Source organism: Struthio camelus, chromosome 5 (assembly GCF_040807025.1).
Source record: "Struthio camelus isolate bStrCam1 chromosome 5, bStrCam1.hap1, whole genome shotgun sequence".
NCBI lineage: Eukaryota > Metazoa > Chordata > Aves > Struthioniformes > Struthionidae > Struthio > Struthio camelus.
In genome coordinates, this window is record NC_090946.1 from 37,209,570 (window position 1) to 37,353,204 (window position 143,635).

Here is a 143,635-nt window from a genome sequence, read left to right on the forward strand (position 1 = left end):
AAGATGTAAACAGACAGCTAAGATTTCAAGGGCAACTTTGGTCATATCTACATTGCTTTTTGGGGCCGAGAACACCAGTATCCAAGCTGTCCTACTTACATTGCCAGGTTGTTTAATGAATTTGAGTAAAGGAGTGAGTGAACACAACACAACATGGAAATCACCTTGTCTGGGTTAGAGTGTGATCTAAACCCCTGATCTAATGTAGAAACATAACCTTTCTTAACACATCATTTACTGTTCTTTGGCTAGTTGAATTCATAGTCTTGATGTTCTTCCTGGTTTTGTGTAAAATCTCAGGCTTTTCTCAAAAAACTGTTACCCAATTGTGTCGGGTGAAAACCAATTATCACTGATTCCTGTGGAGACAAGGCCAGATTCTAGATGAGACTGATGACCTATCAAGCCTGCTAACCTGCTCCTAAGACATGAAGCATGCACTTGACTTAATCCATTCAGTCGTTACTCTGTTCTCCTGTTGATGCCTCTTCAAGCATCACTTTGCACAGTATAGAAACTTGAATAAAAACTTGTTTACTTTAACTTTTTAAAATTATCTTGAAACATGCAAACTCTGCTTGCTGCTAGTGGACAGACTCAGAGGTTCCTGTTCTTCCTGTTCTCTGGCACCTGTTGTCCTTTGTACCTTCTCTGGCGTATGTCAGTGTGTTCACACAGCAGAGAGTACAAAATGGCCTCAGTTCAGGTTGAGGTGTCTCCAAATTCGTATCACAGAAGTGCAAGTAATATTTACACCTCTGTACTCACTAGGACAACTGAGTCCAGGGAGAGCCATTCATGGAGAAAAAAGAAAGTACTTTGCTTCACCCTGTAAAAAGTTTTGTAGTACAGTGACAGCACCTTAGAAACATTTAGGAGAGAGGCTGTGTGTAGCAAATCAGAGTATAGAGTGAGCATCATTTCTCCAGCCATCGGGCTCAGCTGTTGACCTGCCATTCAGCTTGCTCTTAGTAAAATATAGCAATGCTCATGTACAAAGCCCCACTCTCAGAAGCTTTCATGTTATGACCAGCTGCTCTGCCCAGACTCTGCCAAATCCTAGCACCTTCTTAGCTCTACTACTGCATGGTATTTCCTTATCGGATGAGTGCAAAAGTGCTGTGATTCCCCAGTCATAGACTACTAACATCCATTGTTAGGCTGAGAGCAAATATTCCAGAGTATGCCCAGCTCTTGCAAAAACATAACCTTTGCTTGTAATACAGCAGATAACTTGGGCTGTATGTGGCATGTCTTGGCAGAGAAAATGCCAGTCATTGCAGGGTAGTGACATTTGCCTGCCACTAGGTACAGATGCTCACTTGTTACAAACGCATGTTACGCTTGTCTTGTGCTTTGTAGTAATCAGCCCTTTGCTTGGATTTCAGTGAAATGGTCTGAAAGGAACAAAGGTTCATGGCATGGGAGCAGCAAGTGCTTAAGAAGTGCTTTTGATGTCCGCCCAAGTAGCCATTAGAAGCTAAAGAAATGCCATGCCGGAGCTGGCATAGTGCTTTGAGGGCACACGGCCGCATGATAGAAGTGACGATCAGATGGTGCCCAGATCATGATTTCTTACTGGGAAAAGCTTAAATGCACAGTCATTCTCTAGGAGATAAAACTATTCTATGGTAAAAAAAAGTTTTGTCTGAAGGCATGAGGGGGTACTAAACAAGCCAAAACTTACCTTAAAGAAATCATTCATAACCAGTGCTTTTATTAAAAGTTTCTAGGGGAAAATGAAGCACGTTGGGAAGGCATTAAAAACACAGACATGAGTTTAAAACCTCTGCTGGGGGAATGAAACAAAAATTTAAAGATTTTCATACCTAATGTAATTCTTTTCATGTCATCCAGCCCCTAAATCACATTGGTTATCCCAGATTCCAGAAACGGATGAGAGTAATAATTTTTTACTCTTAAAATAAAATGGTGTTTTCTAATCAACCTGTGGAGCTTTCAGAGCAGGACGTTCCAATTACTATTGTTATTATTAATTGTTCAAAAACATCTCATCATTTGACCTGGTTATCCAGAAAGGCTACTTCTTGAGAGAGTCTTGTCAAATCAAGGCCTTGTATAACTATTTCAGCGCTTCCACTGAATCTGGCAAAGCGTTTCTGGAATTGTTGCCGTCTCCACTGAACTCCTCCAGCTGTCACTGTGGAGCCCTCTGCAGTTTATGGCAAAGCGGAAGATGCCCACACAGATCCTTTCTCTGTCCGAGGGAAGAGCTATGTTGCTATTGGCACAGCTGTGGATGGAGCACACAGCAGGGATGGGGATGCTCTGACTTGATTTCATATTGCATTTTACTGGGCAGAAAAATATCTCAGTGAAAAATATCTCTGACAGAAGCTCACTCTGCAGTGACGATCTCCTCTTCCATCCCCCACAATCTGAAACAGCTGTGGTGCTCTCTCCAGTGTTACTCTAATGCCAAAATACTTGTTCACATCACAGAGAAACAAGTGCACGTGCGTGTGTGTGTGGATAACAATTCTTGGATTATCTCCCCTACTGTCAGTGGAAAAGCACCAGAAAGGGAAGGATCCAGAATGTCTGCAGGAATTGGTGATTTAATCATCTTTAAAGAAGAAATGTATCTGCCAGAAATTCTACTTTCTAACACTCCTCAGCCCTCTCCTTCCCATCCCATGTCAGCAAAATGTGCTTAATGTATCATACTGAACCTTTGCAGAATAGCAGGTGCTCATTTTACAGATTTAAGAAATTAAAGGCCAAATTCAACGGGATATGAGTCTCTTAGTGCCAGACATGAATTGCTCCAAAAACACATACTAGAGCAGGGCTGTTCTGTGGTCTTCTTTTCCCAGACTACAGGCCAGGAACTCAAGTTCAATAAACAGCCATGGCAATGGTGAAATGAGAATTTGTCAAAATCAATACAGAAGGTGCAACATTTGTGAGCCAAGGTCAATAATATACATTTTATGATTCCATGGTTAGTCTAATTTAGAAAAAAAGATATCTGCACTTATTCAACAAAGGACTTGTAATTGTATTATGGCCAGTGGATTTCCAAAAAATAAACATTGTCTTAGTTAAAGGAAGCACTCAATCACATCCCTAGCTTTGATACCATAACTAGTCCCATTGGAGTTAATTGCACAGCTCAAATGCTTAAAGGTAGAGACACGTCTAAGTACTTTCCTGCCAAAGTCTTCCAAATGAAGAGTTAACATTTATAAGCAGGAGGCAAGCCTGAATAAAAACAGAAAGTGACCCAGGGCAGACAAAAATGAAGACCAGTAAATGCATTCCAAAGTGTTCCCAATTAAAGAAAACAGGTATAGATTTAAGTGATGTAGGATGTAGCTCTAGATATACACATCAGCTATTGTACATGAACTGTAATACTGACTAACAAAGCAGTAGAAGGACAGCTTTCCCCAAATACTTGGCCATGATGCTGCCACTGAGGAAATTAATTCAATTAGATTAATAAGAATATGAAAGTCCCCTTTGCAAACATAACTGCTCATATACACACAAATGCAATTATTTTGTGTATAACTGACAGGAGAAATTTGTGTGTGAAATTAGCAGGGAGGAGCACTATTGCAAAATAAACAAATAGCATGGGAAGGTGCTAACAGCACAGTCAATGCAGCAAAGATCCTATGTTCTGTCTGTGACTCAAGGAATGAAATAGAAAAGTTAAGAGCTCACACCATGAGCTCCCAGCAGCGTGACTATTTATGTGCAACAAAAGGACTAAATAAACACAAGGAAATGGGAGGAAAAAAGTTCTATCAGCAATTTTTAACCATATGTTTTCTAAAGAAAGAACCTCTCATGGAGCTTTAGCTCCACTTACTGGCTGTAAATTAAAGTCCTTATATGTAGGCAAAGGGCAGCTCTCAAATGATTTTACCGCCTTCAGTCTGATCTCCCTCACCATCCAGCTGAGCTATCGTGACTGACATCCATGCAGCATAAATCAGAAGCCCATTAGTCAGTGCAAGTCGGTGAGGTCCACACAGCCAGCCAAACCAGAATTCATCATTTTCATCGTGCTCTGAGCTCCCCACTGCTGCCAAGTGGAGCCGCATCTGGAAAGGCAAAAGAGCGTGCTTGTGTATGTAACAGCAAAGGCAAGGCAGGGTGAATATAACTGTGATTCATGAAGCAGAGACATCGTATACAAGTCCTCATGCAGTGGCAGGACTTGAGTGTTTATCTGCATGAAGTGGTGGCCTCACCACCTCAGCACAACCAGATGTCTTTTAAAACATGCTAAAGAGCGTGCATGCCTCAGATCACAAAGCAGTGGAGACACTGCAGTGCTGCGTGCTCATACGGCTCAACTCCTCCTCAGCATCACAGCCAGATCTGCAGGTTGAATTACATTAATCCTCCTCACCTTTGCAGCAGAAACTTTTACAAAGAATCAGTAATGCCAGACATAAAATGGGCTCCTATAGCCTACTGTGGTTAAGACATCAGTTGACAGCCACTAAGTTACCCATACTCTAAGGCCAAAGGCAGAGCCTTAGTAGGAATAGGGGGTGTTAGACAGCTAATCAGAGAAGAGCAGGATAGTCTGCATTTATAGCAGCAATAATCAAGTAATCCCATCAGTTACCCCATTATTTAGGCATAGAAGCACACGGTCCAAAGAGCTTGAGAGGAGTTCACTAGCAGAAAGAAGCCAAGTCCCTCATGAATTAGGGAGAGCAGCATGTGGTACCAGTGGTCCATGTATGAGCATTGCGTTGTCCTAATTAAGCCTGAACAGCAAATGGCAAAAAATTCCCTCTGAGCCAGAAATCAATGGCAGGTAGACTCAGAAACCCGCAAGATGACAGTCTGCCCAAAAATACACCTTCATGATGCATATAACATCAGACCATCCTCAAGAATGGAAACAATGTGCTTAGCCAACGTCCTGCTCTTCGGGAGTATATACTCTGGATGAGTATAGCTTTACAGTTGCAAATTTTCATAAACTTTTTCTGGTCTTCAGTGGGGTGAAAGAGCCCCAGAATTTCCCTACAGATGCCCAAGCCATGCCCCAACTCCCATGGGAGGAATCTAGTGTGAATTAACCATCTTGCTCACAGTCACATACTTCCTGCAAGTGCCTGTCACCCATCCTGATCTGATATGCTGTGGTGGTACATGCAGGCAGTGGTAAGACGGGAGCACAGGCAGCAGAAAACACTGCTGATATGAACACTCTGAGTCTGTAGGGAATCTAGGCTACCTCTTGACCTGCTCAATTGAGGTAAAAAATGTTGCAACACAACTATACAAGCAAGACAGTCATCTTTAGGTCCGAGTTAACTGAACACAACATGACCTTACTTCTGCTCATTTTTCTAGCCTAGAAAAACCCAAAGGCATAATGCAAAGTAATACGTATTAAGAGTGACTACCTTAGAAAGGTTACCTCTTCATTTAATCATACATTTCAGTTATTGCTTAATTAACATATCGTGTGCATTTTCATTCCTCTGTTACAGCTGCTGTATCTTTAGATGTGGAGCTGTAAGGCTCTGTGCCAGGCATTTACTGTTATCTGCTCGGATAGGTAAATCATTTTCTTTAATGCAGACTGTCAGCATGTATCCTTCCAAAGCAGAGGACAACTTCTGTGGTCTTTTATGAGGGACTGTGCCAGGTACATAATACAGTGAGAGTGCCCCTACTTCTCCCCAGCTGCCTGTATGCACTAGGGCTGGAAGTATACCAGGCTGTACGCAGGTAGAGGACCCAAGATGACACTGCAAGATCCTCACCTCTCAGGTCTCCTGCTCATGAAGAACTTTGATCTCTGTATACCAGATGGCACCTGACTTCTCTGCCATGTCCATCAATAAGCATCCAATACAGCACTTTAGAGTTTGGCAGGAATGATCAGGAATTTCACAAGCAGACTATCTCTATATTACGTCAAATTATCTCTGAGCACAGGGTGGAAGGTTTTATTCATTTATTCAACAGCTTGTCACCATGGCTGTATTTCACCATACATTAGAGCAAACACACGCAAAGAGCTCCCCCGGGCAGGACAGTCCAGCACAACTCCAGAGAGACTTAGCTACAAGTCATACTGAGCTTCTTGCTAAGCTGATTATGCTGCACTTAGGACAAAAGCCAGCATCTGCACACAGGGCTGTACTGCCCTAGGTATGCGTACTGGCTGACGCAAGGGTAATGCAGAAGTCTTTGCTCCATGCTCCAGCGCAGTGTAGATGGGCCTTGTGTTGTTTATGTTCTCAATGAAAAGCATTTATAAGCATGGCGAGTGAGTCAGTTTTTACCCAAAGTGAACTCTGACAACATAGACTGGTTTTAGCGCGCCTCTCTTTTGCCCTTCCAGGTGAAGCCGCTTCAGATTCAAACTTTACAAGGTCATACTACAGCTACTGCCCTGGCTGCTTATCACTGTAAACTGCTGAATCTTTAAAGAAGTGTTACAGAAAAGCTGAATCAGGTTCAAAACGGAAATTCCACTACATGCTTTGGGACAAGTGCACAGGAAAGAAACTGCATGTTAAATAATGGATGCGCACTGGTGTAACTACTTTGCACAAGCAACTACCATGTTCAGACTTGCAAAGCACTTGTTTAATGCACTTAATGAAGTTGAGATTTTGCTGTTCTGGGGAATGAGAGAGTTAAGTTCATGCTTTCATGACTCCATTGCAAAGCTCAAGGCCTATGTTTTACTTCATTTTTCAGGATGGGGCACAGAGGTTTTACGCTAGCTGTCTCCCCAGGGAAGAATTCCTGGCAACAAAAGCCATGAGAAAAAAAACACAGTCATAAAAGCCCTTCGAGCAGAAATATATTGCCATAAAGGAGAAGGAGAAAAAACTTTGAAAACGGGCTTTGCTTGCCCAGAAACGTTTAGCCATTTAATATAAACCCTCAGGAAGGAAATGCAATATCTCCCATATTATCACTGAACTGCTGTATTATCTAAAGTATACATTAAAAAAGTCACCCTGCTGTGAGACAAAAAATGATTAACTTCCTGCTCTTTAGAGTATCCAAGTCCTTCAAGGGATACTTAATATCAAAGCATAGCATATCTCACTTCTTTCAGCTGAAATGGCTCTGGTACGAAGTATAAAAGAAAAACAGGCCTTATTGCCATTAAGCATGAAAGTTGAAGACTACAACAGAAATTATTGATTCTTCCTTTGCCTCTGAAATGGAATAATTAAAGAGAAAGCAGCTTCATCAAGAAGTTGTTCATCATTTCTCAGAAGAAATACTTTCAAAATGTTTGGAATATCAGTTTCTATGATTTTTCATTTTCTCTTTTTTCCCCTCATTTTCTCTACACTCCGGCTGCTGTTTCAGATAAAATTAACAGTGATGAAAATACACCCAATAGCCAGAACAGCTCCTAAAATGAATGGACATGGGGTTCCCTAGGCGAAAATGAGTGAAATAGATTGCGTGACACAGACTTCACAACTTGGAATCCATCAGAGCCAGAGTGTCATTATTTAGAGTAGGATTCATCTTGTTCGGAAATTGAGTTCAGCATCTCTGTGTTGCTTAAGTCCCCCAATGAGTGTTACAATAGCGTAGAGGCCTTGATGTGGCCAAGTGTGCAGCCGTTCAGTTTAAGTAGTGAAGGTTGTCTAAAAGCAAATAATCCACCGGACTAATGGCAAATCCAGCTGAGATCTGTAAAGTTTAAGGGGTTAAAAATCAGTTTGTCCACCCTAACATTTAAGAGCAGATTTAAAAGTAATTCTTATTAGGTCCAGAGTCTGAGTGGGGGAATAGTAGGTGTGCTATCAGGAGTTACAATCCATTTCTACTTGCCAAGCAAGAAAAGAAAAATGCCTACTGCAAATCAGTGGCAGTGCTACTGGAATCTCTCTTCAAGAATAGGTACAGAAGCAAAGATGACGAGAGAACACCTAGTCACTGTCTTCTGTCAAATATATATGTTTCCTCACGAGCGGGGATGAGTGAAGGACAGAGACTTCTGAATGTGCCTTCCTCTAAACACTAGATTTCACACTGGCTTCCCTATCCCAGCACCAAGGGCTACAACCATGCTTTAACCACCAGACATACTTCTGTATGTATGTCTCACTGTATGTGAAACAACATACTGCATATGAGTAGAAGGGAAAAAAATAGAATTCAATATGAATTGAGGTCGCTATTCCAGGAGGGTTGCTTAAAAATGTCATGCTTTATGAAAGGATATTGGTGTTGTCTTGATTATTATTGCTCATGTGGAAAACAGTGCATGAGATTATTCCCTAGCACATGTCAGATGGTCCAGTTACAAACTGACTGAAACCTTAAATCAAATTTGCAAACATATCACTGTTTTCACAGAGTATTTTTCTCCAGCATGATAGTAGGAGGTATCCATTAAAATCAGCAAAGCAGTTTGAATACAGGGAGTAATACAAAGGCAGCTCAGAAGATGACATAAAGGAAGCCTGGAGCACCTTTTTGTCCCGCCTGACAGCACAGCGGGTGGCAGCCACGTCCCAGCCTCACCATGGCATCAGGAGTGGTATTAGCTAAATGTGGAGTATCTTTTCTTTCTGAATTCTTCATCATGCTTATGGCTACTGTGCAGCTCTCGCTTCTGTCAGCCAAAAAGGGCTGTTGGGTGAATGTCACTTCTCCATCTGCTTAAGTCTCAGCTAATTCTTCAGCTGTGCCAAGTGGGACTTGAGTGGTATATAAAGCTTGTAGTGGCTCCCTGTAAAAGAATGAATTTCGCTTTTTGGTACAGTGGCTGATTTTAACATTAATCTGAGAGATTTGTAACAGAAATATTAATACTGGAAATACTAATATTTGTATGAATGAGGTATGAATGGAAATGTGGGTATATGAAAGCACTGGAAAAAATGGCAGAGCAAGGGTCAAAGGAATAGTGTGTGTTAACTGCTGCAGAGCATCGTATGTGTGATTTTATGCAAATAAACAAAGAAAGGAAGAAAAAATTGACCTAAACATAAGGTGAAGATGGAGAATAGGCCTGTAGCCATAAAATACTCAGATAAGGAAACAAAAGAAATTCAACAGTTTTCAAACAAAATGACAAAATGGGAGGCAAAAGGTCCAAACAACATGCACTCCATATAAAAGGCACATGTATTTCTTACATTACTCATTACATTTTTAACTGCAATAGTCTACTGCTACAAAAAGGTTTCAGAATGAGTCTGTATATATTTGCTTCCTTCTTCATAATGAATCAGTTTCTCCATCCCTTTATTGTCTGGTCTCCACCTGATTTATCTGCATCATCTCTTCCTGGGATGTCAAACAGTGAAAGAAATATTTGCAGAGTTCCTGCAGAGTCCTGCACTCCCTTCAAAAGTTGTGCCTTCTGATCTACTTGGATAGGTGCTAAGTTTGTTGAATAAGCCATATAACAAGCCATGTGGTTTGTAGCAAACAGGGCAGAAGGGCTTTGTTGGCAGGTGTAATAGTTCTTTAAAAAAAAAAAAGTTGTGCTGTAAAAGAAGAGTCAATAGGTCCTTGCAACTAGGTAAAGCACTTTGCATAGCCTCTAGAGTGATAGGTGCTTTTGCACTACGTATAAAACTTGCATCTCATATTTTAACACCAATGAGAGATCTAGGACCACTACTGCTCTTCACAGTATTTGCTGTCAAAACAGTAGCAAAAGACATTGGCTTCTGCTATGGGAGGATTTATGGGAGCTCTCCCCAGCCCTGCCACAGCTCACTGTGAGGTTTTAGGTGAGCTATGGACCACAGGAAAGCACAGAGTAGACCCCCTACCATGACAGCAGACTGATAGCCGGAACGTGCTACCAGCGATGAGGCCCAGCTTAACTGTGTCAGAGTAAAGCACGTAACGTACAGCTTCTAGCTGTGACAAGCTTAGAATAACCACTGTTGATCCAAGAGGAGCGCATCTTCCTTTGGTTCACATGGCCGGACAAATGCCCTAAACCAAGTTACAGCTGGGGTAAAAAGGAAAAAGCACACGATTGGTGGGTTATGCTGACCAGCTGGCAGGCACAATGCGTTTTCATGACTTTTATGACTCTGGTTTGGTAATAGCAAATGGGCCTTTCTCACTTCAGTCTAATCTAATCAACAGACTAGCAGCCAGCTGCCAAAAAGGTGGAGGTAGGAAAAGCAGTCTGTTTTCCAGCCTCATGCTCTCCAGGCATGTTGAACTATGCAGGAACAAATGTGCACATGTAGCACGGTGCAGTTTGCTGCCCAGTCCTTTGCTGTCCTTGTCTAGCGCTGGAGCAATTAAAGAGTTATGTCCTCTTAAAGCAGTCAAGTAACGGAAGGCATTCTTACCTTTTTTTAAAGATATCCTTGAAGACAGAGTGGGTTTGGCTGCCATATGAAACAAGGTTCGCGTAGGAGAAGGACTACCTACCTACTAAATGTCACATTATTCTGGGCTGTGAAGGAGGCCACTTACTAACTTAATGGAAGAATAGAGGGAAAGCAATGGGTTAGGAGCAAGACAGAGCATGAAGGAAAATGCAAGAGGGATTAAGTGGAACAAGCAAGTACAAGTCCCGAGCTCTCTCAATCCGCCGCTGCATAACGTCCCGTTACTGCTCCTGATCGATTGAACATAATGTCGCAATGCTAATGGACAGACAGCAGAGGCACCGAGGCTGTTTCACTCGCTGCGGCTACTGCAGTAAATCAAGTTCCAGCATTGTGGTTTTCCTTCCTCTTTTTCCACCCAGACTAAATCAATGCAGAGACAGGATGTTCCTGCAAACCAGGAGGGGGCAAAGCAGCAGATGGGGACAGGCCTGTTCGTTGCTAGTCCTGCTATCCCCTGCACGAAATCATCTCCTGCACTTTGCCGTGTGCTGTTAACGTTCCTGCAGACAAGGGAGAGAGGATTGCTTGTGACAGAAGCACAGTATGTGAGCTGTAACTTTTGTCTTTATTTCTAGTCCAGGTCACTGAATCACAGAATAAGTGTTAATTCCAAAACAAGAAGCTATTCCTCAACTGCTTCAACGGTCACACTTTTTAAAAATAAATCTTTTATTTCCTCTGTCAGTTCACAACTTCAGTCTGCTTTTAGTTTTTCTAATATTCTTGTTATTGTTCAAATCAAGGCACCAGGTTTATCAGCATCATAAAATGGCAGATCGACAGGCAGACTCACACAGTGTATGCATTTCGTATGTTCTGCAGTGCCTGGGCTGGACTGCCTGCAACCTCCCAGGAATAAAAGCTGGATTTCTTGCTTTTGTCAAACCTTCTTCAGTGCAAGGTTATACAAAGTGATACACATCACCCTGTTGGAGTCATTCTCATGAGGAAAGCCCATAGTGCATACCATGCCATGACATCTGTAGCAATTATCGGTGCACTTTCCACATCTCTGCACATTTCTGGTGACACGAACAAGATGGTAAATCAAACACCACTACCTCAGCGTCTGATGCACTAGGAACATGAGAGTTTTGCTGCCTAAGCTCACTCCTTTTGTGCGCTTGACGACAGCTTCTTCTATTTTATTCTGGGATATGCAACAGAAGGGAGAACACCAGATGATTTGCCAAATGGAGAGGAATGAAACTGTGCCAAGTGCTATCTGGAGTTTACTCACAGACACATACGCCTATATAACTGTCTCCCTGAAGTATTTTTTTCCACTGAAGCTAAAAATGGTGTTAGATGCATTATTGTGCATTTCTTCATCAGCTGTAGGCTTCCTATGTATTCAAATACCCCCTTATTGATAATACGTGCCATGCTGTTTTCCCTTTGAAAAGCATGTTGGTATGGCAGAATCCAGCTGATATCCATCAGCAGCGGAAGCGTTAACACGTCAGACATAGTAAAGCTTCTGGAAAAATAGCACCCCCACCAGCTAAGGCTTATTCCTTGGGAGGCAGATAACTTATGTTTTCTTATCATTTTAACTTACCTCCTCTGAGTTCTCTTACAGTTCTGCTGACTTTTTACACCAAATCCCAGTGCCAGTGATTCCTATGCAGTGGGCACCCCTGTGTCCTGCAAACAAAGAGCTTTTGCGGGTCCGTAAGTATATTAGGGATGGCTGGGCTTCCAAAGCTGGGCTTGTTCAAATCCATTGTCCATTTTGTAATTGACTGTCAGCCTGATTTACAATGGCAGTTGTGATGGTTTTGGAGATTTCAGTCCAAAAGGCTCTGAAATAAATGAGGGGAAAAGTCAATCCAGTGAGGCAACTCGATTTGTTAATATCATCAAAGAACAGGGAAGGGTTTAGGCGACACAATCAGCCCCAAACAAAATGCACTCAGGACAGAAGCAGCCTGGACGGAGGCAGTTTATAAAACAAATCACAACAGCTGTAGGAATTATAGAAGCAGATAGAAGAAAGAAGGTCAGAAAGGGGAATAAAAAAATCAGTCTATTCAGAAGTGGAGCAAGGAATGGGCAACAGCAGTTAAGTTCTGAAGGTTTTGACCTTTGAAATACTTTCTATCATTTGTAGAAAAAAAATCACAAAGTCATACATTATGGGCTTAATTGGTGAATCTTTCACCACAGTTTGCTTCAGAAATACTGTGCCCTAGATTTTAGTTAAAAAAAGAAAAAAAAAAGGAGGGAAAGGAGAGAGAAAGAAGGTGCTGATGGAGACCTCCATGTTCCTTACTTGCTCTCTGGAACAACAGCGTCTTGTCTTCACTTCCAGGGCTCTGAATACCTTTAATTTTGCAGCCATTGCCTTTCCATTTTTTAGGTGAACAAAGACACTCCAGATGCAGTAAAGTTCTCCAAAGCAGAGAGGACGAAGGGAAAACTTGTTTTCCAGCTACTGCAAGATCTTGTCAGGAAGTGGAAAATGCTATCCAGCCTTGCTTTCCAGACACAGCTTTGTCAAGTCTTATTCCTGGGCTTAAACTAGCCTTCTTTGTTTGGACTAATAGTCCTGAGATTTTCTCTGAACTAGAACAATTCATCAAAGTTTTTGACTATGTTCAGATCTAATAAACAGCAATGAAGAGTAAGGCAGAGCTGGCTTCAGAATCTGTCACACGTTTTATACAGAACTGTACATGTTAAAAAAGGACAGTTCTTGAAAAAGACCAAACATTAATATATGAATTATGATCTTGATCCTTCACATAGATCCAACCGATTGATTTTAATAGAATTACTTTGCCATAGGGATCCCTCCCAACTCTTACTTCTAATTAGAAGATCAATGACATATACCTCTCAGCTTCTTTTACTTTCTGCATATTTAAACTATTGTTAGAAAAATCATCTGAAGCTACTTTTATAGCAGGATGCTAATAATTTGGTGCTCTTTAACACTTCAGATTGCTGTCGAAAGCCAGGAAAGAACTTAGATTTCCATTCACTCATAGCTCATAATGCAAACAATTTCTCCTTCTCAGATCCTACAGTAAATTGTTGCCTGATAAATCTGGATGAAAGCAACCTTTCTTTATGAAGACTACTAAAGGATATTTTTGCATCAGTCTACAAAAAAATAAGAAACCTGAAATAAAATCACTCTAGGAAGAGGAGCAGTGTTAATGCCAAACGCTTTGCTGTAAAACCTACTAGAAGTGGCTAGGTTAAACAATCAGCCACGTCAGCAAATAGCTGCTTGGTAATAATACCGGATGCAGACCAGTTTTGAGTTTGACGTTGCGAATGGCAAGTGTTGTGGTTTGTGTTAGGTGTTATCAAACTGCCTGTCAAGCAGGTTAACCCCTTTGGTAGCTAAAGCTTGCACAGGCAGACATTTGGTTCCAAATCACAAGTTTCTCCCAAGTGAACTACAGAATAATTCTCCATTTATTAATGCTGTGACAAAGTCACCTCTGTCCTCATGCCACGAAGAATAAGGAGTTTTGGATGCTTGATTCCAGTCAGCAGAGGCTATATACATATGCACATTATCCAGTCCAAAGCCCCATTCCAAGCGCTCCGATTCCTCTGCTCTCTTGCACGGCTTCTTCACTCCTTTGGAAGGTTATTAAAATCCATTTTTCTCCTTTCTTTTGACTCAAACAGGTTGTAGAATTATGTCCATATTGTTTTCAGTTAAAATGTTCACATAAAAGTTCTTTTTTTTAGCTAAAAAAGGATACCTTCTTTAAAGAATATCATCCTGTTCCAATTTCTGTTGAAAAATATTTTACCTTAGAAGATCAGAGCAAAACACAAACCAAAAACACAGGGAAAATATGCCCCAAATGAAGCAAAATACAAAAAAAAAAACAGATGGTGCTTTTCATCAAGCTCACTTCTTTTTCTTTACATCAATTTCACTCTTGTTTTCTTCATCTTCAGAGCTCTCTGCAAGGTCATTCAAGATGTATCACCATCCTCTGTTCATGACTTCCTTTCTCCTTGGCCTCACCATTGAAAACCCTCTTACCTTTCCATTCACTTGCATTTCCTACTCTCATATTGATGCCTCTTTCCTGTTTCCCAGTATAGCCAGATTGCCTTTCAATCCTGGCAGAAAGCAGTGTTTTAGCTTTAAGGGTGCACCCCACTATCTCCAAAATGTATCAGCTGTGACTGTGCTCTCTGTTATACCAGGTCCATTAACCAGCTGTTTTCTTATGATTCCCTTGCCTTAATTTCTTTAATTCCGTCTTTGGGTATTATCACTTACCTGGCCAAAACCTATGGGATCTCATTATAATTCCTTCCTTGTGCCTTTCTTCCCAAAACAGAATGTAGGACAACCATATTAATTAAAATATAAACAGATCCCAAAGTCCCAACAACATTCCCCATGAGGCACATGCTCATAAAATTTCATCCGCTCGCATTCCCCCAGGATCTGACTTTATTTATTTGGCTGTCTGCAGCCCTCTTGGGGTTGTTGGCTGGGGACTCTGCGTAGGGGAAGGGAGCACAACTGCTGCAGTTCCATAATACTACTGAGATAAATCTGTTAGTAGATTTCCGTATGCAATTACTTTATCAAAGGCAGCAAAAGAGGGCCAGAATGGCTGAAGGAAAGTGCAGAATAAAACCAAGATGAACATGGGATTTGACAACTGTGGTCTCCAAGGCAGTGTTATAGATAGGGGCAATCCAAAGGAGATTCAGGCATGGCACTTTGAGATGGTAGAGAAAGAAAAGAAAAAAATATTAAAGAAAAGGATAGGAAATATGGCTACAAGGTAAGTTTCATAATGATGGTTGTTGTACACCAAACATGAACAGATCCAGCGATTGACTTAGATTAGGTGTAAACATAAAGAAGTGAATGCTCCTCCAAAGCAGTCATTCTCCAGAATCTCAAAAAAAAAAAAAAAAAAGGATTCTGAAAGGAGAAAACATAAAAATCTGGAGAAATCTGGAGTCTCCCGAAAGATGGGATACGGTGAGAGAAAACTTCTCTGGGGAACCTTTCACCGCCTTTTAACGTAGAACTGTGCTCTCCAGGGAAGTCCACTCCCCAGGACTATCAAACCCAGAGCCTGGCCACCAAAGTATAGGTGCTACTTAAAAAGTGAGTTTCACTTTGATACTAAAAGAAGAGGTGGGAGTTACTTCTATTTTGCCCGTGCTCTATTCAAAAATGCAAAGACAATGGCTTAAACAGAGAAAAGCTCCAGTGAAACAGTCCAGGATTTTGAAGGATAGCAGAGGCAGACAACGTGAGAAGGGAGCGATGGCCAAAGCCAGAGTTTCTCACAATACTGGAAACCCTGGAAATAAACCTGGAAAAAAACATTCAACAAGTTTGGTAGCACTTGTGTGCTGAGATCTGTATAGACAAAAGCAACCTGTGGGTTCTGCACCTCCTTTGGGATCCACCTGCTTGTTGAATACTGAATCTGAAGGCAAGCTGTTACTTCTAGACTAATATTTTAAATGCTGAAAGGAAGATGATGAAAGGAGAGATACAAACAAATGCACAAAGTTCCCATACGCATAAAGCAGGGAGGACTGAGGGCCAGATACTGGCTCAGTGCTCAGGAACAAATCCAAAATTATGCCATTGGCATTAGAGTGACTATTCCAGTTTGTGCTGCTGTAACTGAGAGCAAAATGCCACTTCCTTCAGTGCTGGTCAAAATTTGTTCCACTGTAAATGTGTGTGCCACCTCTGGGTGCAACCAGCATCGCTGGAGAGTTGCCACCTGCACTGTGGGATGCCTGTTCTTGGGACAGCAAACTAAAACATAATCCCCATGAGAGGGAGCTTTGAAGCATGTGTTCATACACTGTCGCTCTGCAGGAGTCACTGCGCTCTAGCTGAGGTCAGACTTTCTCTTTCACAAATGTCAGCCAGTGACCTGTTTTCTCACCTCCTCATCTTTCCTTCTGATAATCTGTGTGGAGTAGGAAATCCAAAATGAGACAAACTAACAGACCAAAGTGTTCCTGGGCGGCCTTGAAAGTAAGCACTGGGAAACTGGGCAAGGACCAAGCGCTGCAAGAGTCTCTCCAGCAAGTGAGCAACACAGCCAGGATGCTCTGGATAGCCTACTCCAGGAACTGGCACACAGTAAACAGCAAGAGTTTGTTAGATAACTTTTGCAGACGGGCCACAATAGTGGCGTTTTGTCCATCTGGATTCTAGATCAAGTTTTCAGGGGGACAGAGGATCCCAGCTCACTCTGAAATGCCTGAGAGAATTTGCAATTGTGGCAGTGGCCATGCTGCTTCCCAGCCAGATGCCCCAGAGCAGAAGCTCGCACCCATGGTGGATGTGCTGCCCTGCTGCCTATCATCTGTCACAATAGGATTTCTCTAACCCCCACAAGTTGTGCACTGCTCTGCTACCCATCATCTGGCATGACAAGATTTCTCTGACGTATGGGAGCAGCATAGCCAGCGCATCCCCTGTGTAGGAAGCTGCTGGAGAGAGCAAAAGAAGGAAGCTTTTTGCATCTGCCATTGTCAAGGAATTTACCAGGTGCTTGCTTGATTTCAGAGCCAACATAAGCTTTTCTTTTCTTTTCTTTTTTTTTTTTGCTTAATTGCTGAAAACATTCTTCTTCCTCTTATAAAAGAGAGTGGAGCTTATTCAGCTCTAGCGAAAATCCATTGACTCATGCTAGAGATAAATTTGCCCCTCAGGACTCAAAAGAAAGCAATCAGAGCGTTCTGGCAAGCAAGGAAACGCGCCTACTCCTAAACTCCTTCCTGGGGTAGAGCCAGCAATTCTTGTCGCCCACGCAATCAGCAAGTTCTGCTAGCTGCTACAGAGGAGGAAGCAGAACAATATCTCTGCCTCTTCTCTCTCTCACCTTGCTTTTCTTCCAGTCGCCATCCCTCTGACAGCATGGGAGCTGTCTGCTGAGTACTGCTCAGCCCTTCGTGGACATGGAAAACAGGTCAGAAATCTCCTTATCCTCTCCCCCTGCTTCCCCCAGCCCCGTCACTCACCTGACCACCACCAGACTGCATCTTGCCTATAAACTATAAAATCTTTGAGGCCTTCCCTGCTGAAAGGGGCGGTGGAAACGTAACCTGGATCTTTATGGCCTCCTATTGGCAGTATCTGGGATCATCCTTGCCTGCCCGCAAGCATTTATTGAGGTCAGTAAAACCACTCTGACATTTATGTGTTGTTTGCAGAAGGAAAGGGCTGGGTAAGAGACTTACATTGGAGGCTAAGCCTCCATTTTATCAGGAGCTATTTGAAGAGTGCTATTTGAAGAGTCAGACTAGATTTAGCAAGATGGTTCAGGAGGGATCAACGGAGCTTTATTTCATCTACTCCTAACTTCAAGAGCAGGATTGCTTTACCTCAAATTTCTCTCAAGCTGTTTCTCAGCAAGAATACATGTGGATTTTATGTAACTTGCCACCATCTTCTCTCCTTAAAACCCTTTAGCTGATGTCTCAAAATTTCAGCCTTTGAGGATATGTTATTTGACTGTTACAAGGCCCCCTCTTTGATGCCTTGGGGTGCACACAGAAGCCTGATGATTGCAAAAAGCCTCAAAGCAGCAGGATTATATAAGCACAAAACTCAGGATTTTCTTTGGCATAGAAATAAAAGCGACAAAATCTCCAGGGACACATTACCATCTTATCTGGCTGCCAAACAGTCTGCGCAATGGCAGCTCTTATCAAATCACTGTGGCGTTTCACAGTACAAGGGATAACACCGCCGTTTTGGGCCGTTGCTGGAGAGTAGCACCATCAGGTCAGCAGACAAAAGCCCCTGGTTCAGTTACGGCAGAGTCAGCTCTGCGAGGTTGCTCTGCAGCCTGCTGGGGCCTGAGCACCTCACACGATAAACCTTCTCCAGCCTCTTCTGTCTGAGGGGATGTGACATCCGGTCATTCTCAATGCCTCAGAGGGGCTATGCAAAGTCCACCCGGCCTCCTCATCTCCTCAGCAAGGTTCAACAGCTTTGCCTTAGCCCCAAACAAGGAAAAGGAGGAGGACGAGGTCCCTACTGAGGAGTCACATTTGCTCCTTCCCCCGCATCCAAAGGCCCAGAGTGCAGGAACTGGGACCACATATCTGGATCATCTGCTCTGAGTTCTCCGAAAGTAACAGCTGGGATCTTACCAAGGGCCAGTAAAGGCCCTTCTAACTCTGTGAGGCTTAAAAGATTAACTCATTGCTGAGATCAGGCTGTGACTGTCCTGATTCAGGACTGCTCACTCAGTGTGTCTGAAAGTGCTTGTAAACTTCATCATGCAGAGCCGACATGGCTGACAGATGGAGACAGACAGAGTGGTGATGGCAGGGGTGGAGGGTGCAGTATTTCCTTTCCTTTTTTGTTCCTCAGTCAAACAAATGGCAGCCTAATCGCACCCTCCAAACTCCATCTCTGCAAGTTTGTGGCAGCTACAAGATGTAACACTCATAATTCAATGGTTTGCAGTGTAGCTCAAGGCTCGGCTAGTATTTTTCCTGTGGAATGAGGCAAGAAAATATAATTGGAAAACTTGGCGGCTGCCTGAGCCCTGCTTCTTATTTCTCTGATTGCGCCTGAGAGTTCAGTCTGCAATTTTGCATTACAATTCTTAAGTTAGGTTATAGTAACAGCCCAATAAACCTGACCATGGAGTTTTTTAAAGGTGCAGAAAACAATGAGCTCCTAGTACTCATTTGTAAGAGCACTTCAAGCCCTCCTTTTAATTAGCAATTTCGTACTGGTAAAAAATACCACAGTAAGAATCTTGGAACCTAAAGTCCACTAATCAGAGAACGGTTACAGCACATGCAGCAGCAACACAGTGCCTCCATCTTGCGTTATTATTAACATCTGCCTTCTCTTGCTACCAGAGAAGAAGCAAAGCAGCTTGTGTCCTTTGGGCCCCACATATCTTCAGCCGAGTCTTTGGGTGTGGAGTGAGTAACACCAGGCTTGCTCCGTCCTTCAGGCTGCCTCTCTTTAATGCACTGTTTTTAATCACTGGTTGGGCTAGTCTTTGCTGGCCTTTGTCTACATCCTCTTGATTCTCCATGCTAAAAGCACTTACTATAGGTAACTGAAATAGCTCTATATGTCCTTTCTCTTACACTTCTCGGTTGCTACAATCTTCCAGCTTCTTCCTCTTTGTCTATGCATTTATTATCATTGACCCTGTCATTTTCTACATTTCATTCATGTGAACACATCCATCATATAGTTATGGCAATTGTGCCTCATCATACTCAACAGCTGCATCTCACCCCAGCAATGGCTGCATTTCTGCAATCTGCTTCGATGAAAATACAGTAGTAATGGACAATAGTTAAAATTGTGTTGTTATCTGTAGTGGGTTTTATTTTCTGTCCTTCAATGGGGCTTCTGCTCCTGAAGAAATTGTTTTCTTTGCCTACTTGGAAACCAAAACTTTGCTATTTTTAATAGTTTTTTTGCTTCGCTCAGTAATGGTTGGTTGTTATTGTCCAGGAGGGAGCCCCGGGTGGGATCTAGGGCTGAGACATCAGCTGTTTAAACAAGTGGAACGGCTGTCATTAATCTTTGCTTCTGGAGCTCATAACAGGAAAATGGAGCAAGTAGGGAATTGGTTCTCAATAAAAGAAGCGTCCTTCAGCCTTGCACAGTTTCATGTCCAGCCACTAATCAATATATATTGTTCCCATAGATCACAGCAGCGGCAGGTGAGAAATTGCTTGGACTAGAGGCTGGTGTGGAGTGGACATGTGAGGATTTCCCATGCACACTACAGACAAATCAATCTTGTAGAATAAGGCTCAAAAGAAGTATCAGGAAAAAGCAAGAGATGATACCAAGGATGTTTGGAAACAGATCTTTGCGGGGGGTATTTATGACAGGAAGAAAGTCTGATTCTTGTCGTAAGGGTTTTCTTGCGCTGTAAAAATCCATACAAATATAAGATATCTCTTTGCAAAATGATTGGTAGCTGAGAGCTAACTGAAGTGTCACGTGACTGCACAGCTAAAACTCTCCACTAGGCCCTCCTTGTCCTAGTGGCTCATTCTCACTAGCATCTCAAGCACCAGCATCCTAGGGTGCACATCTGTCAATATTGCTTCTTTGTTCTGAGCACGTCATTCTTGCCTTTTTCTCCTCTCTCCACTCTCTTTGCCATACCAAGTCTGTATTAATGAGCAAAAGGTGATTCTTCTTGTACAGAAAAATCCCTCAGTGCTATACGTATATGCTGATCTAGCCTCTCTTCTGCACTCTTGAACTGGCAAACCAGTTGCTACAAATGTAATTTACAGCAGCCCATGAGAGTGGCGCCAAGATCCAAGAGGTGCATGGGTGGCTTTGGGCCTTTACAGCTTAGATATAGGAATGTAATCTTCACATTACTGCTATTTCAGTCCACAGAGCTGGGTTCAACCTGGCTGAGGCACCACACTCAAATTTGACAGCAAGTCAGAAGTTCCCACCATGCTGCTGGTTCGTTCTGAACAGGAATCAATACTCTGGACTTTCAGGACTACATTTCTTACTAGAGGCTTTGACAGCAAATAAATCAGATTTTCTTCAGGAACAAAGAAAAACATCAGCAACACTTAATTGGCTGTGGTGATCAAACTCCATGCAAAGAATATTACTATATGGCCCATCAGAATCTTCTGCCTTTCCACTGCTCGACAGTAGTGCACATTAGTTCTAGCAAACACTAGATTTAGCATCTCTGAAGGAAAGGTTTAATGGGCTGGAGAGATGTCTTTTCTGTTAAGAATACAAGGTGCCTTAAAGTGGGCTGTGACAGAGAAGGAGAAGGTTTTAATGCCCGGTAGATAATGCAGTCCCTGTGTTTTCAACTGCTGCTCAGGAGAGTATAAAGCAACAGGTGTTTGAATTCCCAGAAGGAAGAAAGCACTTCTGGTTATATTACCAAGACAAATAGTACAGTGAAATCAGTTCTGAGAGACAAGAATTGGTCCTGAAAGTAAATTTTCAGTACAATTCAATTCATATTCTCCTTTGGTACTTTCTATTTTTTCCTCCTAAGCAGGTGGTAGGCAGCACAGAATGTGGCAAGCTCTCTCTTTTTTTGATTGATGGTTTAGATTCTTCAATTAAAAGCATGTTTGCATGTCTGGAGCAAATCTCGGTGATGAGGGAGCAGAAGGAAGAGCTCTCTGTGTGCAAAGGAAAAAGTCTTATCTTGTGTGTGTATTAAAGCCTCCTCTCCTGTTCTAATTCTGTCATTATTTGACCAAGGGGGCAAAGCACCGTCACATACTGTCACTGCCTGGAACTGTGATACACAGCTCCTTTCCAGCCCAGTGTTTGTACCACCCTGCCAAGGACATTAGGAAATCCAGAGTGAGCTGGGACCTTTGCCACTGCCTGCGACAGGAGTGAGACTGGGTGCTGTCGTCACGCAAGGACTGAACGTGCTGTTGTTCTCAGCACCTTCTGTTTCAGCAGCACACCAGTCTTCTCATTCTCTGAAGGCCTGGTAAGACAAAAGACAAAATCAGGAAAGCGGTGTGTCACTAAAGGTCTCAGCTATTTTTAAAAAGTGAAAAAAAGAAAAAGATTCTTTCTACTCTGGCACACTGTCATCCAGTTCCCTTTTTCTCCTTGAAAACGCTGGAAATGCACAGCGCTCATTCATCTCCTCTTGCAGGTTCAGGAAGCCACTGGTTCAGGAATTCACTGCCACAGGGTCCCTGCATGCTGCCGGGGCTGTCTGCACAGGCTAAGCTGTTACTCCTGCATTGCTTTTGAGCGCTGGGGCTTCATGCAAATGCTGATTCCTTTTTTGCAGATTTTCTAATAAGCACAGAGATCTGACACCTTGAATTGCTATGGCTGTGTTGCTAATGACAGCCTGACCCCTCAAAGGGGTTTTGAAAAAGACATTTCAACTGTTTTTGCAAAATAAAAATGATTCTCTGAGGATGACGTGCAGTGAATATTCAGATATCCTGGAATTTTTAAGATAACTGAATTTGATTATCCTATAAATGGCAACCTGTAACATGCACTTAGCACATGTTTTGTATGAGATTCAGTAGCTTTGGTACTTGGATATTTCTTTTGCCTTTTAAGAAATGAGATTTCGATTGATTCCTTCTACAAATGGCCTTTTATTATGGTCATGAATGCTGAGAGCGATTGAAAGAAAGATTTTTTTTGTTTTCACTAATTGATCGCAAGTTTCAGTAAGCAGCATCTCATTGAAGAGCCAACATTTTCAATGTCTAAACAGCTTTGTGATAAAAAAATGCTCGTCTGCCAGCTGTGAGGAAAGGCAGACTTTTGTAGCCACGCTGCTATCAACTGTATCCGGAGCTGGGAATTCACAGTCAGAATTTGCAAGGTACTGAAACAACACTGGAAAATTGGCTTGGTTCCAGGTCTACTTTAGAAGGAGTACATCAGCAATGCAAACCATTCAAACACTCCAAATTTCAGGGATGTGCTTTTGCTGGAAATCTGGGGTACAGAGCCAGGTTAATAGAGCTATATGGCTTCTGCACTGCAGGTGTTAGTTCAGTTAGCTGCTATGTTCCGTTCATCTAAGGGATGGTCCTACAAAACCTCCTCTCACTAGCTAAATCTCACTTGTCCTCTGGAGCTGCCTCCCTTTCTTTCCATTGATTTTAGATGTCTTAATATATCTTGATCCCTCACAGAAGTGCCTGACTTAAACATCTCGGACTAGATGGAACGAAGCCAGCTGTGTGCATCCCCATTCGCCACTGAGAGCCGTGGAAGTTGCTCTTACCCTGATGCAATCAAACAGATTAAGACTATGCCAATTTTTAAGTATGATTCCTAAAGCAGGCGTCATATATCATGCTGGATCCACAATTTGGGAAGCTGAAAATGTTCCCACTGGAACAAACACTGTTGCTGGGTAAGAAGTGGCTTGACTCTCCAGTATTATCTTTAAACATAGTTAGAGAACAAATCCAATGAGCAGTCATAATTGACTTGTGGTATTTGGGGCAGGAAAGTGTTTTAATTAACAGAGGTTACTGTGGAATATATGCCACATTGTTGTATCATCTCCACCAACTCCTAGCCCCTTGCAGGTGATGGATTGCTTCTCAGAATGGTTTCAGCGGCCATAGGCTGTGCTGTGGGCTGATAAGCCTGGCCTTTCCCTCTTCTGTTGTCTGCACTGACTTAGGTCTGAAATGTACATGCCCAAACCTAACCTGAGTTTCCCTTTACAGTAGCAAAGATAAAACCTGAGACATGCAGCGAGGACACAGCATTAAATTATTCTGACAGAGCTAAGATTACTTGCCCAGAGTATCAGTCAGGAGCAGGCAAGAAGACAGCATGAGAAGTACACTGATAAGACAGCCAAGGTTGGAGTCCAGAGAAGCATCTTTTGAGGTGGAAAAGCAGCAGAGAGCTGCTGGGCAGAGAGCTTTTTGGAAGACAAAGACCAGGTAGCATCTGCTATACTCTGCATTGAATCCTGCCAGACTCTGAGCACCCCTGTCCTTTGAATGTCTGTGAATGCTGGGGATAAGCAGGATACAAGCAGTGGTAATTAGTATCTCTCTCCATTTTGTATGTGGTTCCCATGCAGTTTGTATGCAGTTCACTGAGTTCCCAGTACCATCGTACATACAACATTACTGTTGTAATAAAACATTACTATTTAACAACGACTAAATCAGCTCTTAACTGGATTTTTGTAAGTTCCTTATAAATATTCATGTACTTAGTTTCACAGCACAGTTATAAGGTACATAAGTATTATTTTTCTCATGCTATGAATAAGGAGCCTTTCAGTAGATGCAATTTTTGTGCCTGCAGCTTAAATCACATAGATGTCTAAATCACTTACTGCTTCTTCAAAACAGGGATTTAAGCAGCTGAATGACCTAAACTGCAAGCACAGAGTATTACCCCTGAGAAGAGAGAGGTTAGTGCCCAAAAATCTCAGCCTAAATTATAGTCTAAGTTAACTCAGACTCCATACATACTCTGCAGTATGGAAAAGGGGGCTTGCACAATCTTACCTTCTTGTGCCATATCTTAGCCAAAAGACCATCCTTTCTCTGTTGTGGTTCCAGTGCAAACTAAGAAACAGTATCTTATTTTGCTTAAATGGAAGTAAGTCTTCAAGGAGCATCACAAGCAGCAAGGGAAAAAGTTTCACTCGTCTGGCTTAAGCTCTACCTGCATAAGATCAGTACATCTTTTCCCAAAAACGTGAATCAGGACTGACATTTGTGTTTTTATAGGAATAACCTCACAAAGCAGAGGGTTCCTGTTGTGGCCTGTGAAATTACTAGCTGCTCATAACACTCCCATAATAAGCAGAGCATTTGAGCCAGCCTTGGCTTCTGACTGCTCACTTGTATTCTATGTCATGCCTTCAGTGCCTCAGTGATCAGTAGTTTCTTAGTCCTCTTCTGGATAGGTGAAGATGTGGAACCAAGAGGCTACACATATATTTTTCACCTGTCCCTGCAGTTACAAAAACAGTTCACAGCATTACCACTAGAATAATTACTTATTCGATTTGTCATTAATTCTAATTCTTTTTAATTCATTAGAGTCCGTGAGAGTCAAGGGAATGGAAACATTGGAAGCCACTTTTCCTCACACATCAGTGAAATAATAAAACACTACGAGCTGAAAGGGGAACATGGGCTTAAAAGAACAAATTGCATCTGGAAATTTTATTTATGTATCAAAACTAATTATTGCGAGTTCCACCTCAGTAGCACTTGAGGATTTCATTACAGGATCTAATTGGACTTATATGTGCTGTAGAAGCTTTTTATTTTTTAATTGGTAGCAGAGATCAAAGCAACAAGAATGAGAGACAAACTTGGTATTTGTTCCATAAACTCATCTTCTGGCTTCATTTGCATTTACATGGTTCTTTGGAGCCGCTCATGGCACAGCCTTCTATTAGCATGCCAAAAGAGAAGCTGCGCCTAGTCCTTCAGTTCAACGCTTCAGAAATCCCTCAGAGTCATTCAGCTAGTCAGATCTTAAATACCGAAGGATGCTACTTTGAGTCAGTGCTGAGTATCCTGAGCCTTCTCAAGCCTCTCTGGAGCATGTCTGGGAAAAAGACAAGTGGCAGCAGTTGTGCCATTTCACTGCAGTGTCCATGGTGGAGGTGCAAGCTGACACTCCCAAGGGTGTGTGAGTCCTTGGGACCGCTCATCTGAATTAAATTTGTGGGGCTGGGCCATAGCCCTTTCAGCTTCACCCAGCTTCATAGCGTGAACATTTTTGATCGATTCTACCTCAAATGCAGCCAGACTGAAACAGCTCTTTCAGAGCCCACAGATGTTACGAATGAGAATGCCTGAAGTCTCTCTGCACTGCCCAATGCAGTTTTGTGCAGTGACCTCCACTTACTCGAGCTTAGCTGGCAGCAAAACCAGAAGCTGTTCTGTCTGATTGGCATAAACTAAAAATCAAGCATATACAAACATGAAAACTCTGTAGGATTCTCATCTCCACCACTACTTTTCACAGTACCATCCAGCAGTCACTGGGGCTGAAACTATGAAAAATTAGGGGAGGTGAAACATCTCTTGAGCTGATGTGGAGACACTTACACAGACAGTGATGTGGAGGTAGGTTCTTCCAGTTCAGTGAATCGATAATAGCTAAATCCATTATGACTGCGGAAGCAGCAGTAGTTTTCTGTGTGTTTGAGCCAATTTTCTGTTATAACTGTACAAGACCTAGACTAGTAGCAGCCACCCAGCTTGGGAGGAAGGCTATCTGTTTTAGAAGCATAACACCTCCCAGCCTTTCAGTTCGGATCTGTGAAAGCTGCCAGTTCACCTTTCTGGTCCTCCAGCAAAAACTGCATAGTTTTTTTCTAAACCTACAAATACAAATAACTGGCAAGCTTCTTTTACCCCGGAGAAGAAAGCAGAGAGGGCATCAGAACATAGTTTTCAGAGGCTGTTGACCTCCCCGCTGCCACTTGGCTCTGTCACCTTGCAGCGCTTCACTTTGCCGCATAAAAAAAGGAGCCCACAACATTTACCTAGATTACAGAGGGCAGGAAGGCTAAGCTGACCTTTGGTAGGTGCTTGGGGAACCTTCAGAGAAAGGGGGTCAAGAAAGGCAAAAGATGATGATGACTGTAATAGCACCATCATTTTCTCTCTCAGATGGTCCTGGAATGCGACTGAAGAAACATCCTGCTCCCCACAGTGCTTAGATATAGGATGTGTGTTAAGGAGGAAGTCTTTCAAGAAGCTGCTTTATTTCTTTTACTCCAGCTCATTCTTACTCTCACCCTCTCCTTGAAATGGCCCAAGGGCTTCAGTAGTAGATCCTTCTCTTTCTGTTCCACTTATTAATTAAAAAGCTCAATCTCCAATTCATTTTTATAATAAAATAGGCAAGTAATCTGAAGCAATCTAATTTTCTCTACCCCAGAGAGGCCAACAGAATGCCCACTTTGGGACCTTGATATAACGAAAGAACTGAAGAGTTATTTATGCTGAGGATCCACATATTTGAGTGGGTCATAGTGCTTTATTACACCCTCATCCTTGCAAAAATACTTATTCCGTAAGGTCAGATGAATTTCAGGCTTACAGAAAGCAACCAGAGCATGCTTCATAAAGCATCTGCAAAAGCAGGTAACAGCTCATAGAAAGTATGTGCAGTCCTGTCTCTAAATTCCCTTCCTAGCTAAACAGCTGCTGCAGAATTGATTGTGGCTGTGATAAGGATACACGGACTGCACAGCAGCACGCTTGTTCCCAAATTGTATGATTATGCAGTGCACCAGGCAATACTAATAGACAGGTGGGAGGAAAGCTCATAGCTTCTTTCTGCTGGTAAGCGTGCCCTGTGGGCAATACTGGGAAGTAAATTTTATTCTAAAACATTACTTTACCCTTCTGTGAAAATGAGAATTTTTGAGATATGCTCATCCTCACTCAGCATTAGATAAGCCACATGGAAAAAAGCTGTCTGAAAGGCCTCACCTGCAACTTGTACCTCACTAGATACTAGAAAATCCAACCACAATGCATAAATCGATAGGAAACCATACTTGATTAGTTCCCTTGCTCTCAGAACTACTTGTTTATTTACTACAGTAATTCTCTTGCAAAGCAGCTCTTCATCGCATGAAAGTTCTCCTGCACTCATAATCCTCTGCTTGGAATGTCCTAATCCTCTGTTTGTCAAAGGGCTGTCTGTACTTTGAAGTATGAAACCTTTGAAAGAGGACACTTTACAGAATACCAGCCCAAAAATCACTTTGCAGCTTTGCTGCATCAAAATATCCACTGGGGACTGATCGCCCCCTGCCTGGATAACCATTTTACATCTGTGCAAAATGAACTTCAAGCTCTTCCATTCTGATCTAGTTGAGTTTGACACCCTTTATAGGTTAGTTTAAATGATAGCGAAAGCAGCAAGACAACAGAGAATCAAGCACTATGGAACAGAAATGCCAGCTCAAAGTGAATAAAGCAATAATAAAAGAGATTAGCAGTGTGTTTTTCATGCCAGCAATCCTAATATAATTTACATACTCTACAGGAATCATAGGAAAATAGGAACATAGGATTGGCAGGGACTGCCTAGGTCATTGAGTCCAGTCCCCTGCTATCGCAGGCAACCATGTCATATAATCCTTCTCATAAATCCTTTGACTTGTCAGTGAAATGCAGCAAACACTGGCGAGACCACTGCAGCTGTTCAGAAGAGCACAAAAAAAACCCACAGCCTGTTTACAATAAAATACTCAGTTGATGTTATATAGGGGTTTAATAGAGATGAACTAAAAAGTTTGATTTGCATTCATCTCTGACTCTAAACTTTCCTGGTGTTCCAGGTGGGAAAGAATTACATGTAATTTCTGATACAAGAGATTCAGATTCCTCTTTCACAGTTAAAGAGGGAAATATGAGAACTGAGATTTATTTGAGCACTAGGATTGTCCAAAAGTACCATTGGATCTTGAATGATCAGGACTGGTTGAAAATTCTACTTTATACATCACTTGAGGCACAGTCAACATGACAAGTGACTAGGTTGCCTATTGGCTTCAGGAAAGGTTTAGCAAATCCAGAAGAGAGAATAGGCCAGGTCTTTAACTCCTGTTTGTGTGGGCTATCAGAGGCATTCATCTATGGCATGTAGAGTCCTGAGAAAACCACAGGTCTTTCCCGGAAATTAGGAAGTTTCTGTTGTAGTTGTGATTCAGACATTTACTTTTGTCTTGCTTCTTTGCAAATTGCATATTAATAATCCAGTGCCAGTTGAGTTGGCTGCCAGAAGGGCCAAATTCAATGGCAAGAGAAAGGGATTAGCCGAAATGGCTCGCTGGGACTGATAAGACTATTGAGGAAATAGTCTATATTGTTCACTTCTATACAGGGCATGTTAAGCAGTTTCACCTTTTGCTATTTCCTTGCCAGTAGCTGATATTTGCATCTGTATCTTAATAGGGAAGCACAGGTCTCTCTTTCAGAGCTCTTCGTGCTCCAGGATGTACTGTTAGCTGAAATATAAGCAGTAAATAATCAAGACATTTGAACCCATGGCAGAAGCAGGAGCTCTCATATTGTTTCCTGAGCTAAGGAGAGCTGCTCCTTGCTCGCTTCCCCAGGGAGGCGATTCTCAGCACCGTATTGACGCTGAGGAGAAAAAGAAGGGGAGAAAAGGAAACCTACAGTCTCATCAAGCTTGTTCAGCCTGGACTAAGAAATGGCTGTTGTGGTCGGCACCAGGTAAAGGGTGAAAAGGTGCTTTGGTGGCTTCACGTTGTCACAGTCAGTGTGGAAAGATGAGTGAGTAGGTAAGGGGAAAAGTTCAGTCAGTCCACAAACTTTGCTAGTGAAATGCTCGGTCCTAGGTTTCTGTATCTTAGTGCCTGGTTAGTACCTTCTTTAAAGCACGCAGATGGATGGAGGCTAATCCACTGAGCCTGTTCCAAACTGCTGTGAGATAACAGGATGCCTGTGATGCTGGTCTAAAGTAAATATTATACTTTTACCATATATTATATTCAGTTTTCTATATGGTATGTAAAATTATATCATAATTGCAGATTTCTGTTATGAAAGGATATAATTAAATTACACAACCAGTTGCTTGGGATTCCCTAAAGGATGCAGAGAGAAGAGGCATTACATCAGGGAGCTGGTGCTGGTTTGGAAAATGTTACAGATGAGATGTTGGGGAAGAGAGAGAAAAATAGTCAGTTTATAGTGTTGAGGTGCCATTCTGGCAGGGATGCTAAAGATAACAAAAGGATACATAAAACGAGCTCCTTGGGCCTCTAAGCTACAGAAAAGAGGTGTGGGAAACAAAGCAGGAATGTGAGGAGTAAATTAACAGTTAAAGCTTTGGTAGAGAATAGTAACTGAACCCCTTCTAGCCTGGTTTCAGCAGCTTTTACAAAGCAGATATGCAAGCAAAATGATGGAACTGAAAAGCTAAGGGAACAAAAGTAAGCAAAGTGAAGTTTATCACTAAACTTAACTGCAGTGCTCCAGTAATGGCATGACCTACCAGGGAAAGCCCTCATATTCATCTTGATCAATTTATAGAAAGCTGATATTTCTTTATAGAATGTTGGTATTTCTGTGTATGAGTGTCACAGTCATTTGCTGGTATTTACACTCAGTAGACTAACCTTTCTGCAACATCCTTGACTACTTCTGAATGCTGAATTTTAGTGCATGTTCTCACGGAGGTGAACTGGACGGATAGGTAACAGTTCCCTTGCATGCCTCCATGGCCCATACGGAACAGACCCAAATCATACATGCACAAACATACTCTTTTAAGGGAGATCAAAATATGTAGAGGTGAAATACACTCTGACAAGTATTTCTAAAACAAAATAGCATGTTTTTGTCAAAGTGATTGCAGAAAGAAAATTTCTGAATTCAAATGCACAGGGAAAACTTAGGAAAGGCTTTGTCTGCAGGCAAACATATTAAATAGTCACATTTCTTTAAGAAATCCATGAAGAGTTTCTCTTAAAATGTTTTCAGTATAAGGATTTTTGTTCTCACTTCCAAAGGTTTGCTATTAAAAGTCAAGGCATCCCCTTGTCTGCACCAAGATGTATTCATCGTATAGCCCATAAAAGCCCTTTCACTCTCAGATAAACACTGTATGTACACTCCCTACATTTCCCTATCACTTGATTAAGTCCATATTTTAATTAGTTCTTTCCCTTTTAAAAAACAAGAAAATTCAAGTATGTGTTCGTAACAGTATCACAAAATCTTCGCATATACCACAGCGGGTATAACTAAGGAGTGTCCTGGAACAGCTATGTCTTTACAGAAATACCCTGGAGATAACCTGTCCAGATGCTAATTGGCCTTATCTTTAATACAGGACTTCTTTAGATTTCTTATTCCAGTAAGTGCTGTGCTGATTCTCCTGGTCATTACAAATGCCCTTAATGTCTCACTACCTGATGTCAGAACAGAAAGTGAAAGCAAGGAAATGGGTGATATGGGCCATGAAGGAGGACTCCTCATCTCAGGGACCACGAGGGAGGACTCATCATCTCAGGGACGCCGCAGTGAGGCGAGCAGAGACTGACCAGCTGGCGAGCTGATGAGCTGCAAGGCACTCCTCTGATGAGTCCTGAGGTCCCAGGGATGCAGAGAGATGTGAAGGAACATCTTTACCCTGGTACCTTGAAATACAAAAGAGAGGGCAGACAACCCACTCAGCATTATGAGGGGACACAAGGATGGGCCACTGCATACACTGGGCAAGTATCATGGCCTAGCCCTGCCAAGGGATGGCAAGGCTGCTGTTCCTGAAGCCAAGGCTGACACTTCCTGAGATTTAAGGCTGGAGAAAGATGATTTCTAACAGTAGCAACAACATGAAACAAAACAAAACAAAGTGAGGAACAAAAGAGACAATAAGAGATAAGGCAAGGAGGTGCTCGAAAGGAGATTCAAGCTGAAGTAATATAAGTAAGCAAATTAAAGCAGGCAGAAAAGTCATTCACACATATTCATAAAATCAGGGCAAATGCTTGATGCTGCCACAGTTGGCGAGCAGAGAGAGTAAAAGTGTAAGGACTAAAAGAAATAGTAGCTAACCATGAAGGGGTATACTTCATGCCTCTCTTTCCAACAGCTATAGATGGAGCAGCAACTAACTCTTTCTTCTTCCTCTGCCAGGAGAGAGGAATACTGACAAAAAGCACTCAGGTAGTGATGGGTCCCCAGTGCCTCTCTTGCAGACTGGCATCCTCGATCCACAAAAAAACGCATGCCACATCAGTCATAGCAAAGACACGCTGTGCTGTTCTGGAGGGAATGAGCTGTCACTTTGGTCTCTGGCCCATTCAGTCATCAGCCTCCCTGTTCAGCGTTCTCATAAATGCATTCGTTGATACTAATGGGGATGGACTGAGGAGAGAAATGACTCGTTTCTTTCCCACCTTTCATCCTTTGCAGCAATGCTCACCTGTGTGTGTGACACACAAATGCAGCCTGCCAATGACTGTCTCAAGCCTACCTCCTGCTGGGCAGAGCGCCTTTGTAGCCAAAGTACAAGAGCAGAGCATATTGCGACTGTGGAAATGTCACCAAATTACAGCAAGGTGAGCATTTACAAGGGAAAAAAGGCATGCTAGCCAGCAAGCATTTTCAAAGCATGTTAACAAATCCAGCTTATCTCACATGCCAGCTCTCCCCCGCCCCATTCCCATTCCCACTGAATAGATACTAATTGAAAATTATGTTTTCAGTGTGAAGCCTTTTTCTAATTTGGTCTTGTTTAGAAGCATTAAGGGATCCTATGGTTTGTTGTATCACTGAAGTGCTTTGCATGAACTCCTTGGGGAAGCCAACTCAGGGCACTGTCAACATTTTGCTGGCAGACAACAAGGGTTTCTCCTCAGCACAGAACATTCATGTGCTCTAAGGAGCGCAGATTCTTGGGGACAGAGCAAAGAGCCGAGAGCTGCAGCACAAAACATCTAGGAGAATGCTGTAAAATCTGTTCCTCTCCAGGGTGTTTTGCGCTCGCTGAGGACTCCTAACTTCCCACGTAGGCACTGGAGAACTCTACAGAGTATACTAAAAATGTTTTTAATGCGAAAGGTAGGATTGCCAATCCAATATAGTTAGCTATGATCATACAAATACTTTCTGGACTTTAAGTCACAGGTATGCATCATGTTGTATACTTTAAAGTCTTTGCACAGAATTATATACAGTTCTGCAGTGTCTGACAAAAAAGCATACAAAGTATAAAGCACTTTGTATTTATCCAACAGAGTATGAAATCACGCACTCAGACATGTATTACACACACGCCTATATATTTGTCGCTTGCATGCGAGACACTTTGTGTGTGCACATATGTGTGCACTGCATTATACATGAGTGACTGTGCAGATCACACAAGGCACATGAACAGCCTGCACCTTACAAAACGCACCTGCAGGATCTGCACACGGCCAGCCACACCAATAAAGTTCACTTCACTTAGACCCACGTGCACTAACAAAACCTGTATGTTTTATTATATCTTCCAACCTGTACCTGGGCAATACTTTCATGAACATTCATTTCCTTAATACAGTATGGTATTGAGGGAAAAAAAAAAAAAACATTATACAGAGGAGTACAGTGAAGTCTTCAGAAGATAATTTATGAAACAGAAAGCCCAGTTCCTATTTTTATGAGTTTTCAAATTAGTGTAAGACATAGTCTGCATGCAAAAGTTTCACTGTTATGCAAAAGTTTAGCTAGGTTAAGAACATGACAAACTACCCCATTAACTGACATCCCCATGGCAACAACAGCCTGAGAGCTATACCAGCAGAAAAAAACTCTTTGGCAGTTCAATTCTTCTAGTTCAAGAAATGCAGAAAAGGAAAAGAATATTCTCCTTCGTTTTTAGGGTAATTTGTATCTCCAGTGTCTGCCAGTATAGCTATAATGGAACAGCTGTGCCATCAAACTTCCTCCAGTGTCAATAAGGGCCTGAATCTATTTAAGAAGATTTTTCTGATTAGAATGGCTCAGAGTGTTAAACGGATATTATTCAGTTCAAATCCAGTCAAGTTTAAAACAGAAAGGGCTTGGATACTCAGAGATCCTATTTCAAACTATGATTTGGGGCACAGTAACCGCTGCAGACTGTGGTTTCCATAGCCATGTTTATACAGCCTGCTGTCGTCAACAAGTATGTCATCCAGGTGGCAGGGACCTTTTATTAAGTTTTAAGAATAATTTTGAACAGATATTCCACGTATTCCAGGTATTCCACCACCCACTGCCAGGATTTTTCTGATGTTCCTCTGGGAAACAGTGCCCAAGCCAGCTAGAAGCAAATCTCAACTCGTTATGAGTCTTCTCTTTTATGACTATCTCCTTTTGCGTAGCCAGTGCCATTTTCACACTCTATCAGCCAGCAGAGAGGAAAACAGTGCTCCGTGCCATTGCAAATGCCACTGCAAATACACAGAAGCTGTGGAGATGTTTTCACAGCTTGCTGCCATGTGGCCTTAGCGCTGCCAATCTGCCACCGTGCTGTGGAGCAGCTCTCACAACAGTTTTGGAAGCAGCAGCAACAGCTGCCTCACCATCGGCAGCCTCGGGAGAACAAGGAGGCAAAGGACATCAAGCAGCTCAGCATGGCGCGCTTTTCTGGGGTCAGCTTCCCTGGCTGCAGCGCTGCTTCTGAAGTCATGAAACAAGAGTCAAGCATTGGGGAAAGTCCTAAGATGAACTGAATTTCTGGGTGAGACAGGCCAAATTTCTGCACGTCTGTGCAGAATTCCCTCAAAGTCGCTGTTCCTTCCGCCAGCAGCAGAGTTCCTGTGTGGACATGTGCCGTCCTTGATGGCTCCAGCTTGGTCCTGAGCTCCTTTGGTGCAGACAGGTAGTTTGCTGGCTTCTCTGCTGGGGTGGGGGGAAGAGTAACATTAAGGAGGTAGTGCTGGCAGATGTTTTAAGGCTTGCCAAAGTTCAGAGCTTATTTGTGGCTTTGTACACACAAGGTTCAGAGTCGGAAAAGAGAAATGTTGGACTTTTATTCTCTATCGTCTGCATAAGGTGTCAGTCTTAGTAGCGTCTTAGCGGTTTTAGAGTCAAGGTGTCAGATTAGTAGCAATGACTACCATCACATTGGGCTGTAATACCTGGATGGGCACAATGACACACTTACTAACATGAATGCAGATGGTCTAGAAACAGTCGTAATTCCTGTATTGCTGGGCGCTCACAAGGTCGTATTCAATGAAAAGAGGGGATTTCTTCCCATCACCATAGCAGATATTAACATGTTCGTTACTCTCCCTGTAATTCTGCAGACCCTACTCATCCCGTACGTGCGATTAAATCTTTTACTTGATAACACTGACGCTAGAAAGGAGTTGTTTAATTATTACTAGGTAGAGGATGACATTAGAAAGCATTTCTGAGTGTCAAAAGGAGAAATGTCACTGCCTCATAGTAAGCATAAAGGCCACGGAGCACTACCTGCTGCTGTCGTAAATGCTGAGTTTTGCCCAACGCTTGCAAGAACAAGACGGAAAGCCTCAGCACTGGGAGGAAGTAACACAAAGGCTTTCCTTCTCCAAAGTGATAGTTTCTTGGGACATATGCTGAAGCATGTCTCATGTTCCTGCCTTGAGGATACAAGCTGATTTTAGTGATTTTATACTTATGTTTAATTTAACTTGTAGCTGTCTTCTTTTTGCTTTGTGTAACAGCTTATGAATATTGCTACAAAATTTCATGAATTTAACAAGGTACGGGGAGAGAATGTTTCACAGAGCGTAGCACAAATTTCATGGAGTTTCCTGATGAGCGTTTTATGTGGTCTGATTTGTGTGATTCCAGAGTCCTATTTTAATCAAGTTGTGGAAATATTTTGTTAGAATAGCAGGGAATAATTCATGAAATATTTTATAAATAGCCACATGGAACTGCATGAAAAGTTTCAGGTCTAGCCACACTCTGATGCTTGGAAAATATGTTTTTATGGAACTTTCCTTTGAAACTTTCCTAAAAACATGACTATCACTTTTCAGCTACGCTAACGTTTAATGTAAAAAATTTTCAAAACCAGTAGCTTTGTTCTTTAATGATTGTATAGAAGTGAAAGGATTTTTTTACAGGAGTAGAAAGTTAGCCTGGTCACTCATTTAGCACTTTCTAAACATCTCCTCCGGGCTCTCTTCTCCAGGGCCTTCTGAACCTCCACCTCTCACCCGAGGGCTGGGAGTCCTGAAAATCGAAACTCGCCGTGGCCCCTGGCAAGGACACGGAGTGAGCAGCTGGGCTACTGCTGGCCTGCCCAGCACACTGCCCCTGAACCATCAGCGTGAAAATGCAAATACTCAGAGGCAGCATTCAAACGACACACGTTGACACCTGCCGCGAATGAGCCCAGGGGAATGAAGGGCACATGTTTAAATGCACCAGACAGGCCCAGCAGGCAGAAAGGCACACGATATGGCAAGCGGATAACTACCACGCTAACAGAGAGGAACAGTGCATACGAACAGACTTTAGCCTACAGAAAATTAACATACGAGTAATTTTGTACCCTTTCACAAGGAGGATGGAGGACTCATTATCTGGCCCATTAATTTGCCCTATAATGTGCAAATATACAGTACACAGTGCTGTATACATCTGGATCTTTTCAACAAAGGCAAAACCAACAGTGTAAATCATCTGCCTCCCTTCCATAGATACCCTTTCAGTTGAACAATTTATGGATGCTACCTCCGTTCTTAAATCTTCTTGCCAAATAATGTATTTCACAGTCACATTTTTCTACTCTTTGAGATGTTTCCTCTCTCTTATTGCTGTGTGAATGTTCCACACAAGCAGGAGAATCTCATTGACTCTGGCAAGGGTTGAGTTTTCAATCTTTACACAACCTTGTCTGTATGGGAAGGCACACAACATTATGGGCTCCAAATAACAGTGCCAATTAACTACAGTTAACATGCAAGGCACAGATGCTTTGTCAGGGCTCTGGTAGCTTCTGAAACACAAAACCAGTAAGGATTACTAACAGGCTCACAAGCCATTTAAAAGGACACTCCGCAATTCCCACACACCACTGCAGGCTAAACAGTCAGACTGATAAAATCAGACTGCTATTATACGTACAAAGGCAGCAACCTGAGAAAACAGCAATAAAGATTTTCTTTCTCTAATCTCTTTAACTGCTGAATTTGGAGATGCCACTTGAAACAGCCTAGGTGTAACGTTTTTTCGGACAGAAATGATTCTCCATACTGCAGAGAAATCATTTAATAAAGACATAGTGTTGTTTTATTTATGAAAGCACATATAACTTGATTAAATAACTTCTCTCCTTTCCAGACTGGAATGCTGAGTTTCTGTAAGCGATTTATTCCCGGCAGGACGAGAGGAGCCGGCCTCAACTCTAAGGGTGGTTTCAGAGTGCCACCTGCCGGATTGGAAAGCTGCGGTTAATGGACTGCAATGCACTTGCACGCACCAAATAGCGACCTACGCGAGAGGCTGTCAGGCATCTAGAAAGAGAAAAGAACTGGGCATCCTTGTCAGGGAGGAATTCTGCTCCTCATGAAAGACAAATGAGGTTATACTGGAAGGAATCTGGGAAAAGTGAACAGAGGATTAAAGTGCCTTTATGTTGCAGCTTCATCCTGAATAACGCATGCACTGTGGGCCACATTATATTGAGAAAGACAATATAAATAATACAGAAGCAGATAAGGGCTTTGTGGATGGCAGAAGACAGCAGTTCAAGGTAACAGATGTCTATAATCACGCACGATACCTTTAACGTGTGTCAATAAAAGGCTTACCTCTCTGAACATTTTTGCGCATTCCCTATTTGCCCTGATAGTTGGGGACCTTTTTCCAAGAAGCCTAGACATTTTTAAAAGACCGATTGGGGATTATTGCTATAGCCCTTTGTTTGTTAAATGAAGCTCTCTTAGTGACCTGAGCCCAATTCTGTAGAGTGAGGAGGGAACAGAAAATTTAAAAAATTCAGGACCAGTTGCTCCTCTGACGCAAGCTGAAAAATGGACTCGATTTTAGCTACTTTATATCAGCTGGGGATCTGGCCTCCAGAGACCTCCGGGACTGTGTCCAAACTGACGGACTCAGGAGAATTGCGAACCTTTCAGAGATGGGCACATTCATTGCACCATCTGCGTGCCAGCCTCCTAATGCAGGGACACCTGCACACACACAAGTGCCATTTCCTGAGCCTCACACAGGCAAGGCAAGGCAAGGTTGCTAGCAAGGAGCTAAGATGCACTCTCAGGTCCTTGATGGCAAAGACTAGGGAATTGGAAACTGCGAGTGAGATGTATTATGCACCTATATTGCAGTCTAGTCACAGCCTAAAATGATGGAAAACCGCTTTTCCATATGAATGTCAAGTTTCGGGTTTGATACCTCAGGACCCCTACGATCTAGCCACTATTCCCATGTGACATTTTAGTTAGGCTGTCTTCTTTTCCTCTACCCACATGGTAATAGTGTAAGAGTCTAACTGGCACTGTGAACAGCTTTGTCTGAAGTTTGTCCTCTACCAATGACCAGGGTAACTGTGAGATAAGAATACTAGTTTCTTCCTCTGCAGCAAAAGCAAAATTCAGTGTTTTCACAAGTTAATTATTTTTCCTTTGAAGAATCCATACTAATGCTAAAGACTAGTGGGGATTAATTTTAAATATTGTTTCATTTTAAAAAATATTTTGAATGTGAGCGAGGTGAAAACGGGAGACTGGAAAATGGAAGTTGTTGTAAAGCACGACAAACAGAAGAAGAGAAGAATGATGTAAAGCAACAGGAAAGTAGTTTGGGAAGAAAAAAAAAAAGCAGCATTGAGGACAGAAAGGACAAAGGACAGAAATAGTACGAGCCCCAGAGAAAACATTTTCTTAATGTTTTGCTACAGCATGTCACTCTTTCCCGGAACGCACACAACAGCTTTCACATCCACTCTCATTTATGCCAACTTGTTCTCCTTTTTCTCCATTTTTGTCTTCACAGTTCTCATGGAATAATGTGTAAATGCTACATATGGATCTGATTATCAATATGTTTGCTACAGAATATAATCATAGTTTATTAGCATGCTGTTGAGGAAACGAACAAGAGGAGGAGATAATGGCTTCAAATAAGGCACCTCCATCTAGGTAAACATTTCGGAGGGTTAAGAAGCAATCAGATGAGAGGTTTCTCTTTCCTCCTTTCCAGCCAAGCCATAAAGCTTGCTATGGCAATGCTGATAAAGATGACTGTAAAGAGTTTAAGAATCTACATTCAGAGGATATGCTGTCTGGAAGACGTTTGAGAGCAAGAGATTGACATCTCTTAATATCCGCCAGGCTGCCTGAGGAAGCTGCCCCTTCTCAGAAAATGAAAGGCTCGGGTAAGCTAGTCATGCGTGTAGCTCTTTTGATGTTTTAAAAATATTATTCTCCTGTGTTCCATTTTGTTCCCACTGCTAAGAGTAACATATTCTTTTAAAATACATTCTTTTAAGAAGGCTACTTTGGGTAAATAGGATGGTCACAAACACACCTAGGGTCGCACCCCAGCTGGTGCACTCCTGGACCTGACAGCACCCAAAAGGATCTGCCCCTCAGAGGCCATCAGAGCACGGAAGAACCACATGACTCCATCTGAGGAAACGTAAAGGCACCAGTCCTCAGTGCAAAGAGAACTGGGAAAGGGAAAACCTAGAGAAAGGTAAGTGAGGTGGTCATTACTGCTACTCACTGAAATACTGCAGGAGCACATGAGCAACAAAATGAAGTTAAACGATTCATGCTGTTGCACATTCCTGCCATGTGTGTTCTACCTCCATAAGCTCTGGAAAGACACCAGCACTTCAAACTCCTCAGAAAGCAGGCTTCATCCGACTGGCAGGGTAGGAAAGAAATGCTATGCCCAGCTCAGCCTCGGGCTGACACTGTGAGGGGAATCCTCTTTCATTTTAAGTACCTGGGAAATCACCAGGATGCCAAAGCATCCTGAGATCAGGGGAAGTTGCTGCTACAGCCTTTCACCTTCTACTACAATTTATAGGGCATTTGAGCCTACTGTGTGCATGCTCCTTCCACTGCCTACATCGACATCAGTTGCAGCTACTGGTGTTTCTGTGCTGGAAAATTATGAGGCAGCTTTTCTCTGAAGTAAAAGATGCAACTTACTAAATCACGGGAAATCAGTCTCCCTCTTGCACCAGTAACTCAGTGTAAAATATAGACACTTGCCAAAAGTCCCTCATGGTATTCAATATATGAGAGCTCAGAGAGAGAAAAGGGGATGCAGAAACAAGAGTTGGTGAGAAGGAGCAACTGAAGGAAGAGAGAAATCAGGAAAACAAGGAGAAGCGAGAAGAAAACAGGCATAGTACAGAAAAAAGGAAGGCATCAAAAGGTAAACGGCATTACATATTCCTGAGCAAACACACACATCCCCTATCGCTCCCACGAACAGGGAAAAGCAACCAAGTTCTGCGGCTGTAGATGGGGACCAGGGACAGGCAGATAAATACCACCTAATTTTGCAATATTTTAGTGCTCCACAGTTCAGAGGGTGAGTTATGTTTTGTGCTCTGATTCAGAGAAACTGCAAAAGAAATGGAGTACAAAGGAAAGAAAGGAATAAGAAAATAAAGAGGATAAATATGGAGAGCAAAGAGCAAGGTGGAACGTAAAGAAAATAATGAATAGCAGCAGCATAAAACTGGAGCTCAGGGAGCACGAAAGGCATTCTCGTGAAAATCAAGAAACGAGATACCATGCACAAGCCAGGCCGTTTCGGCTTAAATTGAATTGCCATTTAATATCACCTCAGTTCCAGCGAAGCCGGTTTTATTTTTAAAACGATTTACGCAGGCGAACGACTTTCACCAGGCCGAATCGTTCCATCACGGCGTCAATCCCACGCCAGCCCGTTGGCGCCGGTCCTCGGCCGGGCGGCGGGAGAGGGTGAAAAGCCTCCTGCTCCAGCCGGCCGCCGCGCTCGCTGCCCGAGGCCGGGCAGGCCGGGAGGGCGGCCGCGTGCCCCGGGGCAGTGACGGCACCGCGCCACCTCGCCACCTCGCCGAGGCGGCGGACAGGCGGCAGCCCCGGACGCCACGGCTGCGCCGCGCCGTCCGGGGCTGCTGAACCACGGGCTTTGTGTTTGCATTTTTGTGTTGTTTTCGTGTGCAACGTGCTTTCCCCGTTAGAAAGGCCGGTTTGAAAAGCAGGGTGTAAGGGAGAAAAAGGGGGGACAGAGGAGAGGAGGAAGGCCAGCCGCTGCAAAACGCTGACGAAGATGGATGCGCTTCGCCCATCTCCGAGGCTCGCCCGCGCCCCGAGCCCGGGGGCAGCCGCCACGGCCCGGCCCTCGGCGCCGGCGGCCCAAGGAGGGCGCAGCACCTCCCCCCATCCCGCCCGCTCCGCCGCGGGGTTCCCCGCCCCCGGGGGCAGGGGCGCAGCCAGCCCCGCCCCGCCCCGCCCCGCCGCCGCCTCTGCCGGCAGCCCGCCCGCCCGCGTGGGGGCGCTGCGCCCAGCCGGCAGCGCCGGCCTGCGGCCGCTCTGGGGCTGCCGTCTCGCTGGTGCTGACGGCAGCGGCGGCCCGGGCGGCGGCGGCGGCGGCCCGAGGACGGCAGCGTCGGCCCCGGTTACAGCGGTGGCGGCTCCGCGCCCCGGCCCGCGCCGCACCATGCCCACCGTAGAGGAGCTCTACCGCAACTACGGCATCCTGGCGGACGCCACCGAGACGGCGGGCCAGGTGCGGCGTGGCTGCGGCCTGCGAGGCCTCGCTAGGCCTCGGGCTCGAGTAGCGCGGCGGCGGCGCGGGCCGGGCCGGACCAGGCCGAGTTGGGCCCCCGCGGGGCGCGGGGGAGCCGGTGGCGCCTCCTCGCCGCCGGCCGGGCCGGCTGCGCTGCGGTGTCCCGTCCCGTCGCGTCGCGGCGTGCGGGGCCCGGGGCGGGCTGCAGGGCGAGCGCCGCGCCCGCGGGACGGCGGCAGCTCTCGCGGCCTTGGCGGCCTGCCCCTCCTGCCGTGCGGGCTGCAGCTCTCCTTAGCGACCGGGCGTCGCGGCTCTTAACCAGAAGTTACTCACTGGGGACGGCGTGGTGCCTGCAGGGGCAGGGAGGAAGTTCGGCCTGGCGGCTTCGGGCCTTACGGGAGGCCTCGGTAGGCGCCCCGGTCTGCTGCGGCGCGCTTGCGTGGCCGAAGAGCTTTTGGCAAGATCCCTTTCTAGGGGCTCTGAAAGAAACAAAAATGTTGCGGATGTAAACCTTGTGACTTGATAACTGGTTAAAGGCTTTTTTTAAAGATACGAATGAAAGCTCGATTTTCACAACAAAAAGAGTTTTTGCCAGTAAAATCCTGGCAAGGTCGGCATTTTTTGTACCATTAATTACTGAAAGAAGAAAAGGACTTAGTATATAACTAATACAAAATATCGTGCTTAATTAAAGCTAAAGTTTTAGGAATCCATTAGGATCTCATATTTGCATAGCCCTCTGAAAAAATGGCACAAATATTCTATGTGTGTGTCATAATGTACATAAGTAAGAAAATAGCTTTACACCTACCTACCTAGCAATGATTTTTCAATCAATAGATACCTCTGTGCAAGGTTATTTGGGTAGTTCTTTAAGACACCAGATAATAATTTTAAAAAAAGTGGAGATTATTTCACATCTTCTCACGGTGCTTGTGTAAGTATGTTTTCATGAAAAAAAAAAAAAGCACTGTTGCAGATACTCCAATGAAAACATCAGCTCACTGGGAACCAAAAATGGCAACTGAAATTTTAGGAACTTTTGGTAGAGATGTAGAATAAAACAGATGGTGTCAGTGTGTCGTTATACAAACATGGAGTCTGTCATCATTTTGACAATTGTGGGTAGCTCCAAAATACAGGAATGGCTATGTTAGTTAGAAAAATACCCATGTAGTTGGGCATGCTGCCTGTGACGGTGATCAATAACAGATACCTGGGAAAAAGCATGTGAACGGAGCAAGGACAAAATGATGGTTCCAGGTGCACTCTCCCACCTTTGCCTCTGTATAGCTTAGATGCTTTCTGAGGCAGAGATAGTGTCCTTGGGATTAGTATATCTTGCTGGATTGTTCTTCAGTGAACTTCTGTGGTGCTTTTTTGAACTGATTATATTTCTGCCTTCCGAATGTTCTGTGACAAAATGTCCTATAACTTCGTTAACCTTTGTGAAGAAGCATCTCCTTTGAACTTGCTACTTTATAATCTTATTTGATTTCCCTAATTTTTGCATTCTGAGAAACCTTGAGTAATTGTTCCTTATTTGTCATTTTTTTGCCATTTGCAATTTTATTATCTCTATAATATCCTTACAAACGTGATCTCTGACTACAAAAAATTATAGTCGCCCCATCTCAGAAGGTAAACTTTGAACATGAGAGGAAAAGCAATGGGGATAACCAAAAGTATGACGCTAAGAGGAATAATTAAAAACACCAGAGGTATTCAGCTCACAGAAAAGAGCGTGTCAGTTGCAGTAAGGTATGATAAGTCTACCTCATGGGTGGAAGGCAGGTGAGAGCTTAATGAAATTAGCAGGAAGCAGGTTTAAAATAAAGAGGAGGAAGGACTTTTCTCCATAACACATTGTGAAACTCGTCACAGGATGTTATAGCTTATCAATCAGTTTAGGAAGTGATTTAGACAAATTAATGGATGATTAGTCAATTGATAGTTATTAAAAATGGTCATCAGGACACTGTCTCTGGCTTAGAGCATTCCTGTGTTACAGATTTTGAAGAGACATGCGAAAAGACAGGATTGTTCTTTATATACAGTTTTCTGCTTTTTTCTTTATCGTTTATTGCTGTCAGATACAGGCTAAACAAAGTTCTGACTGAAGTGCATCAGACTGTTCTAGCTTAAAAGATTATGGGTAGTTAGCGTGCAGTAACGTGTGACTGCATGGAACACAAGTTACTCTATTTCAGTTTTTGTATAAACACTTTTAAAATATATATTAGGTTGAAATAGTTTGTTCCACAAAAAGTCGTTCCTAATGTGCAGTCTGAAAATCAAAACTATAATAATATATATATTTCTGTGTTATTTCTGTGTTTGTGCTGGCTCATTCCTGCCTGTGCTGTTGAGTGCGCTGTGTTGATGCAGCTGCAAAACAAACGGGATGGGGGTGTTGATCAGCTGGAAGGCCATTATTTCGCCTTCCTGAGTTATTTTTCTTCCAGATCAGTTTCCGAATCCAGTTCAGATTCTGGCCACATAGACAGTTACCAACATGGTGTAAGGATTGTTTAAGCAACACTGGTACTGAATTTTTAAACACAGCTTATTTTAGAGGGCGCTAATACAGAATGCTGCTTTGTACATTCCTATCTCATCACTGTGGACATACTTTTTTGTGGAGTGGGGGTGATGATGGGTGGCTCTGGGAAATTTAGTGCAAGTTGTAAAGCAAAGTGTTCTGTGCTGTTGATGTTACTGTCCAAAGTAGGATAGGTGAGGAAAATAAATGATGCAAGATTCTGATTTCTGCCAGCATCTTTAGAATGTTACCTTTTATTTCCCAAACAGATAGCTAACCTCAGCAAAGGCTTGTATTTATTCTAAAGTTTCAGTCCTGCACACACAAAATCAGAAATGCCTGTATGAGTCTAGCTTGAGCAGGTGGAAAAGTTTATACTCTATGCCTGAAGTGTTTGTTTCTATATTTCAACTGGAGATGAATTTCTTTTCATCCAGTCTGTTAACAAATCGCTTAAGAGCTCTCATTTACCTCAGTATGAAGTCGATTGCTTGAATAGCTGCCAAAGATGCTTTACAGCAATGCAGGTTAAAAAGCTCTCATGATCCATTGCAGTGCACAGTTGCTGGGATAGGTAACGCCTACTTGAGGGACAGCCAGAAGGCAGAAACCCCTTGAAAAAACTGCCTCAGTTCAGAGAAGGTGATCAGGTAGCTTTCCGAGTCTGTCTCTAAATCGAATTGGAAGGAGTACACAAGAGCTATTAGCCTTATGGCTGACTGTTTGAACTGTAAGCGCTTGAACAAATAGAGGAAACAAAATAACAGTACAAACAGTCAATAGAGGCAAATATTGCTAATTTAGCGAGGTTATATTGGCTTCGGAGAAAATGTTACTCCTTGGTATAAAGCTTATATAATATAGTTAGCTTAAATAGATGGTAATGCCATGCTTAAATAAGAGCAGTGTGTCATTTGTGAACTTTTCACCAAATGTAAAATCAGAGAATGGAGAGACTGCTCGCTGACTAAACCTCATGTATGAATATTTTTACAGGTATTTCATTCTGTTTGTAGCCAATAATGTATGAGAGACAGAAAATCTTTCTTTGTCTTGGGAATACCCAAGGATTTTTCTGTTTATGTTGTTTATCTTTCCTCTTTTAGCATAAGGATGCTTACCAGGCGATCTTGGATGGTGTGAAGGGAGGTACCAAGGAGAAGAGACTTGCAGCCCAGTTTATTCCTAAATTCTTCAAGCATTTTCCTGAGTTGGCTGACTCAGCTATCAATGCCCAGTTGGACCTCTGTGAGGATGAAGATGTTTCTGTAAGAATAAGGCTGGAACTTTGTAGTAGCAAGCTGATATGTTGATTTATGTATTTTTTTCCCCTTCTTGCAGGCTATATCTTTTGAGAGGGGAGAGAAAGGTTGTTTTTTGGAAGACTTAAAGACTAAGGAGTACATAATTGTATTCCTGCAGTAGAAAAATCTACTGTGAGATGGTATGGGAAGATAAATCAGTTTTCATTTGTCTTTTCACTCCCCTCATTGATCAAAGGAGTAGCTTTCTAGAAAGAATCTTAGATACAGTTTCTCTGAATATCTGTTACCTTTTTCCTTTCAAAGCACTTCATGGGAATTGATTCTAATAAATCCTGCTGGAAGGCAAGACAATTTCATTCACACTGGAGAACCATGAGGATTTGATTCTGAATGTATTGTTCCTGTAGAAGTCTTGAGATGGTTCGCCCTGCTTCTTTTGCTTTGCAAGAACCTGTACCCCTGGTGGTCAGATCTTAAATGATTTGCAGAGGTTATTCAAAGAGTTTTGGCAAGGCTGGGAAGAAAACCGAGAATTTATTTCTGCCATATGTAGTCCTGTAAAGTTATTCTTCCTGTTAGCAAATAAGACTCCGTATAACAAATTACAGCACTTTTTGTTTGTTATTTGGAATGTTGATCAAGTGAATGATTTTGTGATTGGAGATGCTGTTTGAATTGGCCTTTCTCCAACGCTGCTTAGATCTAAGACAAAAATACTTTTTCTATGTGAATACGTCATAGTAGTCCCACAGCAAATATAATGTTTGAGCTGCCATTAATGTCTAACAGTTGAATATAGCTTTCCAAGTATGATACTCATGCTAAAAAAAGATACACTCATTTTTTTTCCTCCAATTTGGGTAGTTTTTCTGCCAAACTTTGTCTAGTAGCTGAACTGCCCGAGCTTTTTATAATTTTGTTTTAGTTTTTAAAAGTTTTCTTCTCACAGTAATGACAATTTTGACAGATCCGACGCCAAGCAATCAAGGAATTGCCTCAGTTTGCCACTGGAGATAATCTTCCCCGGGTAGCAGACATACTGACCCAGCTTCTACAGTCAGGTAGGAGGTGTTAGTAGTTTCTTTGCTGATCTCCTTGTGGCACATGGCACACCTGAAAATGTATGTGGTGGCAGGTCTATTAGATGAGAGAGATTGTTCTGTAAAATGTTTTCATTGGTTTGTTACAGAGCGCTCTATCCCAGCGTCATTCATGTCCTGCTTTTGCTCTTCTTTTTCCCCTTTCGTATTTGCTGTACAGGTATGCCGCTACTTGTCTTGGATGGTTGCTAATTATCCTATTCTAAACCAAAAATCTTCTGTTTACGTATCACAGAATTTTTCATTTCAACCTCTCTGAAAGCATCTATAGAGGGAAAAAAAAAAAAAATTCTCCAGTCACAGCCTGCAGCCAGTTGCCTTCTGAACAAGATTTATAAGCTAGGTGCTCTGGAACTTTAAAAAACATCTGAAAGCATTTTCTTTGATACAGTGTACTTTTTGTTCAAAATATTTAATATAATTCAGAATTTAATATACAATATATATTATTTTAAAAAATCACAAGGTTTATAGAGTGATAATATCAGATGTTCAAAGTTGTCTTATAAATGCATGGTTGAGTCTCACCAGACTTGCTTCGCATAAGAGACATAAAATTTTCAGGGACCTACATATTTCTCCATTTTATTCAAGAGGAAATTAATTTGTTTCCCCCATCTAGAAATACTATAGATCACTTTACAAATTTTAAAAGAAATTAACTATTTATTTTACCTTCACTTAGTAAAGGTCAGCTTTTTTATTCAACTGCACCTTAAAATGACTCAACTGTTGAGTTACAACTTTCCTTGTATCAAGTTTGTGTTGTTAAAGCTTTTATTGGGGGGGGGGGGAAGGGGAGGGAAGGGTCATGATAGCTTTGTTTTGTACCTCCAGCTATCATAATCGTGACTTTCTACTTCCTTGGCCTAAAAGTCATTTTTTTGCACTTATGCTTGCATTTCAAGGATATGCATGGGAGTTTTCTTTCTCTCCACAGATGATTCTGCAGAATTCAATTTGGTGAACAACGCTTTACTGAGTATATTTAAGATGGATGCTAAAGGTAAAGGGCACATTTTTCTAGAAATATATTTATTAATATTTTCTCTTCCCTAGTAGGATGAGAACAAGACATGAACTGATACCATGTTAGTACAGTGCAGTAGTTGGAGATTCTGACTGTTTTGTGCTGCAAATGATACTGAGCTGTTCAATAACTGTGGATCTGAATTTATACAAACTAATAAAAGAATGCTGTTTTGTACACCAAGCTATAGGAAAGTTATTTTCTTCTTAAACGGGTTAATATAGCAGTTGTTTTAAATATGTCATGGAGTCTTACAGTATGCAACTTCTCTCCTTTACAAAGAAGGTTTAGTTCCTAAATTTTAGAATAATTTGTGTTACCTGATTTATTTTCCATTCAGGGACTTTGGGAGGCCTGTTCAGTCAAATTCTTCAAGGAGAGGATATTGTGAGAGAAAGAGCCATCAAGTTCCTCTCTACAAAACTTAAAACCCTGCCTGAGGAGGTGATGACAAAGGAGGTAGAAGAGTTCATATTAACTGAATCAAAGAAGGTGAGTGTAATATTTCACTCCAAACCTAAGTATTATTAAACCATCCTTTATTACAGGCATTGTTTTGGGGGGCTGTGTGCTCAAAACCTCATATAGAATTAAACATTGTACGAATTACCGTCTTCTAGTTACGCTACTCTACTAGAATCTAAAGTTTGCAGCATTGTTTGTGGGAATGTTGAAATAACACTAGGTTTTTCCCATTTGTAAAATAGATATAGATGCTTTCACTAGAATGATAGAATCATTCCATTTGGAAAGGGAATTTGGGAGATCACCTAGTCTATCTTCCTGCTCAATTGAATTCAGATCAGATTTCTAAGGTCTTTGTCCAACTGGGTTTGAAAACCTCTGAGGATGGAGATTTCCCAACTCTCTGGGCAACCTATTCCAATGTTTAGCTATCCTCAAAATGAAAATTTTCTTCTTTATCCAGTACGAATATCCTCATTTCAGTTTTGTACCATTGTCTGTCATTCTCACCCCATGCACCTCAGTAAAGAGCCCAGTTCCATATCCTTGGTGACCTGCTGTTAAGTATTGGAAGACTGTGGTTAGATTCCCCCTCCCCACTTAAGACTTTTCTCCTTTAGGCCAAAAAAGCTCAGTTCCCGTAGCCTCTCCTCATAGGTCATGTGCTCCATACCCTGGTCTTGGTGGCTGGACTCTCTGACTCTTACCAGCAACTTCCTCAAATGGGAGTGCCCAAAACTAGATATAACATGCCAGATGCGGGCTAGTGTGCGCCTAGCAAAGGGTAACTGTTACCTCCCTCAATCTACTGGCTGTGCGCCTGTTGACACAGCCCAGGATACTATTAGCCTCATCTCCAAAGGCACGCTGCTGACTCATGTTTAGCCTGCTGTCCCCCAGGACTCTCGGAGCCTTTTCAGCAAAGCAGCTCCTAGCCAGTCAGTCCCCAGCATGCGCTGATGCAGGAGGTGCAGGATATTGTATTTGTCCATGCTGAATTTCATGAGGTTCCTGTGCATCCTTCAAGCTGAGGCAGATAGAAAAAGTATAAAACAATCAATAAGAAATGGATACTCATTGAACATTTATTCTGCCTGAAACATACAATTTTGTTAGATAAAAAATTTGTTTTTAAGATTATTGTTCAAGAAAAATATTTCCTATGCTTAGCTTGAGGGCAGTTATTTTAATCAGGAAGTGCATAGAGCTGCACTGCTTTTTTTCATGTATACCTTTAAACTTGTGTTTTTAAATACTGGAAGCTAAATTTAAATCTTTAGATAGTTCAGCAGTTTATCTTTTCTTTGAAGATTTACAAATTACCACAATGGAAATATAATTTCTGGTGTTTTATTAAGGTCCTGGAAGATGTAACAGGGGAGGAATTTGTTCTTTTCATGAAAATACTATCTGGATTAAAAAGTTTACAGACAGTAAGTGGGAGGCAACAGCTAGTGGAACTGGTAGCTGAACAAGCTGACCTGGAGCAAACATTCAATCCATCTGATCCAGACTGTGTGGACAGGCTTCTGCAGTGTACTCGGCAGGCGGTGCCGCTCTTCTCGGTATGTATCTATTTGCTTTGTATGAGGAATATCACAGAAAGTTAATAGCTGCAGCATCTCCTCAGTGTTCTGAGCGATTGTGTTAGCATGACTGCACCACAGTACTTCTCCGCCTTTAGCTTTTGATGTATTAGAACATTGGAGAACGTCCATGTAGCCTCTACCCAGAAAGAGCTTTTGTGTAGTCTCTGTTCTTCAACATTTTATTTCAGATGTAAATGTTACTGTGAGTAATGACAGGATTCTCAACTTAGGTTCATATGTGTATGTGATTTGATTAACTCAAGTCTCATGCCAGGCAATTGCAGCACTTAAAGACCTATTTTCAGCTTATAGGCAATCTTCTCAGCTTATGTTGCAGACTGCCTCTGAGTTTAAGCTACCTGGAAGGGTCTCTGCATTGTAGAAGTTAGAAGTTAAATGAAGCATTAAGGTATAGCTGTGTGATAGGCACTTGTAAGGGAGGCAGAGTGAGAGGAAAAAACATTTAATTCATTCAAAGTCAGAGTAGCCTGAATAACGTGTGTTGTTTTTTTGCAGAAAAACGTTCATTCCACGAAATTTGTTACTTACTTCTGTGAGCATGTGCTGCCGAACCTCAGTTCTTTGACTACGCCAGTGGAGGGTCTTGATATCCAGTTAGAGGTAAGCCAAAGCTGTAATGTCTTAAAAATCCTAAAAATATGCATCTCAGAGGGAGACAGCTATTTTAAAAAATTAATTCTCCTTCCTTCAGTAGTTTTTAGTTCTCGGATTGAAGGCAAACTAGCAACACCTAGAAAAAAAATATTTACTGCATTGAGAGATGACTGAATGTTACCTTTCAGAGCACTTGTCATATGTCCTGGGCTTTTGAGGCAAGGCTAGAATAACTAGCTCAGTGTAATCATTTGTATATTGCTGTTAATTTTTTAAGCACATAGCATTTACTGAAATGATTATTGCATGGCTTATGCTAATTTAGTCTCCTAAGGGAGTGGTTTGATGTCTGTGTAATTTTGCTCACATTAATCAGTGCTGCAGCTTCAGTTAGATCTTTGTGAATCTCACTTTGAAGATGAGCTGTACTGCAAGCATGGAACACAAGGTTTTTGTTTAGCTGTTGACTAATGATGCCTGCTGGGGCAGGCACAGAAATCCATGTTTCTGTTTGAGGACCTGAAGGACAGGCACGCTCCTTGCATTTCTTTCTGGTCTTCTGGGGTTTTTTCATTGCAACAGTTGACCTCTACTGAGCAAGTCCTGATGATCTGATAATCTCTCAGATTTGAAAGTTAAGACTTTGTACTTCTCAGTTAACATACAATAACCGAGCTATCCTTATGTGTAGGTTTTGAAGCTTCTTGCTGAAATGAGTTCATTTTGCGGTGATATGGAAAAGCTCGAATCGAACTTGAAGAAACTGTTTGATAAATTACTGGTAAGACTAATTCATTTTTTACTCACGTAAAACACTTTTTTTAAAAAGCCTTTCGTTAAAATAAATGATTTTTAGCCGTCAATCTACCTCTCCAGTGGAGTAGTAGCTTTTTCTAAAGCTAGTAGCTATTTCAGAAATAGCTCTGTCCTTGACATAAAGACATTTGTTATTTTGCAATTCAAAGCCTTTCTTGATGTAGCGCTATGTTAGTGGCACGTTGTTTTTAATCCCGTAAACTCAAGTGGCTTTGTTATTTTTACGTTTTATAGTCATTAGGTGACTCCTGTTGAATAGCATCTGAGGCTGTATCTGCGCTGATAACTTTAAACAAATTCAGCAGATTCAGCAGCACTAGTGCAGTGTGTTGTTGCTCTCTGTGGTAGTAGTGCTACCATACTATCTCCTCTGAGCCAAAGGTGTCAAGTAATGTAAGTGTAGGCAAACCACCTGTACCAGCATCTGCAGCAGCTTATCACCTTAAGGTAGGAATGGGGAATACTTTTTAAATCAGCAGCATAAGTAAAGCCTCCAATGCAAAGGCTGGAAGAGAACTGCCAGGCTATGTAAAGCGTCTCAAATATGTATTTTTGCTTTTTCTTCATTAGGAGTACATGCCACTTCCTCCAGAGGAAGCAGAGAATGGAGAAAATGCTGGTAATGAAGAGCCCAAGTTACAGTTCAGTTACGTGGAGTGTTTGTTGTATAGCTTCCATCAGCTGGGGCGTAAACTTCCAGACTTCCTCACAGCCAAGCTGAACGCCGAGAAATTGAAAGATTTTAAAATCAGGTAATCGTTTGGGTGCAGGTGTTGGAAAAGCAGTGTGCATGAATTACTCTCATTAGGATGGTGGAGAAGCGCAAGTCAGATTTGTGGAAGAATTATTTTCAGCATTTTTCTTGAAGGAAAAAAACAGGTTACAAATTCCTTTTGCTTACGCTTTTATTTTATAGAAATATGTAAAATGAATTGAGCACTTGCTTTTAAACTTTTTAGGCTGCAGTATTTTGCTCGAGGGTTGCAGGTGTACATTCGACAACTTCGTCTAGCGCTCCAAGGAAAAACTGGAGAAGCCTTGAAAACAGAGGAGGTAAGTATTTTTAAGAATTCTGATTTTTGTAATTGAGCCTACTGAAATAACCATCAAAACACATATTAATGGCCTGCCATCTGTTTTAAGAGCACAAATAGATTAAGGGAAAAGTAATGCTAGCAGCTGTTGCCATTGTCCTTTTAAACATGTTCAAGTTGTCTGTTTGTTTTAGATGATTGGCATGAACTCAGCTGACAGCTAGTACTTCAGGGGATAGAAAAGTTACTTTTAGGCATATGTGGAAAATGACAGTAGCGCTAGTTGGTATTTTATACTTGTGCGCCAGTCTTCGTAAAGACTTGGTTGTATTTCTCTGCAAATGGGTTTGTGGTTACATATTTGATTGTCGTTAGTACAAAACTACTAAACTTAGCGTTTCTGGGAGCTGTCAGATCTGAAATAAAAGATAACACTACAGGTTATTATTCAAAGAAGCTGGAAAAAGTTGGTGGGTGTGAGGGACTGTGATTAAAAAATTAGGACCTCATCAGTAGGCTTAGTGAGGGTACAGCAGATTGGCCAGGTTCAAGATCATCCAGAATGCTATAAATAGCATGGAAGCTCTATTAAAGCTGCGGTTGAGAAGCTGATTCAGTACCTGACTGGATTATTGCTTTTCGTCTGTGCTCAGTACGTTTCAGAGTGTTACTCCTGCGTGATTTAAAAAAAAATGCCTAAAGCGGTAAGTACAGTCTGACAACAGAAGAATGCACTTGTTATTCCTGATTTCATGACGGTCTTTCAGATCTCTAAGGAGGAAGGTTGCAGTATCAGCTGCAGATTTCTGAACCAATGTTGAACTGAAAGTAAAAGACTCAAAGCATTAGCCTGTACATCAAGATGCTGTAGTGTTGCCAGACTGTGCCTGTGTGTTCAAATTACAAAATAATAAATTCACCTACAGCAGATTTTCTTTGGGCTGCTAATATTGTATTTGTGCACACTGTACTCGATTGGTTGTCAGTTGTTTTACCGACTTGAGTGGGTGTCAAGCTGTGTATGCTGTGGACACATCACTAGTAATGTCATTCTCTATGTACCACTTCTGGAGGAGGGAATGGGGAAAAATTCTTAATGTGTAACTACATCATACCTGATGCTGGGTTTTGCAACTTAAGAGGGTCTTTTAGTTTCTGGTCATTTTGTTAAGCTGCTGTGTGTGTGCACATCTATTTGGCTTAACTGCGCTCTCTATTGTGTTACGAAGAAGAAACCTTACATATATTGGAAAAAATGAGGATGAAAAGTACAGGGGTCAGCTGATTGTTTCAGTATGTGTAAGACTGCTAAAAGCCTAAAAATTGTAATGACATCTCAGCAGTGCTGCACACCTTTCCCTTTTGCCACGCCACGTTACTAAGAACAGTCAGTTTATTATTGTGACTTCATCAAATGCAGTTGATGTAATTTTGGGGTACTGGAGTGGCTGGCATTCAGTGATGTTTCTTCTCTTTTACAGAACAAGATTAAAGTGGTTGCCTTGAAAATAACCAACAACATTAATGTTTTAATCAAGGTAAGTCTTAACATTATGAAAGAGTGTAAATCCATACAATAGAGTAATCTGTGGATTGCTCTGATTGCTTTTAACAACCTTTCTAAGATTCTGCTTACTTCCCTAGCTGGCCTCTCTTCCCTCCCTTCCCATCTCTGACCCTCAATCCACCACCATAAACTAAATTTTGACTACGCTATTGGGAAGTCCATCTTTTACCATTGTAGCAGCGATATCAAATCTACGCAAGAGCCACGGCAGTTCATTAAAAGATGTTCTGTGTGCATAAATGTGAGAAAAAGTGTATTATTTTAGCATAAGACACTGTTCTGTGAATATAAATTTCATTTTAATTTCCAAGTATCTGGGCTAAGTTATCTGCTGCCCTCTTTTTTCTCTGCTGTGGAGCTTAAAAAGTATGGGGTTAAAATTGTTGGAAGGTAACTGTTATTCTGGAGACTTGGTAGGTAGCTAAAATTTTTGAACTGATCTGGATTTAATTGTAGAATGAACTGTCCAATTTTGCGTTTGCAGGATCTCTTCCACATTCCTCCTTCCTATAAAAGTACAGTTACGCTGTCCTGGAAACCGGTACAGAAGGCAGATGCAGGGTAAGAGTTTTCCATGAAAAAAGAAAACTGTGTCTTTAAACATTTGCTCTTTACAAATTTAAGATCCCAAACTGCGTATATGTAATATACACAGCACATGAGTTTCAGAACCAAAGATGACTCCTATTCCGAAAGGAGTTAAGGCTGTGGAGAGATAATCTTAATCTTGCTTTGGGGATACAATGAATGGAATGAACTGGAGACTAGCTTACTTCCTCTTTTGAAGTATTGTTCAGGGCATCTTCCTTAGCTGCTGCTAGCTTGTAACTGTTAATCTTTGAGGCTGAACTGCTGTTCCTGTACTTGTCGCTGCAAGGATGAAACGATCTCTTTTTGTTCTCTTCTTTCAGTCAAAAAAGAACAAGTGAAGATACAACCTCAAGCTCACCCCCGAAGAAAGCTCCGGCAGGACCAAAAAGGGATGCCAGGCAAATATACAACCCTCCCAGTGGAAAATACAGTAGCAACCTGGGTAGCTTTTCATATGGTAAGCAAGGCTGCTTGGAAAAGTTTTGTCCAGTGACAAATAATCTTACCGTCAGATGATTCCCCGAAGATCAAACTATACTGTCAATTTTTTCATCTAATGGCCTCTTTATAGTTGCTGATCTATTACAGTGTTTGAGTATGCTTGCCAACCTACAAACCGTATGTGATTTGCAAGTTAGTTTTAGCAGCATCTTGGGAACACTATTGTTGCCAATACTATGTTTGAAAGAACCAACCCCTCAAATATCTCACTGCACAGACCAGTTTCTTCAAATGGCAGAGGTAGGGCACCTCCTGTCTTATGACTAGTGCTGTTACAGTTAGTGCTCACATGCAGAGCTATTCCACAACTTCTAGGAACTGCCAGATGAACTGTGAACGCACACGCATGTCCTTGTATGTTCCCAGTCAGAGTGATTCTGCCTCTCTCAGCAAGTCATATTTCTGGGCAAAATGTGAAAGCAGTTGCAGGCTAGATGAATAGGCCCAACAATGGCAGCAACCCATTCTTCTTGTCTTCCCTGTAGTTTCGTTAGTCCTCCCGCTGTGAACTAAGTGGCCTGCTGTGATAAATTATTGCCCATGCCCATAGGTAGAAAACCTCTGATATAAAGCATTTTCTTGTATATAAATAAAAGGATAAAATCTTCTGTGAATTTCTTACGGCAGACTTCAGATGATACAGCCGTGTTGTTTAAGATAAGCTTGTAGTTCTGTAATTCTAAAAATTAGAAAGTTTTCAACTAGGAAAGTCTTACTGCTTGCTGCTGTTCCTTGACAGTGAGGAGTCTTGTCCACTGACCAACTCTTGATTTCTGTACTTTTTAAAATATGCATAAGGCTTTTTTTGTAGATTAGTGTAACCTGTATTTTAAAAGTATATGTGAGGAGAAAGCATGGAAGAGGAATGAGGCAGTTTGATGTATTTTCAAACAAATCTAAAGAAACTTTTAACAAAATATTTCTCACTTCTTCCACTGTGATCAGATTTGTCCTTAATGGAAGGAAATGAAAAACTTTCTGCGGTATACAAATACTTCGTGTGGTATCCACCTATGTGTAGGATCCTTAATTTGCATACAGTAAAATACTAGTCTGGAAGAAAAACCTTAAGTGTGCTGAGGATAACGTAATGGTAAGGATAGTAAAGGGCAGACAGAGTGACAAAGTTGTGGTTTTCCATCCCTTTGAAATTCATTAGGAACATTTTAGACGAACATGTCAAGATTGAGGTAAATACAGTCTGTTGTGTTATCAGACAGAAGGATAAACTTGATAGCCTAGCAAAGTCCTTTCCAGCCCAATTTTCACTTCTGTCATAATGCAGTAGCCCAGATACGGTTTTAAAATAATGGGACTGTCACGTGTGACAGTATTAGTGCTCAGGAAGACTGAGTTCAGTTTAGAGACGGTAGCTTTCCTGACCTACAGTCAGTGGGGTCTATTATTCCTTAAAAGGTAAGTCTAAGTTAGAGATCTCTCAGGGTAAGTAAGCAGTATCAGCCTCAGAGACTTAAGTCAGCCTTCAGTACCTCCGGTTACCGTAGTTTAGTTTTAATCTGTATGCAACATAAAATCTGTATGAAATAAATGTTTTGGCTTTTATTTTCAGAGCAAAGAGGTGGTTTCCGAGGTGGACGAGGAAGAGGCTGGGGAGGACGTGGCAATCGTAGTAGAGGAAGAATCTACTGAATAGACCGTCACATCTTCCGTGGCCCTGATGGGCTAAAGTACTACTCAGCAAAAGATTGCCTGGAGTATTGTTCCCTTCAAGGACTGCCTTCCACTAAGACTGACTTAAATGTTCTTTATACCTTTGTATGTATGATCTACTTTTCTAACGGACTACAACTTGTCCATAGTGAAACTACAACTGTATTTTTGGATGCTTACAGGCAGCAGTTTTGGGTTCTTATTTTTGAAGTGTCTTCAGGATTTATTCAAAATTGGAAAACAGTGTAGATGTTTTATCAAAAGCTCCATCTTGACAGTTTGTATATTAACCTAAAAATCAGCTACTGCATAACTGAAACTATGTAATTGAGTTTATGTATTAAATAATGGACAGGAAAGGCATGATTACAGAGATACATGTCAGATAAGCTTAGCAGCTGAAGTATTCCTTTCCTCATCTGTAACCATATTTTGCAATATGTGGAGAAGAGTATCATTGTTAAATTAGCTTTTATTTACTTTTTACAATGGAATTGACAGAGACAAATGCTGGATTTCTGAAGTTTGCAACATGGGTGGAAATTTATTTTGCTTGCAGCATGAAGCAGTCCTTTTACTTAGAGATGTGGAGAATGTGGTGTTTTTTGTTTTGCACATCTTACTCTTCTCCCTGCATTGTAATGCAAAAGTGATGTTTTGCAAATGAATTTTTAATGTTTAATATGAATATGTGCATATACTTATGCCGTGAAATTTCAGTAAATGAACAGGAAAAACAAAACAATAAATGACTAGATTTATTCCAGGAATGGGACAAGACTGATGTAGTGATTAAGCTTCATAGGCCGGAGCTGGACCATAGCAGTACCTGGCTCTTTCCTGTGTGTTACAGATTTCTGGGTTAGCTGGCACTAGAGGCTCTTTTTTTTTTTTTTTTTTTTTTTAAACCAATACAATAGCATTTTAAAAATATATAAATAAAATTGTATTTTGGGTAACAGAAAAATTCCAGCTATGTAGTTTAATTCAGGTGAAAAATTAAAGAGTCCATGCTATTTTTTTTTTTTCATAGCAACTTGGGATTCTTATTTACTGGTGTGCACCCAGAAAATACAATGTAAAAGCACAATGCTTTGCCTTTTTTGTTGTTGTTGTTATTAATATGTAGTCTCACCACTTAAAATTTTTACTTCTCAGGTCATTGAACATTGTAAAGAGTTAGCTGATAGAAGAAGTGGGGGCAGAGGAACAGAATTTTAATAAGTGTTCCAGGGCGCATTGATGTAAAATAGCTTAGGCTTTAGAGGATTGAAGATTTGTCTCATCCTTTTTTTCTCTAGCCATTTGATATCCACACATAAACACAAATGCCTGAAAATGATGTTTCCCAACTAGTTTCGTTGTAGTTGTGAAGAACAGCTTGTGAATCTGACTCGGGTGTCTTCATTAACACTCTGATATCTACCCCCACCACCATCAGGACAGAACACCAAAACTATGTCAGAGGAGTTGTTGACTCTAATTTAGAACTCAGTTTTTGCTAAACTCTGGAGCAATAGGCAGCAAATTTTGGACATTCCAGGGCATTTGAGCTGACTTTGTATTTCTGATTACAGGCCAGCTGCTATACTGATTTGTCACTGAAACCAACAAACTTGAAAAAGCTTTCAAGTACAGATTGACGTGCTCAAAATGTCACTCTGAAAATAGGCACTAGATGGGTAATAAACTTCCATTGGAAAAACTGGCATTTTGCACTTGTGGCTATAATTTGTGTTTTGAGGGAGTTTTGAAATTTAATCTCAAAGCCCGAATGTAGCTGTGTTTAGACTAATAACTAGGTACTAGCAGCTTCCTTTCTCACTGAATCTTGAGTAAGTTTGCTTTGCAAGACTCCTGTTTTTCAGACGTGATGTGCAAAGTTCTTGTGGCCTCAGAAGTAGTTAGGTTTTTTCCCCCACTTCTTTCAACCTTAATTTCAATGCAGTGAGTTCTTGTGGAGACACCTGTTTACCATCCTGTTGAATTGTAAATGTTCCCTTACGCTTTTGGAATAAATTCATTTTGTAATTTTGTTTGGCTCATTGTTTCACAGTTACTCTACAACATTTTGTGATGTCAGTAAAAGGGTACTGTGTGGTACCTTTTGTTTTAGTGACTTACTCCTTAGATTGCTTTAGATGTATTATGAGTTGTTATCAAGACTGGGTTAGCTGTTTCAACTCTTAGATAATTCAACTTTTAAATACAAAATGTGGGGTAGAAATGTAAATATCCATCAGAAAATGTGTATGAAATAGATCCATTATATTTTAATTGGGAACATATCACATGAGGAGGAGTTGTTTACCATCTTACTCAACCTCCTAGGTGTAATCCATAGTGTAATAAAATATGTTAGTATCTTACGATTGTTAAAGATCTGTTTGAAGTAGAGCTACAGTGGCTTGGAGTAACAGCTTGTTTTATGTGGTGAAATTTGTAGTGTGCTTTATGTGCAACCCATGACAACAGTAAGGAACTGTCAAACTTTAGGGAACATGTTCTCTATCCTTACAAAAAATGAATCCCTTGCATTAGTTAACCACTGTAACACTTTTGCAAACCTTTTTCTTGTTTCTGTTTACTGGACTTGAGTTTAAGTTTTATTGTTTAAAAGGCTGTGAGAAAATCTGTTGTCTGTAAGAAGTGTTAACTGTGGCAAACCTAGCAAAAAGGTAGAAGAGGCGGAAAGTTGAGTTTAGCAACTTGTAGTCAGGACTGGTAAACCATGCTGCCACTGCTGAGTTGGTATTAAACATATTTTAACAGGTGTGGATCTAATTAGCTGGACCAGGAAAGAAATAAGTAGATTTTTCTATGTAATCTGAAAGTATCTGCAGGAAAGACATTAGTATGTGGGGTTTTTTTTAAGATATCTTCAACAGACTGTTTATCAAATTAGCATTAACTGGGGTTAGCTGTAGGGTGTGGCTGGGTTTGATTTAAACAGGAGTTCATTTTCATGAAGCTGTGCTGGCAAACGTTTCAGCCAGCGTACACCAGACAAAGCAGTTAAGTTTTAGCTGCAGGCCTCCAGCCCCGCACGCCCCTCTAAGCTGCTTGCTGCCGTCTGAAAGCAGCCTTGAGGACGGCTGAGAGCCCTGGTGCCTCAGCTAGGGAAAAGGGGCCCTGCTTGAAGCACCGAAAGGCCGGGCTCCCTCGGCCGCACCGCGGGGCTGAGGCCCAGGCAGGCCGCCCAGCGGCCCGCAGCGCTCCAGCAGCAGGGAAGCGCCCTCCCGCCGCTTCGCGCCTGCGCTGCTGCGTCGCCGCCGGCTCGTGGTTCCCGCCTGCCCGGGCGGTCGCCCCGCAGCCGGAGGCGCCGCCCGACCCCGTCCTCCCCCCTCCCAAAATGGCGGCTCGCGCGTTTCCGTTTCCGGGTGGGGCGGGAAGGCCGGGATCGGGAAGATGGCGGCGGCAGGAGCGTCCGGGTGGGGCGGGCCGGGGCGGGTGCCGGTGCGGGTGCCGTGGCGCTGGGCTCTGGGCCTGTGCTCGCTGCTGGCCCTGGGGCCGCGGCCCGCCGCTGCCACCACCCACTGGGTGGTCACGGAGGACGGGAAGATCCAGCAGCAGGTGAGGGCGGCGGGGTGCCGGCGGAGCGGAGCGGTGCCCTCCGCGGGGTTGCCGGCCGGCTTTCGGTGCGTGGCTGACGGGGGCTCCGGACAGGGGCTGCCCGCCCCGAAACACGCCGCCCGAAGTCGGGGCGCGGCGTGAGGGCCGAGGAGTCCGCGGCTGGAGCCGTTTGAGCGACGCCATAGCAGTGCGTTTTGGGCAGCGGAGGCTGGCGTTTACCTGCGCGCGGGCTGAACAGCCTCGGCGTTGTTAAGCCCCCGCTGCTGAGTAGACGCGGCCGCTGCCCTGCCCTGCCCTGCCCTTCCGCTCGCAGCCGCCGTCGCTGCCGGCTGCGCGTCGTCCCCCCCCGCCGGCCCGGCTCCTCTCCCTTCCCGCCGGGGTGAGAGGGGGAAACGGCCTTGCAGCTTGCCCTGCTCTGCAGCGGTTTTGTAGCCCAGGTGGTTTGATTCTGATACTGAACTGAACCTCGCATTCACCCAGCAGTTCAAACAGGTATTAATTACTATGTGTGTGGTGTTTGGGCTTTTTCTTGCTTGTTTTGTCGCCTCCTTATTGTAAGGGGAACAGTGTCAGCCATCCGCTTTGATGTCAGCTGTGCTTAAATCTTAAGCAGTGCTGCCCAGTCTGTTCTCAACAACAGCTGAAGAGGCAATCCCTGTAGCAAGCTGAGTGGCCTCCTCTGCCTTAATTTTGATCAAAAATAGAAGAATGTGGAGAGATGGGTGTCTGTTAACATCCGTTTTCTCTTTTTTGAGAATTGGTGGTGTGCCTGTCAGAAAGCATCATGGTCCTCGGACAGGGCGAACTGACTTTCTGGGAAGTGGTAATCCTGCTGGCGTATGGATTTCACGCATCATCTTATAGATCCCCGCTGTCTGATGACTCTCAAGCCCTGTGTCACGGGTCTTAAGCTGTCTTTGGGGATCCAAGCGCTCTCACCCTAGTTAGCGACAAGTTAATGAATGATAACACTTCTGGTGTTCTCTCTCCCCCTTTTCCCACTTTATGTGGTGGGGAAGTGGTGAGAGCATGTGATAATGGTCTAGAAGGATCTCTGTGCGTATATTAATTATATGTTATCAAATCTGGGTGAAGTGTTGATTATTGCATGAAAAGCAGCTGTGAGTTGAAAGAATCTAATTAGCTAGAATGACTTGAAAATCTCATTAGCTTAATCCAGCACTCATTTTAAGAAATGGCTTTTGATGATGTCAGTTAACTGATGGCTACGTGTAGATGCTTCCGCTGTACCACTGCTATGCAGTAAGCTACACAATTATGGTTAAATACCCTTTCTAAGCAGGGACATTCCCACATCCCCTGTGTCGAGTAGTCAAATTGTAGCGAAGATGATAAAACGATGTGTGCGGAGCAAGTTAACTTCCTTCTACTCTCACAGTCAAAATAGATTCGTGCTTTTGCAGCTAGGAAACTGACTCGAGTTCGAAACTTAGTATCACTGGGTATATGAGGAACTAGATTCTTCTTCAGGGGCTGATCTAATGCTTCTTCATGAAGTGCCGTTACTTGTCTAGTGATTTTTTTTTCGATAAGAAGATCTATTTCAGCCCCTGTTCTTCTTTCTCTGGCTCTTGAGAAACTGAAGTTTAAATCTGTGACTATTGGCCATTATCATCCGTATAGAGCACCCCTGAATTTCATTTTTCACTTGCTAGAAATTTTGTGAGTGAGGAGAGTAGGCATTTTCCAGGATGAACATCAATATTGTTTTAAATAACAAAGTATGATTGTTTTGCTGTTAACTCTTAGAATCACAACAGAAAACCTCCGTTATCCAGCAACAGAAGGAATTATCATCTGTTCATTGGTAATGGGGCAGTGGATAATTGGTTTGATATCAGTTCAGTGGTTCATAGTGTTCTGGAGTATATAAGCTGTCCTTCTCTTAATACCAAGACATAACTACTTAGTAACGGAACGCAAACCTAAAATTTCCCTGCAGAGCATCCCTTTGCCTTAATTTTTCAAAATATTCTTCATGAAGTTGGTATTTATCATTAGGGCTTGTCTCTTTACCAGTGCAGTTAGCCTTTCAGTCATTCTTTGCATCTGCTTTTGCTTTGTGCGTTTTCAGTGGGTCTTTCCTCTGCGTTCATCTTGCAAACCCTTTGGCTATGCAGCTTTTTGTGTTTGCCTGCAGTGCCCGGTGTTGCAGCTTCTCAGTGTTCTCAGAGTGCTGCCTGTCACCTTAGCAGTTTCTTTACCAGTTATAGTTCATGTACTGCTGCTTTATGGAGCAATGTGTTTGCATCATTTTTTTCTGTAGTACTTTAGACTCCTCTTTAAAACTTCAAAATAACAGTTTATTGTACTAGTTACTGTTGCTTCCGTGGCAGCCCTCGTTTGAATTTTAGTGTTACAGCCCGCTACGCAGTGGCCGCCTTTGCTGCAAGGGCAGGCTGCCGACTCATCAGTAACTGCTTCTCTACAAGAACCCCTGGGCCCTCTTCTGCAAAGCTGTTTTCTGTTCAGTCAGCCCCAACCTTTTGCTGGTGCATGGGGTTATTCCATGCCAGATGCTGGATTTTGTGCCTGGCTTTGTTGAGCTTGATGAGGTTCCTGTCGGTGGATTTTCTTCAGCTGTGTCTCTAACAGCAGCCCTATCCTCCAGCTTATGCACCCCTTCCCCGAAGTCAGCAGAGGACACCAATCTTGCTGAGGTCTGTTTTTCCTGTTGCCTAGATCATTAATAAATACATTAAGCAGTCTTGGCCCCCGCATTGATCCCTGGGGGACACTGGTAGTTACCAGCCACTGTTTGGACTCTGTGCTGCTCGTCACAACCCTTCCAGCCCAGCAGTCTCAAACCAGAAGTGACTAATACTACCTGGTGACTGAGCGCTGTATTAATTAGCACTTATTTAATTTTAGAAATATTAGCCACTGTAAACAGTCCGAAATGCATAAAACAAGATTGCCCATTCTATAGAAGGAAGGATTTAATCTTCGCTTGGACTATCTCAGTTTATTTGAAAGAAGCTCACATGATTAAGATGCAGGCAAAACTTAACAGTAAGAGCCAGACGTTCCCCCTGCTAAATGAGTCACTAACCGTGGATGTCCAAATAAGCATCAGTGACAAGTGACTTCCTTCAGCTTGAAGTTTACTACTGTGAACTGTTTTCCTTGTTTCCAAACTGCGCTATGGATCAGGAGTCGAAAGCAGAAGCGATCGACCCTGACCACTATAAAAAATGCAGCAGCTTGACTTTGTTTGAAGGAAGGAGAAGAATTTGTATTCTTACGATAAGACGTCCACTAGATGTTTTATCCTTAGAGTGCAACAAGGTGTAAGCCTCTAATATGAGACTACACTGAAGTGAGATTGATTTTCCTGTGGCAGGAGACAGCAGTTCCCTGACTGAGTTTTCAACTGGATTTCCCACTGTTATAACACCCTGACAGAGGTGGCAAAACTGAGGCAAACCTAACAAGTCCAAGTACATCTCCAAGATCTCATCTAGTAAATGGGAGTACTTGCTAAGTAGGCCCTGCTGTTCCAGTTTCTAGTAAGCATTTCTGAATGATGGAACAAATTAATTCCCAGCAGTGCATGTAGCGTTTCATTGTCTCAGTAATGAGAAAGCCACCAGGCTTTATCTATTTTGGTAGCTGTTTTCAGGTCAAAATCATCACTCTCTGAATCAGTTAATGCATCTTCTCTTGCTTTCAGTCTGCCTTCAGGTGTGACTTCCTGCAAAGCCAGGGTCAGAGCAATTGTGTCTCCTTAATGAGATTATCTCTGCTCAGTGCACGTTTATAAACCTCTTTTATTTCACAACTCCTGGTATAAAGTTCAGACTAATATATCAACGATTTTAGACTGTCCTTGTGTGGTAGTAGGGGAGCCAACTACTCCACTGAAGTGCTAATGTACTTCAAGAGAAGAGAAAGCTTGAGGTAAGAGGATGACAAACAGGTTACGCGTTACGTGTAACGCAGTGAACAGTTTCAGTGTGTGTTTATGGCTTTACTGGTGAGAGCCGGCCGCTGTAATGTAGCGGAGGGATCTAACATAACAGAGCTGAGGTTGAGCCTCTCTAAAGATTGCGTGTTGGGACTTGATGGAGATGACTAAAGCCAGGCAAACTGGGAGGAGTCAAAGTATTGCCTTATGTGTGCTGCGCTACTAGAAATGCTGAAAAAGTTAGTTCTGAGGAGCTAAACTAAAAGAAGCAAAGAAACCTCCCAGACAGATGGCTAAAGAAAGACTAAAGAAGTGTTGCCAGGAGCAGAGAGGCTCTGGCAAGGAATCTGAGTTGGCAAAAAGTTGTTCTGTTTCTAATGTGCTGTTTGTTTTGAAATTTGGTAGAGATGGTAGTGAAAGAACAAGGCTTTTACCCTGTTCTGGCCTGAGGGGACTAGCTGCTCAATAATAGTGCCATCTGAGGGTCGTGCAGTGGAACGTTGTGTTTAATCCTTCTTTAGCACAAGTAAAGAAAAGAAACATTACATGGCAGTTATTCCACTTGCTTAAGGATTTGAATGCAAGTGTGCCCCTGGTTGCAACAAGGCAAGAGCTAAGTAATACGTTACTGATGCCTGACTAACATCTGACTGCCTGTGTACATTAAGAGATTGAGATGAAAACGTGATCCCTATAGTCAGACTAGAGAAAAAGCTGCAACCCGAGATCAAGGGAAAATGGAAAATCTGGTGCGGACAAATGAAAAGTCTATTGTAAACAAACAAACAAAAAAAAACTGAAACGGGTAACATAGCATGTCTTTCCCAAAACAATCTTCCGTAAAAGTGCTACCAGGTGAGTGTGTGCAACGAGGCCTAGGCTGGAGATTGGTATGCATCTACTGCTGTTTGCTAGAAGTCGTTCAACTTCAGGATAAGAAGGAGGTGGTGGTGTAGCGTAAGTAGCTTTTGTTGTTTTTCAACTCAGTCGTGAAAAGGTTTGTATCTGAGGCAGAGATGCGAGGAAGTGCATCGGAAAGGCTGTTGAAGTGTGGTTATTACTCAGGACCGCTCTCCCCCACCCCCAAGTCGCTGTCTACCAGGTAAGCTTATGCCAAATTCTGACTCCTGACAACAAATCTTCAATACAAACATGTTCTGCTTGGGTCAAATCCAAACACTATACACTGAGATGGTGCAGTTCATCAATCCAGAAGGTGCCAGCTGTGCTCCTTGCTCTTTGTAGGCACAGGATTAGGCACAGGCTTCTCTTTACTCTGACTTCTGGTGGGGGTCCATGTGGCTTTGTCCTCTGGGCCTCAGTGTGGTTTCCTGATCCCGTTTCTTTTAGTATCCTCATCCTTCTTTTTCTTGGCCCCTCATCCTGTTTTGTGTTAGTTTTAAAATAAGTGTGGGGCAAACTGACAAGATGATATGAATCAACTTTTCAAAACTGATTTTTCTATGATGAAAGCTCTGCTTGGTGCCTAGCATGTTTTTCCCATGTTGTGAACTTCATAGCAAAAGCATAGTCTGGAAGTAGCCCAAGTATATATTTGCACGAAGGGCCTGCCAAAGCCAAAAAGGGCCACGAAGGGCCCGCCGAAGTCGAAAAGGGCCGTGTCAGCAAGCCTGTAAAACCCAGTATTCTTTCAAGTAGCTGAATTTTTTTTGAGTTTAAAGCTGAATCCCTACCTGTTGAGTAACCAAAAAAAAAAAAAAGTTGAGAAATGAGAAACTTACTATAAAATGCCTACTCTAAAAATGCATCACAGCATAAAGTATTTTCCTTTAAAGGTTAACCAAGAAATTCATTGATTTCTCTGCTATTCATTCTATTTTTGTCATCGTTCACTGAAAAAATAACTATTCAAGTTTGAATTCTTTAGGTATCTTATAGTAATTAATTTTTATCCTTTTCTGGGATTTGAACAGGGGAACACGTAATATTTTTAGGGTTTGGCAATGAGCAGGCAGCTGGAACCAATCTGCTTCTCTTCCGAAAACAAATACTTGTTTATTACGGGTGTATGAGAGTGCTCCCACTATCTCTTGTTTTGATTCAGCTGAGTATGTGTGGCTGGCATCTATTTGGCTACTGTAGAAAATAAGCCTTAGCTAGAAAGTACACATTAGAAATTTGTTTTGAATCCATACATATGAGCACCAATACATGGCAACCAATTGATGTTGCAATCCAAGTGGTGTTTTACTTTGATGTATTGAGATCTATTATCTACCAGATTCATAGCTGATACCCTTGTCTTGAGGTGGTCTCTGTTGAGCAGGCCTATTATATAGTACTGAAACTGTTTGGTGATACGTTTGAAGCACTACAAATGTTAAAAATTTCTGTTTTCCCTGTAGCTCAGCTCTTCTTAAAAAACAGCTAATGTTTTTTTTTTTAACAGACTCTGCAGCTGTAAGCCTTCAAATGACTGACTATCTATTATTAAAAAAAAATATATCAATTCAACACTATCTTTCTAGATTTATCTTTTTGTGACGCCCCTTGGAATAAGAATCTTCTGACACTTCCTGCTCGTTGTCTGGCTAAGCCAAAGTGTGTATGTGCCATTTCAGTTTTATGGCTTGTCTTGCACTGAAACACATGCAGTTTTTTCTGCAACTTTTCCAGAAACGTCATGGTGTTATCCCACTTACTTAGAGTGTAGACTATCCAGAATATACCAAAAGCCAGAATATACCAAAAGGCAAACGTAGTTTTCAGATCCTTGCTCCTACTTAAGATTGCAGTGAGTTCTAGTCTTTTAGACTGGGAGTTGTCTGAATCTTGCAAGTAAAGTGGCAAACGTCCATTGTTTAGAGTCTGTAAAGCAGGTACCAGGAGCCCTATGCGCTATGGCATAAATTCATGTGGTGTCTTTTCCAGCTTCTTCCTATCATAATCTACTTCTGCACGTAGCACAACTTTTAGGACATGCACCAGCACTCACAACTGTTCTGGTTTTGGTGTTCCTGTTTCTCAATTAACAGTGAGATTTCCACAAAAGGTCTTACCTAAAAATAGTTGACTGAGACGTTCATTAACCCTCATTTCTAAAAGTTACTTCCTAGTAAAATATAACTAAATTGTGAGGAAAAAATATACCAGAAGGTTTTACGAATCTTCCAAGTTTAATTATTCAGAGACTGAGATGTGCAGGTGACAGACGAGACTAAAACTTAAAGGTTTGATTCATCTCCTGTGGCTTTTTTTGTTGCACAAATTCAGTGTGTTTCTTGCTGAATCAGGTTTTTAGTGTACTTTGTGACCATGAATAAATTTGAACTGTGCTTTATAAAGAAACTTTCACCTTCGGGCAAAGTTGAACAGAGAACACTTATTCTAAAAGTGTAGACTTTCTGCAGTGTAGCTATAGCAGCCATTTGAGTTTCACTGAAGGCTTTTCAGCATTTTTTTTTTTTTCTGTTTACTGTGTTTGAATTGAAGTCAGATTCTTGCATTTCAAACACTTCATCTTGAATGTCACTATTTCAGTGCTTTGGAGGAAGAGTAAATGAACATGGTGCTCTGCTGAAGGTCAAATACTTAGAGTTAAAAATAGATAAATTGGAACAAACATCTTTTTCTGGCTCATGAATGTCTTAAACATGAGGCTCTAGATGATCTGCAAGTTGACTTCCTTTTTGTTTCATCCCAGAAGAACATTATGGAGAGTTTCTAAAACTTTCCCAAAGGCAAACTGAATTCCCACATCCCTTTGGCTTTTGCTGTTCTGACTCCCGTAGTCAGGTGGTAAGAGACAACAGATTTTGCATGAAATGGTGAAGTATTGGCGTGCGCTCTCCGTATTGCATGAAAGCAAAGCTATTTCTAACGCAATTTGGATTTATAATACAATCCTCAGCTCTTGCCTTGCATATCACAGGAAACGCCAGAAGTGATGTGATTTTGAAACTCTGTGTGTGCATACAACTTTGGGGGAGTGTGGCGCGCTGAAGTGAGACTGTGTGTCCTGCCTGGAAGTAGATCGACTTCCCTGGTACAAAGCCTCTTAGAAGACATGGGTGTTTGGTTGCAACTGTTACGGTATTGAAATAAAACATGATAGCCTCAGAAGTAACACCTGCTGCGTAGTAAGATTTGCAACGGTTGATGGCAGACCTATGCTAGTTTCGAGTGCAAAATTGTATTTTTGTTCTTATTAGTCAATTGTTTAAAAACTGACAAAAATACAAAGTACCTCACACATCTTTCACTGTGCTCAGGACAAATACAAACTTCTCTTGCTTCCAATAGTGCTAAAACCTTCTCTGCGAGTCTTGTGAAGCTAAGGTGATGGGACCCACATAAGCTTTTTATTTCACAACAGGAGGCTGTCAATACACAATTACTTGCAAATACTTGCACTGTCATGGGGGGGGGGGCTGGATATAAGCTAGTAAATACACAGCATTTGTGCTATGAGATGATATGCAATTATGGGTTCTGCACCTATGTGGATGTAATGTGCTCTTTCCTCAAAATGTTCTGAGGGTCCTTTTATATCTTTGGTTTATGTCATCATATCTTTCTTCTTTTTTTTTTTTTTTCTCCCCCTAAGTAGCAGCCCACAGAAAAATCCTGGCCAGTTTTATTATTTGTATTCACTGTGTAATTTTGTACTTTGTGGGAATAACCGCACTGCAAAGCGAGAAGGGGGTGGGTGACACTAGCATAGGCCACACCATTGGTGAAGTTGTAGTAAGGTTTTGGAAGGCAGATCACGAGTACTGCAGGACTCTGAGCATGGCATTCTCTTTTTTTAGCATGTGCTGTTTGCCCCCTTATCTGTACCTCTGTTGCTGCTGTTTTACCTGCTCTGCAGATCATGCTGAAATTATACCTTTGTATACTGCCTACTTGGTGTGGTAAATTCATCATGAGGTAGAGTTGTGGCCTTTGATGTCAAAGGTAGTATTGGTGTTCTGTACAGGTGAGTAGATTGGTTTTGTGTTTTCCCAGCTGTAGAAACAGTTGGCACCATAAAGGGAAATATGTTTGATTTGGGGAGGGGTGGTGTGAAAAGGTGGATAACAAACCAGAAGTCTTGATAATATTTTTGGCTAGATCTGAGAGGGAAGGGTTGTGTGTCTAGTGGCAGTTCCTGAGCCATGTGACTGTGGGTGTTGACAGGGTAGATGATGCCACCTGAGGTCAGTTCACACTAGCTTGCTGATCTAGCTGAAAATTAATTGTTTAGTCTTTTCTCTGTGGTTATTCTGGAGCTGATTTGATTCTCAGTGGAGCTATAAGTCTGCAGGTAGTAAGAAAAGGGAGGATTTCCACACTTGGCAATAGGGTGATTTTTGGATCAACCTAAGCAGATCAGGAAATTGCACTTCAAGTTCTGTGAAACTGCCAGCACCATCATCCTCCAAACTGATGTATGCTGAAGACCAGGTTGACATGATTTTTCTCATTTGTAGGCATGATACCCTAAAATCTCCTGTGGTTTTTCCATTAAGAATCTATTTTGCTTTGTCATGTAACAATTTGCTGTAGAGCTGAATGCTTTTTATTTCTTCATAATCTTGTAATGCCTTCATACTGTAAATGTCTAAATTGAAGAACATGAGGATTGATGTGTTATGTTCAGCTCACTTTGAAGAGGTGCCAGAAAGAATGCTTTGGATGTGCTGGATAGAGATTCCATTGCAAACCTCATACGTTTGTCCAGCACAGATACTTATTTTTTCCAATCAAATCCGCTTTCAGAAACTATTGGACCTAGAATAGATTTTTATTTCTAAAGGCTAATAATAGTCTTTACTTTAATAATTTCTTAAAATGGAAGTCTTCAATTTCCAGTATCAGAAGTGATCCAATCTGAATGTAAATCTAAGATCGGATTTACTATTAAAGTTTTGATTTTGGAGCCTTTTTTGTTTGTTTGGGTACTGTGTTAGTCTTAAAAAGAGATAGTGGCTGCTAAGTTATTTAATAATATCAACTATGTAATAGGTTGAGGGTTTTTGTAATCATTAGAAAGTGCTCATTTGCTGGCGACAAACTGGGGTCAGATCTGGAAGTGAAAACTTGAAGACTGAGGGAAAATATGGTGCTCGTGACTAGACTTGGTATAATTTCCTAGTGGATTGGCATAACCTTATGAATAAACTTAAGGGCATTGCTGTGTGATTGCCACCATCACTTTGATTTCTTTCCCTGCTACCAGATAATAGTTGATAGGAATTTGGAACCGCTTTTTACTTGATTGCACTCCTGTCAACCAAAGCGTTTTGGATTGGTAAAATACCACCCTGAATAGCCAAATGCTAAATTCAGAACTATCTCTTACTAGATTATTTTATCTCAAAACATAAACAGAGGCTATTTTGTTTCTGGATAAATTGCAAACTGAGACGCTTCAACTTGCAGAGTAAGGCTTTTTAAATGGCATTGCCTGAATAGCATTCTGTAAAAAATCACTCCCCAGATGCAGTTTGTTCCCGAAAGTGAAGCTGCTAGTCAGCTGTAAATTTTGATCTCGGTGACTTTGTAATTACGTGCAAGAAACCTTTAACAGTCAGAGGAAGGGTGCTGTTTTGGAATGTGTAATTAAGTGCTTTAAACATGGTTGAATTTTCCTTTGTGTGTGTGGTGGTTGTCTGTTTTTTGTAAATTCATATCTCATTCACTTACACATGCCACAGTAGTTTCCCTGGCAAATAAAGTATGAACAAGTGCTACGTTAGTTACGTAACAGGCAGATACTTGCCTTCATCATAGGGGATGGAGTCCTTCCTTAGTAAGGAGGCTTGCGAGTAACGTAGACTTAATTGTCAGTAGTCAGAAGAAGGTAGGTTTGAGCTTCTCTTTTGACTTGCAGCCAAGAGAACCTGTCCCAAGGCTAAATCTGTTGACAGGTCACATTAAAATGAGCAGCACATGCATCTCCAGTAGGACTATGGCAAATTGCAATCCTCTGAGGGGAAAAAGGAGCCTCAGAAACGTGTCTGAGTTGCTTGGAAAGTTGAAAAAAAGAGCACGAGTTCAGTGGGTTCTATTGCACGTGTGTGTGTAGCAGACTTTTGTCAATAAATGATAGTGTGACCAAATCTGGACAAATTTCGTGAAGGCAACAAGGCATTCCCTTTTGGCATAGAACACTGCAGTCAGCCTTTTAAATTGAAAAGTAAGAATGGGATTATGGTAGAAAGTGGTGGACAGCCCTTGTAGAGGTATCACTGCTAACACATAAATAGTGTTTATGTCTTTATACAGTAGCTAGTTTGGCTTGCTGAAATTTTGAATGGAAACTCAGCCCAAATCTAGGAGCATCTTGGTGTCAACCATCTACTGTAGCATTCCAAGGTACAATTCCATAAAATGAGGTGACCCGATCTACAGTACTGTCAAAATGGGGGATTCTGCTGTCCTTCCCCATGTCCTTCCCCTGTCATCATGTACTTCCTGTTTCCTGGCTTCTGTTCTCATTGGATCCTCAATAAGCTAATTTAATTTACTAGCTCAATTATAACAACTAGGAGGGGATTGCATCCTGTAGAGATACTGCATTTGAATTAGCTCACAAAAGAGCTCGAAGGGCACCAGAGCAGATGGGAGGCACTAATTGGTATTGCTTGCCTAGCTCAGAAGACTGTTGAGTGAGACCCTCTTAGTTGTCGAAAGCCTTTGGATCAGCTCAGCTGCTCATGGAGCAGCTTCTTGCCTGTAGTAACTTTCCCCCATCCGGTCAGGCAGCAGAATTAATTTGGCATTAGGGCAAGGCTGGGATTTTTCAGCTTAAGAATGCAGTGCCGTAGCTTACTGAATCCATTTAGGGACCAGTAAAGGTATGGCATAAAAGCACTCTTGTCTGTGACTTACCCATAATGTTGCTATTTTTTGAGCTGCCAGTTCCTGTGTATGAGCTATTGAGACCATAGCACTACTATTTGTATAGTAGAGCTTTCAGTCTTTGTTTGCTTACTTCTTGATTTTGTTCATTTACTTTCTTCTTAATCCTGAAGGCAATAGATCTTTGAAAGTCCTAACAGCAGGCTGGTGCATTACGTTGGTGGCATGGAGAAGCTGACTTGAAGCTGAAGGTACTTTAGGCCTACTGAGGGACTTGACGGAGGAATTGTAAAGCTATAAAAGGAAACGAATTGTTACAATTTTGATTTAGGTTATCTCGTACCTTGGTACTTTGCCAGTAAGGACTCTTAATGTTTTTGAATGATGAATTTACTTCTCTGTTAAGCTTAAAATTTGTGTGCCTGAATAAACGAGAGCAGGTTTTATGACTAAAGTATGGGTTGCGTTGGATTCTCCGATCACAATGTTATTAAAAATACAGATTGAAAATGTAGGCACGTTAGGAATGCTGAAGAGCCATAAAAGTTCTGAAGAGACAAACTGTAGCTGAATGATGTTAAGTTCTTACCTTTTAAAATTGCTTTAATTTGGAGAGTGTCTTGTCTGATGAACTGTTGAATTGTCTTGCAGGTGGATTCACCAATGAACTTGAGGAACCCACATGATTTGGTAATACTAATGAGACAAGAAACAACTGTTAACTACCTCAGAGAACTGGAGGTAAAGCTAACATTAAGTATGTATTAATTTCTGAAGATTCAGATTTTTTCCCCCATAAACTCTTTAGTGGCAGACTTTAGGCAGGAAATGGAAGTCATCATGGGCATAATTCTGCTTCAGTGAAAAGGTAAAGAGTTCTTTACACACATCAGGATTTTGGTGCTTCAAATTTGCTTACCTGGCCGTCGTTGTCCCCAGTTGCATTATTGCCTATTGCTATCCATAAAACTTAACATTTTTAAGCAAAGAAAAATCACTGAGGTATTTGATTCTGGTGCTAACTACTATATTCTGTAATTACTTTTAGGAATCTTGTCTTCACAGGGATGAATTTCCCTGTGCTTGCCTCTCTGAGTTTGTCAGGCCATTCTTTCCATTGCTCTTTCTCAGGGATATGAGGTTTCAGGTTGCTTTTGTTTTTCTTCGGGGGGGCCCCCTTATTTTTGAGTTAAGGTGTAAAAACACCCTTCCATAAAGAGCTATAATGAACTTTAAACTGATAACTGTCTCTTAAACTACAGTTTAGTTGTGATATGGGTTGGGCAAGCTAACAGCTCACAGGCTTGCTTCTGGCCATGCACTGCTCTTGTGCCAGCTTCTGTTTTGTCAGATTAGCTGAATTAGCTAACCGTGAAGTTAGATGAGCAACAGAGTTAGCTTTAAGGTAAATGGTAAAGGGGGAAGGGAGGATTGCCTCTCACGTGAAGATACTAAGTCAAGCTTTCTCGTTGAGCTACATCCATATTTTTGTAGTAATAGACACCTTAACTATGGATAGAAAAATAATTGTAAGGTCTTTAGGGCATAGACTGTGGGTTTGTAAATAGCTAATATACAGTTTGTGGCATAGAAATGATTTGGAGCAGCAGTATCTATTGTAAGATCTTGTATAAGATGCTATTACTGTATATGTCCCTAGTAGTGCTTAATAGCATGGCTTTTTATTTAAAAAGCAAAGTAAAAGGGCCCTTTTCTCTTCTGGCTTCACATATCCTTCTGGTATTTCGTGGGTTTTCCATCTGCAGATCTAGGTGAGAATTAAATATGGTTTACTGTACTGAAGCAGATCATTAGTCCATTGACTGCTACTAGTGATCCATATTCATGCGCTTTATGGGGTGAAGGGTAGCCCATAGTGCATGTCCTAAGTTGGTTTATGGGAATTCTTTTCAGTCTTGATTCTTACATTGGCCTGCAACCTCAGTTATATTTAGCGTACTGAATGGCTGTTCAGTATATTTGCAATCTCTGGTATTATTTCTCCCTTGGCTTTTTACCACCTTTGGTGGTCTTAGAGTGGAGGAAAAGGGTCAAAATTTAGAAAAGGCACAACAGTTTTAACTGTTATTTCTTCTTTTTTAAAACTGCCTGCAATGAATTTGAAGTAGTAGTTGCCCTCTGTTTAGGAACAGGAGGAGAAATAAGGGCCTGTTCAAGTAGTATTATCTCTAATGAAAGTATTTATCTTCCATCTAAATCAGCGAATCTTCTACAGATATTAGAAAATACAAGGAAACACTTCCAAAGTTTCAGAGACCTTTTCAGATTTTCTTCAAATGGATTATACAGCTTGCTTTCGTCACTATATGTTCTTCTGTTTTTTTATTTTTTTATTCCTACAGAAACAGTTAGTTGCTCAAAAGATTCATATAGAGGAAAATGAGGACAGAGACACAGGGTTGGAACAAAGGCATAATAAAGAGGATCCGGACTGCATTAAAGCAAAGGTGCCCTTGGGGGACCTGGATCTTTATGATGGTACATACATCACCTTAGAGAGCAAAGATATCCGGTAATGATACTTTTTATGTGTTAAGATTTTTATTGAATGAAAAGAATCTGTTCATGCAATTAAAACAAAAATACTATCAGGTGACTGTTCTTTAGATAACAGCTGTTTTATTGTGTGTTAGTGTTGACTGAAATTGAAACAATGCATTTGCCACTAATTACGAAAGGGTACAATACGGAAATACTGTTGGCTGCCTCCTCCAAACTGATGCATGTTAGCCCTCCCATGAAATGTCTCTGGTCTGTTCCCAGGCTTCCAAACAGTTCTACCCATGTAGCTCTGCAACAATATCAGCAGACATGTGAATTAAACTGAAGTGTATCGTATGGAAGGGGGATTTGTGTGAATTTTGGGTTGGTCATTCTTGTGCGTTTGGAGGTTTTTTGAGACGCGCTTCTTGTAGTGGGAGCTGTTTTGATTTAAAGTTGAACGATGTTAAGGTTTTTTTGTTTGTTTTGTTTTGTTTTTTACCAAGGCGTTGGTCCTTCTGGTCAATTTTACCCCTTGTGCTTAGCAAGTAAAGGACGCGTGGACAGTCTGTTCGGCGTTCCGTTTCACTGGTAGTTGATCTTTAGGACTGACTGTTTCTTTTCCTTTTTTCACACAATCAGATGAGTACTTGAAGATAAAATTAGTCTTTTCCCACCTCAGCCACCTTCATTTGGGCTTCTCACTAATATTTGGGATTTTTTCAATTGAAGAGTCTTTTAATCTACACGGTCACTTGCATTGCAGAAAGATTATTAAGCCTAGTAGTACAATAGGTTGATGGTAATCCTTTTGGAGGCTATCCAAATGTTGATGCCTTCTCTAAGGCAGATTGCAATTTATTTACTTCATCTTCTAGTGATGGCATCTAGATACAACTCAGATCCGTGAAGACATCAGGAATGGCCTAATGTGCTTAAACACACAATTTTTTTTTGTAACTGTCAGTCAAACCAGAATATTGTGTGCCTGTCTACTACAATAGTGTCTCTTATCAACTTCAGCAGTATTTCAATCTGGATTCTGCTATGTTATGTTCTCAGCCCTGAAGACTATATAGACACAAAGTCTCCTGTGCCTCCAGACCTGCAGCAGCCAGACTGTACGAAAGTTCTAGATCTTCCATACAGCATTCATGCTTTTCAGCATTTACGGGTAAGCAAGCAAAGGCAAGATGTTTCTTCTTTCCCCATCAGGAAGAGGAACAGAAAACTCTTGTTGGCAGTTCTCAGTCGAGGTTGAAAGGTATTGTAATCTTTCAAGATTGTTTTGGACTTGTTTAAAAACACGGTTGTGCCCTGATTAAAGTGGGAGGACATTTCCATAGGATACCCAGATTCTGTTTTTCCTTTCTTATTGTTTGCCTTATTTTAGAGGGCATTTTAGAAAAACTGAAAATTTTGTCATAACATACATTTCACCAGTATAAATAGCAGCTTTCATGGGAAATGTTCGTATTTTGTAACTTGTTTCAGTTCAAAATTGGAGAGTGCTGAACAGGGTCATTAAGCTGCATGAAAATTCATGATGAGAAAATTGTTTACAAGCTGGTCAGTAGCTCTTAAGATATTTTACTGTCTTTTTGATATCTAAATGCCAAGTTCTTACCTGTAAGATAAAATAAATGTTCTTTACTGATACAAACTTCATTTACTTTAGCATTATTACAGTGGAAGTTTGATGCAAAAATTGTCTTCTCTGAGAATGTTATGTGAGCAAATTTTCTAATGTAGGTCTAGCTTTAGTGCTTATACATCTCTTGGTATGTATTTTATTGCAAGTCTTTAAAATGCTTTTCCATCTAAAAGTAAGGACTTTCAGTGAGCAAAACAGGGACTGAAGCTTTTTCCTGGGTGTGGATGTAGCTTTGAAAAGAATTTCCCTTTTTTTTTTTTTTTTTTGGGGGGGGGGGAGGAAGAGAGGGAATAAAAGATGCAGGGGTGCTTCCATAGTGTCCAAGCTGACTAACATGAGTTAAATGCTTCAGTGCTTGTTAGTGAAATCAGCAGCTGCCAAACATTCAGTGCCACCAGAAATCAATGCTTAACCTATAGTGCTCACAAACAGAGGCTGCTTTTGGAAGTATTGACATTAACAACTGCCTCTAGTGTTTGCCTATCTGTAATAATACATATTATTCATCTGTCAAAGATGACATTATCCTGTCACGTCCCTAAGATCTTGATAGGAAAGGATGATAGGAATGTAAAATAATCACACTGTAAATCTTCCTGGAAGTCATTTTCTTTTGTGCATGGCTTCTGTAATCTTGGTAAAAGCATCAGCAAATACCTGTGTTTGATTTTTATTTTAGGGTGTTCAAGAAAGAGTTAATCTTTCCGCACCCTTGCTACCTAAAGAAGATCCAATCTTCACATACTTATCCCGGAGGCTGGGAAGAAGTATAGAGGAAATAGGTCATCGTATTTATGACGGGCTAATGAAGGTATGAAGCTGTAAACTTACCGTACGCTCAAGAAGAGTACTAGAAAGGTCTCACAAGATTAGATGTGCCTGGTATGTGCAATCAGATCCGGTACTAGTTCTGCACATATGTTTTGTTTTAGATGTTGATTTCAGAGGGTGGAGATTCAAATAATGCTTTCTACTAGGCAAGCAGAGGTATGAGAAGCCACCAGCAAAACTAGAAAGTGGGTATCTAATGTCATTCTCAATAACTCGTATGTTTGTCCTACATATGAGCCACATTCATTGGGGTCGCAAGGTAATAAAAGGTTTTAAACAAAAGTGCAGATACTTAAAGAGCAAAGAAGAAACACTAGTACCAAAATATATGTTTTTAAGTGCCGTTATGCAAAATATGTAAATTTTTATTCAACTTCCAAACTAAGCCACAAATATTAAAACTTTTGTTACTTCTCATTTCATCTCATTTGTACCTGTATCAAAGGCCAAATTAATGTTTGGTTTCACTTTGATGCGTTTATATGCCGTTTCGTTCTTCCTGAACACTCATAGCTACTGCCGAATGGCAGCTCTCCAGAAGAAGAGGATAACTTGGAGGAGATTCAGTGCTCGGTTTTCATCCAACAGTAATTAAAGCCCCTTTTAGCCTTTTAGTTCATGTCTTGGTAGTTACTACAGTTTGTGTTTCTCTTTGCTGCAGAACTCTTCTTCTTGGGTACTCTATAATATGGCTTCTTTTTACTGGAGAATAAAGAATGAACCATACCAAGTAGTAGAGTGTGCCATGCGTGCCCTTCATTTCTCTTCAAGGTGAGAATTGCTAAGGTTTTAGTTTTTAAAACTGTCTGTTAACAAATAATTCCTGTTAGTTGTCCTTATTCTTTGTGTGCTGTACCAGGCAGCAGCACTTTCAAGGATTGCTTAGGAATATTTTTAAGAAATTCATTATTTGCATTAGAACTTTTTCGGGGGTAATCCATGAACCTGAAAGTAACCAAAGAAAAATAGCCTAATCCCATTTCTTATTAGGGACCTTTGCAAAGGGGGTCCAGTTACTATGTTACTTTCTTGCAGAATATGCTGGAGAATGTTTGGTACCTTTAGCTGTGAATGTCAAGCAGATGAACTGTGTACATTTCGTAATAGCCATAAGGCTGACAAAGGCAGTGACAGGTTCATTGCAGCTTTTGGGAGTCATTGGCTACTGTTGTTGATGGGAGTTCAGCTGTTTTAGCTAAACCTGTTAGCTTAAGATAAACTGCTATGGTTCTATTCCGTCAGAAAAGTTGTGCAGTCAGTCCCAAAGACCTGTGGTCAGAAATGTAGATTCTGCTGCTTTTTAATGTGTTGGTACTAAAGGGAAAAAGACAGGCTCAAAGTTGCTGTGAAAATTAGTTTTGAAAAGACGCTTGTGATTTAGAAGAATATAACCAAGAATTAAGCTGACAGCAGTATGAGAAAGTAGATCGATTTATAAGAGTTGAAATATTAATTTAGCTGTTTTCAGCTGTAAATAATGTGCATCTAGTGCTATGTGCAATTAATCGTGATATTCCTATCACGTTTGATCCAGTACAGTCAGCACCAAAGAAACCTCTTCTGTGCCATTGTGGAATAATTGCGTCATGATGATTTTCTTTAAAAGCTTTAAATTCGGTGTAATTTCTACCTTTTCAAGCACAAATGGAAATTAGCTGTATGTGGCTGAAGTGCAAGTGCTCTTTTCAGTACTGTACATAAATATGATTCGCCTGACTACTGCAAGAAACTAAACACTGCTTGTTATGGCTTATGATTTAGCTTTCAGAATAAGTCATCTCAGAAAAATGGCTTTGTAGTTGAGATCTAGTACAAGATGGGAGATCTGCGATCCAGAAGCATCTATTCTTTTGCTTATCATCCATGAATAAAATAGGAATAAAGCTCACTTTATTATTTTCTTATCCAGTCACCGTTATGAGGAAAGAAAGGTTTGCATGGTGGCTATGTAGCGGGTTCTTTAAAGCCCGTAGGTAGTTTCTGTTGTTGTTGCGTAGCTTGAAATGGACTTAGTGCAGTGAACAAAAGTGAAAAACACCTGTACGGTATTGCAGAAGATAGGTATGTATGTATAAAGTAAGGAAAATGTCTGTCTGTTTTTCAGGAGAGCAAAGCGTCAGGAGAATCAATACTTAAGAAAATTAGTTTCCCTTGGTTTAACCCTCAGTTTTGAGGGGATGAGGTGTGACAAACTACTTGGCTGCTACTCTCAGCATTTCCTATCCGTCTAGAATGTGCTATAAGGCGTGAAGTCAGTATAATTTAAACACCTGATTTTTTTCTTTCAAATTACATACTTAGTATATGAATATAGAGTTAAGTGTCCTTATGCATGATGCTTGCACAGTCAGACCTCCTTTAATGTCTCTCTTTTTTTTTTTTTCTTTTTTTAGACAGAATAAAGATATTGCATTGGTAAATTTGGCAAATATTCTGCACCGGGCTCACTTCTCTGCAGATGCTGCTATTGTGGTCCATGCAGCTCTGGAATACAGTGACTTCTTTACCAGCTATTACACTTTGGGAAATATATATGCGGTAAATACTTCTTTGTTTTCCAATATTTATATAAAACCAAATAATTTTAAATCAATCTGGCTAGACTTGTAATGCTTTTCTCTTTTATGATGTATCTTGTGTTCCATATGCATTTTATGCTTAATGTTTAAGATTCTGTCATGATACTACATCCAAAAATGTCAGTCCTTCAGCAAGCAGAAGTTTTTATCAGCACTTTAATAAATCCCAGAGAAATTCTCCCACAGCTCCCCGCTAGCAGATACGGTGGCCTGAGTTTCAGAAAAGACAGGCTGCTCATCATAACAACCTAAAATTGTAGTTAATGATTTAAAGAAGAAAATTAGAGGTTTTATGGCTAATTCTCTCTTTTTCCTTTCTCTTTTTTACCCTTTTTCAGATGCTTGGGGAATACAACCACTCGGTCCTGTGTTACGATCATGCTTTACAGGCCAAACCAGGGTTTGAGCAAGCTGTGAAAAGGAAGCATGCTGTACTATGTCAGCAAAAGCTTGAGCAAAAACTAGAGGCTCAGCATAGGTAACTGAAGAAGCACCCCAGTGAAAATTCATACAATCTCATTTTTATTGTTTTGCTTCAGTACCTGCTTGCATTTCTAATAAAATTGTGATATTTAACTTTGTATATTTCTTCGTGCAAGGAAATTATTCATAAGAATACTGTAATGAATCCAAAATAAAGTTTAAAATGTGCAAAATTATAGGAAAAGGTATTTTAAAAAACATTCAAAGTAAACGTTTTCTACTATCCAATTTTCAAGATCACTTCAGCGAACATTAAATGAATTGAAGGAATATCAGAAGCAGCATGACCATTATCTTAGACAACAAGATGTCTTAGACAAGTATAAGCTCATCCAGGAGGAGCAAATCTTGAGGAACATCATTCATGAGACACAAATGGCAAAAGAAGCTCAATTAGGTACACCTTTTTTCAGTTCATGCTCATTAAAGGAATGAAGAATTGCACATATTTGGATTAATATAAGGAAGTAACTTAATATTTTATGATGATCCTCAGTGGCAGTTTGATTTCACTTATTTTAATAAGTGATCGTGATATGTTCTTGAACAAATAGTTTTGATTCCTTCAGAAATGGTTTTTCCTCTATGTTCATATTTTTAAAAAAAAAAAAAAAGATTGTCAAAATTCTGACTTACTTTTTGCTGTGTGTTATTCTTGTTTCCTTCGAAACCTGTTATATCACAGAAAAATGTTTTGTGCTCTGCAGGGAACCATCAGATTTGTAGACTCGGCAACCAGCAGCATAGCTTGCACTGCCCGTGGGATCAGCCTGTTCGATACCACCGTGGAGACGTTTTTGAAAATGTGGAATATGTTCAGGTTTGTCTGTGAATTGATGTCACTACTTTAAGTCCCATCCTGTCTGTCTTATTTAGCAAAATAGTTCATCTTTTTGAAGCCTGATGAAGGAGGTACATTTAGCATGTGATAATTACAGTGAGAAATGGTATAGTCCCGTTATCAGAGTTTATGGTACTTTTTCTTTACTTGCAATACAAGCTGAGATCCACTGTCGATTATGGAAGTTTTGAGCCTTACGTGGGGAGGGGGGATGTTGTAGTTGGTTTGTTTGTTTGAAGGTTCATTTGAATTAAAAAGCTTTATTCTTTCCAGGTCTCAGGTTCCTATGGGATACCAACCACTTTCGATGTTGTCTCCTCTGCTTTTTCAGTCTGTGTAGAACAGCCAAGTGTCTCTTTCTAGGAGATGCAAGAATCAAGTGACTTGAGGAATACAGTCTTCTCTTACATACGTAAACTAAACTTTAGGACTGAAATGCTCTAGGAGCGCGTAACACGTTCAACTTTCAAATGTAGTTTACTTCAAAGAAGGCAACGAAAAGCATTAGGTAGCTAATGTTCGTGAAGAGGCAAAGGATTTTTAAGGAGTTAGTTTCCTTTTTTAACGTGTGTGGTATATGAAACAAGAATCACTTCTGCAGTGGAAGAACATTGCAATATAACAGCTCAAAGAGTGTTTAAAATAATGTAGTATTAATCGCTTACCATCTCTACAGCCTTAAAATGGATTGTAATTTCTTATGTTTCACAGTCATATGACTCAAACTACACAGTATCTGCACGCTACTTCCAATTTAAATCTTATTTGCAGTAGTTCACTTAATCTCTTTTTTCCTACCAGAAAGAGCACAAAAATGCAATGAGCAATTCACAGGTAGAAGAGAAGAGTTCATTGCTGATAAATTGTTTTAGCTGCCTTTAAATTAGTTGTTAGTGCAGTTTCATGAGTGTTTGCGAATTTAAGATATTAAATTAGCAAGTGCATCAAGAAAATCTGATACGGTGATATTGAGAAATCTTAAAAAACGATTGATGTGTTAACATTGAAAATCCAAAGCTAAAGGCAGCTGAGCAACACCACTGCTGTGTTAGAACTATAGATAAAGGTTATGGTTTGATTTATTTTGTGATATAGAAAATGTTCTGGAGTTTTTCATTAACTAGTTTAAGAAAGCAGGGATAATTTGTTTTTAATTGTGCTTTGTTTTTTTCCTTTGGTGTTCTTCCTATTGCAGTAACTGTAAATTCAGATTATCAAGATAATTTTGCAAGCCGTGAGTGTCCATAAATCTAATTTGGACTAGAGGCATGTTATCTAGAAACACAGATTTTTGTTTGTGTGTGTTCTATTAGAAATCTTTGTATGATACCTTTTAGCATTTTTTTTCTGGTTTACGCTTTCGTTGTCGTTGACTTGTTTGCAACACTTCATCAGTGACGCTTAACCACGTAAACGGTGGGGAAGAATATAACATGCAGAAATTCAGCGAGTGATATACCATCTCTTTTCCTTATGAAATATTCTTATTCTGTTTATCTTTTATTTCTAGTTTGGTGAAGACTCTTCAACTTCTAGTATGACATCCGTGAATTTGGATCTCCATGCAAACCAAAGTGACCACAGCCAATCCTTGCAGTCTTCCCCTGTTGCTCGTTCTGTTTTTTCAGTTTGGAGTGTAGAAGCCAACAGAGTGAGTGAATGTGATAAGCTTTCCTCTTTCAAAGAACAGTTGTGAAAGTGTGCATCTTGTCCTTTTTAGTGTAGAACTTCTTAGCGTTTGGTGGCCCAATGTTGGTGTGTGGCAGCACTACAGAATCTAGTATTCTGAATTGCTTCAGCATACTAATTCCTGTGTAGTTTTTCCCTACCAGTTTCCCTTTGTTTTGAACTGTGCTGCAGTGCAGACAGGGTGGTTGTTCAACTACTTTTGGAAACATCTGCAAATGAAGTAGTATAGCGAGTAAAGGTAGACAGTTGAGCAACCCTTATTCCAGAAGAGATAGAAAATAATTGTTTTAAAGAAAGATCTCTGCTCTTCTTTTTTCCAGATTATTCCTAATGTTCTTATTAGCTTCATAATTAGAGGATTAAAAATGATGAGAAAGTAATCAAAAATAATTTCTTTTCCCCTTAGGATAAACAGCATATTCTTTGGCCTAAGCGATCAGAGTGCATGAAATCTTTCCCCAAAATTCCTGATCCAGAAGAACTGCCAACTTATTTCCTGCCTCCAGAAAATAAGGGATTCAGGCAAGTGCTGATTTTTTAAAACGTGGTATCTGTAGATTTTGACACCATTGATGTAGTTGCTGTCACACTACTGTCTTAATTATACAAGATGAGCATTTTATTTCTGGAGAGGATGGATACCGTTAGGGATTAACAGCACAGATATGTTCATTTTCTCTGGCAGTTTAACAGAAGGAATGGTTTCCTTTAGTGTCATCTTTGCTACAACTGTAACAGTCGGGAGACCCAATTCCATGATGATTGTTCCCTGATTTTAGTACAAGGTGAATACATGAAACTTTTACAGTATTACTAAAAGACAAAGGATTTATGTATAAGCCTGAATGTGTTCTAGAGTATGTTTAAAAAAAAAAAAAAAAGATGACTAGACCTAGAGAGAGAGAAATAGGTAAGTATCAGGTTAGTAAATATAAGTAACTGTTGCAGGACAGGTCTAGTTACGTTGACGGAAAATTGTGGTGACTAGAAAATACTGAAGACGGGTTCGGTCTGGAAAGCCTTGGCTCCTGTCCTTCTGGACAGAGGCTGAAAACCATCTTAGTTGTTAGAATAGTCACCAGTATTTGTTATTACATAGGATAAGATAAATGTGTCTATGTTGGAATATCTGTCTTAGGTCAAGGTAATTTCATAATAATCATATTCACTTAACACTGTAATAGTGAGAGTAAAAAAGATTTCTTCTCCTTGTCAGTATAATTCTAGTAACGAACATGTGTTAAAGCAAAGGTTCCCATCTGCAAGTGTCCTGAAACCTCCTTTTTAAAAACAGCTTTCAGCTTGGATAGGATTTTCTTCCTAAATAATTTGTCTACTTATGTTCCTAAAATAAAATTTTAGTATGAAGTATTTATTCTTTTTTCATTTTTTTCACTTATCCATTTAATCCGAAATGTTATGCGATCTCTATTAGTATAAGAACCTCCTATGTCTTATCTCTCTTGAATTGACCTTTATTTACAGGTGTTATACGCTTACAAAGGGAAAGTAAAAAACTTATCTATTGATGCCTTTTGAGGGAAGGATAGTCTTCAAACTGCCTTGGTTTCCAGCTCACGTCTCGTGGGAGTCCACAGTGTGAGACTTGTCAGTTGAGATGCAGCTGATTCTTATATTTAAATATCAGTGATGTGCAGCATGTGGTATTGGTTTGTTTTGGTTCTTCTTATTGTTAGAGTCCGCTCTATCCTGAGTATCTCAGGAGAAGCTGTTGTGCATGGAGAAACCCAGCCACCAGACTGTTCCTCCATTACTGATGCTCGTAACAATGAATCTCTATACCTACTGGTCAAAGAACTTGACAGTAATCTAGACCTGAAATTTAAGATGCCGGATGATCAAGCAAGACAAGTAAGAGACAATGTTTTTCATTGATTCTCTTCTGTTTTAAATTTCTCCTTTTTACTGCTTACTCATGACTTGAAAAATATTGCTATTTAAAAGATGATTTGGTATCACAAGCCAATCAGTGCTCCCAAAGAAGGGAAGCAAGTGCTTTTTAACACTGCTGGCGAAAGGCTGAACTTGTCACCTACCGTAAGACTATTGACTGACCTCTCTTAAATGCTGACGAAAAGCACACAGAATAAGAAATTTAAGTTACTGTGAGAACTGCTATCTTCTAAAACTAACAATCCTTTGACACAATACATCATCTTGGGGTTTCCAGTAACTGTTGTATTCTCTAAGGCTGGTAACTTTAGGCTGAAATTAGTCCTTCACATTCCTTTCTGTAGAATTGGCTGTTTTAATAGTTACATGTTCACTTTATGTATTTAGAACAAGCTTTTTAGGTTTTCTACCAAAGGGAAGACTTAGGCAAATGAGAATTGGGTGACTCATATATGCTATAATTTCTTTTATTTTATTTTTTTAATTTGTTGTCCAGATCTTGCATTCTCGTATCAACAATCAAACTGTTACACAAGAGAAGATAGGAACGTTTCTCAGTCGTGCCATCAGAAAGGTATGTCAGAAATTGTAGCATGAGGTAAATAAAGAATTCGTATTTGAAACGGTTTCTACACTTCTGAAGAAGTCAGTCAGTGATGTGCAAGATATAAGCTTACTTGGTAGCTGTAACTAAGGTGACACTAACTTGATAATCTAGGTTGCCCAAAAAGCACAAACATACAGAGAAGTATCCTTTTCAGTTAGCCTCAGGACAGGCCAAACAGCCCTGTAGTTCCTACTGTGACTGCAGGACGTTGTGAGCAGCAATGTATTAGCTAGTCCTGGCTGCCGTTTGCTTAACTGAGCAAAATAGCTTGGAACTACTTCATTGTTCTGTTTCTTAATTTTCTTCCATCTTTCATCTCTCCTTGCATGCCTAGCTTTTGCTCTTCCTACTCCTCCCCACCCCTCCCCCCCCCCCCAAAAAAAAAGAAACCAACCCTCTGTCAATCTTCTCTGTCAGGATAATTAGCGCTCTGGGGCAAAGAGAGTACATCTCTATAACACCCTGCAAAATGCCACCTCCATCTTGCGTGGGGCCTCGCAGTGTCAGCACAAGACAAATGACAGGAAGCATTGAGATAGAGGTTGACTCTCTTTGTGTCAAGCTGATATTTCTCAAATTAATTCTCTTGTACAACTTGTGTCAAGGCAGTGTGTGTATGTATTGTTTTTAGTCTAAAAACAGTACCATTTACTATATGCTTCTGTCTTACCCAGAAGAAGAAAAATTAACAGTAGGAGTTAATTCCTGTTATTACACTGTTCAGAACAATCCTGTAGATAGCTAGTGTTGTACTGTTGTAGCACACAGGTACTTTAACTATAGTATTCTGTTGCCCTCATGCTAAAAGTCTTAACTTCTTGATCATTTAGATTCTGGTGTAAGAATACCGTTATGTCATGCCTGTTCTGCAGATGATGAACTCTCTAGAGTGGGAGGGTCACAGTTAGCATTTTTGTCTTGGAAAAAGACAAAAGCGTTAATAGTTTGCCAAGGATTAAGTTTAAGAATACGTCTTGTTATCTTCCAGTGCCACTTGAAGTAGAGGTAAAACTATCCTATGTAAGGCTGTTTTTAAAACATTGAAGAAAATCTTTGTCCCCATTGACTTTTTCAGCAGCATTACTCTAACGTTAGCTGTATTGTGTTAATGCAACACTACTGTAAACTTTCTTGTTTCTTTAGCTTCTTTAAACCCGACTGCATGTTTCTTAGTCATGCATGCAATTGGGCTTCAGACATGGAGGTTGGAATGGACGTTAACTTTAGTTATTGCTTTTGTACGTTAAACTGCTGATACAACTGGGTAACGTGGGATGCTGAGAATATTGACATCTGGACCATAAGTGTTTCTAAACCATTTCAAGCTGCTCCATCTGAAAGATGATCTCTTACCTAGCTCTGTCAGTTCTGAAATTGTACTGTTTCCTCTCTAGAACGAGTGCATGCTCTTTCTTTTATAGGTCAAAGAGAAGGTAGGAATATTCAAAGTATATGTAACTCTTCTTCACTTTTCTGTGTGCCCTCATTTGTCACTTGCTATTTTATATTATTTAAACAGCATCTAGTACGTGTTACCCTGTGTCATTTATCCATAAGACAAATAGCTAGATAACTAAATTTAAGAAAAAAGCTATTCTGAAACCTTAAATTGACAGGGAATCTTGATGTTGGCTATAGGACCTAGAAGCATATCCAACTACTATTAAAAAGTGCCTGACCGTCAGAGAGGCAACATTTTTTTACGCAGATCTGTATTAGTATAGTTTGAAGCCTGAAGTGACTAGCAAATGTTGCTTCCCAAAGCCAGCCAACCATTATCACTTGCATGTTTTAAGGGACTTTGTGGCCGTAATAAAAGGCAGTCGTGAGTAAAGTGCGTGAGCAGCAACTCCAACTAAATTGCAGATCAGATAGTAAGTTGCATTAGTTTGGATTTCACCCAGGTAGGGCAGATGAAGCAATCAACTAGCAGTCAGAGGCAACTTATGCCTAGTTAATATGGTAATATGCATGTGCTTCTTTACCAGAGATGAGCATTCATGTCTTCCTGAGACACCTCTTTGTGTGTGTTTTCCTCCTTTTCCCCAACTCTCCTACAGCCAGAAGATCCGCTCTGGCTTGTGCTTAATGAAGCTGGATTGTACTGGCGTGCAGTTGGAAATAGCACCTTTGCTATCGCCTGTTTGAAAAAAGCATTTAATTTGGCTCCTCACGAGTATCAGGATATCCCTCTAGTCAATCTTGCTAACCTCTTGATTCATTATGGTCTTCATTTGGATGCCAGCAGGCTCCTGCTAAAGGCTTTGGCCATCAATGCCTCTGAGGTAAGAAGCTGTTTTTCGTATTTGTTCAGTAGTGAACGTCCTTTCCTTTACTTCATGAGTTCCTAACTGCACGTTGCTTACTTGTGCATGCAGTTCAGCTTCCAGTTTGTGGTTTGGAGTGGATGGTAATTTTCACTTAAATACTGGAGCTAACTGGGCAGTGCTGGTTGCTGAGAAAATAAGCTTCTGGAACGTAAATGCCTCTAGAATAGATGACAAACTTTTGCCTCCCAAAGCCAGTATACCAACAAGTAGCTCCGAGGACTCCAAATCTGAGATTGTGGTGGTATTAGCTAAAATGGAGATCCGTAGTGCTGTCAGCGTTCCATCTGGCTTTTTTGGAAAAGTTTTAAAAGTAGCACGTGCGTCACTAAGGTCTCTGGCTTCATAGGCATCTTTCTTTGCTTTGTTGGATTTGTTGGGCCACTTGGATTGTTTCTGTACTGTTTTATTTGTCCCTAGATTTCATCTACATATCCAAAGAACTGTACCCTAGATGTGTTGATGAAACTTGCTTCCAGTCATAGATTCACAGTAGTGTTTTGTTTGTTTGTTTTTGTATTTCTGAGTGACAAAAATATACGTGTTTTGCAGATTGTTGCCTGTCTCATGTGTAAAGTAGCTATATAAGCTATATAAACTATGGGACTGGGCAAAACAATTGTGAAAAGGAAAGGAGGGTGGAATAAAGTAAGATGGAATGTAAATTTAGCCAGGGTTATAGATATCCATATCACAGCACCCTTCCTTGGCAAGTAATTTTGATCTGACGTATGAGACGCTTCAGAGAGTTTAACTTAAGTAACTTTTTTCTGTGCTTGCACCTCTGTGGTTAAATGAAGAGAAGGCTTAAAACTGCCAGGCCACCAATCATCTAGCACTAAAACAAGCAACAACAACTTTTTGTACTTTAACATCCAGGAGCAATTTTGCAATTGTTGGAAAGGAATCTAGCCGGTTTGGGTTGCAGGTACGAAAAGGAACTGTAGGCGTTTGTATACAATGTGCCTGAAGAAGAATACTTGAAAGCACAGAATTGGAAGCTTCCTTGGGATCCTTAGGACCAGACTGCACGAGTAGGATTTTTCCTCAGAAATACTGGCAAATCCTACCTCGTTACAATAATGCCTGCTCCCATTTTGTCTAGGCATTCCCGGTGCTATAATACCTGCTGCATCAAAAAGTCTGGCAGGAGAATTTGTGCTTAAGTGGAATTTTCTGTAATGTAATGGAAAGTAAATACAAATCAGACAGAATTACAGCTACGGATAATGAAGTATGTGCTATAATAGCAAAAGCTTTTTTAAAAAAAATTAATACAAAATATAGATCATAAGGTAATAAAAGCTTGTTGATCAAGATTAAATGTAATATTAGACTGAATTGGCAGCCTTATTTATAAGAAATTACCATTTGGTGAATTTTGCTGCATCATCCAGTTGCTCAGCTTGCACCTTTTTCTGAATGGTGTTCAATACAGGCTGAGATCACTCTGAAAAATATTAAGGTATTTATTGGTCTCCAGACTTTCAAATAATGAATGTAGAATTCTTTCAGTGGGAAAAAATGACTGCTGAGTTACAATATTATAGTCACTATTCTAGCATTATATTGTTAATTGCAGCAAATTTCTTTGTATAAGTGAAAAACTGTTTAGAAAACAAAATGTAATTCTTTCCTATGTACCAGTATTAAACTATTGATTAAATTCTACCTAGAGAAAAAGGTGTTTAACATCTGTTCTTTAAAAAGCTTTTTAATGTTTCGGGGAGACTAGCCAAAAGCAGTGCACAAAAATATTAAATTTTAAGGAATTGAAAATAAGCCTAGATGCGCACCTCTAAGTTAGCGTGAAATTGGCATTTTGAGTAACCTGATTCTGGTAGAGTAAACCCTGAACGTTGTCGACAAATCCAACGCATCTTTACTACCAGAAGGCTAGTAATATTTCTCCATTTTTTTGCTGACTTTCAGTCTTACTAAGAATATCCTTCACCATTTCATTTTAGTTCTTCGCTACTTTGTGCAGTGAGCATTATGTTCATGATGAGTTATAATGTTTAATGTTCATCTCGGTGCGTGTGTATGCAAGTGATGTTTTTCATCTTAGAAAGCTGGAATCCTAAACATAAGCCTTAGGTCAAAACCACTTTCCTTTAGCATCAGAGCATCAAGCTGTTGGTTCTCTGTTCTAGGAACAGGTAGGCCATCCCAGAAAAGCTTTCTAAATTCCTTCCAGCCAGTTTTGGGAGAGCGGGTTTGGCAGAGTGTTTTCCGTTTCAGTGTCAAAATGTGAACATACTTATGCTGAGGAATGTTGCTTTTCTCTTTGTAGCCTCTGACTTTTTTGAGCCTAGGAAACGCATATCTGGCTCTGAACAACGTGAGTGGAGCCCTGCAGGCCTTCAGACATGCGATGGATTTGACTACAAAGTGTCTGGAGTGTGAAAGCAACCTGAAATTGATCCGCTGTTTGCAGTTTTATCCTTTTCTGTACAACATCACCTCTTCTGTATGCAGTGGTAAGCAACAGCCGAAAGATGGACCACAAGTGAAATAATGTCCCTTTGCCTTCAGTATTGCATCTGAAATTCATTGCATTCATTAGTGTGCTGTTTTTCCAAGGATTCTCCCTCTTGCTTTATAGTGCTTTCTCTCTATAAAGAGCAAGATTGAGGCAATTCCCCTCGTAAGGGGAAAGTTGTGGTCTGTCAAGAAGTGCTTGAGGACAACTTCTTAAATGACTGGAAGGCTGCCACCGAGTGCAGCTTACTTCCTGAATGTGTCTATCATACCTTAACAGCCTCACCCATATCTTTTACTGGTAAATGAGGAGTGATGGATTTGGTACTTGCAGAAGTGCACAGCTGTTACTGCTAGGGCTACTCAACAGCCTCCATGTATGTTCCTTCAAATTTTACAAATGGAGGGGTTTTCTTAAAGCTGAAGAGTTTGGTAAGGAGCAACTGTAGTTTTAATTCTTATCCTTTCATTGATTTCAATACTTTGAGGGTTTTTTTGTGGGTTTTTTTTTGTGTTCAGTCTTTATGGAATGCACTATATTGTGACAACTTTTTTTAATATGGGGTGTGTGGTCACTGTGCTTAACTCTCTAAAAATCTGTAAGGAAATTCACTTTGAACTCCTCTTCTCCCTGCTAAAATACTTAAAAATATTCAGGATATAATGTTTTGTAGCCCTTGGTAACTACTTAAAAAAAACAAATAGCTTTTTGAGACAACTTTTTTGTTTCACTGGACCCCACTGAATATTTCAACTTTCTTACCTCTACCTGCATATGGGCTAGTGTGCTGCTCCCAAGCAATCTTGAAGAACATTTGTGAATACATTTGGTAGACCCTTTCTATTAGAAATATCCCTCGGTGACAGTTTATTTCATTTGTTTATTTTTCAATGAAAACAGGAAGTGCTTGTGATTTTTTGGTATTACTAGGACTTTCTCTGAAGGATTTTTTTTGCATTCCACTACCGGGGGAAAAAAACATGGGAAAAACCTACTCTCTGATTTAGTAGCTGGAATTATGTATTCTAAGTATAGACCAGAGGCCATCCTATCTCCTGATATATTGCAGATGTCGCACCAACGTAGGTGATATTTCATAACTGTGCCATTAGAATAATATGATTTCCCAAGTCCTTATGCGGTTTTGCTCTGATTGACAGCACTTCAGTTGTGCAGAGAAATGAATACTGTTTGGCTAAAGGTATATTAGCAAGGGATGTTAGAGCAAAAATGTTGGGTGTCTCACCGACTTCTATAATACCAACTTTTGTGATGGTACCTTTCATTGAAACTTTAATATAGGACTACCCTTCCCTTAAATGTTCCAACAGATACCCCAAGCAGGAGTAGGACTTCAGTATTTCATTGCAAGGGGGATTTTTTTGCTGTACTAGAGAGAAATTTCAGTGTTTAGTTTTTGCTAGGATCTTCTTTAAAAATGGCTGTAACTCACGGGGTTAAAATTGTTCCAGTCAAACCTCAGTGACAGCAACTGTGTTTTGGAAATCAAGCAGAAAGGATAATGCTAATAATGTCTCTATTTCAACCACAGAACAGTCTCTTGCATTGTTCTTTTCTGTGCGATTTCCTCCGCACCTTACCCCCCACCAAGCTCCTCATAGTACTTAAAATCATATTGCTGTAGTTTTACTGATTCTTGGCTGCTATTTGCACTGATCAGCCTATGTAATAATAGCAACAGTCTTTAAAATTAAAATCCCAGTTTTGGAACCTTGTGATTCTTCAGTGTGAGGAGGAATCCTTGTCAAAAGTACATATGGAAAGTGTTATCTTTCCTTTTTTGCTAGGTTGGCCACAGATGAAAGTGAACGTGAATATATTCATCTAGTTGGGGGTTTTTGTTTTGTTTTTTAGGAATCTATAAAGCCTGTAATACACTACGGTATTCTTTGGATTAACTTGCTCATTAAATGTCAGAACTCCAATGTTTAGGTATTTTACCATATATATGTTGTTGCCTTTTGCTGAGACTCTTCCGTTCTTGATATTTTTCTCTTTTCCATTTCTATCTGTAATACCCTTTAGGTTGTCTGTTGTCTGAGTACAAGAAACCCGAACGTATGAACCTGACAAGTGGTGTAAATGTTCTTTGTACGTTCTTCTTCAGAGTGTTTGTAAAATAAACATGCTGGTTCATTCAACCCTGATGATGATTTGTGCTTTAAATCAAAATTCAGAATTCAAAAATGAAAAGGCAGATTGCTTATCTTTTTTCATAAGGTTTGAGGAAATAATTTTTTCACTGTAAACTTCAACTGGCTCAAGAGGAAACGTCGTAGACTATCCAAAAGTTAGGCTGAGTCTCCAAGAATAAATTATTTTAAGAATGTGTATCCAGACCTCAGTTTGCTTCTAAAAGTATTCTGATGTTTTGGGAGTCTGTTGTGTATCCTTCAGTCCAAAATAATTGAGAAGTGATTGTAACATTAAATTTTGACCTTACCCACTTACTACGAAGCCTTTGCCAAGATTATTATTAGTAGATATAATTATTTAACTGCTAAGTAGAACCAAAAAATGCAGACTCTATTTAGATGCTAATATTTAACATTACCTGTTGACCTTATAGCGTTTGTTACAATATTAATATCATGTAGACTTACAAAATTCATTGAAAAAATAATAACAACTGTTGCTGGTTGGCTCCATGGCAAACTGAAATGCACATTTTTATGACAGCATTCAAACTGAACAATACTTCCATACACCTTTCTGAATTGGAGTTTGGGTGTAGAGCTAATGCAGCACATTTGCAAGTACTTGGGTCAAATGTATGCTTGACAATTTCAGTATCACAGGATTATTCCTTCGGGAGATCCTTTCACAGCCTTTCAGAAAGTTTTGCTGCCCGGGACATCTGATACTGAACTTTGTCCTCTTGCTGTTACGGACCTGATGGCACATCATAATAATTTCTATCCATCTCCTTGGAGATGTGTCAGAACTGAAAAATAGCCATCTGGTAGTACCTGGTGTGCTGAGGAGTTGACCTAGAAACTGGAAATTCAAATCTGGTCTCTTGTTTAATATCTTTCCGAAAGTAGCAGTAGTAGAGCTGCCTGTGCTTTGGCTTGTATGCCTATGTAGTATTTGTGTCTCTGCTCTGCCTGTCACTTCTTGTCATGTGAACTGACCTAACTAAGTTAGCAAGGCAGTTGCACTTCCTTGTTTTGTTACCGGGAATTATTAGCAGGGTGAACAAATGGGCAGTGGTATTGATAGGCTAGCATGCTGTATTGAATGCACAAATCTTCATCAAAAGATTTGATGGGATCAAAAACTTGAATTTATAGTTGGATTACAGGTATGTATCTCGTGTACATCTCAAATAGGTGAAACGTGAATCTTCTGAAGCTCCTTGGGACATTTGCTGTTAGTACAGGACTTTGGAAACATGCTACGCTGACGCTGACTTGCTGGATGCTTGCTTATGTGCTCCTGTACTGCTGCCTGGTCCTTCTTTTCTAACTGCCTCTGCTTCAGACAGGTTTATATTTCAAACCCAAATTTGAAATACGTAGTAAGTATTCATGCATGTGAGAAGAGGAGTTAGAAACCTCAGACCTGTGCTTTGCTATTTAATTTCTACTGATGAATAGTTGGCTCCTGTCTTAAGATTTATAGAAATGTTTGTTTTCATTGTAAAATAATTTCTAAATCTGCAAAGGGTTTTGGTGGTGTTGAGGGTGTTTTGGGTTGTTTTTTTGTTGTTGTTGTCTGTTTTTTACCTGGAAGGTAAAAGGTTCGGTTTGCTTAGAAGATGCAAAAACTGTTAAAACTTTTTATCATGTTTGAAGTGCATTTTAGGCAACTGGAGGAATTCAGTCAGGTGGAGTTAATGTGGCTACAAAAGCAACAGTGCTGTAGTACTAGGTATGCCCCTGTACCTTGGACTAGCAGGTGCCAAGTCCCTTTTTCCCAAATAACTGGGAAAACGGTCAGAAGACTTTGTTGTCATGGGAAAATCCTGTGTCAGTCCTTCTAGAGGGGACTCGGCAGTAGTGGTACATATATTGCTATTAAATGATACTGCTATAATATTGCTGGCAAGTGACTTTCTGAAGCATGTTAAGTAGCAGAAACTGTGCGTTGCCTGACATATCTAAGCCTCCGTATCTGATGCACAGGTAATAGGAGCAAAGAGACCTTATGTCACAGGGATAAAATTAATGGTAGCAATATGGTCAACTCTCAGAGCTGCGGAAGTGAAATACTTTGGCTTTATGCCGCTCATCAAGCCAATAGAGAAAGCCAGCAGAGTTCATCTGATGCTGAAGTGGTACGTTGCCAGGGTTGATATTGTACGGTTTTATGACAAATAATTGTCAATGGCTTTTATAATGCAGCAGAGGAGCATTCATCTAGCACCTAAAGGGTTGCTCCTGTCACACCTCGTTGGCTGACCTGAACATTCAGATATTATGAATAATTATTATTATAATATGCTCTTTGCTATTTAAAAAAAAAATTACACATGGCAGACACACGTTTTTAGCGATCGTTGGTCAGCTGACTACTGGAAAGTGCCAGTTTGTTAACTGCTGTTGCATGGGGCCTTCCCTTATCTGTGTGCAAATAAAATTGATGCTTGGACATGCAGAACTCGCTTGCACCCAAAATATTTTTCTCCAACTGCAAGCATCTTCCTCTGACTAGTAGTTCCAGTTCTTCACAAGCTCATGCCCTTCATATTCTTGTAGACAAGATCAAAATTCAAAATGTCAAACTTCAATTAATTGATTGACAGTATTCAAAACCTGAAACATAACACGTTCTATGCTTTAAGTCTCTTTTGTCTCACTGCCTTTGGTTACTTGGCAGAATAGTGCTTTTTCAGAAAACTTTGTGGTGCTCTCTTGCAAGTAGAGGCAGTGTGAATACATGGCGACAGTATGCTTATACCACCAAATCTCTGAACACTTACGTGAAGAGTATGTATGTTTGCAAAAGCAGGGCATATTTCCTTACCTTGTGACTTTGTTCTGTGATGTATACAGCAAGTTTAATGATTGACTTTAAGAATGCTTTTAGTGCCCTCTTGTGGTACAAATGCCATATACCATATGAAAGCAAGTCAGTTTTTCGTCCATTTCCTCTTAAAATAAAATAGGGGGGAAAAGGTCTATGATCTTTGAAGTGAATGCATTTTCCTTTGTTGTCCCCCATCACTTAAATTTTTACAGAGTTAGTAAGCTTAGACGTTTAAGCAAATTCTCCTGAAAAGGAGAGGTTGACCCAAAAAGAGAATCTGTGCTTGAAACGCTGACAGTGAGCTTGAGGACAGATTAAACGACTTGCTTAAATCAAGATCACAGTTAAACCTCTGATGCAGAACTTAATAGCTGCAGTCCCATCTAGTTTCATGTAGCAATTTCAGCTACACAAACACTAACCAAAAGCACCACATATATCAAAACAAGCATGTGCTTTCTTTACAATAATGTGTGTTAAAACACAGAAATACGAAATGCTTGGGCTCGTTGTGTTAAGCACATCTTTCACTTACTCAGTGATCCCTACAAGCTATGACTGGTTGCATGGTCTCTGGCGAGAGGCTGCTAAATGTTGTTTCCATTTGCTATAGCATGAGGTCCTTCCTTGGCGCTTTTATCCTACTAGCCTTTTAGTTTCCTCCTTCTCAAGGTACTGTATCTTGTTCCTCCAAGGAATACTCATCATTTAAGGTGTTAATAGGTGGGAAGAGGGGATGTTTACTCTTGGGTGGAGGCTTTTGAGGTTAGCTCAGAATTTAATCTTGTTTTAGTTGGAGTAAAAGGCCAGAATCTGTATCAATTGCATGGGATTCTGAACTGAACAACACTAAACGTTTAAAATTAAGCTTTTTCTTCCTTTAACTTGCTTTTGAAGTAAAGACAGAATGCTAGAGCACTCATGAGACTTGCTTAGACTATCAGAAATGCTAACACTGTTATTCATCTGTGAGGATATTCAGGAAGGGGATTGGGTTTGTGACCATTCCTTTGTGTTAGCTTTCCTGTAAAGCAGAGAGAAAAGCTAAGCTGTCTAAAAGGAGTAGTGAACCGCAGCAGGGTTTTAAACGAGCAGGTTTCTGTCAAGCATGTGAACTGCTCGTCAGAGCTCTTGGAAACACATCATGACAAAGGTTTGCATGCTGTCATCTAATAACTGGATAGTAGCATAGATCAAGTGGATTCTGTCTTAAACAGTAGCAATTCTAAAATCACTGTTGTCATTCTAAGCGAAATATTCAGTTGACTATTTCTGCTCCCTCTACTGTCCACCCCGCAAGTTTCACCTGGGATCTGAAAATCAAGCTGGATTCTCTCTCCCTTAAGCATCCCTGGCAACAGGGATCATGCAGTGTCAGTCCTGCTGAAAGATCTGTTGGTGCTGCCCAGACAGAATCTGGGTCACCTTCTTTAAGTTGTGTTGAGCTCTGCAGTGCCAAAGAAGTATGAGGAGGTTAAATTGCACTCACGTGTAGAGTGAGAACATCTTATTAAATGCAGACAGGCAGGAGATGCAGAGAATGAGGACTGCTTTTTCTTTTACTGGAGTGACTCCTCTAGGTGGAGGAGGTGTCTGAAACCGGCAGAGCCACCTCTGACCAGGAGATCATAGAGAAATCGTGTGTGTGAATGTGTTTTCCAGGAATGATGTGACCCGACTGTTCTTTCAGTTTTGTGCTGCAGTGTCAGCATTACTAGCCCAGAGAGGGAAGAAGCAGTTCCTATCATCTAGCTTTCCTGCAATAATCATGACATCCCTAGAGTTTTAGTGCTGTGATCTGGGGAATAGTTGACTAGAGAGATCCTTGTCACAGGATGGCGCTTTTTTTTTTTTTTTTTTTTGATTTGGTGCCTGCTATGTTAATCAGATCTTTCCATGAAAAGTCTTATCTGTCTAGTGTGTGTTGTGTTGCTGACGGCAGCTGAAAGTGCAAAACCTTCCAAATAAACTTGCCCCAATAGGAAAGTGAAAAGCCATTTGAAGATCCCTTTGAACGATGTCTTCTCTGAACCTGAGAAAAAACTTCTTCACTGTGAGGGTGACAGAGCATTGGAACAGGTTGCCCAGAGAGGTGGTGGAGTCTCCTTCGCTGGAGATATTCAAAAGCCGTCTGGATGTGATCCTGGGCAATATGCTCTAGGTGACCCTGCTTGAGCAGGGAGGTTGGACTAGATGATCTCCAGAGGTCCCTTCCAACCTAAACGATTCTGTGATTCTCTGATTCCACCCTCCATGTATTTTTCTACTGAAAGCTATGTAGAGATGTACAGATTTAGAGATACTTAAATTTAAGAATCGGAGAAAGTGGTACTATATGTTAAACGCTGCATTTTTAGCTACTCTTATACACCAACATTGTAAAGGTTGTACAACCCATTGTTTAGGCGCGTTTCTCCCAAGCTTCTGCAGCTTCTGGGAAAACTATTATGCCTCTTAAATATTTCTGTAGCCAGCAGACAAAGCTTGCTACATAATAATAACTGTTGCTCAAATGTCATTGTTTTGTATTTGTTGGGCATGCTCATGGTGTGAATAAATTTTGTTTGCAGCTTGTTCTGATGCTAACATTAGATTTCCTTACATCACGTGAAGTCTGTCTTGCTACCTTATATACTTACATTCTGATTATTTACAGGATGGCAGTGTACCTAACTGCTCCCAAGTCCTCAGTCTTGCTTTGCACTGTGCTTTGTTAAGAACTGTCTGCCCGCAGTATTTAGCGTTCTTTATTCATTCTGTCTTTTCCCAGCATCAGAAGCTCACAGGCTAGCGGAAGAGGGAGGGAAGAAAGGCGTTGCCTCAGCTGCAGGGGTTATGAAGGAATTGGGGGTAGCATGAAGGAAGGGAACTCTGAATTCTGGGAGCGTTTACAGAAAGCTTACCGACGCAAAATTATTACTGTAGGAAGGAAAAGTAATACAGAATTTAGACTAAATATAATGAAACATTTCCCATTGTTTATCTGCCAGCAACTAGTGCAAATGAATTTTCATGATGTATTAGCTGGAGCATTCAGTTACTTCAAGATAACTGCGTGCTTGTCTAATAGGAGGAGGATCATGAGGGTTACAGTGGAAGAGAAAAGGTTTGCTTTCAGAATCAATTTTTTGAAAGCTGATACCTTAAATTATCAGACATATTAACACTTCTCTGCAATATTTTTTGATGCTTTTTGTAATAGGTAGAGAAGAGGACACACTTGCTACTGTCTTTGCCTTCCTCTCTTTTTTAGGAGGCTGCTTTTGCTAGTGGTGACTTTTGTGCATGAAGCTGCTAAAATTTCTTCCTGAACCCAAATAGTGTGCACTGCTTAGAGCTGGAGCTTTTCAAAAAGGCTGAAACTGCACTATTTCCTTTTTCCAGGAAATAGTTCCCCAAGTACAGCCCCGGGAGGATGTAATTGCATGAAGAACTTTGTAGTAAAGTTGCACAGACAGAATTAGTGACTTGTTGAAAGCTTATTTGGAAGAGAGAGAACATGTTGGCCTCATGTATGGAAGAACTGATGATGCATAGTTTAGTCTCGTTAACAACTTGCCAAGATCTTGAAAGCTATATTCACTTGGCTTAAACCTGAGAACTTATAAAGTGATGATGTGTAGCCTCATCCTGTAATGAGTCATGTTGAGACTGTCTCAAATCAGCATGCAATGCCATGTGCTCAGATTGAAATGAGCGCTGCATGCTGAGCCATGGAGTGCCAGGCACTTAACTACCCCTGATCTGTCTACTTTATTGATTTGTTTTCCCTTTTAAGGTTGGTTGCCTGGTTCATGTGAGATTCTGTTGTGTTCTGCTTTGAGTGTCCTCAAAGCTTTAAATCTATCTTACTTTCTGGCTACTAGCAACTTGAAACTAGGACAGCTTGAAGTTTCCCTAGAGAAAGAAATTGGTGCTTCTTGAACCTAACAGATTTTGGGAAACACACGTCTTCCAAAAATCCTTGGTCTTTCTGCAGTTACTATTTTATAGCTTTGTAGTGTTATAGCAATAGGATGAAAACTTTTTCCTTTTGAATCGTAAACTAGGGTGATTGGCTTTATTCTTGTCAACTTTTGCTTTCTGCAGTGGTTCCTTTGTTAGAATCTAGAGAAGGATAATCCAAATTCTGCTTATTGTTCATCACTCCCTCAAAATCAGGATTGGTTTTGTCTACTTTTTTCTAACAGCGGTAGCTCTCCTTCATGGAGTTGTGTATATCGGACAAAACGTTAAGCATGTAAAAGCTCTCATAGTCTAATATGGGGCATACCTGTTTGCTGTTTGAATATGTCAGTCTCTGATCTGCTTTGATCTTCAGTTAGGAAGAAGACTACACAGATATCTATCCCAAACAAATTTATAAAGCGTTGTGGATCAGATGTGACTATTAATCCGTTCTCATTGAGCGGTGTAACCTAGCAAAGAGGAGTGCTATAGACAGGTAAGCATAAATACAGACTGTCAAAACTCTTTTCTTAAAAAAATATATGAAATCAGGTTGCTGTGGAATACTGCTTCCATTCGACTGTATGTTTATACCTTACAGGCAGGGTGATAGTTCAAAGATGCACACGTACAGTCATTACTTGGCATTGTAGTGTCATCCTGTATATTGAGAGAACTAAAAGGCTATCAGTAATTCGTCATGGGATTAGTTAACAATGTTAGGGCTCAGCTACATGATGCCCTTTCTCATGGATGGGTTACTCTTGTACTTAGTCCCTTTTAAAGTTTGAGTGTGTAGGTATCGTAGGCTATAACAGGCAGGACTGCAAAATATTTACTGTTTAGCTTAAGAAGCGGTATGGGGTTTGTGATGAGGGAAGGTTAGAAGGAGAGCAAAACAAATGCTGGGCACTGTTGCCTTCATTTATGATAGTAATTGTTAAATTAAGAAATTCCGTGACTTAACCAGAAACAGGTTTCAGAAGTTGATTTCAGATTTCAGACTTCATTGCATAAAGTCAGGGAACCCAGTATTAGTCATAAGATCTTCATAGCATGTATTCTACTGTGATCCAATGTCGATGGGTGTTAGTGTTGGGAAATGAATATTTAGCTGTTTTCTTCTCTGGCATATTAGAAAAACAAGTATAAGGAGAAGTCACTGAGGACAAGCCTCATAGTCTTTGGAACTTCCATGTGCTTATTTCTCTTGCTTTCTTTCCTTCTTTGTCCAAAACAAACAAAAAAACCCTATTTTTGAGGCACAAATTCAGGCTGGAGTGCTGCCTACCTTGCTACTCTATATGTAGCACCAGAGTATTCTAGAAGAGACATTGCTAATCACGTTTTCTAGTCCCTCTTATCTGCTGACAGGGTTGGAGAGTTTAAATTTAGATGTAGTCTTCTATGTTTTGGCATCTGTTCCCAGGCATCACAGAGCAAGTTACGGCTTCTAGACTTGCATGGTGTAACAAAAAAAAAAAAAAAAAAAAAAGCTTCTGTAGTACTGGGTGATGAGGAATGAGGCGAGTGGGTACTCTAGCTAGACAACCTCCTTGATTCGCCTCCCTGAACATTCTCCAAGGTTTTGCCTGAATGTCCCTTTTTAAACTGCGTTATATGCCAATTTATATAGTTTTGTCTTCCTCTTTAATTTTTTCCATGTTTTATTTATCACTTTATATTTCGTAAGGAGAATTTGTGTGTCTTTTAATTGGGGAATGATCTATTATACAATGGTGAGGCATTTATCTCTTAATATGAACAAGAAATCTGGTTATATTAGGTGGCATCTGTGTTTTAAAAGGTTTGATCAGAAATACTATAATGAGACAAATAGGTAATCTTTAAATCTATAGTTAATCTACTTTGGATGCATCTCTTGCTTGCAATCAGATTTTAAAACTATTTTCCTACAAGTGAGAACAGTCATCTTATTATATACGCTCCTTAATTGAAAACTCATTGGAATAAAAAACAAAATTTTAATATGCTTCATTTTGTGTACTTCAGTCCAAATTTAGATAGTGTAAATCGTCGTCCTATCGTGTTTGCTCTGTATCAAACTAAGCTTGTAGTGTCCTGCACTTTTCAACTACTCACTTTTGAGCATGCTCCTCATCACCTGTGAAGATTAGCTGTCGGTGGCTCTTCTAAGGGAGGAATTTAGAAAAGAGCTAAGAAGTTATGAAAAGCAACTTTTAAAAGACTTGATGTTACCTCTCATTATTTGTGCTGTTTATTTAAGCTTTTATTTTTCAGTGAGCTAGGCATCCTGTCATAAACTTTTGAAAACGTATTTGTCCTGTAATTTCCTTTTTTGCAAAGGAGCGTTTACAGTAAAGAAACAACACTAAAAATGAACAGTGTTTCCATGTGGGGAGAAAACATACCAAAAGCTTGGTCTAAAGTTTGAGCACTACACATACCGCTCTCTACCGATACCGTTGCTGATACTTGACTTGAAATACTTGACCAGGGAGGGAACGGTACTATGCTGCTTCTGTCCTTCACTGTTCCAGAGTGGTGACTGTGATGATACAAGAGCAGTAGATACAATTTTTAGTGATAATCCAAAAGTTTACAACTGCAAAAGATACCGGAGGTACACTTATATTGCTATATTGAAGCCTAGTCACACCTTACTGAAACCGAAGGTGATACTTGGCCAAGAGAGCAAGGCTGACCACTGCACGGGCTCTTCTGCTTTTGGAGTCTGTCGCAGGGCTTCTAACAATTTCCTACTTCTGAGGTGCAGGTCACCCCTCTGCTTGGTACCTTGCCTGGTCCTCTAGCGTGCAGCAAATGTCATGAGAATTGTGACTTTCTCTTCTTCTAAAGACTGGCCTACCAAACATTCATGTGGCAGTATTGCACAGATACATAATTGTAATTAAGCACTTGTTTCTAGTTCCTTTACTTCCTTGCTTCATTTGTCACTTTATTAATCATTTTTCAGTAAAAATAACTTTTTTGTATAGCTGTATTTTTATATGTTTGAGTGTGCAAAGTGCAAAATAAACTCTACTGCTTCTGGAGTATAGTGCTGTTTTGCAGTTCCAGCAGGTAGAGCTTGTGGCATTTCCAGAACGTTTCTTATGTCAATCCTGCTCAGTCATAACTGGTTGGCAGTCTTTGTTGTCAAAGCTCAATTGTGTTTGGGTAGGGGTTATTTTTTTGTTGTTGTTGGGTTTTTTTAAGTGTAAATATGTATTTTTCTGTGATTGAAAACAAAGGAAAATAGTAATAAAAGGACTGCATGAATTTTAGAGCAATTCTTAATAGAATTACAATAATTTATAGTGAGTCAACAGAGCAGCAATAGCTGCTAAAGATAGGTCTCTTCTAGTAGCTGCTGATCCTATTGCTTTTAAATTCAAGTCAGTTATTTTAATGAGTTTTTTTTTCCTTACCAAGTGTCTCATTCTAAAGAATGTTAATTTATTTTGCTTCCGAATATCTGTTCACATGCGACTGGAATAAATAACATGGTTGCAGTTGATAGTTCGACAAGATCTTTAGGAAATAAATTATCATGCCCACCTTCAAACATCAAGGCAACTTGGGCATGCAGTGTGTAGTCACCAGAGTTAACATGGCCATGAAAGGCGTCGAAGCTTGTGTTTTATACGTTGTTTGAGGGATGGTCCTTCAGACAGCAGTTCCCCATAACGCTCCACTGGCCTGTTGATTTGATATTGAAGTGAAATCACCACAGTGCAGAAAGCAAGATGGTTCTTCTGGTGTTAGTTTGGCCCAAAATCTGGTGACTGAGATTTCTGCCAGAACCATTTTATGGGACTAAAGGTACTGGTAAGTTCATTAATTCTAAATTAGTTTGGTAAGTTCTTTGAAACTGCATTGCCTGTGATGTGAAGCACTGAACAGAATTTGTCTTATAAAAGTGATAGGTGACAATATGCTGCATTTAAATTTAATTTCTATAATGGGTATATTTTTGCCTGTAATTTTAAATATGTAGTATCACCCAAGGAGTAAATGTGCCCAAAGCTTTTACATGATCTGAGAAGTTTATGAATTGTTACCTATATTCTTGTGTAAAGTGGTAATATGCCACCTCCTTTAGTTGTCTGACTCGCGTGCGTCTCTGTCTCTGTATAAGCAGTAGCTAGTGAAGATGAAAAGATGACTGTTCGTTGATATGCTGCTCCTGAAATTTCTACGGTTGAGGCTATATACACCTGCATACAGGCAATAAAACTATTTCCATTGAGCTCTGTGATATGTCATTCTTGCTGTAAAAGTAAGAACTGCCTTTTCTAAATTTTACTATGAGGAATACTGATTTTGAGAATGTATCAAAAAAATCCGTAAGTTAATTAACCCTTAGCTGCTTGGTTTCAGCTTGTTCCATACTCTGACAATTCAGGTATTTTGACTGACTTCCAGTTCCATTAGGTAGAGCTCTGTTCACACTGTATAAATATCAGGGCACATCATTTGAGTGACACTTGCTTCCAGATAACTTGCATTTTACTTATGTGATTTAAGTCACTGACTACAGCAAAGCTCCTGTAATCAATCAGGAGATAATCAGCTCTGCTTATTGCAAGTGGTGAGAAGAAACAAGACCCTAACATTTTAAATAACTTTTATTTTGAAGCATTTTTCTGCTATTGTAATTTCTAAATGTGTACTCCCAAAAATTAAGGAAATGAGTTTGCCTTATTATATGAAGTTAGGAGCCAAGAATTTTTTTTTAAACTCGATGTGTTGGAACATAGACAATAGAGATCAGAGTTTGGGAATACTGTGGTTTGCAAGCACTGCACTGGCAGTCAGACAAAGAATAAAAGTCAGTACAAACTCTGTGCTAACCGAAGGCACTTGAAAAAGATGATTTTAATTTTTATTTGTAGTGTTGCTGTTGACACCAAATCCTCTGTCTTTCATTGATAGATAGGACAGTGGAAATGCCTGGCGAGGCCTTGTTCCCTCTGCCAGGTGTACCAGGAGAAATACTCAGACTACACTGGCAGCTAATTTAGATGTTTTAAATGCTCACTTTCCTCTTGAAAGACCAAGCTTAACTACTTTCAAGACCTTCCTCAGTGTGCAGCAAAACCCTGGGGGTGCTGTTTGTTCTCCTCTCCTCCCCTCTCCTCTTTTCTGGCCTTTTTGCATTTCTTTCCTTCCCCTGGATAAGTGATTTTTCAGCCCAAGGGTGTGGATTTACATAGATTGACCAAAGTTTACTCTTTAAAAAAAAAAAAAAAACCAAAAAAATAAATACAATTCTATCCCAAAAGGCTTCCCTGAGCTGTCATTCTGGTTGGTTTTGTGTGGTACGAAAAACATTTAAATTTAACAAGGGAAAATTGTAGTTATGCCCAAGTGTGACCTTTCTGAGAAAGATGGCAACATGAAGTATGGTTCAGAATAAATATTTGTTACCCCTTCATAGATGGGACAAGTCTTTGACCTTGGTTTCTGCTTCGCTTTTCCTTCCGATTATTTCTTCTCACTTGCCACAATACACTCCGTATTTCTTATATTAATTGTCTTCCAACTTAAGAGTGTTTGGAGCCATCCAGATACCTGTGTAAGAACTTAAGTTTGTTTTTTAACCCTACTGACTACACTAGGTACTGCACCTCCAGTGGAAGTTCAAGAGAGGTCCTGAATATCAAGAAAAAGGTTAATAATAGATGGAATGGATGGTCTAGCAGATCTTTTCTGCATTTAAAATACATGTTGCACTAATGCTGTACACGTGCATGCACATTGGCCACAAAAGTTGCAAAGGAGTTTTAATATACAGTACTGTTTGGTTTTTAATCTTTAAGGCCTTCCTCCTTCAGTGTAGAAATTTGTATTTGCATTTCCTATCCAGTGGATTTGCTTTACAAGTTAGGAACTTTTTTTTCTCACGGTTTCTCATTAACCTGGTGCAGTCAGACTATTTATGCATATCTTATTTCCATCCCTTGAATAAAGGCCCAGAAGGCCACATGTATTCTGTGTCACTTCCGTAGCATCTTTAAGTTTCACTGACTGAAACATAATAACCAAGTCTGATAATACAGAAGGTAGAACAGAATCTAATTCACTTTTCTCTGAGCTTTCCTGGCTCTACAGAATCAACAGGAAAAAGTGGCAGGAGTAAGCTGAATTGGTAAAGTACTATGAAGTAGTTTTAGGCTTTGAGTTTTGTAGTTGTAGTAGCATGGTGTCAGGACTTTACATCCAAAATTCAGATGTGTGGACCTGGACAACCAGAATGTATAGGAAAAGTTAAATATTATATAACTGAGCATTTGTCTGGGACTGTATCTTTTCGCCTGTATTGAACTAATGTGTTGCAAATATTGCAGTGATAGAATCGATAGAATGATGCGGGTTATGTTCTGCAGTGAGTGTTCCTGGATTTTGGGGCTATGCTGTTTCCATTCTAGTCTTACGCTCCTGCCTTGTGTTCCTCCCAGTTGTTCTTCAAGCATCCAGCAGATAGAAGCTATAAATTCTGACTTGCAGTGTTTCAGTACTACCAGCTTCACGATCATCTCATTGAAGATCTTAAAATTTCATTGGTTTTTCAGCCAGCCTTTTTTTCTTGTGTGACATCAGGCAACTGGAAGCAGTAATTTGAAAAAATTAGGCTGCTCAGGTTTCTATATATAGCAGCACTCAGCTCCCAAGAAAGCAGTGCTCTCATCTAGTCTGTTTTTAGCTGTCGATGTTTGTAAATTAATATTAACAAGGTTAGTCTTAAGTAATATTTTAAGTGTCTTCATCTTTTCTTCTGCTTGCTATTTCCAGGGTTTTTTTTTTTTTTCTTTCGATGTTTTATCTCAAACTTAATTAAAAAATAGTCATCTGCATTACAGCCACTTTTTTTTTTTTCCTTTATACTAATGATGATTTGATGATAGTTCCCTTTGGTGAAGGTCATCTCATTCTTGAGATGTACCAGACTTGTATCAAAATCAGGATGGTTTTTCTGTCATGCAGGGGGACTAATTTCAGCTTTGGGGTTCCATGCACACCATTTCTTGCAAATTAAAAATAAGGATGTCCATATACTCTAAAGGGCTTTTTTTGTTTTAGTTTTTTTTTTTTTTAATTAAACCAATTTTTTATTGGCAGCAGTGGATGGGATGAGGAGGAGATTAAAGAAAGAGTGGATGACTGGCAGAAGAAGCAGAGAAAGCTAAACATAATTATATAGCAGATGTTAGAACGGTTTATGAAATTAACTGCTTCTATTTTGTTATTTACTTAAAACCTTTGGGGAGGGTTGTTTGTTTTACACATATGAACACACATGTACACAACAAAAATGCAGCAGCAAATAGTCATCACAGAGGGTTTATGACTACGGGGGTTTTTGTTTGGTTTTGGTGACTCCCGAGGTCTGTTTCTCCTCCTAAGATGCAGTTCTGAGTGTTAATATATTTGGGGGACCTTGAGATATTCAGCACTGCCAAAAATTCAACTAATATTCCGTACTTTTTGCATTATGAATGTATAGTAAAAAGCCATAGTTTCACTGCAGTGAGAAGTGATAGAACAGATTACACTTACATGAGAATTACAGCCACCCTCCCTTCCTAGTGGCCTAATTTTTTTTTTTTTTTGGTAACACGGGATCACTGCCTGGCAAAAAAAGGAGTCACTGATCTACTTTATTTGCATTCTTCGTATTTCATGCTGCCCATTGAAAAAATAATGTTTTCTATGTGCATTGAGCAATGTCATTACCATTCATGAGGCTAGAATGGGGAACATACTTCAGTATCTTGCATTTAATTTCAGCTTTCTTTGATTTGCTACATGCATCTTAATTCATTTGTGTATGTAAGCTATTTTCACTCATGAGTGGTTAAAAAGGAAGGGATTTAGGGCAGCCGCTTTATTCCTCTGAGTATCTGTTTTTCTCCTTCACAGTAGACTTTCTCTGTGACTGTAGGCATGTTCTCAGTCTGTATCTCAATTCTGTAGCTGTATAATGAACTTAACGCCTCTCAGCCTCACAGACTTTATGGAGAATGTGTCTTTACCAATACGGTTTGGGGGTGAAGGGCAGGGAACATCTTTTTAAACATCTTCCATGTCTTACTGTGGACAATTAGTAAAGTCTTCCATGTCTTGCTGTGGATTATTAGTAAAGTCTGAGATCTTCGGTTAAAAGTGTATTTGAAATCGAAAATATTGTTACAAATGTGCAGCTGATTTAGGTGGCTGGCCGTTATCCGAAAGCTTAACTGCGGGTGTCACTGAAGGATCTCAGAGGGTAACGTTGTATTGCGAGTTTGATATATGTTTGTATCTGCTCATTGCTGGTTCTAAATTTGAATTTTTCCAGTGTTATTCCTATATCTTTGCGTTCAGTGGAATTTGAGCCTATAACCTGGCCACTGGCACTAAAGTGTTTTAAATGTTGAGTTAAATTTTCAGCTGAATAAACTTCTGATTTTCAGCACAGATTACTTCCAGTGGCTTTTGTCTCTGTTGAATGAGTCAGTCTTACCTACTTACCATTTATCACTGGCACATAAGATCAGAGTCTGACGGTCTTTTATCAACACAGCTTGGTCATTTTTCTCTTCAGCATGGATGCCATAGTATTCTCAGTGCTTAAGTGAGGTTCATCAGTCAAGCAACCCCTGAGGTATGATGCAGTGTCATTAAAAACACGCTTTGGGAGTGCTCATCAGAGTTGCTACCAGCACAAGGTGATTTCCTAGGTAGTACGTAACCTTCCCTCGAAAGACATTGGATGTTTCTTTCATTAGTAGTTCAAAGCGTATGCCTAATAAGGCTCTTTCCTGTGACTGTTCTAGTGAGCTGCCTGGTCAAGAGGCACTGAGCAGGTGGGGTTTTTTTGTTTGGTGGGTTTTTTTTTGGAAATCATTGAACAGTGTGTTTGATACCTTGTAGAATTGTTTTGTTAATCCGTATTTAGAAAAACGAGGAGCCTCTCTCCTGTTCAGAAGGAGCAGTCTTACATGATGCATCTCAGTCGATCTCTCTCTTTCAGGCCACTGTCATGAGAAAAATCCAGATGGCAGTCATGACAAAGAGAAGTACTTCAGTGACCCCCGTGAGTCAGTCACAGCAGTGGCAGGAGGACACCCAGAGGGAGGTACAGAAGAAGATCTGGAGGCCCATACTCAGGATTCAGTGAGGGATCCTTCCTTCTCAAGGCTTGAAAGTAAGTCAACCCTGCAATGTCAGTGCTGGCTGATGAGTCGGTTTTTAGATTTTTCAGAAGAGCTGAAAAGTCTAAGTCTTTCTCCTTGCTGAGTACTTCATAATTTTGCTGCAGGAACAAAATTCTCTAACAAAGCATAAAGAAAAGCTTAATTCTTTTGATGCCGCTCGGACTTATTTTTCTGCTTATTTCAAATATCTGACAAATGAAAGGTGCCCTAATATGGCTTAGTAGCCCAAAACTGATTGAACTGGTTAACTTTCATATATCTTAATCTGCATGGACAGAAACGGAGGTTGTCCTTTGTCCACTCGCTTATTGTTACGTGGCTCGACAGCATGTTTTGTTTTCCAACACTATTGCTCTCTGAAGTAATGAAAACTTTGAAAAGTTTTTGGTACTCTTTTGATAGTTGTGCTGGGGATATAATATAAACGGGCTTTAACAGAACGGTATGCAAGCTGATATAAGTGTTAGAGCTATATCTCTTAACTTTTAATGCTCTTCAGGTTTTGAACTCCTCACGTAGGAAAACTGAGGAATTTTTCTCCTTTTCTTACAATAATGAAATATTATAGTAGGCGGGTAAGTGCCAAAAGGGATCATGCAATTATTTTGCAGATTGAAAAGTTAGCAGTTTCCTTCTAAGAAGCTACGTTCTCCCCATCTCTCTGTAAAGCAACAAGTAACCCTTAAAACTGGTTGCATTCTGTTCACTGTTCTTCTCCAAACCTAACGTCAAAATGCATAAAATCAAAAAATGAGAGCAAAGATTAAAGCAGTTTCTAGGCTAAAGGACGTAGTTTCCTGCAAGACTTTACAAACACGCTTCACAAACAACACCAAGGTTCGTTATACCTTGATAATTTCTATACCAGCTATGCCAGACGGAAGCGAGGAAAAGCAGCCTCTGTGATTAAGGTAAAGGGAGCTTTATTCCATGTTTAATGCTCATGCGTAAAGAAAGACACTACCTGTTTAGTTTCTCAAACAGGCAGAACCCTTTCCTGGAAAGGAAACTCTTGAAAATGGTCTAGAGGTGTTCATTTTTGAACCAGCAGTTGGTGCTTCTTCCCAGTGGGAGAGCCTAGATTTTCATAAAGGCTCTTCAGTCTCTCTTTGCATTTGCAGCATGCAGTGGGTAGTCAGTGATACTTGGTTTGTGCAAGTGGAAAACTTGGGACTCAGAAAAATATGCTTTTTATATGGTTTGTGGGTGCAGCAAGAAATGAATTTTTAGTGAGGTTTTTATGGTATTTCCTTTTAGACACAGTTGTCGCAGAAAGCAATGGCTCAGAAGGAGCGGAGGGTTTAGAAGACAATCAAATGTCTGAAGAGATGTTGGCCTTGGTGGATGAATTTGAAAACTCTTGGCCTCAGGAAGCTTTTGAGGGGGCACTGGAGGTAAAAGGTCGTCGGATGGACTTGCAAGGAATCCGGGTCCTAAAGAAAGGCTCCCCAGATGGGCTGGCTAGCTCCTGTTTTGGAGACTGTGGTGATGATGATGATGAAGCTGAATGGGTACGTTTGGCTCCATTTACCTAAGTCTTGTATCATCTTACTGTTGTGGAGGAAAAGACTAGCACAGTTGATGAGTTTTGTGCAGGAATGTATAGGGGCTTCCTCTCTGGACGTAAAAGAACTAGGTCATGGCTTGTGTAGCCTCAGTCCATCTCCTAACGGAAAGGCTTCCAGATCACTGAAACTGCATCACAAGCATATATGATTATTAAGAGCAAGAGCTTAGGTGCTGAATGATGCTGGGTGCCTGCAAACTTCTTGCTGACAATGAATGGGTTGGGTTTCACTGCTAGGGAACAACGCAGAACTTCACCGTGCTTTCCAAATCTTTGCATGTTATATAAATGCAGCATTGTTCTTCAGGTCCTCCACATCTGACAATCAGTTTAATTTTTAAAACGTTAAAATAATTGTTACCCTTCTTTAACTGACCTTGAATTTTTCTTCTCCCAGTAGCATGCAGTTACAAGGTGGGAAAAAAAGCATTTAACCAAAAGTTCTGGTTAGCATGAAAATACCAAATTATCTGTCGTCATCATGTGACAGACAAAATATATAATGGAAAATGCGCTTCAGTTCTCTGGCAGTTAAATTGGTTTCCTCTTATGTTAGAGGATTAAGTTGTGTAATTTGTTTGCCTGATGCAGTGCAGGGAGAGTGAGCAGGCTTAGAGAACGGCTTGAACTGGGGGCAGGAGGGATGAGGGAGAGAGAGATTTGATCTGATCTGTAACAGCTCTGAGATTGAATCTTTGGGCTAGAACAATCTTTGGGCTATATTGAAACTGATAATATTTGTGGTGTTTCTTACTGTTAACCTTGCTGGTACTGTCCTTCTCTAGATCACTTTCCAGGTCAAACGCTTAAAGAAACCAAAAGCTGAAAGCTTGGATCTCCAGGAGCCTGTTGGGAGAAATGGAGAAGGGACTAATGAAGAAAATGAAAACTTTTACCAAGCTGCCCTGGAGATCAGTGGACCAAAGATACCTTCTCCTGGACCAATAGGTAAAGTGCCGCTTCTAGAGAAAGCCGAGTTCTAAGCAGCTTTTATATTACACCATTTGATAATGTATGTATCACAAAGACTGCATAGTGAAATAGGCCTTCTAGACGAGTGTGTGGAAAAACTAGGATACTCTTCCATCAGTGCCTTCTTGATGAAGAAAAGTATAAGTTTGTATGCTAAATAAAGAATTTTTAGTTTCCAGAACTTCTGGGGATGAAGTGATAAGAGTAGAGAAAGAAAGAGATGGACATTGTGCGGAGAAGCAGTAAAAGAGTTTTTCCTTAAATTATAATTCTTTAAAAATGGATAGGCAGATAAATTATTTTATCAGATGAGAGCTTAAATTGATTACTGACCAAACATAAGAGACAAAATTCAAAAAAAAAAAAAAACAACACCACCAACAACAAATTTGATCTAGTGAAAAAACAAGTATCTTGCTATAATTATGATTTGGTAACGTTATAGAAGAAAACATAGAGACTGTCTTCCAGAAGGCTGGAGCTACAGAAGAGTAGAGTTTTGCACCAACATAAATGAAGAGGTTTGGAGAGAGAGGTGAAGATTTTGCTAGTTGAGCAGCAGGAACGTGAAGAGAGAAGGTAATCTATTAAGATAGCGCAGGCCATTTCCACTCATGCCTTCTCAGGTGGACAGAAATCACCAGTTCGTGATTGCCTAGGTTGAAATTTGAAGCTTCTGGAATGTGATGATGCCAGAGGAGAGAACTGAAGTAGTTGGCCCCTGTACCTGTCATTTCATCTTGCCTTGATTTCAACAGACATGAAATCTAGGTGATCTACTACTTAGTGCTGTAGGGCTGGTGCCATACCTGCAGGCAAAGATCTGTTCCCCGGTATGTTTTAGTAGCTGACAATTTGATAACCTGGAAAGTGACTTCATGTTTTGAAGGCTTTTATATGAAGTCTTTAACAAGCTCCTTTTTTAGCAGCTGAGGGATTTAAGTTGTTAAATTAATTATTTAAATAGGGAGGTTTGTGTGAAAGTAAGCAATCGTTTGTGAGCGCACCCCTTTCCTCAATATACCTTCTCTCTCCCTGAGCTACTTTTGTGGCTATGTTACATAGCATCCCTTAGTTGTAAAATAGTTATCCTCATGACGCTCCTGTGAGGTGGAGTTTATTGACATCTCCTTTACAAGAACTAAATCATCAAAAGTTTAAGTAACGCATCAGAAGTCATCCAGGGAGTTGCTAGTAGAAGAGGGAAATTAAGCTTGCTGTCCTGTGTCCAGCTAGCTCTCCGACTAACTGAATTGTCCTTCTGTAACAGTATTTCTATATCTCTCACTATCTTTTGCCATAAAGGGAAATAAGAACTCATGATGAAATACTGCATACCAGTGATGATGAGAAATGATAGTTCCCCTCTGAGATTTCTCAGTGGCCCTCAAAGTTAATTTTCCTTTAATCAAAGTACTTTGGAAAAGGCATGGTATTACTGACTTCATCATTGTTTTGCAGAATTATGGTGCAAAACAGGATTTGCATCCAAATGGACGAAAAGTTTGGGTAATTAGAAGTAGGTACTGGAATGCTGTCTGCATAGCTAGTGCAGTAGACCTGCACATCGTTAAACTTGGCCTCCCACTGTGCAGATTTATGGCTAAAATGAGTCTGTCTTACGTTCAAAGCATTTCAAAGGTTTCTGATAAGAGAGGGAAGTGTTTCCTAGCAGCTAAAAACAATTTTGATTCCTAGGACTTGATGCAGTATCCACCGAATGTAAGGGAAAGATTTCAGTAGGCTTTGGATCAAATCTGAAGATCAGATTCCTGTTTCTCCCAGTGATCTACTTCTTAATGCAAAGCAAGTTATTTAACTTCTCCCTGCGTCAGTTAACTGCTCCACAAAATGAGAGGGTTACAGCTGGTCAGTGGTTTCAGAAGCGTTACTGTCTTGAATGCAAGAATGCAGTGGAAGCTAGCGCCTGTCTTAAACAATATTCACTGAAAAGAAAGGGAAGTGTTTTTCACCTGGGATTGTCAGAAGATGCAGCCATCAGCTTTTATTAGTTTTTTCAGCAGCTGTAGAACACAAATGATGACTCACTTATGAACTTAGCTCTAAGGAGATTTAAGTAGAGACATAGCCTGTTCCCCGGTGTGCTGATTATTCTTAATCTTCAAATATTGAAAAAGTATAATGAAACAGGTTTTAAAACTCCGATTTCTAATCTGTCTCGTTTAGGATCTGATTCTGTCCTTGGATCCCTCAAGTTCCATTCGTTCCAAATAGGTTAGAGTTTTCCTTAAAGAGGCTGCAGGACGGTGAACCTTTTATAATCTAGGAAACGAATCCACTGGTACAAAGTATTTTGTAAATTGTCATATAAAAGTGAAGTGTCTTTTGCTTCTAAACAGTTTCTTGTATTCTTTTATTTCTGACTCCAGGAAAAAGGCATGATTATCGTAGCCTTGGCTGGCCAAGTCCTGATGAATGCCTGAAACTCCGTAGGGTAGAGCTTACAACTGTAGCCAGCACATGGCTCGCAGTTTCTGCTAAGAATATTGAGTAAGTATCATCTATATGAACCTTAGCTAAGTCACTCACAACAAGCAAGGCAATTATATGGCTTTGAGTATGTGTAAACTGAAAATTTTAGTATTCGATTAAAGTAAGTAGGAATTCTGCCAGGATTTCAAAGAATTTTGAAACCATTATATGGTATTTCATCAAGTGACTTGCAAAGAAAAGTGCAACTGCAGACTGAAGATCCACTTTCTCCTGCTTCTTAAGCTGCTCAAATGAGATTCTGCCAGGTTCTGAACGGATACGCTCACTAGACAATTTTGTAATGACTCTTCCCTTTCCTTCTCTTGACTGATTCAATTCCTTTTATTACCTTTCTAGCATTACAGAACACATTGATTTTGCCACTCAGCTGCAAGAACCAGCTATGGAACCCCTTTGTAACCCCAATCTACCGGCCAGTATGCACACTTTGGATCACCTGCAAGGTGTCTCTAGTCGGGCAAGCTTGCATTACACTGGAGAAAGTCAATTGAAAGAGGTATGTCGCAGTTAAAGGCTGTCACACAAAAGTGGTCTTACCACAGCAGATTAAACATGCATTTAGTTCAATACCTTGTCTCCACAAGTGACCTTCAGTGAGTGAATGCCTAGAGAAAACTATAAGAACAGCGCGAGCTGTGAGTGCTAGTTTCCAGAATGTTTTCCCAGCCTTCTGTGATCTTGGCTGAAGGAAATCCTAAGACATTTAGTGTCTTTACAGATATAGCCCTTGATGGATGAATTAGTGGAAGAAAAGTCTGAGCATACACAAACTTTAAATATTCATAGTATCCTGTGGCATGGAGTTATAACATTGTATGAAGACACAGATGATACTGACTCAAGACACACAGTGATGTTTAGGTTGGAATGGCTTGGAGTATTTGTAAAAGGCTGGGGAAAGAGGCAGTCAACAAGTGAATGACATTTCTTATCAGATTGCATCATCTAAGCTCTTGCTTCTCTTCTTCTCCAGGTGCTACAGAACCTTGGCAAAGACCAGTACTCCCCACAGTCGTTAGAACAAGTTGGTACTCGAATAGCCAAAGCTTTAGAAAAGGTATGTGTGAATGAGGAAAAGAATAGCCTGTGCTTACTGCTTATACCTGACGTATTGGTCAGTCCAGTCTCAAACTGTCTGCCCGAAATTCTGGTCTAGGATTTTGTTAGTTATTTGAATGAGGGATACACATCCCTCATTCCCTGTCTATTCAACATCTGCATTGCGCTTCCAGGCCACTTATTGAGCTATATCCTGTGCTTGCGGATGAGAGTCTCATCTGTCAAATCTCTTGCGTATCTCTTTGCTAAAACCAAAGCTTGTCAAGTTTTCTGATATTTCCAGCCTTATGACATCACCCCTATGGTGAGCAGTATTGCTGGTTGTTGGTACGTGTTTAACTGTTGTACCAGTTCTAAAAAAAAAGCTTGAAAACTAGCTTCGCTTTTACCTTTCTGCCCTCCTCTTCCTTGTTGTGCTACAGCTCAAAGCAGCATACAGACTATAACACTGACTTAGAGCTTATGGGTAGTCAGAGTTGAGCCATGGTTCAGGTCTATGGCTGTGTTCTTGGAATGCAGCAGTCAGATGGCTGATGGGCGAGGTCCGCCTCTCTTTTCTGTCCACCTCCTTTTACCTTATGCAGTGCTGAGCTGAAGGGGCAGGTGCATTTCGGCAGCTGTATGACACCATGCACAAGGCTGCACTTGCTGTTCCACCCAGAGAAAAAGCTAAGCTCCCTAACTAGATTGAGGCTGGTAAGGACTTGAGCTGGAGAGGACGGTAGGGACACAACTTTGCCAGGATAGATCTAGGTAGACGGGGATGTAGGGATTGCGTGTTACGTGCTTACAGAGAGTGGGGAGGATATTCCTTACTATTAAAGAAAGAGGGCTCAACCGAACTAGTTTGGTACCACAGGCCTATTCTGAAAGCCTTCTGAGGAACTTGCTGGGCTTTGAAACTTAAGACAGTTAAGACAGCTTTGTCATTCCCAGAAAGTAATGACGTTACCGTCATGCCCACATTATAAGACTTCTTTTGACTTCAGATGATATACTGAATTTTCCCTCTTGAATGCTACAGTTTCTACTGGATACAGACAGCAAGCTTCATTCAAATGAGCTGAAAATTCTGGTACTAAGAGACCAGAAACAGAATTCTCAGTAAGGAGAATGTGTTGGAAATAAAATGCAGTTCTTTTGTATACCAATTTCATTCATTAGTCACAAGAGCTAATCAAACAAATCAAGATGGCTACTTATCTAATTGCATATGTGAGCATAAACATTCATTTACTTTATCGAAGTCCACAGAATTCAAGCATGTAGTATTTTCCTTTCGAATTTTGCTCCAGCTGTCCACCATGCATAACATGTGGCATGGGAGTCGGCCAAGTAAAGACACCAGGCTTAATTAGCTAGACTTTCTAGGCTTCTGCTCTGAGCTGCCTCTCAGAGAATCCTTTCTCTTTCCAGTGACTACAGAGAGCCTGGGGAGTCCAGTCTTCCAACTTAGCTGGCTAAATGTGGTGCCTTATGTTGGCTAATGTGTATACACATCCAGATGCTCAGCATCTGGCAGCTGGTTAGAAGCTGTTGGGGCTGCTGAAACTGTCGTTGCTGTTCCAAGCTTTTTAGCTACTATTCCCTTCTTCAAAAGAGGGTGTTGCATTTGGAATTTGCAAATGTTTCATTTGGCGATGTTATTGAGCTGGCTATTGCATATATGTTGTTAGATGAGAAACTATTTTTGCGGCTTTGGAATAGTTTAACGCTATTTTTAAATGTAACACCCACTACCCCAATCTGTGGAGTAAGCTGAAAAGGAGTGAAAGACAGGAAGACTGTTCACTACAGGTTTGCAGGACTGATTTTCTTGTTCTGCTTCTTTTACCAGAATCAGACTTCATGGGTCCTCTCTAGCATGGCAGCTCTTTACTGGAGGGTGAAAGGCCAAGGCAAGAAGGCGATTGACTGTTTACGGCAAGCGTTGCACTATGCACCCCATCACATGAAGGTTTGTATGTCTCTGCCCACGACTTGGATAAAATAGTGTTTTCGCTTGTGACACAGCTCTACAGGGTTCACACATTGTCATTAAAGCCAGTCATCACGTGTATCAAGTGTCTGTAATGTGCTGGATATTAGCTGATTGAGGTGAAACTTGAAGATCTTCACTGCCTGTTTAGTATGGGCTGTTTCTTTAAAAAGTCTGCAAGAGAGTTTCGGTGGTACTTCCTGAAGTTCAGTGGGCTTGACACTTCTCTGAGTAATGCAGGCTTGAACTCCCCCTCATTACGTAGGGCTTTGAATCTTAGTCAGTCTCTGCCTGGACAGGTCTTTTGTCTAAAATGTGGGGAGTATATCTTCTGGTTGTACTCTCAGAGAGGAGAGCAGGCAATGTCTAAAGGAAAAACTTAAATGCTTAAATCTTAAAACTTTTTCTGAGCTGTGACGCTCAGCTGGATGCTAGTGCCTGATTTTGTGCAGCTGTTTGGTGCTTCACCGTGAAAGAGGCAATGTTTTGAATCTAATCTTCTGTTCTGTGTTTCAGTTGACTAAGTGCTTTGTGCCCTTCACTTTGCCACATGGTATGCTGAGCGTTATAATATCTCTTCTTAGACCCCAAGCTTCCCCATGCAGCTCATGGTAAATGGGATATAGGCTCCTAACTCAACGTTGCAAGTTTCACTTTGAGACCTGAGCACCAGAACATGCAGCATTGCCAAGTGTAAACGACTTCTCAGATCTTTGTCTTAATTCCTTATCTGAAAAATGGGATAAAAAGTAATTTACACTGGCAGGATATTATTAGAGGATTCAGCCGTCAACTTTAGAAGTGCCTCAACTAAGGCACGTTTATCTGTTCCCACTCCACGTTCTCTGCATGTGCGTCCTATAATTCTGTCTCTTTGCAATTGTCCTTTAAAGCAAGATTGGAATCAAGATAGGCATGCAGGTCTAGCAAACTGGTATGGCTCCTCAGAACTGAGACCCTTAGCTATATGCTTTGTAGGCCTCACAGGATGGATTGGAAACTGCAGTTTATTAAGATGATGGTGTTATGCTGCTGACTGTTATCTGGTAATTTTTTGTAGTGTTGTTTGGGACTGGCTTGTGCTTCAAATATGTGCCTTGTTTTTGTCCTCCGTGTTGCAGCTGCCGCCAAAGAAACCTTGTCTTGTTTATAAAGATACAGCTGCAACTCAAACTTAGCGAGAGTTAGCACTGAATAAACAGCTATTTAATGTTATGTTTTATCCTCCTGTATGGCTTATGCACTCTCTCTACTTTCTCTTGCCTTTTCTCATCTGGATAAAAGGTAATTAATTTTCTTGTGGGCTGCTTTTGTGATTCTGACTTTCATAGGATCTGCTTTGCAAACATGAGTGACTTCTACTCCAAAGGTACTCCTTGCCTTGTAGATGTCAATGAGGCAGGGATCAAGTACCTCCAAAATTCTTGCTTGTCCCATTCAAGGCATCTGAGACTTGATACTGAGCAGTATTTTGTTGTTTGTAGGTGTAAAGTCCAGCTCCCAGAGATCCTGTTATGACTGTCAGGGCTCAACTATTTTGTCAGTCAAACAAGGTTGCAGTCTGGAAATGCAGAAAATAAAGAACATACCATCAGTGACCACGTGTGTAAATTTGATTTAGAACCGTTGTGCAGCATCATATAGGAATTCTGTAGCAGAGGCAGGATAAAAAACTGTGCATCAGTTGCACTAATGGTTAGACCCTCTTTTTTCACTTCCCCGCTGTTCTTTTTTTTTTAATTCGTATTCCTTCCACTTTTATGCAATAGCTGAGGGAGGAGGGGTCATGCAAACAGCTTGTCTTGTCTCTTCTCAAGATGCATCTCATCTTTGGGGGGAGAGAGAGTAAACTAGTGGAATAATACCTAAAAATAAATGTGTGTACTGGACACAAGTAAGTTACCTTTTAGTTGATTGTCTCTGCAAAAGTAACATATGTCACTTGTGAGCAGATGCATGTGTAGTTTTTTTTTTTTTTTTTACATATATATATATGACTCAGGTTGAAATGCCCTTTTATTTAAAAGAAAAAAAAAAAAAAAAAAAAGTCTGACTCATTGCTTTCCAAGTGACCAGAGAGCAAGTGGAGTGACCAGTAACCAAATGACAGTGCCCAGATGTTGGAGTCTTCTGGCAGTCTTCCTGATCATGAAACAGTTTCAATGGTAGGAACCTACACTGTTCACCACTTGCTCTTCTCTTCCAGGATGTACCACTAATCAGCCTCGCAAACATCTTCCACAATGCAAAACTCTGGAATGATGCCATCATTGTGGCTACCATGGCAGTGGAAATAGCCCCGCACTTCGTGGTTAATCATTTCACACTGGCAAACGTCTATGTAGCCATGGTGAGTATACTGTCAGCCAGTTATGTCCTGTCTTTAGATATAGTAAATATATATGTAGATCTTATAAATTAAATTGGAGGAGCAGCGTTCAAGGCCTAGAGGTAAGGTCAGTAAGAAAGAATTTTCTTTTGAATGTACTTTTCAGAGAGTGCCCTTAGTACTCAGTACTCTCAGTACTCATTTAATACTTGAAGGCCAATATTTTTTATAGCTGTCTTCACGATGCTGTCTGCAAAGCTGTGTTAAGACAGTAGCATACAACTGATAATTTTGGTTGGCTGCCTGTCTAAACGCAGGATTTTTTTTATAATAGTAGGAAACTGATGATAAACTGAGTCTATGGCCTGAAGAGATTAGTTTAGCATAATTGATACAACACAGTTCACAATTACCACACACAAACACAAGGGAAGTTTAATTTCGATATCTGGTTTATCAACACCAAAATAATTTATGGATTGGATTCAAATTTCTTCATACTGTCTATATATTTTAATCTACAATTTAGTTTTCAGTTACTTACTCTTTCTTACTTCTGTTCATTGCTTTTATCTGACTAATGCTGGACTGGTCACTGCGTGTTTCATTCTTAACATTAACAGGGCCCGATTCAGTATACTGGAAGGATAAAAGAGGCACCATTAAACTGAGACATGGTTGATATATTTATGCGTCAAAAGTATTTTCAATTGCATGTGTTCCCATGGATCTCTGCCAGTTTTTTAGCACTTGTCGTAATTTGCGCTTAATGTTTTGCTCCTCTTGTAGAGAGGATCACAGAGATAACAGGGGAAGTTGAGCAGGTAATTGTGTATTATGGCTATCAGGATAGGGTTGAAAAGAGTGAAATGCTCTCAAATGCACAATGGAAACTGAAGGAAGGCATGACTTTGTTCTATTAAGGTATTTCTTGTGACAGTAGTTTGAAAGAAATGAAGTAGAAGCTTGATGGTTGAGTTGCTAGTGTCTTTTTAATGTTAGCACATTGTCTGTAGATAACTTCATTCTCCCTGGATCTGAGAGATTTCTCAAGGAATCCATCTATTCGTTATATGAAATGACTATAGCAGTAGGACAAAATTTATCTTCTGGATCAAATTATACTAGTATTAAAAAACGTTAGCTAATTTATGTCATATTTCATCTGCTGTATTTGAGAGCTAGATCTGTTGTAAATAAGTTGTAAAAGATACTTGTAAAAGTATAGCATTATAGAGGCCAGCATTCATTTGTTTGTAAGGCTCACCAGCCAGTTGCCTTACCAAGCGAAAGTAGTTGGCCGTTTTAATAAGACTGGGAACTCCGGGTGCATGCTCTAGAAACTACTGCTGTGGGGAGGAAACTGAATGGAGCATCGAGGTAAAATCAGATCACTGCAAATATGCATGCAAATGGTTATATCTAAAAACAGTATCATTCTTGCTTTCACTGTTGTTTGTCACTGCTCCCACAAACTTATGTGGGATTGTCTCTGTAACTTCTGTTGGAACTGTATTAAAATACAATTTTTAAAACTCAAGACTTTAACTAGATCAATGTTTGAATCTTAGTCTCTGCGACGTAACTGGGAGTGGATAATCATCTATGTTGTACAAATAAAGATAATGAGAAGAGGAACTTAAGTTGAGCTAATGCTAGAGTGAGATCCTGAGAGTTTTAAGTATGACAAAACGGTCTATCCAAAGTTCTGCCTTCCTTTACTCACTCAAAAATAAAATCAAGAGTCCGGAAATAAAGTACGGTAGCATGCTCCCTGCTTTCGCATAGAGGTGTTAGCTTGTTAACAGTAGTTCATCAACAGTCATGCCCTGGGCATCACTGAATATGCTGCTGCTTAAGAGAGAAAGTACCTAAATCCACCCTTAGATTGTAAAGACCTTTTAGTGGTTCCCTTTAGTGTATTTGGAAAATAAATGTATTGTACTGTCAAAATTCCAAAATATATCATAGAAGTACCTCAGTTCTTACCAGCAGAAAAGGTAGCAAAGCAGTGTAGAAAGTCGCAAAAATACCCACATTTTGTTCTAATATGTTTTTGCATGTCAATGCGCAATTCTAGTTAGTAAAAAGTGGGGTAGTATAGGTGCTTAGCTTTCAGTAGTGTAAAAATAGAGGTTATTTCAGTGTGAATGCTTCTTAATGCCATTCTGGAGTCCAACTTGTCAGTCAAAATTGTCTAACTGCTATATGCTCTAAAAGTATTATTTTTTTTGATTTCCTTTAACTTTGAGTAATCTTTTAGTACTAATTTCAAGTTATTTGTAAAAGCGTTGGCTGTTCAGCAAAGTTGACGTTTTTATGTTGTCTAAGATTTTAAAGCTTTTCTTTACATAAATTCTGACTGAAATCAATTTTCAGAAGTTATTTTCGAAACCAGAATGTTAAGATGTACTAATTAGTAGGAAAAAGCAAGGGAATTGGTCAGTGATGCTCAAGCCTTGATCTGACTCCTTTCATTTATTCTGCAGAATTAGGTCATAAGCCCAAGAAAATGTCAGTTATTTTGGGGTAGAAAAGGGGTTCATTTATTTTGGGGTTCATGTGATCCTCATTCTTTCTTTACAGGAGGAGTTTGAAAAGGCCATGAAATGGTATGAGTCAACATTAAAACTTCAGCCGGAGTTTGCCCCAGCAAAGAATCGAATCCGCACCATTCAGTGTCATTTACTTATGAAAAAAGAGCGACGGTCTCCTTAGAGATCAGCATCTTTCTCTTTTTTTTTTTAAAAAGGTCATTATTCGCTATTCTGCTTTTAAGTGTGCTAAGATAAATTGATGAATCAATTTTTAACAAGACTCTTAAAAAGAGATGGGATTTGGATCAAGGGTTGTTTTATTTTTCTCAGATGTAGGAGCATCTTTGGGAAATACATTTCACAGACCATAATTTTAAAACATCTCTGTAAATATTAAACCAAGAAACTTCCATAAGTCCATGACCACCTGTACCATGTCCCAGGCACCTCTAGGTTTTCCTTAATGCTCAGATTGGCATCAGCATCCAAAATAACTTGCTTCATATTTTATAGTCTAAGTCAATGGATATGCAAATCACATAACCATACCAGATAGCAAGAAGATATAATCAGCAATTCCTCCATGAGAAACTCATGCTTTGTCCAGTATTGTTCAGTCCATACCATATTACCTGCTCCCTCCTTTTGGAAGGAGGGAGACGGGATTTCAGATGTTTATAAAAATGTATTTTAGGAACATCACACGTTTTTGGAGTTGTTTATTTCTGTTGGAGGATGAAGAGGAAACAAGGACGGGGAATAGCAGAACACTAAAGTCAAAGTAAAAATCCCAATAAGCTATTTTGTATTTGTCTGTATATTCATAGCCCTCTGCCTCCCTGAGTCGTCGTTTTACTGATTCTTTCTTCACTGTATTTCTAGCCATTTCAGAATAAGGTGCAAGTTTATGCTCACTCTGAGCCATAAAGACTTTCAGCTGCTGAAAAGGAGGGAGGGGAGGTGGTGTCAAGGTATCATCAGCAAATGAGTTCGGTGGAATATTTCCAAATCAGTTCTCTTTGGTTGGTGGAGGACGTGATTCTCCAGACATCATTGTTGAATCAACAAGGGCACATATTTGAAACAAAATAAATTGTTTATGAACAAAACACAGCCTCTCATCTTCTTTCTGTCATGCGCTGTTTGAAAGAGACTGGGCTTGGGGAGCTACAGCCCCTCCTGAGGAGCAGAGCTGGGAGCTGGGAAAGCCTTTAATGCTCCTGTTCAGATAATAATTTTCTGCATGCCCATGGAAAATTCCCCACACCTCTGCGCCCGACCCCGTTTCTGTGGCAGAAGGAAGTAAGGGAAAGTTAACTAAATCAGTTGACTGTCGCATAGCCTACCCTCCAGCTTTCAATGTCAAACATATTGCTTAGCAATTCTTTTTAAAGAACTAACAATGTTTATGAACTTACCTCTTTCCTTTTAATCTTTTCCCTCTTTCAGTGACACGAATTACGAGCAAGGATGGCAGTGATGGAAACTATGACATTAACTTTTTTAAAAATACTGTAACTTTTTACTTCCTAAAAGGATCCCTGAATTCTTTTATACAGAACTGAAGATGAGCAGTTCTAATGCAAATACCTACTTCTGTTTTACTGCAAAGAATTTTTATTCATCTGGAAAGCCTTGTAGAAGTATGGGCAAGTGCTACTCCTAGGCAGATGATTTTTTTGATAAAAATGAGTGAATGTGTTAAACTTTTGATTGTCAACCAGCGAGCGGTATGTCAAATTTTATTCCCTTCCCAGGGCTCCTAGAAAGCTGGAAGTTGTTGCGTGAAGATAGGCATAGCTATGTCTATATAAAGAGTATTCTGTAAGCTGAGAAAAAGATGACTTTATAGAAGGTCTGATACAACGCCACTAAGATCAAGGCCTGGGACAATGAATTTCAGAGGCTTCTCTCATGGCGGTCTAGATTGGGTAGGGAAACCAGTAAGGCAAGTGCAAGTAAATGGGAAGTAAATTTGTGCTAGAGGAAAACATAGCAAAAGACTTCTCCTTGAACTAAAGCAACATGCGGAGAGGCTGCTTTTAGTCAGTCCTGTTATTGATCTGCTTTACCTTTGTAGTGAATGATAAATACTTGGGAGTTGCTTAAACACGTGGGTGAATCTTCTGTTTCATGTACTATTTTTAAAATGTAATATGCGAAAATTTCTCTTTCTTGGGATAGAAGATCCAGCTTATTTCTTAGCTTCCTGGTGCATCATATGGTCAAATCAAGTGTTTGCCACATGCTGGCTTCTTTCTACTGCATCTGCCTCACTGCTGATGAGGTATATCAGGGTTTAAGTGAAGAGTAAGGCTGGTCCATAACAACCCAAAGCAGCAATATGTGGAGCACAGATGGTCATCTTTGGCTTTGGTGAAAGGTGGAATTTAAATAGACCTTTTCTGGTTCACGAAGCATTATGCTCAAAGACAGCATTGATGGGCACTTAAAACAAACAAACAAACAAAAAAAAGCAATTGGCAAGATATAACCTGACACGAGTATTAATGACTAACTTTAAGAAATGTAGCAAACTGCACAGTATAGAGACATCTTACAAAAAGCTGGAACAGAAGTCTTGTGTGCATGCCCTAAATTGGTATTACCATCAAGCAGATAGCAGAGCTATAGCTCCTTTTAGTCTGTTTGCGTTTTCAGTGAACTCATACCTTATAAATGGTCCCTCCAAACTTGTTCTGCGGTAGTCTGGCTTCTTGTAATCTTTTCTGATTCGTCATTCAGTACTTTAATGAAACCTGTTCTGCTGTACTCTCATCAAACTTGTATGTACAGTCTTTCATTTGTTCAGATATTGTGTGCTGTATCTGCCACATAACTAATTTTGAAATAGCCCATCCTTCCTTCTCAACTTTCTTTTCATAAAACTTAGGTACTTCCTTTAAGTGTTGTGATTTCTATCAGCTACTACAGTAAAGAGTGGTGCATGAAGTAGAAGCAGGTTAGCAAAAAGACTTACTCAAGAGCATAAACTTGACCTAAAGCCAGCAATAGAGCCTGTACCCTAAAGATTTCGTATGTTGATGAATCCACCAGGAACACTGATTGGCTCCCGCCCTGGAGAAGGCGAACACAATGCTCTCTTTTTCTCATCTGTGTCTTAAAACCTCTTGCATACGTGTAGAGAATGACGGCTTTGAGTGGTTTGGCTGTGTTAGGGTGGAAAGCAATGAATTAGGCTGATCTTAGGAGCAGAACACAAGTTAGACAGCGTGTCAAACAGGAAGTCAGGGTATTTTATGGAGCAAAGATGTCGTTCTCTGCAGGATGAGCTAGCTAGCTAGGGATGAAATTCATTTCCTTTCTTTTAAGCTATTTTAAAATAAGCATTTTTTTCTAAGCTAGTTGGCTGGCTCCATCTTTAGTAAATGGAAAAGATGGTATCTCCAGAGGGTGATCCACCCTCCCTATTGCAGAATGTGACAAATTGCCCATTGGAACTGCTTATTCCTGTCTATTGACTACTGAGGTACCTTGAACCAACAAACTTAAATGTGCTTTCTAATAATGAAACTTAGTCACTTATTTCAAGTTAATCACTGAAGTAGTCTAATCTGGGGATGGAAAAAAACAGTGACTAACTGTAGCAAAATCTTATCTTCCCCAAGAAAGGAAAGTGCAAACTGTCAGGGATACAGCATTTGATAGTTAGACTTTCAAGATGCATCAGCATATTGTCCTCACAGAGCAAAGTAAGCTATAGCCTCAGCTGCCAATAGCCTACTACCTCTCTCTGCCTTGCTACTCAAGAATGAGGTAAATCCCAGCTGTTCTCAGAATATACCCAGAAATGCTGCTACTTAAATGAGGTGCAAGTGGAAAAAGTCTCTATTTGTTTTCAGGGCTTTTGTCTGAAGGCAAAACTTACAGAAGGAGAATCAGATACTTCTGTCTAAGGAATGGTGACTTTGATTCACCATTGATCAAATAATTGTGCTGATCAGGACTACGTTGAAACTATACTGAAATGAAAAACCTGAGACGTCATATTGGCACCCATTGTGACCATAACGTCAGATTCAAACAATATATTTTGCAATGTAATTGTAGAAGTTAGCAATTCGGGACGTCTTGGTTTTAGACCTATTTAAAGAATAATAATGTTCCTAGCCCTGTCACTGTCCTTTCTGTATGACTTTAGGAAAGGTATTTCCCCTCCTATCTGTACCTCTTTTCCTCCTACGTGTTGTCTGATGTCTTTTTAGAACATATGGGGTTTTTGGAGCTGGAATCATTGCTGTTTATGTCTTTGTTTGAGAAACAGTTGTTGTAGTGCCAGAAAATACAAACAGAAACAACACAAATTAAAAACAACTGTGTGGAGACCTATGAAGCAGGGAATAGGAAGAGTTTAATAGTCACTCTATTAGCACTCAGAGTGAAAATGCTTTAAAAGAACTTCCCTTGGCATGCAGAAAAATGCAAGCTCTTTTTCTTCTTCAAAACTACTAGGTGTTGTGTGGAAGGTTCAAGATGATCCTCCCATCTCAAGCATCGCTAGAGACGTCCTTTAGGAGTGTTGCAGGTTACCTTGATTTCTTAGAAGATCAGCTGGCCATGCTCTGCTTTGGTCAATGAAACTCTTGAAAGAGTTGTCCCAAAGAGTTAAGGTTTCTCACTTGAGGGGTTGCTTGTGATTTTTCTCTCTTTGTTTTCTGAACATACTCAGGTGTCCCAGTTACGATTCAAACAAAGCAAATGGTTTGTTGAACACAGGAACTTAAGGGAAACCTTCCCTTCAATTTGTGGTCTTCTGGCTGAAATCTCTGGTGGTGGGTGGGTCATCCCTGCAAATGGCTAATAGGAGGGGACAGTGAGGTTAAGTGCTGTATTTTTGTAGGAAATCTGACTAAGATTGATAGAACCTATACTTCATGCATGCAATGTTAAGAAAGCGATGACTCTTGCTGAGTTAAATGAGAGGCTTCTCATGCTTAAAGCTTTTCTCATTTTTATGTATTGAATGGATCGGGACTGATTAGGATCTGCATTTTGTTAACTGCAACTGCTTAAAAAGTTTTTTGAGACAGCCCATCAAGCTTTTGTAAACTTTTGATTTCTAACCTTTTATCCTAATTATCTACTTCTGGGTTCTGGAGAAAAAAAATAATAGTAGCTGAGTGGCAGAACACCATAGGAGGCACAATAATAGTGCTACACAAGGAGCGGATTCAAATAAGATGATCATGAATTAGCTTTGTGGTATTTCCCATCTAAGGAGATTGTTTTAAGACTGGTATTTTGATTTTTTTTTATTGTTATTATTTGGTTTCAGACTGTTCCTTCCATGTTCAGGCCTCCAGAGTCAGGTTATTACCAGTCTAATAGAGTTTTGCTATTTATATTTATTTGTGCACATAGCATGCCGGATATTTCATAGAAAAGATGGTCTCTGTTCTGAAGAGTGTACAATTACAGACATCAGCCTACAGCTAACTTTGAATGGTTGCAGACTTCTGTCTATGGAGTTCATCCCTTGGTCAAGGATTAAATGGCTGTTTATTCAAATGTTCTGGTGGTAGTCCTTTCACACTAACATCACTGCTATTTTTAAAATTCAAGCAATCCACATGTATCTGAATAGAAGACAGTACTCTGCCAAATCAAGCAGTCATTCTAAAACAATAATGGAAAACTTTCAACCTACCTTTCTGACCGTTCTTCTTTTTGATCTAAATTCAACCTTATTTTCATGCTATAATTATCTAATTCTATGTTGTTTTATTTTTTTTTTATTTCCCAGAGCTGCTAGAGTTACAAATTGCGGTGTGATAGCATGAGTTATCATTATGTCTTATGAGCGCTTTTTACTATCCGTTGCCTTGTGATCTGTGTGCTGAGGAGGAAAGAAGTGATAATTAAAAGTTGTTAAGAGACACTGACTTGTGAGCAGATACATTCCAGACAAAATAAATGGATGGCAGAGGTCCAGAAGAAGCCAGTTTTATCCACCTGCCACACCAGCAGCTAAGGTATGAAATGGTGCTCTCCAGGAACAGGAAAAGGTAACCAGGTTTTAGTGGTGACATTCACAAAGCAGGGGAGAGAAACCTTCATGTAAAAGTGAGGAACCCAAGGGGGCTGCTTTTGTAGCATGAAGGATTATTTGGTCCTGCAGTCGGAAACAAGGTAAAAGGGACTGAAACAAAGTAAAGACAGATGGAATGGATGGTCTCTTCCAGTGAGTTGTCTGGAGAAGCCAGAGGTGAAGGAGAAGGATGTCTGAGAAGCTGTGAGCTGATGCTGCAAGGACGTTGCAGAACAATGAGGAACTGGGCATAGGCATGTTTGTAGTCATTTGCCCATTGAGATGTGCCATCCGTTCTCATAGTCTTGGGACATCGAGAACTGCCATCCCTAGTCAGCTCAGTAGCAGATGCCTGGGGAAGAGCGTGAGCACAGAAATACCCACTGAACGATAGTTCCCCAGAGCACCCTCCCACCTTCCAGTGCTGTGGAAACTTCTGAGCCGAGGGTTTAACAGCTAATCTGCACTACCGCACCAGTACTTTGCAGTATTGACATCTTTGTTCAAATGCAATTGTGTAATACTACAGATTTGTCTCCCATGAATTTGTCAGTCCATTTATTAACTCATCAACATTTTAGCGTCCGTAATGACCAATGACAAGGAGTTCCAGAGTTTAATTCCATGTGGTGTGAAGTGATATCTTTTTTTTTTTTTTTCTCTCTAACTTGCTAGTTTCATGTGATGCCCCCTAGTTCTGGTATTAGAAGAGACCATAAACAGTTGTTCCTTCTTCACCTTTTCTGTTATGTGCTTATGTAAGACCTACCTTGTTGACTAAGCTAAGGCCTGACTAGACTAGCTTTGGCTTTTAGCCTAGTGACTCTTGCTTGGGAATATAGAACACTTGGTAGAAAGCTAACTTTTTATAATGAAACCGTACAGCACCTGCAGTCTGCTTTTTTTCCCGTTTCTCCACCTGGATTGCCAAGTACTACTGGAAAAGAAAGATCAGGACATGACTCAGGTAACTGAGGTGTTAACATGGGGATGGCCAATCGACAGCCCGTGCACCAGATGCATCTTCTGGACTACTCACTTTCACCCTCTTTCTTGGGGCCCTACAGATGTGGGAGGGCTGTATCTAGTCATGTGACACAGGGATGTGCTTGTGTGTTGGGTCATCTGAGGAAGAGTTTCCTATGCAAGTTGATGGCATAACAGCACAAGAGTATCTAATCAAGTAAGGACACACACATGCACACAACAAAAAGTGTGTGAGATATGCCCTAGCTAGGACATCTGGCCATATAAGCCCGGCGGGACCACAATTAATGCTCTTTGAAGGACTTCATACTGGGCTCTATTTCCTGCCCTACCACACCAATATCTTTGCATCTCAGCATATGGATGCATTGGCATGCTACTATGAAAAACAATCTGGTGGTTAATTGTAACCATGGGGTATAAAATTATCCCACAAGCTTGTTCACCGAGCTTGTTCGATTAGCTATTAGAGTGCCATAACAAAATTGGGAACTACAACCTTTTTAATCTCTACATTACCTGTTGATTATTGTAGTGCCTTACAGTCTTTTTCAATAAATGGATAGAGGTGAGTTGAATGAGCCTCCCAGCCTTAATTAATTAATCTTGGTTGTCATCATAGGGAAATTTTACTTATTTGGAGCAGCTCAGTCAGCATCAAGTTGCAGGAGCTCTGCAAGGGTTCTCCACCTCGTCCCTTGTAAGTGTACATGGGCCTTCCTTTGAATTTCTGTACTGACCCCCTCCTCGTACAATAACCATTCTTAACAGAATCATTGAATAAACCATTGCAAGTTCTTACGTGATGGGGTGGTTACAACCTGACCGAAGTCCTCTCTAGCTGAGTCTGGAAGGGGTGCATTTCCTCAGGAGCAGATCCGATAAGCGTACCACTGGTGCCAGCATCCTGACAAAGATGCCCGTGTCCTCTTTCATAAATAGGATATTCTGTGTTTTTAGAAATCAGGAGTGTTTTTCCTATGAACCACTCCCCCCTGAAATGTGTCAAAGGCATTTTGACCTGAGCAACAAACAATTGGACACACTTTAGTGTAGGCAGGGCTGCTTTTTTCAACTGGAGGACCTGCAAGAAAAAAACAAAGTAGAGGGGAGTTTCCTTAGAAACGCCTCCAAAGAGAAGTGAGGATAAATCCTTTCTGAGCTCATTGTGGCTTCAGCCTTCTTCAGTGCTAGGCAGAGGAGTAGAGCCTGCCCATTAGCTATGTGAATCCAGGGAGAAGGCTTTTATTTTCTTTCTGTCTTTTTATTTATTGGCTTAGCCCTGAGCTCTTTACACTATTTTTTGCAGTAACTGAGTGGCAGTTGTAGCTCTTTCAGTCTGGGTAGCATGTCCTAGCATATCAGGTTACTGTGATTTGTCTGTTCAACATGCAACCCTTCAAGTCTTTGACTTCAAGACTTTCTAGTAGTGAGCAAGGAGAGCAAGACTGCCTAATATTGTCAGTGTGGCACTAGGAAGGCTGAGAAGAGAATCAGAAGCGTAGATGAATTTGTAGTAAAAAGTTGATATTTAATAGAACAAAACCACATAGGCACGGGGACACAATGGAAATGATTTCATCCTTGTGGCTCTTTTACATTTTAAGCTCCACTAGCAATCCTTGATTACCATACAAGGGTAATCTTGCAGATTACTCCTGATGTCTCCAGCAATGGATCCGGGGTGGCGTATCTTGTTTTGGGGAGGACTAGCGACGACTCTTACTCTTTGTCTCTTAATCCTCCTAGGACCCTCCCTTACTCACAGTGAAGTAGCTTCTTCCCACCACCTGTGGCTCGCGGGCACCCCCACCTCGCTGCGCCTGCTGCCCCGCTGTACAGCCTGGCCTGCCCTGCTGGCCCCCTTGCTGGCACCAGGCAAACAACAGGGAAAGTCGAGGGAAGATGGGGTTCAGGAAAGAAAGCAGGCAGTAGCAGCTCTCAGCCTCTAAGTGCATCCCCTTTTCCTTACTGTCTTCCTCCAGCCTCTTAGAGCTGCTGTGTGGGAGGAAAGAGCAGCACCAGCAGCTGGAGAAAGGTGGGAGGAGTGGGAGGGAGGAGAGGAGGGAAGAGCACCTGGGGGCTGGGAGTCATCCTCGCTGTCTGCTCACGTTTTCAGCCTCCTCAAGCCGTGCTGCTGTCACCCACCTGGTAGCCGAAAGGGGTTAGGAGCAGGCTGTGGTGTAGGCAGCAGCTGGTGGGGCTGTCTCCCCTCTCCCTTACCCTTACTGTGTTCTTGCCTCTTTGCATGCCAGGAAAAGAGACGTTCCCGATGCCGAACGCTCCAGTGTTGTCATTTGCCTTATTCCTGGTACCTCTAAGTTATTGAGTGGGCAGCTGAAGCACAGATGAGAGGTGGCCAAGGACAAAATTATTGTTGTCTCCTATCCAAATGTTTGGGTATGGATTGGGGTTCTGTCCTACCAGGAGCAGGTAAGAATTGTCTTACCCCATACACCCATCCTATCCTGTGGCCTATCCCTGAGGAACCCGTGTGAGATGAACCCTAGCCGCTCTGGTGCCCGCCAGTGAGCGTCAGGTTTCCCAAGCACTGCGCTTCCACCCGCAGCCTGCAGCCCTGCTGCCTCTGGCCCACCTCTGCCACCTTGTGCAGTCTTGGTCTGCACCAACTCCCGTTTCCCAATCCCAGTTTTTGCCCTACCAGTCTTTTCATGTCAAGCTTTGGCCTTGCGACTCTCTGGTATTAGAGTTTTGCACTGACACACCTGCAGCTCCGGAGGTGCCTGGAAACCCAGAAATCCCTCCCTTTCCACTCCGGGCTCCCCAGCCGGAGCCCTGTTGGTGCCCCTCGCTGCTCACTCACAACAGCTCCCAGCATTTTTCCCAGGTCTCTTCCTGGCCAGGCTCTGCCAGGCGGGCACCTGCGCTGGGGAAACGGCCGAGCCCCCCCACCCCGCTCCCGGGGAGATAAACTCATGGGCAGGAGCCTTTAATGATGCTAGGGTTCATGTCACACATGTCCAGCTTTTGCTCTGCCCTGGGTGGAACAGCCAGACGCGCTGCTGCAGGGGAGAGCCAGCCGCTCGTCACCGACAGAGACAAAAAAATACTCCTTTCGCCCTTCCGCATCGTGCTGGCCGGAGGCGGCCGCGCTCTCCGCCCGGGCCGCGGCCTTCGCCTCGGGGGAGGGGGCAAAGCCGTGCCGAGAGGGGGAAAAGCGACTGCAGCAAAGGGTGGGGGGTCTCAGGGGGACCAGCGCTGCCTGGCAGGCTCGGGGGGGGCGAAGGGGAAGAGATGCGGCTTTGCCCTTGTCAGGCCTGCAGGTGGCAGCTGGAGCCCAGCTTGCAGCGCTGCCGCGGCCGCCGGGGAAGCCCGCCGGGCCGGGCCGGGCCGGGGGTCCGGGGGGGTCCGGGGGGGTCCGGGCCCAGCGGAGGGCCCCTCCCCGACCACCCACGCGGGGCAGAGCTGTGCTCCCCCCCCCCCGCGTGGGCTGCGGCCCCCGGTTCCCGGGGGGTCTGAAGCTCTGCCCTTCGCAGCGCCCCGTACACAGAGCCTTCCCAGCGATTTGGCTTGATTATCGTTACCACTGTCTAAACCCTCAGCAGCCCTGCCCGTTGGTGACGGGCTGGCTCCCGGCTGGAGAGCGGCCGTGGCCCCCGGGGGCTCCGGGGTGGCATCGCTGGTTTTCACCCAGCAGCGCCCGGCGGCCTGCCCGCCTGCCCCAAGCGGGCCGCCCGCGCGGGGGGCATCGCCAGGGCCCCAGCTCTGGTCGCCCGAGCGCGGGAGGGGAGCACCGTGCCGCGCGGAGGCCGGGAACCAGCTGTGCCCGCACGGGCCCTTCCCCAGCGAGGCTGGCGGGAGGGCAGGGAAAGCCGCCTCGCTGCTCCCGTGCCCACCAGCGATCGGGGATGGCGACCTCGCTGGAGGCGAGCCTGGCGCTCTCCCCGCTCCTGGGGGCGCGCGGAGGGCAGAGGTCTCCTCCGCTGCAGGAAGGCAGCGTGTGCTTTTCATGCGCTCGGGGGAGGAAAAAAAAGAGAGAAAGAGGAAAAGAAGCCCAAGTCTTACACTGGGAAGGCGCCTTTGATTAAGGAGTTTGACACTGGTATCAATCACTTGCGCCAAAAGCCTTTTGTAGAGAGCCGTTTCCCACTGCTGCCGTCTCTGGCCTCACTGGCTCTCTTTGCTCTGCTCTCAGCACGCAGGTTGTTAGGTGGGTCCTTCCGCGTGAAAACTGGAAAAAACACAGCGATGCTTCCTCTGTGTGTACACTAGACCATGCCTATCTTGAATGTGTTCAGCCCCCTTGAATTTCAGGGCTGTTGAGGTTGGGGATTCTGGTTTCTTGCCAACTCTTCTGGCTGTGAAAGACCCCATGGCATCCTTGTGAAAAACTAGGCTTTACTTGGTGTTTCTGAGGGAAATCTTTCCCCCTTTTGTGTGCTGCTCTATGCTGCAATTACTTTGTCCCCCTCAAGAAGTAGCTGTGTTTCAGGTGGAGCAGAATCAGCTTCCATGTGTGTGTCATTTATAGCATGCTCCACTGTCTATTGCAGTAAGAGTGTATATAAGCTACCGAATCAATATATATGCTGTACAGTATGTAAAACTCCGCAGTCCCACTTGCTAAGGTAAGCCTTGCTGTTTGTTTAGCGTTCAGTGAAACAGAGCTGCTCGTCCTTGCCTCGGCCTCTTGACCATCTGTGGGGCTGGAGGAAGTGCAGGTGAAGGCAAACAGTAAGCCGACAGCAGGCCGGGACAATCTTTAATTTTGCATCCAGCTTGGATGCTCTCTCTGGCTGTGGGAAAATCACTGGGCTTTTCTCTGCACTGATTTTTGTCTGTCCAGGTTGCTGTGTCCCTGTCTTGCAAGCAACAGTGTGAATTTTAAGCGTTTTCCTATCCTGTCCTGATGAATCCCTGCGGAGTGCCGAGGAAGGCATCTGTGGGCTGGGCCCCCCCTTGCTCGTGCCCGTGCCCGTGCCCGTGCCTGTGCCCAGGAGCCAGCGGAGGGCATGGGAGGGCGCCCTGCAAAAGGGACTCTCGGGAAGCAGCGGTGGGAGCTGCAAGGTGCCCTTCGCCCACGGCGGCCGGGTGCAGCAGCAGTGCAAAACCTACCCGCGGGCAGATACCCGGGGACAGGGTGAACAGCAAAGATGAATTTCCGGGGGGGGGGGGGGGGGGGAGCGTCCTGAAGTAGGAACTCCCCAGGCCATCTAAAAACTGAAGCGTGTTAACGAGGCAGAGGCAGGACTCAGCCTGTGGAGAATCAGCAACACGGACAACACTTGGTTGTCATGAATGATCTTGTTCCGGGCAGGTTGCTTCCAGGCAGATTGTTTCCAGCACTATATGTCATAGGGTTTTACACAGTTCAGCACTAAATTCTCCAAGTGAAAGGTTTGCACTTTTCACATTTTCCGCATTGGGAGTTTTCTCCCGCTAATCCGACCAGCCCACCTAAATGTTCCTTTGTTCCAGCACAAGCCGATCCACCCTTTGGGCTGGGTTGTGCAATTCCCTCGTCTTTCACTGTACACTGCTGTTTTGGCCCAAACTGCAGTCGCAGCTAGGCTAAGCTGTACGTATTTCATGAATTTTCATGATCTTTCCTTTCAAGTTGGTCTTCCTCAGCTCCTTTCTGGGATCAGTGGCTCACCTTCGAATGCCCTCCCATGCCTGACACCAGCCTCCCCAGAGCTCGGGATGAACCAGGCTGCAGGGAGTCCCCGCTCTCCTTTCCTGACTCCGGAGGAGCAGAGATGCTCTCTGGCTCCGTGTCTGTCCTGCAACGTCTGTGCTTCAGACCAGAGTCCATCTCAGGCTCGGCCAGCCTCAGTCCTTTCAGTCTGGATTTATGGTCAGAAAACAGTCACACCGCTTCCTTGCAAACTGATTTAAATTTTGTTAAAAAATCAAACAGAAGGAGTCATGCTCAGGGATGGGTGTGGATCAAGACCAAAGAGTAAAAAGTGGGGGCTTTTTATCTTTAGGTCACCAGTCCCGCTGAGATAGGTAACAGCTGCCACCCACTGCCTGTTTGGAGACCTAGAGGAGCAGAGAGGGAGAGATGGTGCCGGTGTCAGCCCCTCAGCTCTCGCCAGCTTTTATTTGTCCCCGCTCAGAGCCCTGAAAAGTGAGGGGAGATGAAAGGGGATTTTGCCCCTGCAGGGTGTGGCACATGCACTGGAGGCTGAAGTACGCAAGCCAGGGCCATGCGGGGGACTTGTCCTGTCTGTGTCCACAGTGTTCTTTAAATATCTCAGGACATAGAGGAGATCACAGTCTACAGGGCTCTCCATCTGCCCCCCTTTTGCCAGCTTGAAATGCTCTTAAAAATGTATTTAAAAAAAAAAAAATCCAAACACTATTAAATGCAAAGAAATCATGAAAAACAACAAGGAACAAAAGCTCTCAATCCTAGCTGAGCACTGCACAGACAGGAACCTGCTCTGACGTACATGAGCACCCCATAGGGATTAACTCTCTCCTGCCCAACAAAGCCAGCCTTCTAGTTGTACTTTGCAGCACATTTTGTGTGCTATAAATGTATTTAATCTGGCCAGATAGAGAGATTGATAGGTACCAGCTTAGCACCTATCTACCGTTGCCTCCACCCATAAAAGCCCCCGAGTCTAGGATTTTTCTGCCTATATGACAAATCCAAAGAAATTTCTCTTGTGAAGCAGACACAAGAAATAGGCAGCAGAAGTCTAAAGCAAAATGAAAAGGAGAGGCTGTTGGAGTCATTTTCTCCCTTTGCCTCCCTGTATTGAATATGCAGAAGGGAGGATACTGCATGTCTGCTATCAGCCAGTTAGCATTTTGCTGTCCTCACCCCTAGCTGAGGTTCCTAAAGCACTTTGCAGCCACTGCTTCATTCAGTCTCCCGGTACCCCCTGTCTGGGGATAGCTGGTGTTATTAACCCTGTTACACAAACAGGGGCAGCGAGGCACAGAGGAGAGTTGTGTAAAGTCACCCTACAGATAATGCCTGGAACAGAAATTAGGAGGTGGGATGCTCAGGTCTGACTTTAACCTTCAAGTCAGACTCCCTCCATCTCATAAACCTGCAGTGCCAGATCACTGCAGTACCAAATGCTCAACAGACGCCTCCATTTTCTTGCCATCTTTGGCACTATGATGTCGGGTGGAGGTACATGCATCCTGCAAGCTTCCCCAGCCTCACCTGCCTTTCTAGGAGACTGCCATATAGTTGCCATAAGTTGAACCAGAAGATTCACGTTTTTGGCTATCTATCTGCATTATACTTCATTTGTATAATGGAGCAACAACACTGTGGAGAAAATTATTCAGGGAGGACTCACTTCGGGTGCTGTGTCCTTGCATCTGTCCCAAGTTTAAACACCATGAGAAGGTCTGATGATTTTCCAGATGTACCACATAGTCCTATTCCCTTTTTTTCTACATCTGCGGGCAATTCAAACTCTCACCACAAGACCACCTGCTCAGGGATATAGCCCCTAGCAGGTCTAAGCTGTGACTGCAGCAAGAAGAACTGGGAACAGCACAGAAGAATTTTTCCATTGCCATGACGATTAAGGCATAGCATCACCTAAATGAGCTTTTCCTTCTCACCATAATCAGCAAGTTCTGAGTTCTCTGTTTTTTTTAATTTCAGTTCTGACTGGACATGACCATTATCTTGGAGTGCCTGACTGGTTATCTGTGTGGCAGATTGTGCAGACACCATCGATCTCTTTCTGTGAGCACCGGTTACCGTGGCATGGCATGGGACCTGAGCAACAGGCCCCGTAGCATTTGAGATGGCAGCAAAACCTCCATGGCAGAGGGGATATCCTTGGAGACAGGAAGGTCATAATAGGTATCACATTTTCCTTGAAAATTCAAGTGTAAAATATCTATCTGATTTTACCTTAAGGGATTTTAAAGAAATTACGAAAAGGAAATGAAATTTCTCCCTCAAAAGAAAGGGAATAAATGGGTTCTTAGAAAGATGGGAGTTATAGCGGAGAATGCCTCATGTTTGCATATCTGTTCTAGAAGTGGGAAATGTCCATGAGCTATATCCAACCACCTCATTGAGCTCTGTCCCCAAAACACTGCCTCTGCTTTTCTTAATTCTGGAATGATCCGATTCTGAATCTATATTGTGAGGTCATCCAAAAATAAGCCAAGACTAGGCTGAAGATGCCTAAATGGTGTTGCAGGAGTGTGATATTAGGTATTCAGGTGTTATATGGCATAAAAACATTATCATATAAAAAGTATGGCGCACCGATATTGAACTCAAAAGCTTGCCAGCAAGTTTCTGGCTGATCTCAGTAATCAGCTTGGCTTATGTTTAAGCCTTTTGTGCTCTCCACACATCAGTGCAACGTAGAAATATCAGGGAAAGTGCCACAGCACACATCCTGGACTTTTCTGAGCCTCTTACCTTCTTCTTCATGCTGAAGCTCTTCGGTCATGCCCACAGCCCTTGCACTCAGTGAGGATCTGCATAGGAGCCAGTGCAAAGCTTTAGAGAGAAGTCACTCAGAGGTTATCACGGCCAGAGATGGCAGAGAGGGGAAGCAGCAGCCAGCAATCAGAATGTGAAAAAAAAAACCTAATTCCAGGCTTATGTTGCTCAAAAGCTGCTGCCCAGTTGTGTTTGACCAGAAATGCGAACTCCTCAGCTAAGACCAAACAGACATCAGTGCAGCTCGATGTTTCCTGAACAGTGTAGAGGAAGGCTTAAAATCTCTTTAGTGCTTAACATTCGTCTGGCCCTAGGAAGTCCAGCAAAGATCAGTTTTCATATTGTCTTAAGCACCCCAAACCTGAGTTTGAAACCTAAAAGCTTCCTCACCCATGTGCCTCACGTTGCTGATGAGACCACAGCATCACGGATTCCCTTAAGGACCTTAAGTTAAAATTGCTTTCTTCCCGTATTGCTCCTCTTCTTGTCTCCTTTTGCTAATTGTGAATATGGAAACTTGATAGCCAGAGACCTCATGCTAGAGCCTTACAGATCTCCAGATTACAGAATCGTAATTAAATTGAGGAGAGTGGAGGGAGAGGAATTAATATTAAAAAAAAAAGAAAAGAAAAGAAAACAACAACAACCTAACCCTCAGAAATCTAATCCATGACAATGACCTTAAATGTATGGTGTGTGGCCAGTGACATATGAGTCACTTGAGCCTATCTTTATAAGAGTAGCAAAGTATGAATAAAACACCCAGCTGGCACGGTGCCACTGTCCCTGTAGATATATCAGAGCATAACAGCAGCCTGCGCTGTCAGCTAGAGGCTTATTGTCATCAAGGCCAATAGAAATCTTAGTCCTGGTGTTCAGATAAGAGTCATCCTACACCGCAGAGTCCTATTACAACTCTTTTCCTCAGAACCTTCTTCCATAGCTTATGCCTCTTCGTTGGCTTTGTACCCCATCCCAATTTTACTTTCATAATCCAAGCACAGTTTTTGAAAAAAGTCACATGAAGTACTTGGATCTCTTCCTCTTATAGCTGTATTGCCCATAAATCTAACCAGCTCTGTGGTGCAGGGCCCACCTACACTTGGCTTTATGTTTGTGTACTCTAACGGGGGAGCTGATTACTGATTGCCAGGGTTAACCATCCAGTGTGTGGTCAAGAGTTCCCTCTTAAATGGTGTGAACGCAGACCTTGTCTGGGCCTCATTCCCAGCTAATCCCTCTGGGAACATGAGTGTGGCCAGTGCAGAACCATTGCACTTGCTCTCTCTGCAAATGGAGATCATGGAGTGATGCATGTCAAGGGAAGCCTTTAGAAAAAGGTTAAACTGACATCTATCAGGAATGACGCTAGTTACGGTTGGTCCTGCTCCGGCTAGCAGGATAGATGAGATCAGTCACACAGATGCCTTCCAGCTCTGCTGCTCTGTGACAACCCCTTTAGAGCAGTTTCCACCACCATTAGGTGGATGAGCCATCTCAACTACAATCTAAAGAGGAGGCAAGAACTGTTTTCATTTTGGGAAGATAGATAGCCTGTAGTAAACTGATGTACTTGCAAACCACGTTTGTGTAGATACAGTTATAACAGAAATGCAAATGTTGGAGCCCTGCCGTAACCATGGCCAGAGTCCATCTAATCCCACCCTCTGTCACCACAGAAGAGCAGACAGGTGGGAGGCTAGGAGGGCAAGGTTAGTTTTCCAGACATAGCTGGTCTTCTACTCTATGCTATTCTTCACCAGTGCTCTGACATTGCAGCCGTGTTGTGTTAAAAGGTCAAATTCATTCGACTCCCACTTTGTGGCGCCAGTCCACAGGTGCCTCGCACAGCACACGTGCTAATTCACCCCCATCTCCAATCCAGGGTGAACCAGCCTGCTTCCTTTGAGAAGGGAAGTGTGGAAGGGAGAATCGTTTTGCATGAGATGCCAGACGGACGGTAAGGAGACAAGCCCATTCCCATTGCGTGAGACGCACTCCCCAGCACTTGATGGGGATCCTCTTGGTGACTCTGGATGGGAGTAATGTATGAATTCCCACATGAGCAAGGGAATTATGCAATTGCAAGGCAGCCGTTTATAGCGCTGAGAAGAGGAGCCCTCCCGCGCATTTTACCAGAGCAGACCGCGAGTGGGGTTTCCCTCCACTCTGCAGCCTGCTCCTCCCTCACATCCCAAGCCCGTGAGCGCGGGGTGTGCTGCGTACTCATTAGGCGGACCGAACGACGCTGTCGGCTTATTTTTCATTCTAACGTTTAGCTGAAGATAGATTTGAAGCACATACATATATTTAAAGGAATGATTTTTCAGTAAGCGTAGTAGGCTTTGCCTGAAACGGCGAGTGTTATTCACCCCTTTTCCTCCTGGGAAAGGAGGTAGCTGTACTCTGTAGCCTCTCACCCTGTCTGTTTGTAAGAAAGTTGTGAGGGAAAAGCTCAAATACGTGGGCTGAGTACTCCAAGGTAGAAAAACACCAAGATCCTCACAACTGAACTCTTACCTTGAGATGCGTTCCTATATTAAGGCCAAACCTCAGGAATGGGAATAGCTTTATGGTCGCCAGCCTGCATGGACTGTGTGTGCAGGGCAGGTTCAGAAACCCTCTAATCTGGGGCTCCCCCACGTTCCCAAGCTTTCCAGCATCTTCTGTCCCAAAAGCATTTACAAGATATTAATTAATCTGAGCCTGTGGCTTCCCCAGCTATTCCTGCTCTATCCTACTGGGTAAGGTAGCACGATTTACTCAGGTCAGACTGTGGCAGAAAAAGCCTCAGGAGTGCCTGTTCCCAAGATTTTCTTACCTACTAGGCAATGTCTCTTCTCTGTTTACACAAGTGTGAGTAAAACTTGGTGCCTGAATGGATTTTGCCAGGAAGTAGGGGAACATTTGCATATGTAAATCTGATAATTAAGTAACTATCATAGCTGTTGAGGGCTGGCTCCCTCCTAGCAAGCCGCAGTGGGGGAAGACCGTTCCCTGCCAGGGCTGGTCTTGGAAAGCAAAAGCCAAAAACGCCTTTGGGGCTGTCAGAGCAGCGAGGCTGAGAGCCTTCTCTCCTCCCACTTGCCCAGGGCCAGGAGGCCGCCGGCCTCACACGTGCACCCACGGGCCCCACGGTCCCAGGCACGGCGGGCGAGAGCTGCCTGCCCCACCGCTTCCTTGGGTCGAGGTGGGGTGCTGCCCGCGCAATGCCATGGCTGTAGACCGTGGGTGGCTCTTTGGAGTGACGGCTCCCTCCTTGGGCCCTGCAGTCTGCTCTGCGCGTCGCCTGCCGCCTGCTGGGCTCCGGCCGGGGAGGGCTGGAGCATTTCCCTGCGCAGGAGGGTAACAGGAAAGCTACTGGAATTTCTGCTTCTGTAAACCACCCTGCCTGCGAAATCTCGAAACAGAAGCATCTAAGGAGAGAAAAAAAAATAAGCATCTCGATCATATGAAGAGCGTTGTACTAAGGCAGAAAAGCTGGCTTTAATTCCCAGCAATGCCACAGACTCGCACTGTAGCCTTGGGGGAGTCACCTAACTTTCACTTACCCAACTATAAATAAGTGTAGTGTCTTTTAATCCTCTTGTCTATATCCTTCTTTTCCCCCTCTTTCTCCTCTACCCAGATATTAAGCTTCTGGGGCAGTCTTTGAATCCTGGGCATATACAGCTCCTAGCACGTTATGGTGCAGATCTTTCTCTGTTTGTTCACCTCTTCCCAGACTATAAATGAAAAATCAATGTTAAAGTTCCTATAGGAATACTGAGATAGGGAGAGGTTATTTTGAAGAAGGACAGAAGGGAGGGGGGGATTTTCTTAAAATGTAGCCATTGCCCTTCCTGAGTAGGGCTGAGTTAGCATCAGAGAGTTCAGGAATAAATGCTACTTTTTTTTTCCCTGTGTCCATCCCCGTCCTCAGTCATTCTGAGCTGAACCCTTCCGCTGCAAAATGTGTTCTGTCCTCAATTCAAAAAGGAAAAATGCAAAATAAAATAAGCCCCTGATAATATAATGCTTTTCCCACTGCCTGGGTCTCCGCGCCAGGGGACTGCGAAAAATCTCCCAGTGCAAACAGCCCCCTGTGTAAAAATAGCAACACAACTGCAAACTTCAGGGTAATTGCTGCTTGATTTCAAAATATTTGTTCTGCCTCTGCCCTGTCCTTTATCTCTCAGGCCTCTATATGTCACTAAAGCAACATCCGAGAGCTCCTGGCCAGGTTTGCCTTCTTGAATGTGTTCCACCATTATCAATGGAAACAAGCTCCATCTCAGAGTATTTAAAAATATCCCGTTTTCTAAATATAGTCTATCTGAGTGTGCTTAACTACTACAGGGCAGAATCAGAGGGACCAAAATATTGCCATGCACTGGGTGTGTATAATTTGCTGTGATTCCTGCTCTCTGCCTCCCATGCCCATCGGCGTGTGGCCCACCCACCTTGGTGGAAGATCTGCTATTATTGCGCGGGGCAGGAACGCGGCTGCCGCTTGGAGCCGGCCTCGGACGGAGTTTCCTTCTGTTTATTTTTCCATGCTCTGTCCAAAGGGTGTCAATGAGCGCGGCGCTCACCGAGCTATTTATAGCCTCTCGGCACAGGCGGCGGCACCTTGCCGGCGGCGGCAGCCCCTCCGTGCGGAGGGCCCGGCTGGCGGGGCCGGGGGCCGGCAGGCCGCGGGGCGCCCGGCGAGCGCAGCGCCCGGCAAGGGAAGGGGCCGAGCCGGGGCGACGGCGGGCGAGGGAGAGGGGCGGACGGACGGACGAAGGGGTCTGTCTCGCGCACGGGGCAGGGGGCAGAAGCTGGAAGGATCCACAATTGTTGCAGAAAGGAGAGGGAGATGTTTGGGGCGGAAAGGGGCTGCTGAGGAGGGAGGGAGGAGGCAGCTATGCCCTGGTTAGCAGAGGGGCTTGGATGAAAGCGTCTTGGGGCAGTCCTCGCTGGGAGCTGGTCGGCAAGACCCGAAACGTGCCAGCGTGGGTGTGGGGGCTGCAGAGATGTCCCAGCTCACCCGGTGCAGAGGGAGAGTTAAAACAAAAAGGAAAAAGACTAAAAAAAAGGCAGTGCTGGAGGGGCGCAAGGTGTAGGGAGAGTCCTGCCTGGGCTGGGGGCCTCTGCGCTTGGGCAGAGGGGCAGCGGGGCAGCCTCTGCTCCCCCCGCCTTCCCCCAGCTTCGTCCCGGTTTGGGGGAGCAGGGCTCTGACCTGGGCTGGGGGCACAGCGCGGCGAGGGGCAGCGCCGCGGCGCGCAGGGAAAAGCCCCCCTCGAGGGTCTGGGCCCCCTCGGCCCGGCCCCCTGGGCTCCTCCTGGTGCTCCCGCCGCGCGCCTGGCCCCTCTCCCCGGGGGTCCTGCCTGCTTCCCGCTCCCCGCCGGGGACGCTTCCCTTGCCGGCCGTGGGTGGGTTTGATTCGTGCCCGTCTGCATGCGCGGATTTGTGCTGGTGGCGCTTAGCTGGGGGCGGGGGGGGGGGGGGGGAGCGCAACCTCCCCGGTAGCAGGAGCCGCTTCGTGGGCTCGGTTTGCGGCTGTGTGTTGTGTTGCTGCTGGCGCTAATAAGCTTGCCCTTGGTGCAGTCTGCAGGGCTTTGGGTGCTGACTAAGGAGCAAAAATCCGGGGAAGGGCCGGGGGGGGGGGGGGGGGCGGCGCGGGAAAGGGAGCCCGCATTGGGGAGCGCGTGTGTGCGCGCCCTCCCCTGAGTAAGCACCAGGCGCTTAGGGCCACGCTGTTTTCCTCACGGGGTGCGGTGAAAAAGCTGCAGTTTCTGCTTGAGGTACCGCTGGAGCTGGCAGGGAGAGCGAGAGCGGGGCTGGCCAGATGGAGGGATGAGAGGGAGGCAGGGAGCGAGAGGCAGGCAGGGATGGGAGGGGGGAGAAGGGAGCTAGACACCTACGCAAACACCGAGTGAGAGGAGATCCTTGGATGCAAACACAGACACAGGCGTCCTCCTCCTCCTCACATGCCCCTGATTCATTTCCACATGCCATACACGTGACATGCTAATTCAGGGCTACTACACAACTCCAGGGCGAGAGGAGAACAGGGGAGAGACATAAAACCCAGTAAGGCACCGAACTGCAGATTTTTAAAGGGGGTTGAGCTCCGCTCAGCCGCAGCCCCGCGCCGCGCTCCCTCCGCGGGGCCCAGGGCGGCCGGCGGGCGGGTGGCCGGGGGGAGGCCCGGCCGGCGGCCCCCCCGCCTCCCCTCGCCCCCGCACACCCACGCGCCACCACCTTGCGCCAGCGGCTCCACGTGACTCCCGAACGCAAAACCCCCGCGCGGTGCCAGCGCGCGTCCGCCGCACCCGGCCTCGGGACACGGGCTTGCGGCGGAGGCGCGCTCCCCTCGCCGGCCGGGGCGGCGTGAGCTGCGCTCGGCCGAGCCACAGCCTCTGCCCTCGCTGCCAAAACCGGGGGCTTCTCAAGCTCGGGTCTATATTTACCCGCAAGCACAGAAAGCCTACTTGCTGGGAGGCAAACCAGCTCAAAACATCCCCGTTAACAGCCCGGGAGGTTCCCCAGGTTAAGTGTTACCCGGCACCGGGGTCTGAAACTCTCCCTGCGGCAGCCGCGCTCGCGGCGATCCACCTCACCGCCCCCGGCACCTCGGCGTTTGCTCTCCCTGCCTCCCTCCATTTCCAAGCCACAACAGGCCGCTTGGCCTGCCTCCTATTTTCCGCTCCGGCGCCTCGAGTCCCCCAGGCACTGCCCCATGCCAGGGCGGGTGAGCGCCGTGGCCTCGGGCGTCCGACTCCGGCAGAGTCAGCGCTCCACAGTGACGAGGAGCTGGGAAGAAGGAGAGGACAATCTGAAATATGGCTCCAGGTGCCCCAGCTGGGACAGTATGGCTGCCCTGAGTTCACCGGTGTTCCCACCAGGGTAATGGGCAGTGCAATTTTATCCTCCGTCCTCGTATCTTCGCTCAGTTTATGCAGTGCTTTCTTATCATCCACTCTTCTAACGCTTGGTCCAAAATGTATGAGCCACTTGGATTCATAATATCTATCATGCAGAAGAGACATCACTGGAAAGAGCTCTGCAGCCCATAGCCACCTTCCTCCCACCCCGGTTTAAACCTGCACCAATGCAAAGGCCTGGAGAGCTCCACCGCCTCAGCGGCCTCCGGATACGTCATGAGACTGGGCGGGGGAAAGCAAAAGTCTGTTTCAAGGGCTCTTTTGACCCAGCATAGGCAGGCAAAACCTCTCACCTCAGCCATCCCAGCTGCACCGCACAAGGAGGGAGCGGGGTACCCCCATCCGGACAAACTCAGTTAGCAAGGACAAGCAGCCCTTTGACTTGTGCTTGGAAGTAACTGATGGCCACCAGTGGTAGGGTTCAACCCCTTGCCTGGGGACAGCACCAAGCAAATAACCAATGCTGATGGCAGCTTCCCAGTGCCCTCTGGGGGTAGCCTTGAGCCACCCACAGATCCTGTTGCAGCAGTTTAATCTGATGGAGGCTCAGGCCTGGAAGATAGGAAATCCAGGTAAAAAAACACTCCTCTGTTCAAAGAGGTGGGAATTTGCACTCTAGGACAAAATCACGTTTGTGAATAAAGAGAAAACCCCTTGACCTCTCTCCTATGCTCCCACTTCTTCCAGAAAACGAGGCAGGTACAGGTACTAGCAACATTGGGGAGGAATTGTATCACAGCAGAGGCATCTTGCATTAATTTCTTCACTACTTTAGTGGGCATGAGACAAAGGACTTTTGAGAGCTGATACTTCTGTAGCATGGAGCACTAGAGATATTTTGGGCTACAATGCAGCCTCAGGATGCTTTTGCTGGATGAAGTAACCCTCCAGACGTCTCTAGCAGGAGCTCCTAATCCAGCAGGGCAAAACACATTTGCCACCTGCTGGAGAGCACTTTGTGTGTTGCACCTTCAGGACACATCGAGGAGAAATTTGGAGCTCTGGGTTGAAGGCTTGGTAATTTCCTCCTGTGAAGAGGTGGTGCTTACAAATTTTTCTCAAAGGACTGATGCCCTTTTTCTTATTGGGAGCAAGCAGAGCTGGTCCCTGGCCCAAAGACAGACATCTT

The 143,635-nt window shown here is 41.9% G+C and overlaps 2 protein-coding genes and 1 long non-coding RNA gene across 5 annotated transcripts; 2 read left to right on the plus strand and 1 right to left on the minus strand.

The window, feature by feature from the left end:
- Positions 1-9,033: 9,033 nt before the first annotated feature.
- On the minus strand, positions 9,034-17,413 carry LOC138067467 (uncharacterized). The gene is made up of 3 exons (XR_011141448.1): positions 17,346-17,413; positions 11,914-12,157; positions 9,034-10,852 (listed from the first exon to the last, which is right to left on the minus strand). It is a non-coding gene; the product is annotated as an uncharacterized lncRNA (long non-coding RNA).
- Positions 17,414-40,849: 23,436 nt separating this feature from the next.
- API5 (apoptosis inhibitor 5) lies at positions 40,850-57,896 on the plus strand. The gene is made up of 14 exons (XM_068945550.1): positions 40,850-41,075; positions 44,724-44,885; positions 45,850-45,943; positions 46,923-46,988; positions 47,353-47,504; positions 48,836-49,042; positions 49,583-49,687; positions 50,373-50,462; positions 51,068-51,249; positions 51,457-51,550; positions 53,013-53,069; positions 53,583-53,659; positions 54,010-54,146; positions 55,761-57,896. The coding sequence occupies exons 1-14, from the start codon at positions 41,007-41,009 to the stop codon at positions 55,838-55,840; spliced, it is 1,572 nt and encodes a 523-aa protein (XP_068801651.1). The 5' UTR covers positions 40,850-41,006; the 3' UTR covers positions 55,841-57,896.
- Positions 57,897-59,245: 1,349 nt separating this feature from the next.
- TTC17 (tetratricopeptide repeat domain 17) lies at positions 59,246-121,267 on the plus strand. 3 transcript variants are annotated; one of them, XM_068945551.1, is made up of 25 exons: positions 59,246-59,434; positions 71,820-71,909; positions 73,532-73,701; positions 74,733-74,844; positions 76,004-76,135; positions 76,817-76,926; positions 78,549-78,693; positions 79,073-79,212; positions 79,454-79,614; positions 79,925-80,037; positions 81,569-81,709; positions 82,154-82,269; positions 83,445-83,619; positions 84,158-84,235; positions 86,329-86,553; positions 88,889-89,075; positions 107,019-107,192; positions 108,460-108,713; positions 109,555-109,717; positions 112,132-112,252; positions 112,592-112,751; positions 113,229-113,312; positions 115,152-115,271; positions 117,499-117,642; positions 120,208-121,267. In XM_068945551.1, the coding sequence occupies exons 1-25, from the start codon at positions 59,270-59,272 to the stop codon at positions 120,337-120,339; spliced, it is 3,612 nt and encodes a 1,203-aa protein (XP_068801652.1). In that variant the 5' UTR covers positions 59,246-59,269; the 3' UTR covers positions 120,340-121,267. The 3 variants fall into 3 exon arrangements, with proteins under 3 accessions (XP_068801652.1, XP_068801653.1, XP_009681111.1); XM_068945552.1 differs by lacking the exon at positions 120,208-121,267 and adding an exon at positions 118,245-119,160; XM_009682816.2 differs by lacking the exon at positions 59,246-59,434 and adding an exon at positions 59,759-59,926.
- Positions 121,268-143,635: the final 22,368 nt, after the last annotated feature.

Excerpts from the sequence above, each read along its gene's own strand:
- API5 (XM_068945550.1), top strand. The coding sequence starts at position 41,007 with ATGCCCACCGTAGAGGAGCTCTACCGCAACTACGGCATCCTGGCGGAC. Across the intron at positions 46,989-47,352 it reads ATTTAAGATGGATGCTAAAG|GGACTTTGGGAGGCCTGTTC; the intron begins GTAAAGGGCACA and ends TTTTCCATTCAG. Across the intron at positions 54,147-55,760 it reads CCTGGGTAGCTTTTCATATG|AGCAAAGAGGTGGTTTCCGA; the intron begins GTAAGCAAGGCT and ends TTTTATTTTCAG.
- TTC17 (XM_068945551.1), top strand. The coding sequence starts at position 59,270 with ATGGCGGCGGCAGGAGCGTCCGGGTGGGGCGGGCCGGGGCGGGTGCCG. Across the intron at positions 73,702-74,732 it reads TTAGAGAGCAAAGATATCCG|CCCTGAAGACTATATAGACA; the intron begins GTAATGATACTT and ends TTATGTTCTCAG. Across the intron at positions 81,710-82,153 it reads GGAGTGTAGAAGCCAACAGA|GATAAACAGCATATTCTTTG; the intron begins GTGAGTGAATGT and ends TTTTCCCCTTAG.